General features: G+C 35.8%; 6 protein-coding genes and 2 long non-coding RNA genes across 12 annotated transcripts; 2 read left to right on the plus strand and 6 right to left on the minus strand.

The window, feature by feature from the left end:
* Positions 1-2,255: 2,255 nt before the first annotated feature.
* On the minus strand, positions 2,256-3,453 carry LOC133854703 (uncharacterized). The gene is made up of 2 exons (XR_009896841.1): positions 2,926-3,453; positions 2,256-2,707 (listed from the first exon to the last, which is right to left on the minus strand). It is a non-coding gene; the product is annotated as an uncharacterized LOC133854703 (long non-coding RNA).
* Positions 3,454-29,526: 26,073 nt separating this feature from the next.
* LOC133854774 (uncharacterized) lies at positions 29,527-32,197 on the minus strand. Of its 2 annotated transcripts, XR_009896849.1 has the most exons (3): positions 31,179-32,135; positions 30,521-30,574; positions 29,527-29,915 (listed from the first exon to the last, which is right to left on the minus strand). It is a non-coding gene; the product is annotated as an uncharacterized LOC133854774 (long non-coding RNA). The 2 variants fall into 2 exon arrangements; XR_009896848.1 differs by lacking the exon at positions 30,521-30,574 and having other exon boundaries at positions 31,179-32,197.
* Positions 32,198-49,868: 17,671 nt separating this feature from the next.
* LOC133854045 (uncharacterized) lies at positions 49,869-100,713 on the plus strand. 2 transcript variants are annotated; one of them, XM_062290071.1, is made up of 35 exons: positions 49,869-50,289; positions 50,716-50,809; positions 51,316-51,410; positions 51,523-52,031; positions 52,151-52,361; positions 52,464-52,775; positions 54,885-55,038; positions 55,184-55,321; positions 58,730-58,811; positions 61,807-62,081; positions 62,203-62,316; positions 70,192-70,457; positions 72,177-72,425; positions 72,527-72,682; positions 73,416-73,553; positions 73,661-73,903; positions 74,350-74,477; positions 76,190-76,310; positions 79,511-79,672; positions 79,779-79,926; positions 80,049-80,149; positions 81,229-81,390; positions 82,382-82,429; positions 82,774-82,881; positions 91,538-91,612; positions 92,752-92,802; positions 93,791-93,934; positions 94,027-94,157; positions 95,468-95,555; positions 96,765-96,824; positions 96,891-97,143; positions 97,902-98,053; positions 98,170-98,240; positions 98,904-99,060; positions 100,321-100,713. In XM_062290071.1, exons 1-35 carry the CDS (start codon positions 50,113-50,115, stop codon positions 100,492-100,494), a joined length of 5,547 nt encoding a protein of 1,848 aa, XP_062146055.1. In that variant the 5' UTR covers positions 49,869-50,112; the 3' UTR covers positions 100,495-100,713. The 2 variants fall into 2 exon arrangements, with proteins under 2 accessions (XP_062146055.1, XP_062146057.1); XM_062290073.1 differs by lacking the exons at positions 49,869-50,289; positions 50,716-50,809; positions 51,316-51,410 and having other exon boundaries at positions 51,866-52,031; positions 52,270-52,361.
* Positions 100,714-101,092: 379 nt separating this feature from the next.
* Positions 101,093-104,797, minus strand: LOC133854046 (uncharacterized). Its single transcript, XM_062290074.1, has 4 exons — positions 104,591-104,797; positions 102,311-102,613; positions 101,284-101,466; positions 101,093-101,204 (listed from the first exon to the last, which is right to left on the minus strand). The coding sequence occupies exons 1-4, from the start codon at positions 104,642-104,644 to the stop codon at positions 101,142-101,144; spliced, it is 603 nt and encodes a 200-aa protein (XP_062146058.1). The 5' UTR covers positions 104,645-104,797; the 3' UTR covers positions 101,093-101,141.
* A 4,103-nt stretch (positions 104,798-108,900) lies between these two features.
* LOC133854973 (light-harvesting complex-like protein 3 isotype 1, chloroplastic) lies at positions 108,901-112,974 on the minus strand. Its single transcript, XM_062291255.1, has 3 exons — positions 112,466-112,974; positions 109,469-109,606; positions 108,901-109,361 (listed from the first exon to the last, which is right to left on the minus strand). The coding sequence occupies exons 1-3, from the start codon at positions 112,851-112,853 to the stop codon at positions 109,111-109,113; spliced, it is 777 nt and encodes a 258-aa protein (XP_062147239.1). The 5' UTR covers positions 112,854-112,974; the 3' UTR covers positions 108,901-109,110.
* A 2,851-nt stretch (positions 112,975-115,825) lies between these two features.
* On the plus strand, positions 115,826-124,729 carry LOC133853693 (pectin acetylesterase 8-like). Of its 3 annotated transcripts, none has more exons than XR_009896708.1 (4): positions 115,826-115,921; positions 116,491-116,577; positions 116,656-116,784; positions 124,461-124,729. XR_009896708.1 is itself a non-coding variant. In XM_062289693.1 (4 exons), exons 1-4 carry the CDS (start codon positions 115,907-115,909, stop codon positions 116,982-116,984), a joined length of 333 nt encoding a protein of 110 aa, XP_062145677.1. In that variant the 5' UTR covers positions 115,826-115,906; the 3' UTR covers positions 116,985-117,211. The 3 variants fall into 3 exon arrangements, 1 of the variants encoding a protein (XP_062145677.1); XR_009896707.1 differs by lacking the exon at positions 124,461-124,729 and adding an exon at positions 116,837-117,211 and having other exon boundaries at positions 116,656-116,746; XM_062289693.1 differs by lacking the exon at positions 124,461-124,729 and adding an exon at positions 116,837-117,211 and having other exon boundaries at positions 116,656-116,738.
* A 2,778-nt stretch (positions 124,730-127,507) lies between these two features.
* Positions 127,508-128,289, minus strand: LOC133855016 (ankyrin repeat-containing protein BDA1-like). The gene has a single exon (XM_062291302.1). The coding sequence runs from the start codon at positions 128,181-128,183 to the stop codon at positions 127,524-127,526; it is 660 nt and encodes a 219-aa protein (XP_062147286.1). The 5' UTR covers positions 128,184-128,289; the 3' UTR covers positions 127,508-127,523.
* A 4,050-nt stretch (positions 128,290-132,339) lies between these two features.
* Positions 132,340-134,039, minus strand: LOC133854011 (ankyrin repeat-containing protein BDA1-like). The gene is made up of 2 exons (XM_062290030.1): positions 133,362-134,039; positions 132,340-133,008 (listed from the first exon to the last, which is right to left on the minus strand). The coding sequence occupies exons 1-2, from the start codon at positions 134,037-134,039 to the stop codon at positions 132,340-132,342; spliced, it is 1,347 nt and encodes a 448-aa protein (XP_062146014.1).
* Positions 134,040-144,179: the final 10,140 nt, after the last annotated feature.

Genomic DNA, 144,179 nt, shown 5'->3' on the forward strand with positions numbered 1-144,179 from the left:
CTCATGAGTTTTCAAGTGTGCTTAAGTGATTCATCAAACTACCACTATGTTCCAAAAATGCCATTTTTTTTAACTATATTCCTATAATACCCTTATTCTCTTAAAAACTAAAATAAAAAATTAATACAAAAAAATGATTTGTAATTTAAGCCAACTACGTGTACTGATTTTGCATTTATCATTTTTTTTTGTTTAAAAATAGTTTAGTTTAGTTTTTTATTTTTTTATTTTATTAATTTTTTATTTTAGTTTTTAAGAGAATGGGATATTATAGGAATATAATAAAAAAAAATGGCATTTTTGGAACACGGTGCTAATTTGATGGGTCACTTTAGCACATTTGAAAATTCATGGAGCTATTTTAAAATCAGCTGTTAGTTGAAGGAGCTTTTTTATAAAAATATAATTTTATTTTTTTTATTTTTTTAGTTTCTAGTAATTGTTGTCATATTACAATTTTGTAAAGCATTCAGTACTTATAAGACCATGTTTATATTGAATCATCCCCTTATTTAATATTGTTACTTATTGAGCTTCAATTAAGGTTTTGTTTGTGCAAATTCTTCCATATTAATTCAAAAGTCATCTTAATAACCTTATTTTAGTTCTACGAAGACTTGAACTCATTCATGACGTACTTCTTCATTAAATCATACTACACTTACCTTAAGCTTTTTTATCTTTCTTGGAAGTCATTTAAAAAAGTAATTTTATAACACATGCTTAGTAGAGTTATGATCCTTTTAAATTAATTTACGAAGACCTTACTAATTAATGGGCATGCACAGTCTACGACTCTCTCCTCAAGCTTATATACCAATTAAGGATTATTCCCTTCAAAAATATACCAAAGATTATTCTAGCATAGATTCATCCTCAATCTGAATTTCCGTCATTAATGTAGCTTGTCCTTCTCACTTTCCAACTCTTTAATTAGTGAGTCCCTCTTGGTGCACCATCATCACCTTTGTTCCTTGAAAATCTTGTAAACGGTGTGCTTGACTCTTTGCTATTTTATATAGCTCATAGCTTTGATCATGAGCAACTCTTCTATGTCCATAAACTAACTCTCTGCTCTTTTGGGGCTCAGGTTCGATCCCTTCGAACTTAAGAAATTGATACTCGTCAAATTCCTTAAAGGAGCAGCCATTCTTCCCATTATGGTTTCCTCCTCCTTGAGTGTTGGCCAGAGCCTCCGCTAGAAAATTTGCCACCGTCTCCAATGCTTGGGTGGCGTCCAAGTAATTCTAGAAGTCCTTCATATGTCACTTTTGTATCCCTCAAAAAATGAGATGGCTTTTAAAATCATCATTTGATCAAAATTCAATAATGATTAATCACAAGCTCATTAGTGATTTTATAAGCCACCTTATTTTTTGAGGGACACAAGAGGGACTTCTAGCATTACTCATCACATGCAAGCTCAATGGTGATTTTAAAAGCCACATCATTTTTGAAATGACACAAGAGTGACAAAAGAGTGACTTCTTGCATTACTTAGCAGGGACAAGTGGAGTTTGTGCCTTTGGTGAATGAGACATGTTACAAGTACATATTTTGTACATATCTCATGAGCCTACAGATCCAATGGTTAATTTAGAAAAGAAATGTATGGGTGATGTACAAGAAATGTAAAAAAATCATTTCTCCTTGTGAATGTTGTTGGTTTGTCACCAACTCCTCCACTTTCATTCTCACACACTTTGACTTTGACATGGTTTTTAAAATTACAATTAAATTTTGGATTAATTATTATTAAATTTTGATTAAATAGTAATTTTAAAAGCTACATTAGAGTGTGTGAGAGTAGAGTAAGAGAGTGAAAGTGTGTATAACATTACTCACTAAAAATTGTTAAGTGATATGGGTCCAGCAATTTTGTTGAATAAATGTGACACTTGGATCTATCAAACTACCAACTTGTAGCAATTAAACAACTTTTATGTCGTTCTTTCAAAACTACCCATATTTTTTTAAAAAAATAATTTTATATAAAAAATAAATAAATTTTGATTAAATAGTAAAATATATGGAGTAAGGTAAAATTAGTATAGAAAGAATTTGCATGAAATTTTGATTTTAGTTTTTTAAGAAAATATGGGTGTTTTTGAAACAATGGCATAAAAAATGACTTAATTGCAATAAAATGGTAGTTTGATAGGCCTAAGTGTCACACCTGTCAATTCACGAGGTTTTATAAAAAACAAATGTTTGATGATCGATCAGGAGGCCAAAGTATATTTAACCCTAAAGAATGAAAGAAATGAAAAATGCTAGGTTTATTGGATTAATTCATACATTGCCTTTAATACGATGAATATCATTTTTTCAAAAATAAGAAACAAAAAAGGAAATGAACAAACAAAACAATTTTTTTTTTTCTAAGCAATACAGGTGAACAAAAGGAAGGGGGAGATAAAAAAAAATAAAAAAAATAAAAACTAGAAACTAGTAAGAAAGAGTCAAAACGATGGCTCAATCCGTTTGAAAATTGGCACAAAGCCAAGAGAAGGGCCACTCCACTTGGCGGTAATGCATGGCAAACTTTTGCCTTCAAGGACAACAGCAGCAACCATGCTCTGGAAAAATCACATTGGTACCAGTTGTAATTCAGATGCTTGAGCTAGCATGCTACCATCTTGACGTCCTATCATAGAAGAATCCAGCAGTGAAGGCAAGAAGGATATGGATACTTCCTAAAAAACAGCTGCAATTGATAAAATTTATCATCTCTATCAACTCAACTTCATATTTTAAATGAAGCAAACACCAAATGATAAAATCTCAACCATTTAATTTTAAAACAATAGTTGAGATTTTAAAAAATACGCAAGGTAGAATAAGCTAAGAACTCTAAAAGATCTTGATGTGCATTGCTTCAATTAAGAGAGACATAGAGAGAAAGAGTAGTTAGGAGCTCTTTACCTGATTAAAAGCTAAAACTCAAGGCTTCTGCGTATAAATGACATTTGAGGGTTTCCTGACATACTTTTTATAACATTCCAATAAACAACTCACATAACTGGCACTTCTACGATGACTAGCTCTAATTTTCAATTTTGGGTGGCAATTGGCTTTGACACAACTTTTAGTGATAATAAACACACCTGATTTTTCTTGCATATTATTAGCTAAACATTGGTGAAAAGTAGCGGAAATACAAATTTCATATGTAAAGTCTGGAAATGGCCATGTGCTTTTAATTCTTGGACAATGAAATTCAACTCCAAGTCTAAGGCACTGATGTAGTGGTTCATAATAATCAATTTTAAAGGAATATTGAGGTAGGATGGGAGGTGAAGAATAAAATGAAATTGGAGCACAATCACTGGCTTGCACATTTAGGAAAATAAGGATAAGCAGTTTCATCATTACCAACATAAGTTTTTTAACACATTTCGCAACCATCGTTTTTTTGACGCTTTAGAAACTTTCTTATTTAAAGTTTAACTCAAAATGATAATTAAGGCTAGACATTTACATTTATATGCAAATGAAGTGACTTTTGGTTAGACCAAAAGTTTAAAATTGTTTGAATTGACTTATTCCTAAAATAATTTTATTCAAAATATTATTGTTTAGTAGCTCTTTTTTTAAGACGTATGACTTTTTCTATAGTAAAGTGACTTTTGGTTATAGCAAATGGCATGATAATATATATTTATATTTAACATGTGACTTTTAGAAAAATTAAATACACTTGCAATAGTTCAATTGTTTTTAACAAACAAGTGAAGAGGCCAGGATGATGAGATAATGATCATAAATTATATCAAAGCACCCATTCAAAAGGCTTTGAAATTTTACCTTAGAAAGCATGGTAAACATATCATGTATGAACAGATCAAATTTGAATTATCTAAAAAGACATTTTATACTAAAAATAATATTCAAAAGCCTATGTTTCTAGAAAATAAATATTACTGAAGATCATGGAGTTTTGTAAACTATGAAGAGACATATGAAAAAAATAGAATAAATTGACCTAATCATAGTAAGATACATGACTTAAATTGGATGTGAAAATGTATTGATTTATTGCTTAAGCAACACAAAAAATGCTATGTTGCCCAACATTGCCTTAAAGAAAATTTTATTTAAATGGAGGGTTGTTAACTTGTTATAAAATAGTAACTTTTGATCGAGTAAGATAAATCATAAGTTGAGTGACTTTTTTTTTTCTAATTAAAAAATGAAATGTTGTCTCGTGGTAAGGGATTATAAGCTTTCAAATGAATAATTCCTAGAAGAATTCATCTACACCAGGAAGGGTCAATTGTTGTTTCTATGAATATTGTCTTCAAGAAAGTTTTATTTAATTTTAGAGCTATTTAATAACGGTAGCTTTTAATATAGTAAGATGGATAATAAATTAAAATGGTTTTCATTTTCAAAACTAAAAATTATCCTTACTTAGAGTTATGAGCTTTGAAGTTACTATGTAATTAATAAGTTATATATATATATATAAAATCCTCTAAACCCGCAAGGGTTATTCCTAAAATAATTTTATTCAAAAAATTGTTGTTTGGTAGCTCCTATTTTAAGAAGTATGACTTTTCTAGAGTAAAGTGACTTTTGGTTAGAGCATATGACATGATAATATTTATATTTAACATGTGACTTTTAGTAAAATTAAAATATACTTGTAATAGTTCAATTGTTTTCTACAAAAAAGGGAATAGGGATGATGAGATAATTATGATATATTATATCAATGCACCAATCCAAAAGGTTTTGAAATTTTACCTCAGAAAGCATGGTAAACATGTCATGTATGAATAGATCAAATTTGAATTATCTAGAAAGACATGTTATACTAAAAATAATACTCAAAAGCCTATGTTTCAAGAAAATAAATATAACTGAAGATCATGGAGTTTTGTAAGCTATGAAGAGACATGAATAAAATATAATAAATTGACCTAATCATAGTAAGATACATGAATTAAATTTGATGTGAAAATGTATTGATTTATTGCTTAAGCAACACAAAATGCTATGTTGCCCAACATTGCCTTAAAGAAAATTTTATTTAAATGGAGGGTTGTTAACTTGTTATAAAATAGTAACTTTTGATCGAGTAAAATAAATCATAATTTGAGTGAATTTTTTTTTTTAATTATAAAATGAAATATTGTCCCATAGTAAGGGATTACATGCTTTCAAATGAGTAATTCCTAGAAGAAGTCATCTACACTAGGAATGGTCAATTGTTGTTTCTATGAATATGGTCTTCAATAAAGTTTTATTTAATTTTAGAGCTATTTAATAATGGTAGCTTTTGATTTAGTAAGATAGATAATAAATTGAAATGGTTTTCATTTTTAAAACTAAAAATTATCCTTACTTAGAGTTATGAGCTTCGAAGTTACTATGTAATTAATAAGTTATATATATATATATATATATATAAATATCCTCTAAACCCGCAAGGGTTCTTCCTAAAATAATTTTATTCAAAAAATTGTTGTTTAGTAGCTCTTATTTTAAGAAGTATGACTTTTCTATAGTAAAGTGACTTTTGGTTAGAGCAAATGGCATGATAATATTTATATTTAACATGTGACTTTTAGAAAAATTATAATATACTTGTAATAGTTCAATTGTTTTTAACAACAAGTGAGGAGAGATGATGAGATAATTATCATAAATTATATCAATGCACTCATTCAAAAGGTTTTGAAATTTTACCTTGATCAGAAAGCATGGTAAACATGTCATGTATGAATAGATCAAATTTGAACTACCTAAAAAGACATTGTATACTAAAAATAATACTCAGAAGCCTATGTTTCTAGAAAAAAATATTACTGAAGATCATGGAGTTTTGTAAACTACGAATAGACATGAATAAAATAGAATAAATTGACATGATCATATTAAGATACATGACTTAAATTGGATGTGAAAATGTATTGATATATTGCTTAAGCAACACAAAATGCTATGTTGCACAACATTGCCTTAAAGAAAATTTTATTTAAAAGGAGGCTAGGGTTGTTAACTCGTTATAAAATAGTAATTTTTGATCGAGTGAGATAAATCATAAGTTGAGTGGCTTTTTTTTTTAATTAGAAAAATAAATATTATCCCATAATAAAAGGATTATAAGCTTTCAAATGCGTAATTCCTAGAAGAATTCATCTATAGTGGAAAGGGTCAATTGTTGTTTCTATGAATATTGTCTTCAAAAAAGTTTTATTTAATTTTTGAGCTATTTTATAATGGTAGCTTTTGATATAAAGATAGATAATAAATTAAAAAGACATTAAAGGTTAAGACCCTTAATTTTATTTTAATCCATAAAAAAGTAAAATATTTAAAATATTTGTTTACATAGGTGTAGTTTATAACGAAAAGAAGTGTGAAAAAAAAATAGCAAGAGGAAAATCTAAATTTCAAATATTACAGCATAGGTGCTGTTGTTTTTTTCAATGGTCAAGATGGTACTGTAGTTTTTATTTTTATTTTTATTTTTTTACAGCACCTAAGCCAAATCCTACAAAATAAAACAAAATTTTACACTCAACATTTAATGCAATCAAATAAATCCTCTCACATCACGTTCAATGCTTTATCAAATAAATTTTGAGAAAACACTTCCAAAAAAAATTTGAGTGAATCATACAAAAAAAAAAGAAAAAGTACCATTAAACATTCAAATGAATTAAAAAAATAAGACCCTTAATTTTATTTTAATCCATATAAATTAAAACTTGTTAAAATCTTTGTTCCCATATCATTATATATATATATATTTTTTTTAACAAGAGAAGAACCTTCATTATAATTTAAGACTCAAATGGGTCAAACATTGTAAATTAGGGGTACAAAGACTCCTAAAAACAAAGTACAAGACTAATTATTGACTTGGAGAGCAACTGCCATAGCAGATGGACACACAATAACACATCTCTTTACAATAAGTTCTACTATGAGGAGATAAGAGAGCAAGATCTGATCTAAAAACAACTATTATAGTTTAGATCTAAGATCTACCATAGCAGGCTGCAAGGTTTAACAACAAAACATAAATTAAAAAACCAAAACACAAACTAAAACAACAATGGCCGGCAAAGAGCACTGGGAGTAACCAGTGATGGCACGTGTATACCACGCGCCCTCACCAGAGGACTCCTCACCATCAAATGAACCACCAAATCTTTCGGGATCCCCTGACCACAAACTGGAGGAGATGAAGAGCCAACACGCGCCGACGAGGGAGGAGCACTTGCTGGTGCTTGGCACCTTACCTATATCAACCCCAACAGTAAATTGAAGCCTATAAACTCCAAATCCTCAAAAGGATTAGAGTAAATTACCTAAATTCTCTTGGTTTCACAGAAAGCCCCTGAGAGGGAAGAAAGCCAGCAGCCCATGGCTCAGTGCTGGGCTGAAACAAAACAATGACAAAAAGCAAAGAACAAGACCGAAAAAGCAAATCAAGGGGTTGGGGACTAAGAACTGAAGAGAAACCCGACGACTAGGGTTTTCTTCTTGAAAATGTGTAACAAGAAAATGACAGTTCCCATGTCAGTATTTTAAAATGAAAAGAAGGTATAAAGGGGGAAAAAAAAAAGAAAAAAAAGAAGAAGAAGAAAACATGTAGATTATGATTATCAAAGTATTAATAAAAAAAAATTAGCAGGAGTCTCTAATATTATTGGTGTGATACATATTACATTTTGATATAAATAAAACCCATATAATTTTGAACATTCTAAAAAAATACATAGCAAACTAAACAAAATATTTTTTTATGAATATAAAATAAAGCCAAATCTTTCACTAAACATTTAACTCAATTAAATAAACCTTACATTAGGTTCAATGCTTAATATCTCTTTAATGTTTTGAACGTATTTATGTTCATTTTATGCACAACAATCAAATAACTTTTTGCCTTGTTTTGTTTTGTTTTGTTTTTTTTTTTTTTAAAAAAAAAAAGAATACTTAAAAAAAATGTTGTGCATGGAACATTACTCTTAGATTAAACCACGTTTTCTTCTTGCTATTTTTTTTTTGTGACAGAAATTTCCTACAAACCGGTTTGTAAGAAATTTCAAACAACCCACATATAAGATTGACATGTGTCTCTTGGTATGTGAGAAGCACAAGTTGTTTTAATAGCATGTGCTTCTCACATGCTTTTTAAATAGCATTAATATAAAACATATGCTTCTCACATGGTTAAGGACACATGTCAATCTTATATGTGAGTTGTATGAAATTTTTTACAAACCCGTTTGTAGGATTTTTATTTTATTTTATTTTATTTTATTTTTTTTTGGTCTTTATACTTCTTTTTGGTTATAAACTATTTATATGGGCACAAAGATTTTAAATTTAATTTTCTAAACATTTTAAAAAATACTGAACAAACTAAACAAAATATTTTTTTATGAATACAAAATAAAAATAAATCTTTCATTAAAAATTAAAAAAAAAATCCTCACATCATGTTCAATGCTTAATATCTCTTTGGTGTTTTGAAAGTATTTATATTTCTTTTATGCAAAACAATCAAATAAATATTTGCCTTGTTTTGCTTTCAAAAGCATAAAATCACTTTTAAAAAATGGTTGAAAATTGAGTAAATCACATAATTGAAAAGAAGGAAAAAAATCCGTAAAACATAAAAGTCTTTATCTTAGTTTAATCCATATACATTAAAACATGTTTAAATCTTTGTTCCCATAGGTATACATGGTTTAAAATGAAAAGTATAAAGAAAAAAATATATCAAGAAGAATACATAGTTTAATCTAAATATCAAAGCATTAATACAAAATTAGTAGGAGTCTCTTAGTGTGATACCTATTATATTTCAATACAAATAAAATGAAAATAATTCTGAACATTAGAAAACAATACAGAGAAAAATAAACATTTTTTTATGAAAATTTATTCGAGGACCGCTACACTTACACCCTCACGTGGCAAGAGTTACACCACATATTTTATTTTATTTTATTTTTTCTAAAAAAGGACGTAGGGGCATAGAAAAAAGCGGAAAAAAAAAAAACAAAAGCAAAAAAAGAGAAAACAAGAGGGGATCGGAAACCACGCACACCAGCCGGAAACCACCCACACCGGCCAACCACCCCACACCAAAAACCCGCCCACATGGCCGTCCCGAGCGTATATCCGGGAGTCCAACGAGTAGATCCGACTCTCCACCTCCCTCCCTCTTGTCCTCTTCACCATCTCCGACAGATTCACCGACTGGAAACTTGCCCACATAGCCGTCCCGCCCGTCCAACAAGTAGATCCGGCTCTCCTCCTCCCTCCCTCTTGTTCTCTTCACCATCTTCGACAGATTCAATGACCAGAAACCCACCCACACAGCCGTCCCGAGCGTAGATTCGGTCGTCCAATGAGTAAATCCGAGCATAGATCCAGCCGTCTAACTCGTAGATCCGGCACTCTCTTCTCCGGTCTTCCTGAGCACCGGCGATACCCTCTTGTTTTTTTTTCCTGCTTTTTTCTTCCTTCAGCCGTGCCTCGTTTCTAAAAAAAACAAAAAATATGTGATGCACCTGCTGCCACTTCAGGGTGTAAAAAGTGGGTGTAAAAATGTGGGTGTAAGTGTAGCATTTTCCAATTTATTCATATAGGTAGACATGGTTGAAAACGGAAAGTATAAAGAAAAGAGAAATGATCCCTACACTCATTTCTTACAACAGCCCCACAACAAGCTGACGTGGCTGGTAATATTTTATTATTTTTTTTGTTTTGTTTTCATTTCTTTTTGTAAAAAAATAATAAAATATTACCAGCCACGTCAGCTTGTTGTGAGGCTGTTGTGAGAAATGAGTGTAGGGATCATTTCTCTAAAGAAAAAAAAATAGCAAGAAGAATATCTAGATTCTAATTATAAAAATGCATAAAATACAAAGATACAAACAAACTACAAAGTTTTTTCATTAAATAGAAACACCAGACTGAATCAATGCCAAATTCAACCTCCACAAAACCAAAAAGAAAAAAAAAAAAAAGAAAAAGAAAAGAAAAGAAAAGAAAAAGGAAAGCAATGTCCTTAAAAAAAACAAAACAAAATAAAATTATGTACTTCAACACTCTATTCTTCTCTTAAATGTCACTGTTGGATGCTCTTGATTTCACAATTCAAGATGTTTCAAACCCTAAAGAAAGAGAGATGTATATATAATCAATCTAAAATAGTAATATGACTTTTCAGTTTATTTGTACGGTTTACAAAACAAAATAAAATTATGTACTTTAACACTCTGTTCTTCTCTTAAATGTCATTGTTGGATGCTCTTAATTTCACAATTCAAAAAGTTTCAAACCCTAAAGAGAAAGAGGGAGGTATAAATGAAAATAGTTAAGGGAGTTGTGCTATAAGGCACACTTTCATCACACTATTGGCAGACTTTTGTGCCTACATGGCACATGGTGTGGTGAGACAAAAGAAGCTTTTATAATTCATCTCACCACACCATGTGCCACGTAGGCATAAAAAGTCCGCCAATAGTGTGATGAAAGTGTGCCTTATAGCATTACTCTAAGGGAGGTATTACCAATATGTCTAATTTTTTTTAGAATTAATGCATGGATAGTCAATGTAGTACGTTCTTAATTTTTAATTTGTCTCTCTATGGTTTTGGAGAGTAGTAAATTCTAAAACCATAATATTGTACATTAAAATTTTGAACTTTATGAAATCTCGTATAAAGAAAATTTTTGAAAATTTTGGAGAAAAAAAAAATCTCACCACTTAGAATTAATGTAGTATGCTTTTAATTTAATTTTTTTAAAAAAATCTCACCACTTAATGCGGCTATAATGACACTTAATGCTATAATGACACTTAATACTATAATGCGAAAAAAAAAAAAAAAAAAAAGTCTTTATTTTGGTCTCATGAAGATGTGAACCCAAGATCTTTTTATTAAAACACAATAAATTTATTAAAATAATGACAAAACTGGTTCAACTTTTAAAATTCACCGATTTTTTTACTTGAAAGACCGGCTCAGTGTTTAAAAATTATGGGTTCACTCCAAGTATCATAATTCTATGCCAATTCTAAGTTGGAACTCGGTTATATATATAATTCTATGCCAATTCTATGCCAATTCTAAGTTGTAATAAAAATTATTTTCTAGATTGATTTTTTTAAAAGACAATTGTGTCTGTGTTTCCTATTCTGTGTAGTCTGATGAAATCAATTGTATTCTCTATTTTTTTTTCTTGAAATTATGACAATTGAAATGTAAAAAAGATGCTTGGTTATTTATTTGATGCAAAAGTGGGGAGTTCTTGTGCACATCTAAATTCTAAGGGAAAAATATAAAAAGGCCCCTTCAACTAACAGCCAATTTTACATTAACAAATACGTTAATAGAGAGAATGTTTGCCTTGTTTTGCTTTCAAAAGCAGAAAAACACGCCGGCCCTAGACTTCACCCCTCAGAAAATAGATCTGAGAGAATGATGGAGCAGATCTACTCCCTCCTCCTCTCCATTTTTCTTTCTACTCCCCACTCCTACCCTCATCCTCCCGTTCTGGTTATTTCTTTTGCTTGTATGTGTTCTCCGACCAGATCAGCATTTTTGGCCTCTCCGCTATGCATCCGTTCATCTACCTCCGTATTGTGCCATTCATCTCTTCCCTGGTCGCTGCTTCTGTTTGTTGGTTGTATTTTTATTTTGAATAAGAGTTTTCTTCTCTTTAGATCTGTCTTCATGAGCGTTCTATGGGATGAAGGTTAGTCAGGTATGAGGGGTTATCTCTTATGGCTTGGATAGTTTCGGTGTGAGGAGTTATCTTTCACGGTCGGTTTAAATAAATTTTTCTAGGATATTTGGCTACCCTTGTCTTACATCTAATCTGCTTAGATCAGATTTGCTCTTTAACTATTTTTGTACATGGGTTAATGGAAGATAAAAGTCATAGATAACACTTTATTGTAAGAATTTTGTTTGTATCTATGCCTATGTAATATCATAGCATGTGACTATGATTTTGCAGAGCTTTATGCTTTGTGATGTAAGAGCTTCATGCTTGTGATCTTTGATCAATGAAATACTTTGTTAAAAAACAGCCAATTTTAAAATAGCTTCATGAATTTTCAAGTGTGCTAAAGTGACCCATCAAACTATTACCATGTTCCAAAAATGTCACTTTTTTTTTTATTATATTTCTATAATACCTTTATTCTCTTAAAAACTAATAAAAAAAAAGAGGTTTTACTAATTTTGTGTTACTAGTTATCCTACAATATTGTTTTTTGTTTTTAGATCATTCGTGATCCTTTTGGCAGCATTCCTACACCGTAGCGATATTAGTCCTCACTTATAACACCATGTCTCATTGCAACGGCCCGCTTCTTACAAAAAAACGTAAGTGAAAATTTTGATTTCCACGTGACATTACGACATCATCAAATTTAAATATTGGCAGCGGAATATAATTTTTTCTTTACAATGACACATCAGAGCTGATTGAATAACCTCAATATATAAAATAATAACCTTTTGTTCTGATACAATAATTATATTCCAAAAATGATAACATACGTGACACAGGCGGCACTAATATTACACAACCATATATTATTCTAATACAAACTAAAGGTCTCTTCCTTAATCAACCTAGCAGCTGCTCCCTTCTTTCCTGCAAAAACTCGCATGTGATCGTGGTTAACATCACAATCTCATGTTGTGGTCGAGTGAGTCAACAATCCTCAACCACATAGTGACACACTGATTTATCTAACAATATACAATGCATCCAAATGATGACAATTATATCCACATACATACAAACACATCCACGTACAATCATGCTCACTCTTTTACTTTAACTCTTTACTACAAAGTCATATCTTTACTTATCACATTATTAGTGCCATATGTTACCACTAATTATTGAGCCATACCTCCTTTATTGGAACCATACTTCCCATACTGGAGCCATACCTCCATTGCTGGAGCCATAACCCCATTATCGGAACCATACTTCCAATGCCAGAGCCATAACTCTACTTACTTGCCTTATCTCACTATTACTCATTCAACCTTTGGTTTATCCGTCGGCCTTATTAGTGTATTGATGCCTTGGTACATAAACCTCCATTCTTTTTATTAACAGACTCATATCATACCACAGTATATTCATGCAAACAATATCATATACATAATTTCAACCAAAATATGTTAAACATATTAAATGCCAAACATCACGCATACAATTAAATAAAACATCAATCACTACAATGCTAAAGACTAAACCACACGTATCATCCTTAGTGAATAAGAAATACTCACAGTAATTCTTCTGACTTCTGTAAAATATTCACAGACAATTACTGCAATATATACATATATAATACAAGCAAATAGTGAATTAGTATAATTCACTAAACATACAATTTAATCCTATAATCATTTTTGATTTCTTAATCCTAACTTAATTTCAACATAGTAATGGCATATAAAATCCTTTAATTATAATGCCACATATTTCATGTGGGCATTATAACAATATTTATTAAAATTACCAAAATACTATTTTTCATAAAATTACCAAAATACCATTTTTTTTCCATAAAATTACCAAAATACCCTTTATTACTGAAAATGATTCTTTTTAGATCAAAATCACATAAATATAATATTCCTTTATAGGTATAATAATTAGTTAACTAATTGTTATATCTATAAAATAATTACAATTAAGTAAAATAACGGCATTAATATATTAAATGTCTAATATCATTTTAAAACAATTGGGCAGCATAACTGTGCTTTGGAAATATTTTCATTTTTCTTATTTTGATATGACGGAATATCAGTTATGTATATATATATATATATATATATATATATATATATATATATATATATATATATATATATATATATATATATATCATGAGATTCCAAGTATTTAATGCGTTCACACTCATGATTTCAAATTATTGCGTGCGTTCACATTAGAACTTTAGAAAAAGAATATATTATTGTAATAATTACTAGAATAACTCATCATGATATTCTAAATGCGTTCACACTAGAATGTATTGTTTTGAAAGCTAAATCTGTGATATCTTTACAAAGTCATCATTGCTTTTTAGTGATTCATCATGCCAGCGCATTAGAGAATATATTCCCTTGATGATTACATGTGTGACTCATCGTGATGAATCACCTTACTGCCCACTTCTTTCTCTGCCTATTTAAACAATCCCTCAGCTCACTTAATTCAGCTCTTACACGCATCTTCTCTTCTTCTTTATTTCTTTTTATTCAATATATATATAACAATCATTCATTCTCCTTTTGATGATTTTTTTTCTTTTTGGTCTATCCTTACCTTCTTCATGCCTTCTACTCTTTTTATTCTTTTCACGATATTTCTCTGTTATGTTGTGATTGGCTACATTATGTTTGGACAAAATCACTTTGTATGTAAAGATGCTTTTTAAACAGGGATTCCACTATTCAGAGTGATGTCAAAAGATTTTACACTGCTTACAAGTCAGACGAATCGATTCCCTGCCAGCCGTCGAACGACGTATCATACCGTCCGGACGTCCGACAGACCAAGCATCATTCGTCCGAACGACATGGATTTCCGTCCGGACCCCCCACTGTATCGAGAAGCTTCTGTTCCATCTTGCATCCGTCCGGACGACTCAGCAGCCCGTCCGAATGCCTCTCAGTATTCGAACAAGCTTCAGATTCTTTCCAAAATCAAATATGGGAAGATTGCTGCAACCTTCTGGACGACGTGGATTCCTGTCCAGACGCGCTTCTCCTTAAGGCAATAATCGTAATTCAAATACAACCGTCCGGACGTTAGTCAGCATGGTCCGGACATGCGTTCAACAGATATTGAAATTGCGTATTCAACTTCAACCGTCTGGACGCCTGCCTACCCTGGTCTGGACACGCACTCAACTAATATGGAAATTGCATGTTGAAGTTTAACCGTCCGGACGGCCATCCTCATGGTCCGGACGCGTGAAGCCTTAATAAGGTAATTACTTGCAGTTGACGTGCGACCGTCCGGACGACAGTGCCTTATCGTCCGAACGCGGCTCTCAAACAGAAAAGATTTTCAGCGAAAATCTCGAAAAATATGGTTGCACAGTTGTCAGTCCGTACGACCCATGTCCACCGTCCGGACGGCACCCGTATATTTCACAGCAATCGTCCATTTGAACCTCAGCCTATAAATAGAGGCCCATGGGCATTGAAACTGCAAGAATTCGGTATTGAATTCCACTTGAGCTTAGAGAGTATTTTGTGAGATTATTGGAGCTGATCTGTTTCTTCTATAGCCATTGTTGTGTGTTGTTGCTACGCTATAAATTGAAGTCTTTCTTAGGGGTCGGCCCTAAAGTAAAGGATTCCATTGAAGACCCCTTCAAGTAGGAGACCTGGTTGGAAAGCGTTTGTGTTAGGTTACACTTTAGAGAGCAAGGTACGACCACTGCATCAGGGGTATGTGAGTGTTACTGCTTTGTATCTAGCTTTGTCTTCTGAATAGTAGATATCTTGGGTTTAGCTGCCCTGTAGTGGTTTTTCTCTTAATTGAGTTTTCACTTCGTCAACAAAATTTCTGTCTCTTTTATTTCTGCATTGTGATATTTTGTTGTACACTATTGCACACACTGGTTTTTATTTTTAGAAGTCAATTTCAATTTTCAATTGGTATCAGAGCTTGGTACACTCTGAGAAGATTAATTTCTTGAGTGTTATTTATCTTTGACTTCTCTTTGTTTATAATGTCTCAAACTCTTAATATTGTTCCTACCTTTGACGGTACGAACTACGGCTATTGGAAGGCATGTATGCGGTTCTTTTTAAAATCTATTGACTGTTGGAGTATTGTAGAAACTGGTTGGACTAAACCAGCGGATGCCGCACTTGAACTAGTCCTTCAAAAAACTGCTCATCTTTCAAATGATAAAGCCCTCCATGCTCTGTGCCAAGCACTTTCTCCATCTGAATTCGCAAAAATTTGAAATTGCGAATCAACCAAAGAAGCATGACAAATTTTGGAAACAACATATGAAGGCACTAAACTTGTAAAATCTGTCAAACTTCAAATGTTAATTTCGAAATTTGAAGAAATTAAGATGATGGAAGATGAGACGTTTGGAGAGTTTTACTCCAAGATGAATGACCTGAGAAACTCCATGGTAAGTCTTGGGAAGCCTATCTTGGATGTAAAACTCATCTGAAAAATTCTAAGATCTTTGCCCGAGCGTTTCAGGATTAAGGTAACGACAATTGAGGAAAGCAAGGATCTTGAGGAGATGAAGATTAAAGAGCTGGTGGGATCTCTTCAAACTTTGAGCTGTCTCTACTCCCGGTCAAGAAATTGAAGACCATTGCCTTGAAGGCTTCCAAGAAGAAGGTAGAAGCTTCATCTGAAGATGACTATGAGGAAGAAGAAAAGAAAGATCCCAGAGGGCCCAGATGTTTTGAATTCTCAGGTTTTGGGCATATCCGAGCCGATTGCGGGAATCTTAAAAAGGGCAAAGGGAAAGCCTACAATGTGACTTTCAGTGATGAGTCAGAAGAAGAAGCTCCAGAGTCCTAGAAATTTCTAGCCTTTGTGGCTCCATTCGTTGAAGAAGAGGACTCTTATTACTCGAAGCATAGTGATAATGGGGAAGAACTTAAGGAGGCTTACAAGACATTCTACATAGAGTATGAGAAGCTGAGGGAAGGTTGTAAGCAGCACCTCTATGATCTAAACAGTTTGCAGACTGAGAAGAGTTCATTGCTGCTCAGAATACAAGAGCTCGAGGAAAAGCTACTAGAGACACAGCTCTAGCTAGAAATAGTCACTAATGAGAAATTGACTCGTATGCTATCTATTCAGAAGAGCCCAACTGACAAGACCGGTCTCAGGTATGTAGCTTCCTCTTCTGAAGCTCCCTCTACTTGAAAGACTATATTTGTGAAACCTGCAGTCCCAGAGCCTCCTCCCACTGCTGAAGATAAAGGAAAGAACAAGCTCAATGATGATGTTCGAGGCACTCAAAAGCCTCATTCCATCAAAAAAGAGCTCCCATATGCCATCACTGCGGTCTAAGTGGGCATGTTTGTTCTTAATGCTCCCTCCTGAAAGCTCAGAAAGCCAAGGCCAAGAAAGAAGTGCCTCGACAGGCTAATCATACGGCCTAGTTTCAGACTCCATGATATCAGGCTCCCTATTATCAAGCACCAAGATATCAAGCTCCTTGGTCTCGTGCACCACGAGACCACGTATCTCAGCATCAGCGGCCTCAACAGCGATTTGTACCAGCCAATCACAGTGGCACATCCAAGAACAAATCCAAGCAGTTTAGAAGGCCTCAGAAGGTGAAAGAAGAGCAATATCACAATGAGCCATCTATCTGGATGCAAAGCATGATGGAGTGGATGATGAAGTCCTGCTAGCAACCACTTACAGGAAGGCAAGCTTGGGTCAAGAAGGACAGTCACCCCATGAGAGGGAACAGACGCACCTAGCAGGTTCAGGTGTCCATGCCTAGGATTTGGTTCCTAATCCTACGACATCAGGTTTGATTGCGTATCTTACTTGCTATATTTTGTATGTAGGGGTGTAAACGAGCCGATCCTGAGCGAGTAGTGGCTGTTCGGGATCGGCTCGTTTATGTAACAGTGAAGTTCGAGCTCGAGCTCGAGCTCGACACGAGCCTAATTTTGGTGTGCGAGATCGGCTCGTTAAGAAAGAATTACTGATCGAGCTCGAGCTCGAGCTCGATCATTTTTGTCGATTTCGAGCTCAAGTACTCGGCTCGAGCTCGACTAGAGTGAAAAAAATCCTAGCACAAACAAGTAGATTGAGAACCCTAAAATCAGAACCAATCAACCAACAAATCCGACTTTAAAAAAAAAAAAAAAAAAAAAATCAACCAACAAATCTCATACACAAAATCCAGAAAAGCAAAGGACAGGAAAGTAGAAAACAAACCAGATGAAACGGAGCTAAAGCCAGAAGCACCATTCTCAATCTTGAAAGCTTGGAAAGAAATGATTTTGGAGCCAGGTCGGGCTCTTCCACTAGGCGGTCGTCAGATACATTGCATTATCTCTCCATTTGAGACTCTATAACTCCCGTATAGAAGAATCAATAAAAGAAGCAAATAACACTTTTTCTTTGTTTCAAAAAAAATACAAAACAATTTCTCTTAGCAAATTACCAAAAGTTTCCTCTGGTAGCCAAGAAGTAGGAGCTAGGAGGCGCAGCCCGCTTGACCTCCAGCTAACCGGCCTCTCTCCTTGACTCCTCCACTCCATTCGGCAATCTCGCACCCGGTTAAAGTGAGGCTTATCTCTGCTATTTTTTTCTTTTTCTTTTTTTTAAGAGCTCGTTCCTTTGTTTTAGGGCCCTGTTTGCCAACGCCCACTGCAGACGTGAGTAGTGGGCGTTGGGTCCCATGCAGTACTTCGACTGTAAGTGGAATTTTCTCTGCGAAAATTGTGGCTTAGGCGTCAATTGTAATTTACTGAAATGGAAGTGGAAAGCTTGACTTTCTTTGGAAAGAAGTGAGGGCAAAATGGTGATTTCAATTATTATGCTCATTGCCTGTTGCAGCTGCCCTCAAAAGAAGCAAAAAATCACGTGTCCCCTGTTGAAAAAACTGCAAAGCTTGCAGTCGAAGTACTGCATGGGACCCAACGCCCACTACTCACGTCTGCAGTGGGCGTTGGCAAACAGGGCCTAGATCTTTTGTACAACACTTAATCTTTTTTGATAGTCATTAAATGCCTACAATCATTTCAAAGAAAACGTGTTGTCAGGATTCAAAGATAAGATGAAGAGGGTGTGGCTGATTCACAGCCACATCTTTTTTCTTTTTCTTTTTCATTTTTCGGTCATTTTTTAATATGTCTTCAGTTTTTTTTTTTTTTTTAAAAAAAAAACACAATAAAGAAAAGCCGAAAAGGAACTACTTCACTTTTTTTTTTTTTTTTTTTTTGTAATGACTTCACTTATAAAATAGTATTCCATTTTTTTTTTAACAAAAATTTATATTAATAATCTAATATTAGGCATTTGGAATTACGAAAAAATGCCAGTTTATTATTTTGTCTATATAAATTAATTACTAATTATTAAAAAAAATGTCTTATGCAGGTTAAAAATGTTACATTATTTTATTATAGAGTAAAATGTCTTTGATAAATCAGATTCTAGTTTATTATTCTTTTATGTCACTTTTTTATTTATAATATTGTTAATTATAAATATATGCTAGAAATATACATTATTTATGAAAAGCTTTAAACATGGAAGAATAAGAAAAAAGTTATAATTGAATCTAAAAAAAATATGCAGACAAATTTATTACTAGCATTAAAATATGAAATCTTAAAAGCAAGATAAATAATATATATATATATATATATATATATAAAAGGCCACGTCTAACATTGTCGCCTTAGGCCCCACAATATATCGAGTCAGCCCTGTTTGGAGCAAGTCCTTTTTCAAAGTTATGGATTGTTGTGGCTGAAATTCATGACTCATACCGAGATTTTGTTAGTTTTTCAGGTGATTTCGTCAAACCGTTAAAACTTGAAAGCAAAAAAATCAAGTAAAGGACGTTGAAGAAGATGCACCTTAAACTTGAAGGAAAGACGAGACAGTGTTAACCATGATAAAAATTTTTCTTGAAGGGTAAATGTGAAGAGTTAGCAGAGAGAAGAGGCGAGATTTGTTGAGGATAAATTTGAAATAAAAGTGGTTGATATTTTTTGGAGGGAAATGTTTACGTTAGGCGAATAGGTGTCATTATTGCAAGTGATAGGCGCACTGCTCAAAACATTTCTTCACGTTTTTTCATGACTCGCGGACGATTGTGTCAAAGCCAAAACAACCCATTTGACTTAATAACGGACAAAGCTTTTTACCATCCAAGAAAAAAAAAAAAAAATGGGAGAAATGCTTTTCCTTTAAATCAAGAGTTCGGATGTGAATTATTTTCTTGTTTTTATATATATTGGTTGAAAGACTGGCCTTGAGTCAAACAAGTCAAAAAAAAGGAGATATTAATATAAAGGGGAGTGTTTGAAGGGGTGGTATGTGCATGGTCCGTAATTGAGTGGTTTTTTTTTATCATTTTCCTAATATAAAGCTCCTTTAAAAAAAAAAAAAAAAAAAAAAAAGTCTTAACAAACTAAGTCTTAAGTTAAGTTAAATATAAAATTATGAATAGGTAGGACTTGTCTAAATGACTAAGAGCATTTTCAAAGTCTTATATAAATTTTTATATAGAATAGCTAACTAAATCTCAATTTTAAATAGCTAATTAAATCTCACTTTATCTAGTTTAACTAATAACTTTTAGAGGCACCATACATCTGATTATCTATTTTTAACTTTATTTATTTCTTTATTCATTTTTTATAATGATAATACTTTCTTTACAGTCGATTGATAATACTAATTAAATCATATCAAACGACTAACGATTATATAGCACGATGTTAAATCATATGATCTAAATTATAATGATAATTCATAACTTGTGAATTGTGATTATAATTAATATATAAGTAATTCCAATCCTAATAATTTAATTTGGGATTGTATGAATCACATTATTATTATATATGAATATTATGATTAAGTTTCATAAGTGTCATTATATCATATGAATAATGTGAATTCATACTTACCGTAACTTACGTATGTAATCTATATACATAGTCATTATATCTAAATATTACTAATAATTATTAAATACTTAAAATCATAAATCATACTTATTAAGTGTATGAGTGTATCTAATTAAGTATCTAAATACTAAATCATTATATTAGTATGAATTTGTATACTATAGTCTGTATCATATATGACACTATGTAGCTATAATTATATATGTTAGTAATAAGTATATATATTTATGATTATGAATTATGAATTATGAATCATATCATATCACTTTATTTATGTGATTATCTATGAATCTATAATAAGTAATTAAGTATGATCATTATAAATTTATGAATCATAAATCATAATTATCAAATTTATCATAATTCATAATTACCTACTAATAATACTAATATTATATGATCATATAATCTAAGTATTGTCATATGATAGTATATTTAACATATTAACATAATCTAACAATCCGTATGTAATGATTATTAAATATTTAATGATAATACTCATAACATATAATAAAGTGATTGCATATTTTATATTTACATGTCATAAGGTAGTATGGTACAATGTTATATTATTATATGATCATATAGTCTTATAAATTATAATCCTATTGTATTACATAAATAATTTGATTAAATATCTGGATTGTCATTATATTATATGAGTCATATGACTAACAATTAATTATTGATATTATTCACTTTTACTATTTTATATACATATGACCAATTAATATATATTGATTAATAACTATTGTTATTTGTTATTTAATTTATGCTTACATAATACACATAGTATATTATTCATTAATATATATATATACACACACGAGTCGAGCCTTAATAAACGAGTCGATCCTTATACGAGCGGGTTCACGAGCTTTAGTCGAGTCGATCCGAGTTTATACGAGTTTGCATCGTTTAATAATCGAGTTTGATTTTCGTGTTCACGAGTAGCTCATTTAATAATTGATTCGAGCACGAGTCGAGTTTATTCGAGCCGATCTCGAGTAAGCTCACGAGTAGCTCAGCTCGTTTACACCCCTATTTGTATGCAATCTAGGAACCAGTTTTTGCTTTACCCCCTATTTCTCTTGAGAGAATTTTGTAGGTACTTGTTGGGGAAGACAGAAAAAGCAGGTTGAGCGACTGTTTTTCTGTATTGGCATCATCGAGCATTCACAGGTTTGATCTTGTCGTGCATATGATGTCATTTCCATATTGCATTTTTTTTTAAAAAAATAAAATAAAAAATCTTGGGGAGAATTTGCAGGATATTTTTTCTCTTGGCATATCAGATATTGCATGTGTTTTCACCTGATATCTCAATTCTTTGTGCATTAATCTACTCTGCTTAGATATAATTGAGAGTTTATGATTATATCTGCCAAGTATTTTCCTGTATATGCAAAAGTAGGATAGCTTCTTTCCTCATACGATGAAAATGTGCACTATCCAAGACTCACCTAAAGGTACATCTTTCCTTCTCTGACTTTTTGTTTCTAGAAATTCTGGATAAGAGAAGAGGTTTATGACAAGATGGCCAAATTGACCACATGCTAGTTGAACCTAGAACCTAAAAACTCTGGCATTCTCTCTAGGTTGAAGCACCATAAAGAATCAAGTAGTTAATCATATGAATTCTATGCTTTAAATTGTATATTCACTGCTTATGTGCTGAATTTGCAACATGCCTTGCCCTCTATGTGCAAGTAAAAATTTACCTTGTCATTCATAGTATAAGTAAAACAATTAGTTGCTGCATCTCAGGGGGAGTGTATCGGATGAGAGTGGCTAGGCCCTAGTAAGCTATAAGGTTTGACTTTTGGCTAATCTGTCATAGATTTTCTCTCTTTTCTAGGAAATCTGGTTACCTTTTGTCATGTCATTGAAAATCATACCTTGTGGGTTAAGTCTTCACACACACACGCATTGTATGAGTTGAGTTGTCTATTTGAATTTTCTATGTCCAGGAAAATATTTGTGCTGATTGAAATCTCAACTCTCTTTTATATCTCTGTTTAGTTTTGAGATGCTCTCTGATTGTGCTATCAGTGGATTATACATGTGTGTTCTGATACTGACTTGAGAAAAATTGATTTCTGTAAATTTTCTTTAGTTTTCTGTTGTTTCAGTGTGGAGCGTCCGGATGGTCCTTCTTGGCGTCCGGACAGGGATGGAGGTTAGTCGTCCAGACGGGATCAGTTTACGTCCAGAAGGACGCGGCACCAAACGGCCGGACGATCAGGATTGACGTCCAGATGCGTGCGACCTGTCCGTATGGTTTTGAGACAGCGCGCGTCCGAACGGCTTAATACATCATCCAGACGGGACCCCACAGGTGCTATATATACCCCTGGTCGCCGCTATTCTTCCTACCCCACCAAATCCCTCTTTTTGGCATCTTGTGAGTAACTTTTTGCAAGCTTTTGGATTTATCCTGTCCTTTTGCTCATTATTCTCATATTCCATGTATTTTTATAGTCTTTTTCTCTTCAGTTTTTTTAAACTGTTAGAATATTAGTGTTTTTGGAATATTTTTGAGAATTTGCAATGCTTATTTATGTTATGTTGGGATTATTTGTGGTGATACTTTTTGGGACTACAATGTGATAATTTATGTCTATATTTTTGAAATAGTCCTTTTTACTGCTGTTATTCTGCTCTATTTTTGTTGTGACCTAACAAGAATATTTTTGGATTATTTTTGGCAAAATCTTATTGATTTCTTTTTGCAAAATCATGTCTGCAGGCAGTCCACAGCGCAGGGTCCGCTAGAGGACTGTGGAAAATCGGGCTTCATTTCAAGCCAAAACTATGGACTGCACAGTCATAGCCGAGCGAAATGTGGTCCGCTCTGACATCATGGTGCCACCTCTGGATAGCATCCACGACATTATCCAGACATAGCATTGGGGATATCTTCACACCTGCGCCTGTGTGGTGTACACCAGGCTCGTCAAACTCTTTTACGCCAACCTAGAGGTGGTGCAGAACGATGATTGTGGGTTGGTGCTTCGGTCCACGATTGCAAGCAATATCATCACTGTTGATCCCCAGGTCATCAGTCACTTCATTCGAGTCTCTGTGCTTAAGATTCCTGGCACCCCATATAATGAGGTAGTACTCCCTCCCTCTCTGGATGATCTTAAGGAGTTCTTTTGTGCTATTCCACAAGGTGAGGAGCGCACCATCACCATCAGGATCGACGCTTTGTCCCCCTCACACTGCATGCTGGCCAAGATCATTCAGCAAAACATATGGCCTGTTGCTCGGTGTAGTGATCTAATTCTAAATCGGGCCTAGTTTGTCTATGCAGTTCACCTTCACTTGCCTTTCTGCCTATGCAAGCATATTCTGGGTGTTATACTAGAGGCCCGTGATGAGGGCAACACCGGTCTCCCCTTTGGGTGTCTACTCACTCGGATCATTCTTCAGTCGGGAGTCAATGTTACTGGAGAACCGAAGATGAAGATTCAGCAACCCATCAGCAAGCAGACTTTGATGAAGTCCAACGCACAGCTGCGGAGAGATGATTCTGATGATGATGTACCTGCTGCCATGCCTGTCGGCTTTCCGGACATGGCTTCATCCTCTTAGACTATCCCGCCATTTGAGCCAGAGGTCAACTATTCTTAGATCATGGAGGCCCTGGCTGCCATTCAGGAGGGATGAACACTATGCAGGTGTCTATGTCCTCCATGCAGCAGTCCATCACCACTATGCAGCTGGAGGTGCACTACATTAAGAAACGGGTGGAGCAGAATCAGCTGGACCTCAAGGAGTGCCTCAAGTACCCTCATCCTGACAGCAGTGATGATGAGGATGCTGCACCTAGGGATGCACCCATGGCAGAGGATGCTTGAGTTTCTTTTCTTTTTGTAGCTATGTTTATTTGTTTTTGAGACATTTGTTTTATCTTCTGCTACTTTTGTTAAAACTCTTGGACAAATGTTACTCTGATTACCTAGGTCCTTCTAAGACCGTTAGGGGGAGTAATTTTTATTGCAGTTGGTTTTTATTACTCTATTTTACCCTTTGTTCCTTTGTGACAAAAAGGGGGAGTAATTTTTATTTTTGGACCGGGAATGTATTTCCAAACCGGTCGAGTGATTTTTGTCCCAGAATGGCCAAAGGGGAAGTTTGTTAGGTTGTGATTGGCTACATTCTGTTTGGACAAAATCACTTGTATGTAAATATGCTTTTTAAATAGGGATTCCACTATTCAGAGTGATGTCAGAAGATTCTGCACTGCTTGCAAGTCAGATGAATCGGTTCCCTGTCAGCCGTCCGATAGACCAAGCATCATTCGTCCGGACGACATGGATTTCCGTCCGAACCCTCCACTGTATTGAGAAGCTTCTGTTCTAGCTTGCATCCGTCCGGACGACTCAGCAGCCCGTCTGGACGCCTCTCAATATTCGAACAAGCTTCAAATTCTTTCCAAAATCAAATATGGGAAGATTGCTACAACCGTCCGGACGACATGGATTCCCTTCTGGACGCGCTTCTCCTTAAGGCAAGAATCACAATTCTTCAAATACAACCGTTCAGACGTCAGTCAGCATGGTCCGGACGCGTGTTCAACAGATATGGAAATTGCATATTCAACTTCAACCGTCTGGACGCCTGCCTACCTTGGTCCAGACGCGCGCCCCACTAATATGGAAATTGCGTGTTGAAGTTTAACCGTCCGGACGGCCATCCTCATGGTCCGGACGCGTGAAGCCTTAATAAGATAATTACTTGCAGCAGACGTGCAACCGTCCGGACGACAGTGCCTCACCGTCCGGACATGACTCTCAAATAGGAAAGATTTTTAGCTAAAATCTCAAAAAATCTGGTCACACAGTTGTCCGTCCGAACGGCCCATGTCCACCGTCCAGACGGCACCCGTATATTTCATAACAGTCGCCCATTTGAACCTCAGCCTATAAATAGAGGCCTCTGGGCATTGAGAATTGCAAGAATTCGGTATTGAATTCCACTTGAACTTAGAGAGTATTTTGTGAGATTATTGGAGCTGATCTGTTTCTTCTATAGCCATTGTTGTGTGTTGTTGTTGCGCTATAAACTAAAGTCTATCTTAGGGGTCGGCCCTAAGGTAAAGGATTCCATTGAAGACCCCTTCAGGTAGGAGACTTGGTTGGGAAGCTTTCGTGTTGGGTTACACGTTAGAGAGCAAGGAATGACCACTGCATCAGGGGTATGTGAGTGTTACTACTTTGTATCTAGCTTTGTCTTCTGAATAGTGGATATCCTGAGTTTGGCTGCCCCGGAGTGGTTTTTCTCTTAATTGAGTTTCCACTTCGTCAACAAAATATCTGTCTCTTTTATTTCCGCATTGTGATATTTTGTTGTACACTATTGCACACACTTGTTTTTATTTTTAGAAGTCAATTTCAATTTTCATTCTCCTTGTTCTTCCTTTTCGCTTCAGCCCAAGTCAGAGACAAAGAGAGAGAGAACTTCTCTGTTTGCTGTGAAATAGAATAGAGAAGGGAAGATAAAAGAATAAAAAGAAATAAAGAAGAAGAGAAGAGGCGTGTAAGAGCTGAATTAAGTGAGCTAAGGGATTGTTTAACTAGGCAGAAAAAGAAGTGGGCAGCAAGGTGATTCATCACGATGAGTCACACATGTAATCATCAAGGGAATATATTCCTTGATGCACTGGCATGATGAATCACTAAAAAGCAATGATGACTTTGTAATGATATCACAGATTAAGCTTTCAAAACAATACATTCTAGTAGGGCTGAGCATGGGGCGGGGGGGGGGGGGCGGGGATGCCCATTTTTTGGCACCGCCCCGCACCCCTGCGGGTTGCGAAAATCGCACCCGCAAACCGCACAAAATGGGGAGAACCCGTGCGGTGCGGGGTGATGCGGGGTGGGGATGATGCGGGGCGGGGGTGCGGGTTATGCGGGGATATGCGGGTTTAATACCTAGATCTAGAAAAATGATAAACCAAACCAAAGCTAAATTTTCTCAGGAACCAAACAAGAAAATCAAATCCAAACAATACCGAATTCAAACAAAATCATATTCAAACAGGAAAATCACAAACAAATCACAACAACCAGACTCAAACAAATCACGAAAAAGGGATGAGAGGCCATTGACCTCAGGATCGGCGACTCGGCGAGGCCTCTTGAAGCGAAAGTCGACGATCTTCCCACCGTTCCCGGTCTCCTCGCCAACCCTGACGTTCCCACCGTTCATGACGTTCCCATAGAACTGGTGACTCGGCAAGGCCTATCGACTTCCATATTTCCATTGGAGCAGACGCAGCACGACGGAAATCGTGAAGAAGAAGAAGAAGAAGAAGAAGAAGAAGAGGGGAAGGGTGCGGCGCTAGGGATTAGGAAGAAAAGAAAAGAAAAAATGGGAAAGGGGGGGGGGGGGCGCGGCTCTGCTAGGGTTAGTAATAGTAGGGTTTTTTTTTTTTAACTGTGTGGGGCGGGTATTGTGCGGGGCGGGGCGGGTCCCCGGGGTTTTTTAAAACCCCAACCCGCAACCCGCCCCGCCCCGCACGGGTATATCAATTTTTGACCCGCACCCGCAAAAAATCACCTAAAACCCGAGATTTTAGGGGCGGGTTGGGGCGGGGATGCGGGTTGGGGCGGGGGATGCGGGTATTTGATCAGCCCTACATTCTAGTGTGAACGCATTTAGAATATCATGATGAGTTATTCTAATAATGATTACAAGAATATATTCTTTTTCTAAAGTTCTAATGTGAACGCACACAATAATTTGAAATCATGAGTGTGAACGCATTAAATACTTTGAATCTCATGATGACTCATGATGATAGGAATATATTCCTTCTAACTCAGGTTAAATTATATCTTAATTAACTAAACTGAGTTAAGAGTAAAATATCTTATTAATCCAGGTTAAGTTTTATCTAGTTAAATTTAACCTAGGTTAATCTGTAAAATATCTTATCAGTAAATATTTTACATTGGGTCTCCTTTTATTAAATCTGTCTCACGAAAGTTATTATTCTAAACCCGTTTGAGGTCTAGTTCGTTTCATAATTAATGTTAATTTATTAATAACACTATTGCATAGATAATATTATTATACTAAATAATATTACGACAAATAATATTTTGAACAATTATATTACCAACTGAATTAATAATTTTATTGCATCAATAATATTATATCAATTAATCTATTGATTATTTAGCTTGTCTAATCATTAACTCAGCAGTATTATAGTATAATATTAATTCTAGCTCTATAAAATCAGAGTTTCTCAACAAATTATTATATATTTTCATAGATATTCATATTTAATCCTTTTGCCATATTATTAGGTCATAAATCCCATTTTAAGATATTATATTCAATATCTTAAAATCTGGGGTATTATACCCATCTTAAAATTTTCAAGTCAAATACTTCACAAAATCATTTCCTAACATGACCCCATCATTCCTTCACCTAATCTATCCAATGCTTTAGTACCAATCATCATCTAAGGTTATCTGCAGAATTCTTGGTCACTGCATATTGAGGAACCTGCCACAAAACCCACTACACATATACAAGCATTAAACCAACCTGAATGGAAGGCAACAATGTAGGATGAGTTTGATACTTTAAAAGTTAATGCTACACTGACACAATGTCCTATCCTTCATGTCGAAAAATCATTAGAAACAAGCGGGTTTTCAAGTTTAAGCACAAGGTAGGTGGGTTAATAGATCTTTATAAGGTCAGGTTGGTTGTCAAGAGCTTTGAACAACAAGATGAAATTGCTAGCTCTTGTTGTCAGTTTTTCATAGCCTATACGACAACTGGATGTTTCAAATGTATTTTTGCATGGTTACCTCATTGATGAAGCAATTTAAGGGATTCATAATCCTCAATATCCAGGTCATGTATGTCGTTTGTACAAGGCCATTTATGACCTTAAACAAGCCCATCAAGTCTAGTTGACAAGGCTTACACAATTTTTGTTCAACTTTGATTTCCATGAATTGCTTGCCGATCCCTCGCTATTTATTTTTCATCCTCAATCCATTTTAGTTTACGTGTTAATTTATTTTTATGATATACTCATCACTAGCTAGCTAGTACTTATGTCTAAGACCAACCCAACAGCTAGAGAAGATAGAAGATAAAGATGAAGATACCATATTACAAGATCAATCTCATCTGATATAATGCAGTTTTGTAATTTTAAAAATTTCCTCCTTTGAGTGTTTGTTGAATATGGGATTATTTGTAATTTTCATATACAAATACCAAGATGTAAATAGTTTTATAAATTTGAGAGTACAACACTCGATAGTATTTGCTTTCACTGCCTTAAAATTATGTCTTCTTTATTTTCTTTCACCATAGTTAATGCTCCATGTCATTTTAATTCCTTCATTAATTTCAAGTGAAATTGAGAAGATCAATTTTCTAGTCAATATTTTATTTTATTGCATTTGATGGTGTACATTGTGCCACATAATTTAAACATGGTGTCACATCATTTAATCTAATATTGACCATCGTTATACCTCATTAGATTTGTAAAATATAATATAGGCCCTGAAATGGATATGGATCGTCTCATTTCAAGTTAATCCAACAGGGATAATAACAAAAAAAAAAAAAAGAAAAAAAAAAGAAGGGAAAAGCCTTCTTCTCGCTCATGAGCCCGCATATAGTCCACCATTTTAGGGTTGTCCACATAGATTAACCTAGCCAATTCATCCATTGAAATCCTCTTGCGCAGGGCCTCATGAACCATTTACTAAAGATTGCCCAAATGTAAAACAAAGATACTTTATAGGTGGAAAAGATAAAGTGTAAGTCCACGATTTAGTGAATTAAACACATGAGAGACATATAAATATGCAGTGATTTTATAATTTTATAAGAATATGATAAATCACATGCAACATTATGCAGTAAGGTTTCTAACAGGTAAATAAAGCAAAAAATCATACAGATGCATTATATATATATATATATATATATATATATATATATATATATACACATGTGTCACAAGTTATAACCATCCTTTCTATGGCCTATTTGTACATATGACATGCTTATGGTGAGGTGTGCATGTCTTGTAAGACTTCAATTACAATATTAGTGCCCCGATGAGGTATAATAACCAGCTACCACTAGTTGTCCGACCCCAAGTAATCCACACAACTAGCGATGTTGTAAGGCGTGATCGTCATCCGTACATGGTTACGCTAGTCACTTCAACCCTCCGATCTAGAGTAGAGAACATTAAAAATAAACGTGTCATAGGGTCAAGCATATATACATAACATGCACTCCAGAGTTTTCAAACTTTACTCACGTTTCCAATGGTAGCCATGTCATATAGAGATATTAATAATTTTTTTTTTTTATCAATGTATGAATTTACAAACTCACACAATCACCAACACATTTTCTCAAATATTCTATTTCCACAAAAAATCTAAAATTCACCGCATTTATAACAAAGCACTTCATGCTTGTATAAAGTATGCAAGTTTGATATTAAAATAGACATACTAAATGTCCTCTTAGTAATGGATTAAGATCCTCTATAATTATTTGTCCAAATTTGAGAGAATTTGGGCAGGTGATTGTGAGAGACCACTTATGGGATTCACTTGACCAAATAAAAATTGAGCTGCCTAGCCACTTATTCGATCAGGTGGATCTCATAAGTGGTCTCTCACAATCCAGAATGCCCAAACACTTATCCGTTAGGTGGGTCCCATAAGTGGTTTTTCACTATCACCTACCCGAATCCTCTCAAATTTGGGCAAATAATTGTAAATGATCTTGATCCCTTGGTAAGTAGTTTCCACGCGAGTTTTACTCACATTGGTCATAAATGTCATCTTGGTAATCTTCCTCATACACTCCAACTCTTTCATCTGCGAAATATCCTAACATTAGAAGAGTCTACAAGGCTAGTCCTCAAAATAGCCAAATTTTACATCTAACTTTGATGGATCACCCCTATTGGGTTGATTGATCGTTGAGCAGTGATCGATTGATACTATTCACTCAGAATAGTGCACGACTTTTGATTGATCATTGGTGCACAGTGATCGATATAACCCCTATTCATCATCTTCAACCTCTGAAAAATCAAATTTTTTAGCTTCGGGGAGGCCTTTAGAGGCCTAAACACTTGAAAAGGTGTCACATTTAAAACTCCTAAAGCCATTAAACACATCAAGTTTGAACTTTTATGCATCAAAACCTAAAAGTCGCAAATTTACAAACCCACCATTATCAACATCATAAAAGCTTCGGTGGATAGTCCTTATCCACCCTTTACAGAGCCTAAAGCTCGAATTAAAACCTATTTAGTCTGATTAAAACAACAAATAACTGTTTCTTTAAAAAGTTTAAATATTTCTCTCAAACCAATCTAAAAACACCAAAGCCCAATACACACAGGCACACACACAATGTACTACAAGGAAGACAATAAATAACATGAGAAACACTAGCAAGAAAAACGATTCTCACCTCGTGGGGCATTGATCTCCCAAAATTCTTCAGAACAAAACCTCATTTCCTTTCTTCTTCTTCTTCTTCTTCTTCTTCTTCTTCTTCTTCTTCTTCTTCTTCTTCTTCTTCTTCTTCTCTCTCTCTCTCTCTCTCTCTCTCTCTCTTATGAGTGCTCTAAATACCCTAGTTGACCAAATGATCACTAGGGTTGGCCTAACAGCTCTTAAACAGCCTAACCACCGCGTCTTCAAGTCATTGACGTATTCAAATTGTAAAGTATCTAACACTGATCAATCACTAAAATAAGGGTGATCAATTACTAGGGTTTTATGGCAGTTAGTGATTGATCACAGTACAGGGGGTGATCAATCACACAGGGCTAATCGATCACCGTTCAGTAGTGATTGATCACTCAGGCGTTAAAATGGTCCAAGTGTCAAACAAGACTCATTTTCCTAATTTCATGCCAAACATTGCTCTTTATTTGTCCTTAAATCCTAATTAAGGATTTCTTAACCCCAGTTTAGATCAAGGTATTACACTATAATGATATGTTTGTGTAAAAGAGAAATAGTGAAAATGATGAAATTTTATTTGGCATTACTATTGGTATTGGAATTACTAATTAAATGTTCCATAAATTAGAAAAGGTGTATGACTATCAACTTTTAATACACATTAAGATTCTTGTAACATAATGAATATTTAATGTTTTGTGGTGAATGAACCTTCTCTTGCTATTTAGTAATTCCTAGGAAAGTCCATCATGTAACTTTCTCCAAATTTCTCCAAATATTTTCAATTTAAATGGTTTGAAACTTGTCGTATCAGCATTTATCACCTCTATCAGCTTAACATTTATCATCTTAGTATTTATTATATTTTAATTGAAGTAAACACCAATATAATAAAATCTCAACCATTTAATTTGAAAACAATGGTTGATATTTTAGAAAATCCACAAGGTAGAATAAGTTAAGAATTCTAGAGGATCTTGATGTGCATTACTTCAATTAAGAGAGAGACATAGAGAGAAAGAGTAGCTAAGAACTCTTTACCTAATATAAAACTGGAACTCAAGGATTCTGCGTATAAATGACATCTGGAGGGTTCCTGATATGCTCTTCATAGCATTCCAATAAACAACTCACATATCGAGCACTTCTACGATGATTGGCTTTGATTTTCAATTTTTTGTGGCAATTGGTTTTGATGCAATATTTAATGACATAAACTATATATTTGCGTCTATAATTATTGATATTACCTAAGCAGTATTCAAAAGTAACAAAAATACAAGTTTCATATTCAAAGTCGGGAAATGGCCATGTGGTTTTAATACTTGCACAACGAAATTCAACTCCATTTATAAGGCATGAGTGTAATGAGCCTTCCCAATCAAGTTCATAGGAATAAGGAGGCAACATGGGAGGTGGAGATGGAAAGAATGAGATAGGGGCACAGTCATTGGCTAGCACACTTATGAGAATAAGGATAAGGAGTTCGATCATTACCAACATAAGTTTTCTAACACATTTTACAGCCATCGTTTTTTTTTTTTTTTTGACACTTTATAATCTTTCTTGTTTTAAGTTTAACACAAAATGATAATTAAGGCTTAGACAATTACATTTATATGCAAGTTATGTGACTTTTGGTTATATCAAAGTTTCTAAAAGTTTTGAATTGACTTATTCCTAAAATTATTTTATCAAAAAATTGTTGTTTAATAACTTTTATTTTTAGAAATATGACTTTTCAATAGTAAAGTGACTTTTGGTTAGAGCAAAAGGTTCATGATAATATTTTATGTTTAACATGTGACTTTTAGCAAAATTAAAGTATACTTCTAAGAGTTCAATTAGTTTCAACAAACAAGTGAAAAGGGACGATCAAATAATTATGATATATTATATCGATGCACCCATTCAAAAGGTTTGAAATTTTAGCTCAAAAGGCATGGGTGGCGTCCAAGTAATTCCTTGTCTTTTCATGAGGCTAGGAGGGCTCATTGCCTCATCGCTCCTCCTGTCGTCCCCCTTGTTTGTGTAGACATCTTCTGCAGTCACAACGATCATTAGTCCTTGTTTTAGAACATTGCATGTCATATATCCTAGTATAAATCGATACCTAAGGCTTATATCTAACTATTTTTTTTCTAGATCATTCCTAATCCTTTTGGCAGCATTTTTGCAGCTTAGCGATATTAGTCCTAACTTATAACACCACGTACCATCATAAATTTTTAAAGTAGAATAATTCACAAAATCATTTCCTAACATGACCCCATTACTCCTTCACCTAATCTATCCCACGCTCTAGTCCCAATCCTCATCTAAGGTTATTTGCAGAATTCTTTGTCACTTTATATTGAGGAACCTGAAACAGATTCTACTCGAGATACATCACATGTCTCCTTACATCCCATCATTACCAGATGAAAGGATGGTACTTCTAAGCCGAAGTAGTTTCATGATTACAAATTGTTTTATTCTACCAAGCATCCTTTGAAAGTTTTTCACAAAACTTTTCTTCCTATAAAACTCACTGCCATTATACAAGCATTGAACCAACTATAATGGAAGGCAAAAATGCAGGATGAGTTTGATACTTTACAAGTTAATGCTACATCGACACAATGTCCTTGTCCTTAACGTCGAAAAATTATTCGAACCAAGCAGGTTTTTAAGTTTAAGAAGAAGGTAGGTGGGGTCCATAGATTGTTATAAGGTAAAATTGGCTGTCAAGGGCTTTGAACAACAAGATGGTATTGCTAGCTCTTGCTGTCAGTTTTTTTATGGCTTATATGACAACTGGATGTTTCAAATGCATTTTTTGCATGGTTACTTAATTGATGAAGTTTTTTTGAAGCAATCTAAGGGATTCATAATCCTCAATATCTAGGTCATGTATGCCGCTTGCACAAGGCCATTTATGGCCTTAAACAGGTCCCTTAGGTTTGGTTCACAAGGCTTTCACAATTTTTGTTCAACTTTGATTTCCATGAATTGCTTGTCGGTCCCTCCTTTTTTATTTTTCATCATCATTCCATTTCAGTTTATGTGTTAATTTATTTTGATGATATACTCATCACTAGCTAGTTGAGATGAGCATGCGATAATGTCTTTTGTCTACACCACAACGAGAATACCCTATGAAGAACCTTGGACCTCTGTCTTAATTACTTCCTTGGCATCCGAGCAGCTCGAGACAGCAATGGCTTATACTTATCTCTGTCCAAATACATAGCTGATCTTCTCCATCGAGTACAAATAGTAGACGTTAAGCCATGCACCAATCTTATAGCCTTTAGTTTAATGATTGTATCAATTTGATGGAGACCCTATCTCATATGTATAAAATGTATCGTCACATTATAGGAGAGTTACAAAATTGTACTATAACGTGACCAAATATTGCATTTCTTGTCAATCAACTTTGTAAATTCGTGCAATCTCCTACTACTATGCATTGGACAACTGCTATACTGGATTTCGAGGCCTTTTCAAAGAGCTGCATGTTTCCCTTCCTACTCCTTCCCAGTTATTTGGTGTGATAATCTTAGAGCCTTGGCCTTGGCATCAAACCCAATATTTCATTCATGCTTGCACAAAGCACATCAAAGTTAATTTCCATTTTTAAAAGTTCTAACGTCATTAGTATATTCTACTTGTTAGAATATACGGAAAATATAATATATTTTTCGTATATTCCATATATGGACGAGGGAGGTGGGTGTGTTGGAAGGGGTGTTAGACATAAGATCAAATAGCACACTTACAACAATCACAAATATCTGATAACACCAACCCCATAGAGACCAACTCAGCAACCGCTACCAAACTCATCATGGTAGGAGATAAAGATGAAGACACCATATTACAAGATCAATCTCATCTGATCTAATACAGTTTTGTAATTTTAAATTTTTCTTCCATGGAGTGTTTGTTGGATATAGGATTCTATTTATAATTGTCATATACAAATATCAAGATGTAAGTAGTTTTATAAATTTGAGAATACAACACTCAGGCAATATATGCTTTCATTGCCTTAAAACTTTCCATGGTCAATATTTTTGTTTCGTTGCATCTGTCAATTGGATTGAATGACTCTCATTGTGAGGGTTCTCGTATTATATAGAAATTAAATCGGTAATTACAAGACTGAATAGCAGCAATTACAGCAATCTAAGAAACTAAATAAGGCAACTATAATCAACCTAAAATTACAGAATATCTACAGCTATAATTATGTATAAATATATGTTGTATCAAATATATGCTAACTGTATCTGACTAACATCCCCCCTCAAATTGTTGTCGGTCGATCAAGAAGCATCAATTTGCCCACCAGAAACTGATGGCGTTGTCGTGCCATGGCCTTTGTGAAGATATCAGCTATCTAGAGATTAGTAGAAACATGAGGAAGAGATATAACACGAGTGTCCACGACTTCTTGAATAGAATGACAGTCTACTTCAATATGCTTGGTACACTCATGGTAAACAGGATTAACAGCTATTTGAATGGCACTAGTATTATAAGCATATAGAAGAGTAGAATCAGATTAAAAAAAAAAAAAATCAAGCTCAGCCAGAAGCCCACGAAGCTATACAATCCCAGAAAAAGCAGCAGACATTGCCCGGTATTCGAATTTAGTAGAGGATTTAGAAATGCAAGCTTGTTTCTTACTTTTTCAAGAGATCAAAGAATCACCAAGAAGCATGCACCAACCCGTGACAAACCGCTAAGTATCAGGACATCTGGCCCAATCTGCATCACAATAAGCAACAAGGCGAAGAGGAGAGCCGGTTGGAAAAAACAACCCACAGCCAGGTAACTCTCGAAGATATCAAATGATACGATGAACAACATCTAAATAAAGGTGGCGTGGAGTTTGCATAAACTGGCTAACTTGCTGGAGAACGAAGGAAATATCATGCCGAGTAATAGTCAAATAGTTCAAGCTTCCAACCAATTGTCGAAACACAGTGGGATCAGAAAGAAGATCACCCTGCTTACTTCGATATTTCACATTGACCTCCATCGGAGTATCCGCCGAAGGCGAATCTTGAAGACCAGCCAGGCTAATCAAATCCTGAGTATATTTGTGTTGATTCAATAATATACCTGAAGAATCCGTGTGCACTTCCAAACCCAAAAAATACGTAAGAGGACCAAGGTCTTTCATATGAAAAGAAGCGTGAAGATTCTACTTCAAGCGGTCAATCAATTTGGATTCAGTGCTAGTAATGACAATATCATCCACATACACAAGTAAAAGAACGAGACCAATTGAAGTCTTGCACATAAACAAGAGGAGTTATATTGGCTTTGAACAAAGGAGAGGCGAAGTAAAGTAGTCCTGAAGTTTTTAAACCATGTTCGTGGAACCTGTTTTAAGCCATAAAGAGATTGCTTGAACTTACACACATCGGAACACGAAGAAGAGAACAAACCCAAAGGAAGATTCATGTAAATATCCTCTTTGAGATCACTATAAAGAAAACGTCCATGTGGTGAAGTGGCCAGCCTTGGGAGGCGGCAATAGAAATAATCGTATGCATTGTAGTCATCTTCGCCACCGAAGCAAATGTCTCCTTATAATCTACCCCATATTCTTGATTGTTCCCAAGGGCAATTAATCGTGCCTCATATTGGTCCAGAGTCTCATTAGAACAGAGCTTAATCGAGAAAACCCATTTACAACCGATAGCTTTAACAATAGAGGGGCAATGAACCACATCCCATGTATGATTGTTTGAAGAGCCTGAAGTTCCTCATCCATCGCTTTTCGCCAACATTCATGTTTAACAACCTCTGAAAAGCATGTAGGAATGGAAATAGAGGACAGAGTAATGTTAAAAGAAGTGTGGTAATCACCATACCGATCAGAAGGACGTGATACCCGGGTAGATCGTCGAGGACCAGGCTCAGGGGGCACGGGAGAACTGATAAGATCTGTCTCAGAGGACATGTCAATCTCATGAGAAGTTGTCGGAGAAGTTTCAGATGAAGGGTCAATCTCGGAAAGGGGCAAAATTGGTCGATGTTGAGTATACACAATTCCAGGTTTGAACCATTCAAGGAGAGGAGTCAATTCATCAAAACAAGGTAGAATACTAATCTCAGGCAATGACTCAACATGGGTAGAAAATAAACATTGATTCTCAAAGAAAACAACATTACACGATATACGAATTTTGTTAGCACAAGAATCATAGCAAACATAACCTTTATGTGAAAGGCTATAACCCATAAAGGCACATTTAATAACTGAGCAGAGAGTTTGTGACGTTCTCAAGGAGGTAAATGAACAAAACAATCACATCCAAAAGTATTCAGATTAAGATAGCTAGGATGCTGATGGTACAAATGGTAATAAGGAGAATCAAAATTCATGACCTGAGAGGGCAGCCTATTAATTAAGTAAATTGCAGTAGATAATGCTTCAACCCAGAATTTAGAATGAACAAATGATTCAAGCAATAAGGTGCGAACAACATCCAAGAGATGTCTGTTCTTTCGTTCTTCCACTCCATTTTGCTGAGGAGTATAAGGACAAGAGTGCTGAGAGACAATGCCTTTGTGATGTAAAAAATCATGAAACTCGTGGGACATGTATTCTCCACTAGAATTAGACCTCAACATCTTAATAACTGTAAAAAATTGGTTCTCAATATATGTGACAAAGGTCTGAAAAACAGACAGGACCTCAGATTTGACCCGAAGGAAATAGACCCAAGTATACCAACTGAAATCATCTATGAATGTCACAAAATATTTATATCGAGCATGAGAAATTACAGGAGAAATGCCCCATACATCACTATGCACAATATCAAAGCACTTTGCAACACGACTACCATAAGAAGGAAATGAAAGAGTCTTACTCTTACCAAGTTTGCATACAAAACAGTCAAATGACAATAGTTTAGAAACATGTTCTTTATTGCCTAACAAACCAGAATTTAACATACAAGACAGAATAACATAGTTTGGATGACCCAAACGTTTGTGCCATATTTCACTCAGAGTATTGATTGTCATACAAGCCAAAGATAAACTAGGAATTGAAAATTGCAGTGGAAAGAGTCTACCAACTTTAGGCCCCTCGCGAGTATCTTTCCCGACACCTGATCTTGCACAAGACAACCATCACGAGAAAAATGAACATCACAATTTTTCTCAACTAACTGGCCAACCGAAATAAGATTATTAGACAGTCCATGAGATACATAAACATCTTTGAATGAAGAATTGATATCTCCTATTTCATTAATAGCTAAATGACTCCCATTAGCTACCTGAATTTGGGATGAACCATGATATGGAAGAACATTGCACAAATTATCAGATGATCTGGTCATATGATTGGATGCAGCAGAATCAATAAGCTAAGACTTATGTGAAGCAGGTACATTAGCTTGAAGCCCTAAGGCGGAAAAGTCTGACATAATTGCCTGTTGGACCATTTCAAGAGTAAGGCTAGAGGATCCGGCTACAAAAGAAGAAGATGAGGACATCCCTAGAGCCGAAGAAGTGGTCATTGTAGCCTGATAGGCGGTAGCTTGACGATTTGGAGGCCGAGTGGGACATTCTTTGATAAAGTGACTTTGTTTCTTCTGTAGTTACACACTTTCTTTGCACAGTTGGCTACAATATAAGCATACTCCTTGTAGCTGAAACACTGGACCTTGTGCATATCCTTACCCTTCCCTCTCCCATAGGTTGCATAGGCAACGAGATTTGGGTTGGACTCTTGCTGGAATGTAGGTTGTGTGAGAAGACACTGCTCCTCGCAAAGTAATTCTTCAAAACAAATAAGTGAAACTATAATTCCCAAGTAGAGTAATTTTTTCCAGTAAAACGCACCCCAAAAGAATCACTAGAAGACATGATGAAACCAAACAAAATTGAATCAGAAAATATAAAACCTGATTCACCAGAAACTCTCCTCCAGAATGTGTCAACAGCCTTCTGTGCAACCTCCAAAATATTGCATAGAACCGCTGAACTAGAAAATATTGCATAAAACCGCCTTTTAGTTTTATTGGCTACATTCTGTTGACAAAATCACTACCATGTAAATGTACTGCTAGGGGTATAAACGAACCGATCTTGAGCGGGTGTTGGCTGTGCGAGATCGGCTTGCTAAGGAAGAATTACTGATCGAGCTCGATCCTTTTGGTCTATCCCGAGCTTGAGTACTCGGCTCGAGCTCGGCCCTAGTGAAAAAAAAAATCCTAGTCCAAACAAGATCGAAATTCCTAAAATCAAAACCCTATAATAATTAGCCAACAAATCCCATACAAAAAAAAAATATAGAAAAGCAAAGGACAAGAAAATAGAACGCAAACCTGATGGAATCGAACCAGAAGCGCCATTCTCAATCTTGAAAGCTGGGAAAGAAACGATTTTGGATCAAGTAATTTTTCAGAGTTGTGGATCGTTGTGTCTCTCAGTTTTGACAGCTCTAAGCAAAAATGGTGAAGCATGGAGAGGAGGTCGTGCAAGTAACTGAAAATTAAATGGGTAAAGTCCATATATGAGAAGAGGAAGCGGGTTGTTACAAAAGAAGTGTTGATAGTGTCTAGTGTTTGGGGAACGCCGGTGGATAGCAGGAGGTGGTGATGCGTATTTTGAGTCACATGAGTATCCTCTGTAGTCTGTTCATTGCTGTGAAGTGTTGAAGTTGTGTGTTTCAAACGTGTTCTGACTTTTGAGGACCAATTTTGGAGGACAGTTATCAACGCATTTTAAAGAAGGGAAAATATCATAGAGGAAGTGTGTTTTGGGGCATTGGGCAGTGTGTCATTTAATGGCATGTCAATTTTTTTTATTATTATTGTCAATGGCATGTCAGTTAATAAGAGAAGGTGATTTAAAAAAAAAAAGTTAAGGGAAGGTGGCAGGTTGGTGTAGCTAGGCAAAAATTTTGAGACAAAATTCAAAATTAATTATTAAATTAATAAAAAGGGAACACATCTCAATACTTCTTCGTAAAGCTCAGTGAGACAGAGTTCGAGAAAATCTTACTAGTGAAATATCTCTTACGCGGGTGAAAAGTGTTTATTTATTGTAATTTATTTCTTTTGTTTTTTGGGATGGGTGATTGAATTTTTGCACGCCACGTGGTTTGTTCAGAAGAGTTCATAGCCGACAATCTGAATTCGGTTGTACTGTTTCCGCTTGACACCCCGAGAGAGTTCAAAGTTCAAACTTTCAAATTTGAAATTTCAATCAAATTACCGACCGTGTTTGGCAAGTGACTTGTCATATCAGAATAGTAAATTGTTATTTTTTAGAGTTGGTAAAAAAATAATAGATATGATATAGAGTACAAAAGTTTTGTATAAAAAAGTGAAAAAGTTTTGTATTTTAATAATAAAAAAAAATTATTGATGTGACATAAAAAGTGAAAAAAATTGAGAATATTTTTTGATGTTGATTGTTATTGAAAAATGTGAAAAAAAAAATACATGTATAGTAGAAAAGCACTATTCTGGCATGGCAAGCCACTTGCCAAACACTGCCACTATTTGCAAGGATGTTTTTGATACTGTCATTCTACCAAGCATTTGACTGATAAGAGAGCGTTTGAGATTGCGATTTCGTAGATAATAAGCGCAATTTAAAACTAAACTGCAGAACATAAATCGTTTGCATGTAATTTTCCTTTTTACCCCGCAGCTTATGGACAACGTGGGTAGCGTAAAAGGGATATAATATCCTTATACCAATATCAAGCATATTTATAGGAAATACATAGTCAATCATAATTTTAAATTTCATATAATGGCATTATGTTAATTTTAAAATGGTATATTCATTTTAATTAAAAACCCATCTCCACTAAAAATACCAAATAATACCCTTTATCTGCCAGCACTAGCTAGCAGCATCAACATATTCCACCAAAACAAACTGAAATGAGAGAGTGACAGCGAGATTAGAGAGAGTAAAAGAGAGAGAGAGAGAGAGAGAGAGAGGAGTTGTGATAGGCAGGGGACGCTCAACTATCCTCTGCCTGTCTACATCATGAAATTTATTAAAGAAATGAAAAGGTGATGTTTTAATAAAATTTCTACACCATTTCTTAATAAAGATAGGCGGGGGGACGTTCAGGGCAAGGGACAGTTGAATGTCCCCTGCCTATCACTAACCGTCCCCTGCCCATCACAACTTGAGAGAGAGATATTTGGGGTCTTTCTAGAAGGAAAAAAAAAAATGCAAATTTTTGAAATTTTTTGAGATGTGGCACCCACGAGACACATTTTATTTTTTAATCTGTTTGAGATTTGACTCATTTTATTTTAATAATTTTTTTTTTGAAAAAGGATATTGTGTATATATATTAATTATAATATATTGATAATAGTATTTATATATTATGGGGAAAACTTCATAAAATGATACTGAACTACCACACGTTTTGATAAAAGGATACTAAACTTAAAAAACGGTTGAACCCTGGTATTAACTTAGTTATATAAAATATATTATACTTATTACTTGCCCACATTATACATACACCAATAGTTTATGAACTCGAATAGGATTCTCAACGATGTTCGATTGAACCTTCACTGTGTCAAGTTTGATCGATCAAACTCTATCATGATTAATAAGACTAATGCAATAGATTCGATTGTATGTTTGATCTATTGGAGTAGTACACTTGGATCGATAAGATATTCTATCGATCCTATGATCCTATCATGATTGATCTAACTAGTACTTAATTATGATCAATCACACGTTAGATCGAACATTAACTATGTCAAGTTTGATGTGTCAACTATCTACTAATAATATTAATATCATATGATCATACGATCTAAGTGCTATCATATGATAACATATTAACATATCTAACAATCCGTAAGATCTTAAATCTTTGATCACATGATGTAATGATTACTAAATATCTAATAATAATACTTATAACATATAATAAAGTGATTACATGTCATATGTCACAATGTTATATTATTATATTATCATATAGTCATATTATATTACATGAATAATATGATTAAGTATATGGATCGTCATTATAATATCATATAACTAGCAATTAAGTATTAATATTATTCACTTTTACTATTTTATATACATATAACTAATAAATTATAATAAATTAATATATACTGACCAAGAGTTATTTGTTACTTAATTTATGCTTACATATAGTATATTGTTTATTATTATATATATATACGAGTCGAGCCTTAATTAGTCATAATTATCATAATTCCTAACTATTTTTCTAATAATACTAATATCATATGATCATATGATCTAAGTATTATCGTATGATCATCTAGTTTATACGATCTAACTTATCTAACAATTCATATGATCTTAGATCTTGGATCATGTGATGATGGTGATGTAATGAGTCATAAGTATCTAATAATAATACTTATAAGTTATAATATTGGATATAGTGAATCAGTGATTACATGTCATATGTTACAAAATTATATTATTATATATATGATCATATAATCCTTTTATATTACATGAAATCATGAATAATATAATATGAATTATACGATGAAGTATATAAATTGTCATTATATTATATGATTAAGTGATTAACAATAATAACCAATTAATATTTATTGACCATTTTTATTTGTTACTTAATTTATCTTACATATAGTATATTCTTTATATATATATATATATACACGAGTGGAGCCTTAATAAACGAGTCGGTCCTTATACGAACGGGTTCACAAGCTTTCGTCGAGTTGAGTTTATACGAGTTTGCATCGTTTAATAATCAAGTTTAATTTTTGTGTTCACGAGTAGCTCATTTAATAATCGATTCAAGCACGAGTCGAGTTTATTCGAGCCGATCTCGAGTAAGCTAACGGGTAGCCCAGCTCGTTTACACCCCTATATGCTGTTGAAACAGGGACGCCGTAATTATTCAGAGTCTTCAGAATATTCAGGAGTTATTTCTCTGATATGGAAAGGGCCTTAATATGACAAGTATCAATGTCACAAGCATCAAAAAGGCAATTTTCAGACTCCAGGAAGATTCTGTGCAATTTACAACTCAGCAAAAGTCGGATACCCAGTTGACCGTCCGGACGGCCTAGTGAAGCGTCCGGACACTCATCAGTGTTCGAGAAGATTCTTATCAGCTCAGCATAGACAGCTTGCAACAATGTCTGAACGCCACTCAGTGTTCAAGAAGATTCTAAACAGCTCAGCAGACACATCGGTAAAGACAGCTTGCAACTGTTCAAACATTAGGGCAACACTGTCCAGACGCAAAGACAGCTTGCAACAATGTCCGAACGCCACTCAGTGTTCAAGAAGATTCTAAACAGCTTAGCAGACACATCGGTGAAGACAGCTTGCAACCGTTCAAACATTAGGGCAACATTGTCCAGACGCAAAGATTGATCCTTAATATGGAAACACGTGAAACACATTATGGAAGTCACTTGTAGCTTGCCGTCCAGAAGCCGCCCAGAGAACTCCGAATCAGTGTTGAATTAGGTTTTCAAAAGCCTATAAATAGAGGTCTTTAGGCTTATATGATTTATAGAATTCGATATTGAATTCCTTTGAGCTTAGAAAGGGTGTTTAGGTAGAAATTGTGAGATTTGATAGCGCTCTAATAGTCCGTTCTTTGTGTGTTTTGATCGTTTAAAGTCTAGCTTAGAGGGGAGCTCTAAGCTACAGGAATCCATTGAAAGCCCCTTCAGGTAGGAGACCTGGTTGGGAAGCGTTCACGTTGGGTTACGTGTCAGAGTTAGAAGTACGACTACTGCATCAGGTTATGTAAGTATTACTGCCTTGTAACTATCTTTGTCTTCTGAATAGTATAATTCCTGGGTTTGGCTACCCCGAAGTGGTTTTTCTCTTAATTAAGTTTCCATTTCGTTAACAAAATATGTATTCTTTATATTTCGTATTTCAGATATTTTGTTACAAATTGATCACACACACAAGGTAAATTAGGAGTCTATTATTTTTTAATTGGTATCAGAGCGGGTACACTCTTGTTTGGATTAAATTCCTGAGTGTGACCCTAGACTCCTATTATTATGTCTGTCTCATTTAATTCTATTCCTTATTTTGATGGATATAATTATGGCTATTGGAAATCACGCATGAGATTTTTTCTAAAAGCAATAGACGTTTGGTATATTGTTGAATTTGGATGGGCTACACTAGATACAACAATAGCTAAATGGACTACTCTTCAAAAACAAACTCGTGCTGCGAATGATAAAGGTATGAATGTCATATGCTCATCACTTTCACCATCAGAATTTTCAAGAATTTCTAATTGTGAAACTGCTAAAGAAGCATGGGATATCCTTGAAACTATATATGAAGGAGCTAAATTGGTTAAATCTGCTAAACTTCAAATGTTAGTTTCTGAATTTGAAAGGATTAGAATGTTGGAGAATGAGACGTTTAATGAGTTTTATGATAGAATAAGTGATCTTCGTAATTCTATTATTAATCTTGGAAATAAGGTATCAGATACAAAACTCATTAAGAAGATTCTTAGATCTTTACCTGAAAAATTTAGAATCAAGGTGACCACAATTAAAGAAAACAAGGATCTAGACAACATGAAGATTGAAGAACTCATTCGGTCTCTTTTAACCTATAAGTTGTCTTTGCCCTTTGTCAATAAAGCTAAATTCATTGCTCTCAAGGCTTCGAAAGGTAAAAGTAAAAATTATTCTGAAGAAGAATCTGATGATGAGGATGGTATAACTATGTTTGCTAGGAATATCAGAGATTTACTGATCTCAAGGCTTCAAAAGGTAAAAGTAAAAATTATTCTGAAGAAGAATCTGATGATGAGGATGGTATAGCTATGTTTGCTAGGAATATCAGAGATTTACTGAATTTCAAAGGGGATCTCGAAGGTACTGAACAAGAAGAAGTTGAAATTAACAAAAAGGATCTTTATGGTCCTAAGTGTGTTGAATGTTTAGGTTTTGAGCACATCCAAGCAAATTGTGGAAACCTCAAACAGGCAAAAAAGGCTTTCCATGCTACTCTCAATGATGATTCAAGTAAAGATTAGAGGATTTTGGCTCTTATTGCTCCACATGCTGATTCTGAGGAGTCCTTGAGTAATGATGAAGAAGAACTAAAAAAGGCATCTGGAATCTTATACATCGAGTTCCCAAAGCTGAGAGAGACTAATCAGAAGAATGTGATGGAGCTAAAAACTATGAAGACAGAAAAAAGCACATTACTTCAGAAGATCACAAACTTGGAAGGTAAATTGATGGATGCACAGGTACAGTTGGAGAAGTTCTCATACCACAAGCTAGCCCAGATGCTGACAAGACAGAAGTGTTCATCTGACAAGACTGGTTTTGGGTATGTAGCTAATACTGATGCCTCCAACATTGCCTCTACTTCAAATACTGTGTTTGTGAAGCCCTCAGTTCTAGAGCCTCAGAATGCTTGTGAAGACAAGGGTAAGAGAATTGTAACAAGAAGCTTACCTACATGTCATCATTGTGGGATGGTGGGACACATTAGACCAAATTGTGGTAAATTAAATTCCCCGAGGACTTGGAATAAGTAGGATGCTCCTAAGAAGGATAAAAAAGTTGAAAAAGGTTCCAAGTCAAAATATGTCCCTCCACACAAGAGACAACCCACTCAAAAGTTTGTCCCTACATGCTGTCATTGTGGCATCAGCGGTCACATCCGACCCAATTGTTCACAATTGCGAGTTTAGAAGACGAAGGTCAAGAAGGAACAACCAAAGAAGGAAACATCTAGCACTCGACCTCCAAAGGCACATCAAGCTTCATGGCATCAGCAGCAACAACATAAATTTGTTCCTGTCAATAGACAGAGTGGCAAGCCCAAAAACAACAAATCGAGGCACTTCAAGAAAAAGCTGCAAGAGCCTCTCAACAACCATGTCTATGAAGGGTTGATTAGCATGATGCAAAATGTCCTAAGCCTCTTGGACAATGTGAACAAGATCCACAATTCGCCTCCAAGGGTTAAAAAGGTTTGGGTCAGAAAAGATGAAACCATTCACCCCGTGATAGGGAGTGGACTCACCTAGTAAAAGTGAAGTCACACCATGTCTAGAATTTTGGTTCCTAAATCCTAGTGCATGTCAGGTATGTTTGCATTGCATTATTTATCATGTCATATCTTTTTCATGCCTTGCATTTTGTTTAAGGAACTATATATTTTCTATCCCCATATTTTCTCTTGTTTGCCTTGAAAAAAAATTATGCAGGTGTTTAATGTAGATTTTTCATGCCTTGCACGTCAGGCGACTGTTTTTCTATCTTGGTATTTCTAAACCTCTCTCCCTGAGGATATGTTTGATTTTACCTCACATGCTAGGACGAGATATTGTTTCTTTTCCTCATAACATATCTTTGTTGTTTTTTTTTTTCTGTCTTATTTTTTTTTCAACATAATAAAAAAAATAAAAAATAAAAAAATTGGGGGAGAAGATGCAGAATTTTTTTTTTTTTTTTTTTTTTTTTTTATAGCTTTTTAGATATTGTATGTATTTTTGCCTGATATCTCAGTTCATTGTGTATTAATTGAATATACTTATATATGATTGAGAGTTTATGTCTTATATCTGCTAAGTTTTCCTATTATGTCTTAATACTAGATAGTTGATTTTCTCATGTGATGAAAAAATTGTGCACTATCCAAAGCTCCCTTAAGGTACATTTTTTTTTTTCACTCTTTGATTTTAAGCTTCTAAAAATTCTGATGAGATATTTTTTTTGCTAAGATGGTCAAATTGACCAACTCGCTAGTTGAACCTATAACCCATAAATCTTGGCTTTCTCTCTAGGTTGCAGCACAAGCAATAAATAAAGCATCAAAAAAATAAAAAAATCTGGATTCAAAAGATCCATTGCTAAATGTGCTTAAAAATGTTCTTGAACTTGTCCTATAGAAACAGTAAGAGACCAATTCATTGTGGAAACAAACTGTCACTAATGAACTTAGTAAAAGAAAAGTGTTGCTTCTTAGGGGGAGTCTATCAGATGAGGGTGACTAGGCCCTAGTAAGATAAAGTTTAACTTTTGACTGATCTAACATTAAATTTATCCCTTATTTAGAAAATTCTGTTGCTGTAAATCATATTAGCAAACATCATACCTTATTGAGAAAGCTTTCACACACACGCATAGCATAAGTTAAGTCATCTATTTAAAATTTCTATCTGTAAGGAAATTTGTGCTTATTGAATACTTAACTCTCAATTATATCTTCGCATATTTTTGAATTGTTATTTGACTATCTTATCAGTTATTTATACATGTGTGTTATGAAGTTAACTATAGGGAAAATTATTTTTCTCTGATTTTTAGCTTTTCAGTGTGAAGTGTTCGGACTGACTTGGCTTATAGTTCGGATGCAAGCGACCCTCCCAATTGCTAATCTGGCAGTGGATCGTCTGGACAAGTTGGTAACACGTCCGGACGCGATCCTTACAGGTATTTATCCGTCGCTTTCTTTCTCGGCCAGCCGCATTCCACTGGATTTTTATTAATTTATCATGTCATGTTGTGTGTTTTTCTCGCAGTTTTTTCCTGAAATTTTGGCATTCTCTACATGTCTTTTTTGATTCGGTGGTATTCTGTCTTCCTTTGTTCTTTTAAGTATTTGTGCCTTTTAGAATATTAGAATATTTGTTGATTGGAATATTTTCTTGAGATATTGTGTATGAAAATCCTATTATATCTATGTGTTGGGTTGATATTGATATATCTTTGCCATTTGGATTGCTATATTTGCTTATGTAATCTTGGCATCCAATTGACAGCCGTCATAATTGTGACGACCTTTTTATTTTTATTTTTTATTTCGAAAACATACAAATGAGTCATCACAGTGGCATGACTACATGTCACAAGCCAACACATAGTACATATTCCATAACATGTACCTGATATATCAGAGTTACATAATATATGCAGTGGAATACAAAATCTAACTGCTGAAGTCAACGTCATAATCATGAACTATTCATTACACAAAAGAGCTAATTAATGTCTATCTGTTTGAGGCTTAAGCATAGGTTATGCATACAAAAGAATGACTACATTTACGTATTACAAGTCACACTAGCCATATACAAAATACACAAAAGGGACTATCCGAGTCCGAAATAGCATCTAGTAGCGTATATTGTGATACGTCATTTAAACTAATACGGACCATAGAGTGTTAAGTACTCCGTTACCCAACGGTGGTTACATGAATGTTTTTGGCTTATGCCTCTTTTATGAAACTATTTACAACGCTTTTAACATCCCACCCTTGTTTTAGAAGGCCATTCTATTCTATACATGAGAGATCTCCCATAGGGAACATCATCGTTGCGCTCTAAAATGATACAACCAACAGAAATGTCAAAAACATGAAGTTCCATTCCTTTGTAGGTTATTTGGATTCCAAGAAATCGAGCTTTATATTAAAGACTAATGCTCTTCGCTCACCAATTTATCACACTCATTTTATGTTGGTTGACAAGATGTTTTAGGGGGCTTTTCATATTAATTATTTTTTTCTTTAAAAAAAATCACTTAAAACATGCTGCGTCAACTAGTGAGTTTAAAAAGTAAGTTTACTCAATATCAAAACAAACTCATCCAATACCAAGACATTCTTAGAAAATAGTAATGCACAGCGAGTATTTCTACTTTGTAGGCAAACCCAACGAACCAAAAGTTCTACCATGTGCATCAAACGTGTCAAACGTTTCTCCCTAATCATCCTTATTTTAAGCTTAAAATTGATGGTGCCCTGTAGTGAACAAAATCCAGGATATGGAGGAACTGGACTGCTGGAGGTATCACAATTACAGTGAGCAATGGTAATTGTGTTGCTTGCTTTACATGCTGTATTTACTACAACATTGCCGAATTTTCGGCGGTAAGAAAGAGGGATTGCAACTTCTCACGTCATACCCTTAAAAAAAGCAATGTTAAAAAAACACCCATGTGAAAAAAATTACATACTCTTTTTTTTTTTTTTTTTTTTAGAAAAAAATAAAATTACTTACTTACTACACACCATCTCGCACGGGGTGGCACGGGGTGGGATTTATGTGAGAAAAAAGTCAAAATTACACACTTACTATACAACCCCTTTGTACATGGACCTCACTCTGTGCGAGGGGATGTATAATGTGTAATTTTGAGTGTTTTTTTACACTCTCCTAAAACAAACAAAAGAAAAATCACTTAAATTAACCCGCATTAATTATATATTTATATATAGAGATATGTTTGGTGTTATTTTCAGGTCCCGTTTAGTAACCCCCTTCCCCTCCCCTTCCCTTATGTAAGAATTTTTTTTGAAGTGTGAATAAAAAGTGATTGATGTGATATAAAGTAAAAAGAATTTATATGGAAAAGTAGAAAAATTTTATATTGTAGTGAATTTTTTTATTTAAATAATAATAAAAAATTGTTAATGTGATATAAAAAGTAAAAACTATTAAAAATGTTTTGAGTTGTTTTTTTTGGGAAAGATAAAAATAAGGGGGAGGGGGAGGGGGTTATTAAAGGGGGCTGTCAATCGCATCTTGTTTGGACATTCACATAAAAATTGCTTGATTTTTGATAAAATTTAAGCAATATAAAGTATTTTGTTTTTGAGAAAACAATATTAAATAAGTAAAAAGGTTTCACAATTTGAAAAAGAGCAGACAGATTTGGAAACGTCCCAAGAGTCCAAGACGGGGGAGGGGGACACGACAGAAGCAGAGTAATAGAGCCTAGCAGCAGCAGCCAGCAGGCACAAAACCCACCTGAAAAGAAAAACCCTAGCGTAGGGTTTTTCAGAAGTTGAACGTTGCGTTTGGATTGAGCTTCTTATTACCTTCTCTTCTTACAGCCTCTCTGCAACCCCCGGAAACACCCAGAGAGAGAAAGATAGTACTTTTGGATATGTCTGCAATAAAGAGCGAGTCCATGGACTCTCTCATTGCTTCACTGTCAACGGGCTTTGGGAAAGTGCCTCCGGCCGCTATTCCAGCATTGTTGGATTGCATATTGGCTTCCACTGGCTTATCTCCACCGTCCCTCTTCGCTTCCCTTCTCAACGTTTTCCCTACTCTCATTAAGGTACCACTAGTTTCATGAAGCGCCCAGTTTGTAAAACCTTTAATTCTGCGTCTGGTTGCTTAGAAAATGCAATAAAAGCAAAGATAAGCTTTCACATTTTCTAAGGGAAATGGTTTGAGAACAGAGTAATGGTTATATGTGTGCAAAGCGAATAAAAGAAAAGACTTTGAAGCTTAATGGGATGGTGGGTTTGCTTTGAATTACAAGGCGGATGTGTTGCCACTTGGGTGTTTCTATATCATTTCTCATTTTGTTTTTCTAACTATGGTTTTATGTGAATCTTTCCATTATTAGGAAATTTGGAATGATATTTAGCATATGAAGCAAAATTTAAAATTTCTTCTTTTTCTGCACTTTTTCTCAAAAATTAAATAAGGGTAATTGAATTTGAGTTGATGTTTAGTTGGGTTTGGCTCTTTTGTATAGGATATTATCAAGGAGGATCAGAAGTTGGGTTCTGACGGGTGTAACTATCTTACATCGCTGGTGGTTGCAATTTGTCACCTTCTAAAGAAAATTGGTGAGTTATCATGTGCGGACCAATGTTGGAAATGAGTTTTCTCTTCTAGTTGAAATTGTAAGAACATTACTTTGTACTTTACTAGAATCGCTGCAAACCCTGATAGGTTGCCTTTATTATTTTAAATCAAATACTTTTTACATGGAATTGTGTATGTTCTGTTTGGTTTCCAGAACGTTTCAGGGAAAGAATGTTTTCATTTGTCTACTTTATTCCTGTGTCTTTTCTTTTATCAGGTAAATTTGTCTTGTCATGTACTTTTGAGCTGTGTAACCTCATGTTCTTTCGGTTTTCAACTAAGTAAAATGTGTGGGCCTGTACATACTATACATTTGAACCAAAGGCCTTTTGCTGAAATGACATCTCCTTCCTCCATAAGTAAGAGCTGGACGGTTCAATCATATGGGTGCATGAGTTATGGTATCCACAAGAAAAATAAAAAGAAAAAAAATATATAGATACACACATATATATACATTTGAAACTTGAGTGAATTTCTCTTGCAGGGGCCAATAATATTGCTTTGCAATCATTTATGTCGAGAATCTTTATTCCTTTGTTGAAGATAGTACATGCAGCTGACCGTGAAATGCTTAACCAGGTAGAATGTTTAAAGAGGGTTCAGTCATGTTTATTGCATTCTTTGATTTTTCACCTGAATCTAACTGTTCTTTGATGCTATTATTCCTGGCCTTGTGTGATTTTAAATTTAGATTGCCGAATCGTTCATTGATGTTGTGATTGGGACTGATTCCTGGGCTGTTGTGGAGGAAACCTTGGTGCAATTTTTTCTGAGATATGTTGATCTTTCTACGGGTATGCTTGAAAAAAAAGGATCAGATGCCTTTGAGTCCTCGGTTTTCCAGGGTTTAAATGACCTGACAAATGATGTGGGAGTGGTAAAAGAACACATGATGTCTCCATCTGGACCCTTCCCATTACCAATATCATGTCATATTCTAACCTTAATGCTGGATGCTGCCCTTCAAAGCCTGCAAGCAGCCCCAATCTCAGAGTTTCTGGTGGCACATGGATCTTTTGCAGAAAAGTTTGCTGCCAATTTGATTTTGGATCTTTGTAATGTGACCGAAGGACTGCTTGTACAAAGTGTGGAACATCGGTCCTGTGCGATTGGCTTTTTCCTCCCAATTATTTTCAAAGCATTTGTTTCCTATCAGTCTTTTGAAATCTCAATTCATGGGAAGACATGTATACTTTCCAGGTAAAAGCCTTCCAACTTTTTGTAAGTATGTGAGTCTTGCATCTTGTTTACCTGATTTCATATGCATTCTATCTTGAGGCTTTATCTTTATGTACTGAACGTATTTGATTGGCTCACAGGAAGTGTTTCCTAAAGAAAATTTGGAAGTGCTGCAGAAAACTGTTTTCACTTGGACCTTTAGAGAGAAGAGATGCCTATAATGTACTCTCTCTGTATTTGTCTTTTTTCCCTTGTACAGAAGAATATGAAGATGTTGACACAAGTGGGAGTGTGGAAGCATTTGACATAAGAGCTGAAAAAGAATTTTGGGATGAAATTAGAAGAGGATTGGTACCTCAGCTTTATTGTTTTACCATTTTTTGTTAAACCACTCTGATTTGCTTGTAAATTTAACTGACTTTTTTTTTTTGTTTCTTTGGTGGGGTTGGTCAGGTTGATAAGGAGGGCTTAGTGAGGAAGCAGTCGTTACAAATATTGAAGAATGCACTACACTTAAATGGAGGAAGCCAACCCTCTTCTGGTGATTCAGAGCTGAAATTGCGCGAAGGAGGACAAATCCCTCGTAGTATGACAAAGAGGGAATTCTGGGCTGATAAGGAAGCCAAGTCAATGGGTGTAGGGAAAATCTGCAACACAGCCGATATATATTCAAACAGCCAGCAGCAGTGGGAGGCTTTTATACTTCTATATGAAATGCTTGAAGAGTATGGTACTCACTTAGTTGAAGCAGCATGGAATCACCAGGTGTGGGATCATGTTTATTTTGTTATTGGTGTAACTAATGAACCTTTCCTCAATTTGCAATTGAGATAAGTCATTATTTTTGAAGTCTATATGAAATTGCCATATGAGGATTGTCTTGCTTTTGAAGCGAAGTAGGTTTTTCATTTTATTATTTATTTTTTATGTGTTTATTGACACTGACCTGTTTCGCCATTTGTCGGGTAGTGGTTGGTAACATAAATTGGTTTCTGATAGGGGTTAGGCTGGTTGTAGAAAATCAGGGGTTGCAAAACCAACCCCCCCCCCCCCCCCCCCCCCCCCCCGGGCCAAACTCAACCTACCCTATTTGCTTAGTCTAGAGGTTGGGTGGTTGTAGGGGTGCGACACCTCACACTACCGCTAGATCTAGTGGTGGGATATGGGATCTTGCACCCTTGCTGCCGGATTTGGCAACAATCTGTGGAATCTTGTAGCTTGCACTTAGATCTAGCAGCAGGGTGCCACTAGTTTGTAGGGGTGCGACACCTTGCACGCTGCCGCTAGATGACATTGGAGGAGATTAAGTTTTTATTTTTCAATACTTTGTATCTTTGGACAAAATATTCCTTAGGACTATACCCCTGGCAAAAGCCAGATTTAACTGATTCGTGCGATTGGGGTGTGTTACACGGGTCCGGGGTTTATCCTTCAGGGGTGGGTACACGAAGTGACCCTGTCTTCCCATCATAAGAAAAAAAAAAAAAACTTTGGACAACTGCTTTTGTTTCTCCTTTAATGATTAGTTATCATATTTTTCTTGTTCTTTTATCTCCTACTAATTAAGTGTTTTCTCTTGTATATTTCATGTGTACTAGGGGGTGCTTTGCGCTTTTAATGATATTTTATTTACTTATATATATAAAAAAAAACTTTGGGTTCATTTCGGAAATTGAAGCCTCATGTTGGAGGAATAGAAGAGAACCTAGAAAATTCAGTTATTGTTGTTTATTGGACTGAGCAAAGGCCAAATATAGGATTCTGACAAAGGTCTTACTTAAAGTTGATGATGGACGTAACAACAATGATACCTAACAAAGGAACCAGAAAGGGATGTTTGACCAACTTTTAAAGAAAGCATTGAGTGCTTGATGCATCGCAACTTGGCTTTGATACCAGCTGATGTAGCATGATGTGAGAAGTAGAATCTACAAACACACGACTTAACAAATCTTTTATAAATCCTAGAAAATTTGAAGAATTATAGGGAAAAGGGGAAAAACTTTCTCAATAGTGTTTTCTTATTGATAAAATTGAGGAATAACTCCAACTATCAAAACTGGTTGGCCAAGCCACCCTAATTATGCTTACTAGGTTTAGGGTTTCAACCTTGAAAACAAAATTACAAAAATAGCCTTTATTTAAAACATTTGCAAACTTGCTTGAGCACAGTTTCTGTCCTGTGATTAGTCACAATCTCGCTTGAGCAAACTTCCTGAACCAGATTTTTCGAATTTGTTGAAAACCCGTTTTGACCTAGTAAGCATTGGACTTGGAAGGTTCTCGTGAAATATAAAATTGTATCCAATTGAATAAGTTTTCCAACACCACCAAACTCGCCTTTCTCTGATATTCGAATAAAAATGTGGCCGTTCTACTCCAAGTAATCTGCTTTGTTTCATAATTTTCAATTTGCTGGACTGCATGAAGCGATGTGAAATCCGATCTGCATCAGTGCTGGATGTTATTGATGATGTCCCAAGTCCAATTTATGCGAGGCCACACCTTGTCAATGATCTTAAAATGCCAAACAATGTTTGGTAAGCATAGGAAGGTGAAACAAAAAGATGATGTGCATCAGAAAACAAGAAATCTTCACATAGAAGGTGGTGCTCCTTGTTGATGAAAAGACTTGTCAGGGTTCAGGAACTGACTTAGTCATAGATACGAAAAGTTCCTTATGTGACTCCTACCAAATGTGCTCCATCATTGGCTGATGGAATGAATGATTCTTATGTAGGATATATCTTTCTTTGTCTTTGTAGTGTAGGATATCCTTGAAGGCTTCATATTGTGCTATGCAAAATTTGACACATCCTCAAATTTTCAGCCTATCTACTAGAAATTCTACTAGAAACTATTGGTTCCGTGCAGGTATCATTGTTGCTTCAATTCTCTATGTCACATGTTAATTTTGCAAGCTCTGTTGATGGAGGAGTTCATCAAAGCCAGATTGAAGCTTCGGGTGCGGTCTTTAATTGGCTATCAATTCTTTGGGAACGGGGCTTTTGTCACGATAATCCTCTTGGTACTGGTGACTTACTACTATAACCATGTATTATTAGTTTCTTTCATAGTTGTAGCTAGTCTACTGTAAATCAATTTCATAGTTTTTGATAGGATATTGAGGACATAATTCATTTTTCTCCTGTTTTATTTTATGTGCAATGCAGTTAGGTGCTTGATTATGCAGTCATTTCTGGGAATCGAGTGGAAGCACTATGGAAACTGTGCAAAATCAGTGCCTGAAACTTTTGTTCTTGGTCCATTCATACAAGGGTTGAATGATCCGGTGCACCACAAAGATTTTGGTTTGTTCTCAACTTGATTGGTCCTCTACAGTTCACTCTTCAAGCATATTTGATACTGTTATATTCTACTATAGGCAATTAATTTTAATAGTTTTAGAAAGCTTATAAAAGAAATTGGTTTGTTGTAGAAGATTGGACTAATTTATTTAATTTGTTTTTCATATACACCATACTGCTGTGAACATGGCATAGCACTGGCCATTGGCAACATGGCTAGTGAAGTTCTAACATTTCCATGGATGAATACTAACTATTTTCATGCAAATAGCTGTGGCTCCTTCATGTTCTATCTTTTCTATGGCAACTCGTTGGGTGCTCCAGCATGAGCTAGTGTATCAGAAGTGTAGACTTGTACATAATACAAAATTGTTTTTAAAGTCAAGTCTTCACCTGCAAGACCATCATAAAAGATGGTAATATCCAACTAGTAGTAACTTTTACATGGGAGTGGATAGAATCATCGGCTGTTTACCCAATCCTTGTAGAAGTTTTATTTTCTTCATTTTATAAGCTTTTTTTAATCGTTAATTTAACTATTTTTAAGGTATATTTACCTCGATTAGTCATTTAATTGGCTTCCCCTCTTGTACTCTCTTCCTTGTACAAATGATCTAGCCTAGGTAATAATGTTGAATGTGTAAGGGTGGTCGGCTGACTCTGATTAAAAGTAATATTTCCAACCTTCCTATGTATTACATGTTGTTGTTCTCTATTCCTGTGACTGTGGCTACCAGGCTTGAAAGACTTCAACGGGATTTCTTATGGGGTGGCAATGGGGATGAGGTAAAATTTCATTTAGTAAATTCGCACAGAATTTGTACTCCAATAAAGTTAGGTGGGTTGGGAGTTCAAAATTTGATTCAGTTTAATCGAGCTCTTTTGGGGAAATGGTTGTGGAGGTATGCTTTGGAGCGGGAGGCTTTATGGAGATCGGTGATTGAAGTTAAGTATGTGTATGAGGGGTGGATGGTGTTCAACAGAGGTTGTGGGGACTTACGATGTGAGTGTATGGAAGATTGTTGGACTTTTTTTTTCCAAGTTTGTTCGCTTTGAGGTTGGGTTGGGTCTAGTGTACGGTTTTGGCATGACATATGGTGCGGGGATAGTTCGTTGAAGCTATGCTATCCAGCTTTGTTTAGTATTGCTCGATATAAAGACGCATGGGTCGTATATAACTTGTCTGTTCAAGATGGAGCTGCACATTGGAATGTTGTCTTTATGCGCCTAGTACAAGACTGGGAGGTGGAGATGGTACTTTCTTTTTATGAGCGGTTTTATTCTCATCCGATTTGACATGGAGCAGAGGACATGTTAGTTTGGGGCCCTTCCAAGAGGGGGCAATTTGAAGTGAAGTCATTCTATAAAGTGTTAACTAGCCAAGAGGGTTATTCATTTCCTTGGAAGAGTATTTGGCGTGTTAATGCTTTGTCGAGGGTATCGTTTTTTGTGTGGACAGCAGCCTTAGGAAAAATTTTCACGCATGACAATTTGTGTAGGAGAAATGTCATGGTGGTTGAGTGGTGTTGTATGTGCAAGAAGAGTGGAGAATCTATTGACCACCTTTTACTTCATTGCGATGTTGTGCGAGGTCTATGGAGCTACTTTCTTACTTTGTATGGGGTGGGAGTGGGTTATGCCGAGACGGGTGCTAGATTTGTTGACTAGCTGGGGCGATTCGCTGGAGTGTGGTCAAGCTAAGATGATTTGGAGGTAGGTTCCTTTGTGCTTAATGTGGGGTTTTGGGCGTGAGAGGAATGCTCGGCAATTTGAAGATGTAGAAACATTGGTGTTGGAGTTGCGAAGAAATGTGCTTAACACCTTATATTTATGGATATTGGCTCATCATAGCCCGAGTTGTGTTACTTTTGCGGAGTTTTTAAATTTATGCTCTTCTTTTTCCTCATTTTAGGGGATCTCTTGTATACTTCCTGTGTACTAGGGTTGTGTCCCTTGTGCTTTTTCAATGATATGACATTATTCATAAAAAAAAAGGTATATCATGTTTAATTTTTGCCTTTTCTTAATCCATGCCCTAGTTAAATGTCTAGTATCTAGCTGCTTCTTCTTTTCTTTCTTTCTTTCTCTCTTTTTTTTTTTTTTTTTTTTCAGCGTGATCATTTTTCTTTGATGCATGTGGCTAAAAACCATCTTATGCATTTTCTTGTTTATCTTATGTCCCCAAATAAATAATGATACTCTTGTTCTCTTCTGAGTTCACTGTGTTTAAATTCTTATATTTTTGTCCTTTTACTGATTTTTCCATCAACCTCATCCAATTCTGCTTCTAACTATCATATTTTTTATGGTTAAATTTTGGTTCATGTGATTGGCTGGTGTTTATTGTCTCTTAACTTTTACAGTGAACTGCTAGGCATCTGGTGAGCAATGCAGATTCCACTAATGTCTTCTATTTCATCCTACCTGCTTTGATATTGTTGCCAAAATTTGCTTCACTCTCCTTTAACTAAACCTAAATGGGAAAATTAGTTCTACTTGGATTTCTTTTGTCCATGAATGTGAATAAATCCTTCTTTTCAAATAAGATTTATGATGATTTTGATAAGTAAGTGCAATTTTATTAAAAAACAGCGTAAGGCGCCCCAAATACACATGGAGTATACAAGAGGCAATCGCCTACCACCGATCCTACAAGGAAAAACCCCCAAAACAACCCAACTCTAAGCCCCTAGAGCTCTCGATCCTCAAACTTATTCCACTGCCTATGTTCCTCATCTCACACTTTATGATGATTAATGTCTTCATATCCAGTAAGTGTCCATTTCTAGAAAAATCTTATGGTATCAATTGGGCAAATTTCAGTCATTTGGTCTTAGGATCCTGTCATGACTTTAATTCATGTAATTAATAAATTGTTTGAAACGCATTTTTGTTTATTTTATTTTATCTACTTTCATAAATATGTGTGCAATTTTTTCCAATTTTGAACTTATAGCAGAAGGATGGGGTCTAATTGCAAGCCCTCGATGTAAGATTGTTGGACTTGAAAGCTCTCTTGTTCAATATTGTTCTCTAGGTGGTCACAATGAATATAGCTCTCAACATTGACTCTCCTCTTTGAGGTCAAATTATTTTCTGTATTCTCTTATCCTATGTTGTAGTTTTAGGAGGTTGACTATCTAATGAAATTTCAAAATTTAATTATGAGTTCTTATTAGTTGGTGGATAATCTCTCTGTATCTTATATGTATTCATTAAACTTCCTTTATGTTAGATGGTTTAGTGCTTATCCTTCACTCTTCTATAATGTTATGAGCAAAAAGAATGTTAAAAAAAAAAGAGCAAAACGAATCATTTATTTATATATATAAAAAAATGTTATGAGCAAAAAGAATTATTTAGATTATCATGTTCTGCTAAGTTGGTTTTTTTCTTTTCCCCCTCTTACAGGTGTAAAAGGAGTCTACTCATCGAGGATAATTGAAGGTGCAGCCTGGTTTTTACACCAATATACAAGTTGCCTGAGTGAGAGGTATGCTATCATGTGATTGATAAAATAAAATGTGGGTAAAGAAGTACTAATGCAGTAACAAATGCTGCCAAAATGAGTCCTTGCTGGAAATCAGCATATGAAGCCTTAGAAGCCTGATAAGGGACGAATCTCAGTTATTAGAATAATTCTTGTAGTCAAGAGAAGTTTGCTTTCTTATATTTTCATTCATAATTAATATAGACTACAGGTCTAACTTAAGTTTAATGCTATTAGGCCTTGTAGACAGAATTTAACTACTTCGATAAGTCCCTAGATATGGAGTTGATACTCTACTAAAGACTAGTTGACCACATTAATTATGTTTTAAGTTCCCCAAAATGACATGGCTGTCACTAATATGATGCTTTTGTCATTACACTACCAACAAGAACTTAAAAGTACGTTTTGATGAGTTTTTGAAAAGTGTTTTTTGTTTTGTTCTTAAGGGTGTTTTCAGTGTTTGAAAACTGGATGGTGTTTTGTGGGGGTTCACATATGAAAACTGGTTTGGACAACTATGTTTGAAATATGCTTCTGAAAGAAAAAAACTGAAGTGTTTAGATGTAATATTGAAAACAATTTTTCAAAACATAGAGAAATAAAACAAAATAGAAAAATTACTGAATCACCCCATGAGTTTCTATTTTTCTCTTGTAACTCCTTGAGTTTCTCCCTACTATTAAATCGATAATTCCATCTAATGTTCAATGTTGTATAGATTTCATCAATTTTTTGACAAAGCCTGTAGAAAATAACAATTATACCATTTCCTAAAAAACATCAAAAGAAAAAAGGGAAAAAAGCAGGTCTAAAAAGAAAAAAGGGGACTTTTTTTTTTGGGTGGGGGAGCCATGAGCCACCCCTCTATTAGGGGATGGCTTCGAGCCATCCTCGTGTCAGTGGGACCTACCTCCCTCACTGTGGAGGGGCGGCCTCCAAAACCTCAACTTTTTTTTTTAAGTGGAGGCTGTTGTTGTGCATGAAAGATTGAATCGTGTTTGCAAAAGTGTTTTCACTTGTCTTTTAAAAATTGAGTATGTGTTTTGAAAATATTCTTATATGAATGTGGGGAAGTTTTCTAAAAGTGTTTTTTATGTTTTATTTTCTTAATTAGTATTTTGTGAAAAGTGTTTTCGAAAGCTAAAATTGAAAAGTGTTTTCAATGAGGACCACATCTAAAAACTTATTTGGATTACCATGTCTGAAAAGTGTTTTCTGCATTTAAAAAGCAAAAACAGTTTTTGAACATTGCAACCAAACAAGCACTAAACCCAAAAACTCCAGGAAAACTGAAGTGACAGGAACACCCTTAAAAATAGAACCAGTGTCACCAGATTCACTCTCCCTTCCTCTCTAGAACATCAATCTGGAAGCAATCCTATTCGTGGTACGTTTGTAATCTAGGTTTCCAGTTTTGACTATCCTGATTTCCAAAATTAAACCGATTTAATCTCATACAAAAAAGAAAAGAAAAGAAAAAATTTTATTTGAATTTTTATGGTTTTTCCTTGTCTAAAGTAATATAATTATCTGATTTGATCGAACCTTTTGAAATAGCAGATTTTTAGAATAATTAACTATTTAACTTTGATGATTGACTTTTTCTTTAAATTATAAGAATTTAAAATGAGTATCTGAATGAGGTAGTTGGATAGCCATGAACAACTCGTCTTTCGATAGGATTTTATTTCCCATTTTAACAGAAAAGTTGCAAAAGCCATATGTGTGTCTTTGTCTATGTTTGCGTGCGTGCCTACCCCCATCCAAACATAACAGGTATAAGAGTGTTCCACTTCCCTGTACCCGTACCATGAACCCCAACGTACCACTTTCCTGGTATAATTGCTTAGAACTTAATGGAAGGTTTCTCTTGGAGTTAAGACCAGCTGGCTGCATCAACTATTTAAGTGATATTGTTTTTTTAATTATTTGAATTACACAATAATTTGAATGAAATTTGTTAATTTCATTCAAATTATAATTAATGATGTGCAAAGTTAATTTGTATGGTAATTAAAAAATTATTGAAACAAGAATATTCTTATCACATGATAACAAAATTAGTTCAATCTTATCTTGTCATAGATTAGAAATGACATTGTCTCATCATTATCATTTTGAATCATATAAAAACTTTGATTATATTTAAAATGATAGTTTGAAATTAGGCGTGCTTTAATATGAATAACAAATTCCCTAACATGATTTTTAAGCGTGTATAGTTCTTCAAATCTCAACTGTTATTTCACTTCACTAGTATTTATCCAGCCACCCTCATTAAAAAATAATATTTTTTTTTTAGGAAAACAGATCCTCTCCATTTCTGCCAATCTCTTATAAAGTGTGGGAGAGATGTGTATGAAAGATGAAGGAGAATTATTTCTCATTCTCAAATAACAATATATATATATATATATAGAGTATGTTATCATAAAGAGACATGTTACATGTACATTTTTTGTACATCTTCCATGAATTTCTTTTACAAATCAACCATTAAATCTACGAGTCCTACAGATTCAATAATTGATTTACAAAAAAAAAATGTATGGGAGATGTATAAGAGATATGAAAAGATCATTTCTCTATCATGTATATCTTTAAATAAAATAAAACAAAATTTTGAATGTAAAATAGATACTCTCAATTTTCACTTGAAATGAAAAGTATTTGATAAATTAGGCATCCCTATGGTGCATATTTTAAGCATATGAAATTCTAGTAATTTGCTGTTTGAAGCAATTTAAATAACAAATATGAGAAAATCTTTATAGAACTTATCTTTATAGCAGAGACCGGCTACACGAAACATGTTGGAACAATTAAACTACACTAAATTGTAGTTTGAAACTGGAGGGCCACCAAATGGATTCTTACAGTTCAAACACACTTCCACAAAAAAGAATGAAATGGGAATTAGTAGGAACTCTGCTAATGGAAGAATTATTCTTGGGGCTGAAAAGTGATTGATATGTTCATTCCTCATGGTTTGCAGGAAACGAATTGCATTTTTGTGCAATTTAGCATCGGTTGCTAAATGGCAATCTTTCTGCAGAGCTGGATTGGTGGGTCTTGCTGAATGCGTTGCCTCAGCTGCTAGTGGAAGTAACGGTGAAGCAAAGTGGCGTGAGGATGCTTTTCTTGAAGTGGTTGAAGTAGAAATTCCTTCTGAAAGTTTTCCTCGTCATGATAAAACAATTTTACTGGATGTTTTGAGATTTGTTATTGAGAGCAGCAAACAACATTTCAATCCTAATTATCGTTTTCGAGGTCTCTAAACACTGATCTGTTAGGTTATGATATTTTGTCGTCTTCTACAGTTGATTATTCTTATTATACTTACTAAGAGGCCAGACCATAATTAACATGATACCTTTTCTATTGGTACCAGTTTGTGACAAAATCCTTGAGGCTGCTGCTTCAATGGTGTGTACATTTGAAGTGCCTCTGGAGATACTTTTGCACTTCATTTCAGCACTGCCACGAGAATTTACTGATTATGGTGGTAAGTGAAACTACTGTGGCATATTATATCTACTTTTGATGTTCACCGTTCCTGTGAATAACATCAGGATGTATCATAGAGGCATTTTGATGGGGCTTGCCTAGCTGCATTACATCACCTCAACTCAGGCATTTTAATGGCATTGACTTATGGTTTCTAGTTTTGCTGATATTTTGACTTTTTGTTCTTCTTTTTCTTCATATTAAGGGTTCTCTTGTATATTCCCTGTGTACTAGAGTTGGGCCCCTTTACACTTAATTAATGAAACTGATAATGAAATTACTTACCAATTTTTTTTTCCTCAATTCTGATTGTTGGACCGGCGGAAAATCAGGAGGAGGAGGAGCGCTTTAACAAGGGCAGTGAAAGCGGGAGGTTGGGTAAGATCGGACCGGATTCTGGTTTGAGTGTAGAGGCAGGAGACGGCAGGGAGGTGGGGGAGCAAGGGTTAGAAAGTCCGAAACAGGCAGAATTTGAGATTGGACTGGGAGAGATGGCAGTACAGTGCAGGGGCCTAGAAATGATTGAAGTGAGTGGTAAGGGGGATGTTGTTACGATTGATCTTGATTGTCGGGAGAAGGGTGAGGGGGTAAACAATTTAGCCTTGATGACTAGCATAGAGGAGAATTTGGGGGATATTGAGTTGCTGGATGTTATGCCTTTGGCAGTCTTGGAGAAGGATTTAGGAGTTGAGTCATCGGATTGGGTGCTCGAGAGAATTAGTGGTTTTTGCAAAGTTGTTGGAATTTCTTGTCCAGGCCTTGAGGAGAAGATGATGGAATTATTCAATGGTATTGAGGCACAGCGGTTTTCTGATAGAGTGAGGCATAACAATAATAGTAGTACTATGGGGAACCGAGGACAACGTGAAGTGAAGAGGTTAGAGTGTTCGGTGAATTATGATGGGAAAGGAGGTCAATCGTCTAGGTTGACTAGGAAGGGGAGGGTAGGCAATTGTTTATGTTGAAGCCAAAGATAATTTCTTGGAATGTGCGGGGCATGAATGAGTTTGAGAAATGAACGAAGATTAGGGGGTTGTTAAGGGAATGGAAAGCAGACGTTGTATGTTTACAAGAAACAAAATTGGAGTTAATTACCAGGGAGTTGGTTTATAGTGTTTGGGGCTGTGCTTATGTGGATTGGGTGTATTTGGGCTCTAGAGGGGCTTCAGGAGGTATCTTGTTGATGTGGGATAGAAGAGTAGTTGAGAAGTTTGAAGAGTATGTTGGGAGATATGTGGTAGCCTGTGCTTTTCGTAATGTGTCAGACAATTTTGAGTGGGGTTTTGCGGGTGTTTATGGGCCTAATGATGATTGTGATAGAAATGGCCTTTGGGATGAATTGGCGGGTGTGAGGAATATTTGGGAGATGCCGTGGTGTATGGGGGGGGATTTTAACGTTGTCCGGTATCCAAGCGAAAGAGGGGGGGGAAGGGAGATCTACCCATGCTATGGTTGAGTTTTCTGAGTTCATTTTTGATCAGGCTCTCATTGATCTTCCTTTGGTTGGGAGGAGATCCACTTGGTCTAATTGCCGTTCGTGGTCCAGAATAGATCGTTTTTTGCTGTCTCCAGATTGGGAGGAGTATTTTCCTGAGGTTTCTCAAAGGCGTTTGCCTCGGCTTCTTTCGGATCATTATCCTTTGATTTTGGACTGCGGCATCGGTAGACGAGGCAGGGGGTCTTTTAAGTTTGAGAATATGTGGTTGCAAGTTGATGGTTTTGAGGAGCTGGTAAAGGGTTGGTGGAGATCTTATGGGTTTGAAGGTTCGCCTAGCTATGTGTTCGCTCGGAAATTAAAAGCTTTGAAATTTGACCTTAGAAAATGGAATGAGGAAGTGTTTGGGAATGTAGGGGCTAATAAAAAGAAACTTGAGACTGAACTGTGCGAGCTGGATTTGATTGCAGAGGAGAGGCCGTTATCTGATGAAGAAAAATTAAAGAGGGTAGAATCTTCCAGAAAGTTAGAGCAGCATGTCTTTCTTGAAGAGGTCAGTTGGAGACAGAAGTCCAGGGCTCTGTGGTTAAAAGAGGGGGACAGCAACACGAAATTTTTTCACTGTGTGGCTAATTCGCATAGAAGGCATAATATGATTGAGGCACTGGTGGTGGATGGTCAATTGACTGAGGATCGTGCAGTTATCAAAGATCACATTGTAGACTTCTACGCGAAGCTTTATAGTGAGCAATATCAGTGGAGACCAAAGGTAGATGACTTACTTTTTCTTCCATTGAAGAAGTAGATAGAATTTGGTTGGAACGTGAGTTTGAGGAAGATGAAATTTGGGCGGTTATTCAGAATTTCAAAGGGGATAAGGCTCCTGGGCCTGATGGTTTCTCTATGGCATTCTTTCAGAAGTGTTGGGAGATATTGAAGAATGATATTTTTGCGGTGCTTAAGGAGTTTTATTCTACCGGTAAATTTGAAAAGAGCCTTAATGCTACTTTTGTGTCGTTGATTCCAAAGAAGGCCGGAGCGGTGGATATCAAGGATTTTCGTCCTATCAGCTTAATAGGTGGTATGTATAAAATCATCTCTAAGATTCTGGCTAATAGGTTGAAGGTGGTTTTGGGGAAGGTTGTTTCTCAGTCTCAGAATGCATTTGTAGAGGGGAGGAATATTCTGGATTCAGTGTTGGTGGCTAACGAATGTGTGGATAGTAGGATTCGTTCAGGAACTCCGGGCATAATTTGCAAATTGGATCTGGAGAAGGCCTATGATCATGTCAATTGGGAATTTCTGCTTTACGTTCTAAAAAGATGTGGTTTTGGGGAAAAATGGGTTGGCTGGATTGCTCATGCTATTTCTACTGTTTCTTTTTCCATCAATATAAATGGGTCGCCTTCAGGGTTTTTTCGTAGTTCTCGGGGTCTTCGTCAAGGGGATCCTTTGTCTCCGCTCTTGTTCGTGATGGTGATGGAGGTTTTCAGTCGGATGACATATGCTGCAGTGGATAGTGGGCGGCTATCGGGTTTCTCAGTGGGATCGAGTTCCCAGGTGGCCATGAAGGTTTCCCATTTATTATTTGCGGATGATACGTTGATTTTCTGTGATCCTGTTGTTGATCAGGTCCGAGACCTGAGGTGTTTGTTGCTTTGTTTTGAAGCAGTTTCGGGCTTGAGAATCAATTTATCCAAATCTGAGATGGTTCCGGTGGGCGAGGTAGGGGATGTCGAGGAGTTGGCTTGTATCCTTAGGTGTGGTGTGGCATCGCTTCCGATTAAGTATTTGGGCCTTCCGTTGGGTGCTAAATATAAAGATACTAATATATGGAACAATGTTATTGAGAAGATGGAAGCTAGACTAGCAGGGTGGAAGAAGGTGTGTTTATCTAGAGGGGGGGGGGGGGGGGTTAACTTTGATTAATAGCACTCTCTCTAGCCTTCCTACGTATTTTCTTTCTCTTTTCCCTATTCCTGTGGGTATGGCTAATCGGATGGAGAAACTTCAGAGAGATTTCCTTTGGGGTGGTGTTGGTGATGAATTCAAAATTCATTTGGTTAATTGGCGTACGATTTGCTCTTCTAAAGCTTTGGGAGGGTTAGGAGTGAGAAGTTTGGTTAGATTCAACAAAGCCTTGATGGGTAAATGGTTATGGAGATTTGCTATGGAGAGAGATGCTTTTTGGAGAAAGGTGGTGGAGGTCAAATATGGAAGCTTGAGGGGTGGTTGGTGTTCTAAGGAGGTTGGGGGTTCTTATGGGTTTGGCGTGTGGAAAAGCATTAGGAGGGGATGGGATGATTTTGCTGCGCATGTGAGATATGAGATCGGGAATGGCTCGAAAGTCTTGTTTTGGCATGATGTTTGGTGTGGGGATATTCCTTTGAAAATCCTCTTTCCTGAGTTGTTTCTTATTGCTAGAAGAAAGGATGCTTGGGTGGAGGATATTATGCAGAGACAAAATGGCATCATCTCATGGAATATATTGTTTGTTCGTCCTGTTCATGATTGGGAGGTCGAAGCGGTTAGTAGGTTTTTTGGGATTTTGTACAACTTCAAAGTTAGCAGCGAGGGAGAGGATAAGTTGTGTTGGGTGCCAACCCGTAAGAAATCTTTTGAGGTAAAGTCCTACTATCAATTGATGTCGAGTCATTCTCAGTTCTCTTTTCCATGGAAAAGTATTTGGAAAGTTAATGTTCCCCCGAGAGTGGCTTTCTTTGTTTGGACGGCTACTCTAGGGAAATCTTTAACTTTGGATAATCTTCGTAAGAGAAACTTTATCGTAATGGATTGGTGCTATATGTGTAAATCCGCTGGAGAATCCATTGATCATTTATTTCTGCATTGTATGATGGCTTCTGAATTATGGAGGGCACTCTTGCAACTGTTTGGGGTGGAGTGGGTAATGCCGAAGTCGGTGAAAGACATGTTGGGGAGTTGGAGGGGCCAGAAGGGTAATCGGACCTCGTTACAGATTTGGCGCATGGCTCCGTTGTGTTTGATGTGGTGCATCTGGAGGGAACGGAATGCTCGCTGCTCTGAAGATTGTGAGACGGATTTGTCGAATCTGAAGAGAAAGATGTTTCAAATGTTGTATATGTGGAGGGATAGAATTAAGACTATGCATGAATGTTCCTATCTTGATTTTTTAGATAGTTGTTCTCTTTCCCCCTTTCCTTAGGGGTTCCTTGTATACATCCTGTGTACTTTGGGTTGCGCCCCTTTGCGCCTTTTCAATAAATTTTACTTATCAAAAAAAATTCTGATTGTTGCAGTAAGTCATAACAAGTTAATAAGAATGTAAATCACTAATGGGAATCTTTATGTGGATGGTTTATATTTTTGCTCATTATTATCACTATTTTTGCTGCTTTGATGTCAAAAATTGGAAAGCTCTCCTAATTATGGAGATCACGATTATTTTATTTTACTTGGTCGAATAATCGTGACTTGTAGCCTTGGTCTAGAATTGATAGATTTCTTCTATCTCCGGAATGGGGCTAACATTTTCCTGAAGTTTCTCAGAGGAGACTTCCAAGCATTTTGTCAGGTCATTTTCCATTGATGTTGGATTGTAGTGGGTCAGGTGGAGGTAGTAGGTATGTAAAGTTTGAAAATATGTGGCTGAAATAAGAGGGCTTTGTGGAGCAGGTGAAAACATGGTGGCTGTCCTATAGTTTTCAAGGGTCACCAAGTTATATATTGGCAAGTAAGCTGAAAGCATTGAAAGCGAATTTGAAGTAATGGAATGAAGAGATTTTTGGTAATATAGGGAAGAAAAAGAAGGATCTTATGGAGGGTATTCGGGAGCTGGATTTTATTGCAGAGGGCTGAGTTTTAACTGAGGATAAAAGGATGAGGAAGGAAGATATGTTTAAGGAATTGGAGAGAGTTATTCTTATTGAAGAAGTGAGTTGGAGGCAAGAAATCAAAGGCCCTGTGGTTGAGAAGGGGATAAAAATACGAAATTTTTCACCGGGTGGCAATTTCTCATTGAAGAAATAACTTTGTGGATTCTTTAGTTATCAACGGGTCCATGTCTTCTAACTTTACAGAAATAAGGGAGCATATAGTGCAATTCTACAATCGATTGTATTCTGAACAGTTTAGTTGGCGACCAAAGGTGGATGGCCTTTCGTTCCATTCCATTAATGCTAGTGTCTGGATTGTATTCTATCCTTTTGTCTAGATTTTCAGTGGGGTCGAGGAATAATGAAGAGCTCCTAGTGTCTCATTTACTATTTGCTGATGGTACTCTGATTTTCTGTGATGGAAATTCTGAACAACTACGGCATTTGCGATATATTTCTTATATTTTGAAGCTGTTTTAGGATTGAAGATTAATTTGGTAAAATCAGAAATTGTTCCTGTAGGCTAAGTGGGAGGTTTAGAAGGGTTAGCTCGTATTCTTGGTTGTAGATTTTCTTCAATGGAGTACTTGGGCTTGCCATTGGGTGCTTCTTATAAGGCTATATCTATTTGGAATGACATTATCGAAAAAATGGAATGTAAGTTGGCTGGATGGAAAAAGCTTTATTTATTTAAGGGTGGTAGATTGACTCTGATCAAGAGTACTCTTTACAATTTACGTACTTATTGTTTGTCTCTTTTCCCTATTCCAATAGGTGTGGCTAATAGGCTTGAGAAACTTCAGAGGAATTTTTTATGGGGTAGAATTGGGGATGAGTTTAAGTTCTATTTTGTGAACTGGTCGAAAATTTGTAATCCGATGAAATAAGGTGGTTTGGGGGTTAGAAATTTGATTCAGTTTAATCGAGCTCTTTTTGGAAAATGGTTGTGGCGGTATACTACGGAGAGAGAGGCTTTATGGTGATTGGTAATAGACACTAAATGTGATAGTTTAAGGGGAGGTTGGTGCCCTAAAGAGGTAACGGGGCCATTTGGAGTGGGAGTATGGAAATTTATAAGAAGGGGTGGGAAACGTTTTCAAAATTTGTTAGATATGAGGTGGATGATGGGTCAAAGGCAAGTTTTTGGCATGATGAGTGGTATGGGGATCTACCATTGAAGATATCTTGTCTGGACTTGTTTAGCATTGCATGTAGTAAAGATGCGTGGTTGGCAGAAAATATGAAGTTTCGAGATGGGAATATTAATTGGAATGTAATTTTTACTAGACCCGTACATGATTGGGAGATGGATGTGGTCTTTTCTTTTTTTGAGATGTTGTATTCTTTCAGAGTAAGACAATGAGATGTGGATAGAATATGCTGGGTTCCTTCCAAAAGGCGTAAGTTTTAAGTGAAGTTGTATTATCAAGTGTTAACCAGTCCTAATGGATCCCCTTTTCTTTGGAAGAGGATTAAGATTCCTTTGAGAGTGGCGTTTTCATGTGTGGATGTCAGCACTAGGGAAAAATATTGACTCTGGATAATTTGAGAAAGAGGAATGTTGTGGTGGTGGAGTGGTGTTGCATGTGCAAATAGAGTGGGGAGTCCATTGATCACCCTCTGATTTATTGTGAAGTAGGAAGAGAATTATGGAGCTCAATTTTTAATCTGTTTAGTGTTGATTGGGCTATGCCTAGAAGGGTAAGAGATTTGTTAGCAGGTTAGGGAGGTCAGGGTTGTGTTTGACGTAGTGCCTTTGGAGAGAGCGGAATGCTTGGAGCTTTGAAGATATAGAGACTTTGGTGATATAGCTGAAAAGGATTATTGTTCGTTTATAGTAATTGGTCTTATTCAGTTTGTTAAAACTAGTCCTGATACTCTTTTCATATCACAAGGGTTGGTTGTGAAAAATGTGATGTTTTCAGGGTTCTGTGTGTTTTCGTCATGAAGTCGCTTTGGGCTATGAAATGCTTGCTTCAGTTGCTTTGGGCCATCATGGGTTATGCTTAGATGCGTTATTGACTTGTTTGGTTGTTGGTGGACTGCTGGTAACACTCGAAGTGCTGCTATTTGGAAGATGGTGCCTTCTTGTCTTTTATGGTGTATTTGGAGGAAAATGAATGATAGGAGCTTTGAAGATCGCGAGAGGATGTTGGAGGAGTTCAAGTCTTTTTTCTTCAATACTCTTTATATGTGGACAGTTGCTTATGTTTCTCATTTGATTCTAAGTTTTCATGATTTTCTTATTCTTTTTTCTCCTTCTAGCTAGATGTTTTCTTTTTTATACTTCTTGTACACTGGGGGTGCCTTAAGCTTTTAATATTTCAATTACTTATCAAAAAAGTAAGCTAAATATTCCTTCACTTGGCTGGAACCTTTTGAAAACACAATACTGGTGGAGTTAGAAATGTACTTTAAAACTTACTAAAACTGAGAGATGTATTGTTGTTAAAAATTGGAAGTGTGATCTTTTATTTACATGTCTCTCTATATTTACATTTCATTAAACTTTTGGTTGTTCTGTGGTTTACTTACTCATTAAATTAAATACCTATAACTCTTGTGGTGTACCTCTCTATCCTAGGTTCCTTAAGAGTAAAAGTACAAGAATGGCTTTCAGGGTGTGGTAAGAAGCATTGTAGTGCAAATTGCTGCAATACTACTGAGGTGAAGCTTTTGAAGAGTCTTCATGACTTCCCCAAAAGGTTTACAAGTTGTAATTATCTTATTGATGCTTCTCTTACTTACAATGATGAAGACTTGGATGCATGGAAATGTGAAGCAAAAAGATGGGCAAGAGTGCTTTTCCTTGCAGTCAAGAAGGATCATCATTTAATACCTTTATTTACGGTTTGCATTTGCCTTATTATGCTCTACACTAATTATAACAGCCACAATTTTCTCTTCTTAATTTTTTCCTAGTTTGGTATGATTTAGTTTATAAATAGTATTGGATTATATATATATATATATATATATATATATATATATTTTATTTTGTTGTGCCGGTCATGTGTGGGTGTGAATGGTATTAGTTACTAGTACTACTATTGTTGTGTTGAGGATGGACTTACTTTTTGGGTAAGGTAATAATAGAATAAAACCTGTGATGCATGGGTAGAGAATTGTAACAATGTTACCATTCATATTCAAGATTATTCATTGTTTTCCTTGCGTCAATTGAGGTAAAATGTCCCTTACAAAGTATACTGATGTGGCTTACTTACAACTGAATTTGTTTTTATTGACCTTTCAGTTTTGGAAGCTGATAAAGCATATCCCACATAAACCACAAATAAAAGCTTGTTTAATCTTTTTTAATTCAATAAAAAAAGTGACATGAGTTTCTCTTGTATGCCACCTGTGTATGTAGGGCACCTTACGCTTTTAATGATATTTCGATTACTAATAAAAAAAAAAAGTGACTTGAAAAATAGTAACCATGCCATATTGTTAATATTTAATATATCTCCCTTCATATATTACGATATTAACCCTGGGTGATGTAATGGTTCAGGCTCTCTTAAGAAGCCTAAATTTCTATTAGGTTCTTGATAAGATATGTTAGATAATAACTTCCATAACAACAGAAGCATAATCCTATTTTTAATTTGTTTATATTAGACAGATGCACAATATCAGTTCAGTCTCTCTTAAGAAGCCTAAATTTCTATTAGGTTCTTGATAAGATATGTTAGATAATAACTTCCATAACAACAGAAGCATAATCCTATTTTTAATTTGTTTATATTAGACAGATGCACAATATCAATTTGTCTTCCTATATATATAATATTGACAGAAGATTCCTTTATCCCTACAAATCCCACACGTATGGTAGGTTGAACCTTGAACGTTTCCCTAAATGAGAGAATTACTACTTGTCTATGAGACCATTGGGATCATGCCCTCGCCTCCTTAGAATATCATCAAAGATCATTTTGCTAAAATTTATTGATTTCATAGGGATGCCACGTTTCAACAGGTGTTTTTTTTTCCTGAATCATGAACATTTAATGAAAGCTCTCTCATTTTTTTCCCGAGTCTCTCCCTGTATAATTGTGCAATTCATACTTGCCAATTTGTCAAGTATTCAGCCAGTTGAGGTTTCTGCATCTTTCTTCTTCTTCTTCTTCTTCATAGTATTTCAATTGGAGTTATTCTGCTTTAACGCATGCAGGCTTACATGCATGTAAGCATACAATAAAAGGATATTGGTAGCTGCTTATTTGCATTTAATTTCAAGTTCATTTTTACCTTAATTTGCTGTAGTTTTTTGTTCTCCAAATACTACTGCTAATTGACTGCAGAAAAAACAGCATATAATATTCTTTTGTTGGCCACAAAAAAGCATGTTGTAATTTGTACCTCTTATTTTGGTCCAACTACCAATGATCCTTAAGATCCTGCCTACAAATGGATCAAACTATGATGCTGTTAGGCATTCTTCGTACTTGCTAAAAAAAAGTGTATTTTCTGTCAATTCGGCTGTCCCAAGATGTAACTCTTTTATCAGTGGTATTATCATTCAATAGGAGCTTTTGACATGGGGTTTACCTGTTTGTGCAGTTTATTCAAAATCATGGTAGTAATATTTGCAAACAAAACAATGATATGGAGTGGATACCTGTGAAGTTTCTCATCATCACCTTGAGCTTGGTTATGGAGCTTCAAATAATGCAAAAAAGAGCTGCCGAATGTGGCAACAAAGTTCAAAGCAGATCAGAATCTAGCGTGCTTGAGACAGTGGTTCGATTGAATTATGGAGAAGCAGCCATTTCATTTGAGAAGTTTCCCAAGATTTTTCTTCTTATATTGGTATTGGAAACTAATTGCACCAAACTTGTAAATGTTTCTGCACTGTATTATATGCTTAGCATTGAGGGTAGTGTTAATACAGAGTTTTGTCTGGCATCCAGGAGGAGCTGATCTCATTTGCAAATATGTCTTGTTCCATATTTTCGTCCAGCACTGGGACGGAGGACAAGGCTCTGCCTAGTTCTGTGAGAGGAAAACTTGGAGGCCCTAGTCAACGCCGGTTGTCATCTTCCACCACCGCTGCCGTACTGCAAGCAGTATGAATCTTTCGTCACTTCACTTTTCTCTGGTTTATTTAGTAGATCTAGGATCGAAAAGAATGTATTGTTACATGTATTTACTTGCAAAGATACATGTGCGCATTTTATGCACACATACATTTACATATACTCATATCACATGCAAGCTTCTCTGTTTTAGTCTTTTTTTATTATTAATTTTGTCTATTTTGGCACAATTTACTTGTGAATGCTTTTCTTAGTGAGCATTCTTTTGTTATTAGCCATATTATAAATTTTATGTATTAATTATAATTTTCAGATTTTGTGTATTTTAGGCAAACCTTTTGTATAATCCCCCCCCCCCCCCCCTCCCCCCCCAACGCCCGCCCGGTATTCTTAAGGTATCTCCTCTTTTGAAATAAAATTCAGTATTACCTATTAAAGAAAATTATTATCAAATTTCTATTTTTGTGTACTATTTGTTGGTAGCTTTAACATAGTCTTTTCTTTTCTTTTTCTTGTTTGACATGTCTGCTTTAACCTCTTTCCTTTTGTTATGAGATTGCTAAGTTATGCTGTCCTATAGGAATTGGTTTGTTCTCAGTTTTGGATGTGCCCTTGTCTTTATCTGTTATCTGTTTTTGTTAATTGTCGAGTCCATTGCCTCTTGCATTTATCCGTGTTGCTTTTATCGGGTATTTCATATTGGTAATTTATTTATGTAGCTATTATTATTATTATTTCTTTTTGTCTTCTTATGTGTAAACAGGAAACAGCCATGAAGTCTGTTGCAGCTATCTTATCATGGTGTGCACAGTTTAAAAGTGATGTTTCAGTAAATTTTGCTTTCAGCTTTTTGTGGAAGTTCTTCTTGAAGACTGTTACATCTCCATCTTGTGATTCAGAGGTATGTCTCGGATTATATATATTTCCCAACATCTGCAGGTTTATGTCATAAAGATTTGTTAGTCTCTTATGAGCTGCTTGGGTGATAATCTGTAAGCTCCAAAGCAGACTGGAGCAGAAATCTGTCTTGCGGCATATGAAGCATTAACTCCTGTTCTCAGAGCACTAGTGTCCATCTTTTCTCCTCAAGTTTTGGATACCATCAGGGAAAATGATAAGGTCCTGCTGCCTAAAGTAGAAGGCACACCTCTATTAGATTCCTTGGCTCTTTCGTTTCTTCAAAACATCAATACTCTCCTTGCTGTTGGAGTTCTGGCAAGGGCACGTCGTGCAGTTCTCATGAATGCGAAGGTTATGGATCTGTCTTAATTTAAAATATTTTTGTTGATTATTTCTTTTGCTATCCTAAAACTGCTTGTCAAAGCATCTGAAATTGATTTTTATTTTTTTATTTTTAAAAGGGGTATAATATGCCCTTATTGTTGTAGTTTGTGTTAGACTTGCAGTAGTAGTTCATTAATGTGTTTTTGCTGTAATTATGTGATCAGATAGTGCACCACTTATTGGAAAGTAAATGAAGAATTAAATAAAAGACAATCAGATAGGGCACCCCATTCTATGTTTAAGATTCTTTTCCATTTTTCAATGCGTGCATATATTATGAACTTTTACTGGTACCATTCATTTGTCTAAGTTTAGTTAGTCTGCACACAATGACTAGATTTCTACATCTGAGGATATGATGATGATAAATTGATGAAAAGATCTAAACTGTTTGTTGATTGCGATTTATTCAGTGGCTGGGCCTCGAATCTCTTTTGTCGATTCCAAGCTATGCTCGTGCGACTGGGCTTCATTTAGAGGACACTAACGGTTTTTTCTCAGATGCGATTCTTAGATTGATTTTTACTGACCTTGTTGAGAGGTGAGAAATGAGACGAGATTACTTGTGTAACTGTTAATATTTTATCTTCTATTAAATGTTTGTACTTGTTTTCTTAGGATTTATTTATTTATTTTTTGAAAATTCAAATTTAGTCTATAGGTTCTTGCGCAATTTCAAGTTAGCCCATGGGTTTCCAATTTCGATAATCAGGTCTTTAGGTTTTATCCCAATTCCAAATAAGGCCATCTATTAACCTTTCGTCTAATTAATTGACGACATACCATGTCAGACCATTAAGTTGATGGCATATGGCTTATGTTTGACATACCATATGCCATTCTTACATTCTATATTGAAATTTTACTCTAAATTACAAATTTACACTAAAGAAAAAGTTTTTTTGACAAAAAGAGAAGTAACGCTTTTGATGTGAGGCGTCCCCTCACAGAGAGGTGGCCAGTCGCCTCTCACCCAATGAGTGGTGGCTTCCCCTCTCTTGTGAGGGGTAGCCTCCCCTCAAAGCCTCCATTACTCAAAAAAAAATTCATCAAATTTATTTTTCTTTTTCTTTTTAAACTTTTTAATTTAGGGTAAATTTGTCATGTCAAACTTATAATTATCACATGATGTATCAAACACAAGTCACGTGTCATGGACTTAGTGGTGACGTGGCACATTGTCAATTAATTGGACGGTAGATTGATGGAGGGACCTATTTGAAAATTTGGTAAAACCTAGGGACCTATTGTCGAAATTAGAAACCTAGGAAGTAAATTTAAAACGCCCGAAAACTTGGGAACTAAATTTGAATTTTTTATTTTTTTTTTTGGTGGGGGGTGGGGGTAGGGGGGGTTAAGGGTGCAGTTATCTGTGCATTAATCGCGTCCAATTTCAGTATTTATGCATATTTCTTCTTAATCAACTCTCTCTCTCTCTTGCCAACTTCAATCACACATTGAAATTTTGTCTATAGGTTAAATTTTTTTTTTTTTTTTTTTTTTTTTTTCATTCTAATTTTTTTTTTTTTGATAAGTAAGAAAACTTCATATATATAAGCGTAAGGCGCCCCTAAGTACACTGGGAGTATACACAAGAACAGCCAAAGCTAACCCAAAAAAAGAAAAACCCAAACAAACCCATAAGGACAACCCTAAAACCCGCATGCAGCACTCACAACAACTAGAACCACAAGAAACCCAAAGCCCAAAAAACCATAAAAGCCCTCCAACATTCACCCAAATCTGCCCAAAAGCATCCAAACCCAACAGAACTACAAACCCAAAAATACAAAAAAGCCCAAATTACATCTGAAAAGCAAACCCAAAATACAAATCTAACCCCAAATACAAAAGAAAAAGGAAAAACTACAGTCGGTGGCGCATGGTGCTATAGTTGCCGGCGCGGCGCTGAACTAGCCGGAAAAACTGTTGGACGTCGCGGAACCTGTTGGAAAAGCCACCGGAGAGGCTCGTGCGCGGATTTCTTTCTAAATTTTAAGGAAATGAGATTAACCATGCTTTACTCTCACTTGAGATCTCTTGACTTGGCTTCACGCATTAGTGGAGAACTGGTCTGCATTTTCTGTCAGTTAATGTCCAAATTTGGCTTCTAGACGAACTTGTAGTTACAATTATGGCTAACTCCTAATGGATTTCTTTTTTCCTTTTTATTTATTTTATTCTTTTAAAACAAAAAAAATTTAAAATGTTTTTTTCCTGTGTATTTACTCTTTGCCTCCAAATAATTGGCAGCCTTGAGAATGCTGGGGAAGTCTCTGTTTTATCCATGCTGAGATCAGTCAGATTGGTTTTGGGGCTTTTTGCTGAAGGAACATTTCATTCTGTTTCCTCATATAACGGTGTGGATGTCCAGGTTACTACTCAACTTCCACATTTTGCTTGTCTTTATACGCGTGCTTATCTTTAATTTATGCCTTATTCTGGATGGATATGGTTGTATGTGTGCTTTCTGTAAATGTTTGTGTGTGTGCCTTATTCGTGATGCAAGGCAGGATATGTTTGTGATTATGTTGATGCAGACAGGGTAAATTTCTGGTCATACAACAATTGATGTCACTCTAGGTCTGAGATTGGATTATTGTTATGTTTTTTCTGGAGAGGGCTAGTGTGCTGCGATGGGTGGTGTTTCATTGTTTCTAGCTGCCAGTCAATGCAGTTACACCATGAACTATGTTTTGCTTTTAAGTCAACACAGACCCACTACTTCAGTCTGACTGTATTCTGACTTACCAGGCATGATGTTTTTATCTTTATGCATATTCTTTTGATGAGTAGTAAAAGATGTTATTGATTTGAGAGGAGATTCATCTACACGGGGTTAATATAATGACAGAAGGGCCCGCCCTTTAGCAGTGGGCTTCAATTCCTTCGTTAAGCCCGAACCATCAAGAGAGACCCCCTTTCCCGAATACCTGGACGTAGATAACTTAAAAGCAGTGGACTTATAATCGCTAGGGCCCAGGATTAAATCCCCCGAGCAAGTCGGCGAAGTGAGCAAGGCCTTCCCCCTTTGACTTGGGCTTCGGGTCAGATTCTTTAGCATTGTCTGCCTCTATCCCAAGCCAATTGAAATCGTGGCTGACCTCTAAACACTCTATACAACGTTCCACAACCTTTCGAAGTCAAATCAGCAGTTGTCTCCAGGTGCACATATCCGAGTTGTCACCCTCAACAACCTTTGTTTCCTCCATATTGACAGAGCAGGCGGAGAATTTGGGATTGCCAGTTGGCCCAGACGCCCCCTACCAATACTGCCCATTCATCATTCGAAAGCTCTCCGGCGACCCTCCTCTTGGACCAGTGCCTCCACACTAGCTAACAACAACTCCACAGTAACCTTGCCCATGTACACTGCTCGGGAAACTCCTCTGCTCCTTTCCACAAAACGCAACTCTGACTGCCCCTCTACAACTGAAAGATTGAAGAATTTAGCTTAAACGTAAAACCAACTCAGAAAACCCATTACTGGAAACGAAAGACGAATACCCAGGAAGATGCCAGGATGTTAGATTAATGGAGGGCGTTGGTACATGCTAACACTCGCTGGAGAGAGAGAGAGAGAGAGAGAGAGAGAGAGAGAGACCATTCAGGAGGTTGAATGCATATCTAGAACACCCAAACAAGCACAACCATTCCTAATCGTAAGGGCAACAAAAGCTGCAAATCTATCCTCAGCCTTAATACTTCTAAAAAGACTGCAAATATGAGGTCTATGAACCACTTCTTTTGATAAGTAAGAGTAATATCATTAAAAAACGCAAAGCACAGTCAAGTACACGGGGAGTACACAAGAGAAGCGTCTAAGAAGGAGAAGAAAATAGAACCAGAAAATTATTAAAGCTAATCACTAAGGTCTCGTTTGATTTGCGGAATGACTATTCCATTAGGAAAAGGAATAGCTATTCCTAAGAATAGAAGGTGGTGGAATGGAATGATTATTCTTAATCTTTAGTTTGGTAACAACTCATATACATTAATTGGAATACAATCAAAATTACTAAAAACACCCCACATTATATATATATATATATATATATATATATATATATATTTAAAAAAATAATAAATAAAAAAAACTTAAATTATAAAATTAAAAAAAAAAAAAAATTTGAAAACTATAGGGTGGCCGACCACCACAATGGGTGGTCGGCCACCCACGAAATAGCCAGGGGGTGTCCGCAGCCACCCCCGAGGGACCCTGGGGGTGGCCTGTGCCACCCCCAAATCGCCCAGGGGGTGGTCGCACCACCCCCAAAACACCTTGGGAGTCCACCACGAGGCGTTCTAGTGGTGGTGCGACCACCCCCGGAGCAATGGGTGGTCTGCCAGCCACTGTTAGGGGGGGTGGGGTTTCGTTTTTTTCCTTTTTTTTTTTTTTGAAAAATAAAATTGAAAGAAAATGAAAAATAATAGTGTTTTCTGGAAAATCTAGTCAATTCCCATTGGAATAGCTGTTTCTCTAATTTTTTAAAGGAATAGGTATTCCTCTTCGTAAGGGAATATGTATTCCAATGGGAATAACTATTCCAAGGAATAGATCCCTACCAAACTATTCCATTCCAATGGTCTATTTCGCAAACCAAATGAGCCCTAAGGGAGCTGGGAACGCAACAGTCCAAGAGAACAGAGAATAAAAGAAGAAAGCTATGACTATGAACCACTTCTAATGTCCATACACCTCAAACTCTCCATATTTTACGTCAAAAAATGTTTCCAAAAGTGATCCCCTTCCTCACTATAATGGTGACCATTACCATTTCCAAACCCCCATTGTTCTTCACATATTCCACTGGTAACTATAGCGGACATAAGATTAGGAAATACTTGTTTGATTAAAAAAATTGCATTTTTTGTTTTTGTTTTTTTTGTTTTTTTGTTTTTTTTGTTTTTTTGTTTTTTTTTCTCTTCTGAAAGAAACAAAAAAAAAAAAAAAAATACAAATTGCATAGAGTATATCTTTTTGACAAATCAAATTGTATAGAATATACACTGCCTGCTACATCCAGTAACATGTTATGGTCCATTCAGTTTAATATTTTGAACTTTTTCATGCTACAATGATTCTGGCTGTCATGGTTGGGAGTTTGAGGGTGGTTGATGGCAGTAGAGGGGATTTCTTACATTAAGGTTTCAACCTTTATTTGTTCCGTTGTTTTCAGTTTGAGCGATTTAGGGGGCCGAGTTAGGTTCTCATGCTCATGATATTTGCTTCTCTTTGATTGCAAAAGTTTTATTTCTAATGGTGTCAAAGATGGAGCAACTTCTGGAGGACTTTTGAGGATGCTTCCACTGAGTGCTTGTGTTTGTTATTTTTTCTACAGTTTTAACTCTGTTCACATCTTAGTACACTTGTGTGTCTAGAGACCCTTTGGCTATTTCTCTCTCTCAATAAAATTTCAGCATTTCATCAGTAATAAAAGAGAATATCGATGAGTTTTCAGTGTCCATGTATAAATTTTATCATTGTAATCTTTGTTGCAGATTATGTTTCTCCAAATGAAAATGCTTAAATTGTTCACAAATCTTTTAGTGATTCTCAATTATATGATTCAGATGATGTGGCATTTGGTTCATTCCTCTTGGATATTGCATGTCAGCTGCAACAAGCGGAGGGTTGCACCTATTGCTGCACTTCTGTCTTCGGTTTTGCATTGCTTAGTCTTTGGTGATGAGAAAATGCATGTAGCTAACAGTGAACCTGGGCCTCTGAAGTGGGTGTGTGGTCTCTCTCTCTCTCTCTCTTGTTGTGTGTGCCCGTGCACATGGTTATGTGCTAATTACCTACAGAATTTTAACAAATGATATCTTGTATTTCTTGCAGTTCATTGACAATGTTATTGAGGAAGGAAAAAAAAGTCCTCGTACAATCCGTCTTGCAGCACTACACTTGACAGGGCTCTGGCTCTCAAATCCCAGGACTATTAAGTACTACATGAAAGAGCTCAAACTGCTTTCTCTCTATGGTTCTGGTGTGTTTCATGCCTTTTTTTTTTTTTCTTTTTTTTTTTTTCACACATTATTTCCATAATTGTCTGGTTATCCTTGCCCTTTCATATACAATCGCTAGTAAGCTGTGATATTTCTTTTGCAGTTGCTTTTGATGAGGATTTTGAAGGTGAATTGGCAGACAATTTTGATGCAAGGTCTGAAGTGTCATTATTGGCAAAAAGTGCTGACCCTGAGCTGAGTGAAGTGAGCTATCTAATATATAAAGTTTATGTGGTTATCTGATACTATTCAATACATGTTGAGTACATAGGTGCTTTGGGACAAGTGGGAGATGTTCTGAAAAATTTCATCTTCAGCTAAGCGAGACTTCTGGATAGGCAAAATAAAAAATAAAAAACTAAGAAGAGACTTGCCCTTTTCTTACCATATATATGTGGCCCATACTTGAGGCATAGAGACAGAAATTTATATTTGGTTAAAAAAATTAAAAAAAAAAAAAAAATTCTTTTATTGTTGTTGTCTTATCTAATGGACCATGTTGAACCACTTATAAAAACCACGCCACATCAGCCCACTTTTTATATTAAGAAAAATATATATATTCAAAAAATCCGGATGGAAAGGTGGGATGTAGCATTACTCTAAAACTAAGAGGTGGGCTATTCAAAAATAAGGTATGTTCAAATAGTTCTCTTGTTGGGGGGGTAAGATGTAATTAGCTCCTCTTGAGTGTGATCTGTAATTAAGGCCACAAGATTTTATGTTGTATTAATTTGTAGATGCAAGACTTATTCAAGTGATTTAGTCTATTTCAAAAAATCTTCTCTGAATTGTCCAAATTTGTTTACTGGTGTAGAACACATTCTTCTCGGGTAAGAATGTGAAACATAAGCCTCTTCCTTCTTCAGTCAGTCTTGGCATCATGTATATGTATCTAGTGGTGGTTCATTCGTGCTTGAATAATTTCTTATATGGTTTCTCAATCAATTCTTAATTTTGCTACACCTTGAGAAAGACCAAGTATTCTTGCAATCAATCTAAGGTCTATCTTAATTATGTGTTACTTTTTATCCAAGTGGCATTAATCAAAAGATAATTTACCAATGAATTCTCTTTAATTATTTCTGCTTCTCCCAGTGGATTAGTGTGAAAAAATGGCTTTTGGTTTCCCGTTAATAATTGTTGACTGCTTGCTGAATGGTTCATTGCTCATGGTTTGCTAATGCTGTTAGTTACATATTGCTAGTACTTAATTATCAACTTTAGATTACATTATAGAACTATTCATATTTGCAACATAACTTGGTAGTTTCTCTTGTCAGGCATTTATCAACACGGAGTTGTATGGACGTGTTTCGGTTGCTGTTCTGTTTTACAAGCTAGCTGACTTGGCTGATATGGTGGGATCGAAGAATGAAACTGAAGATTGCCATGCTGCTTTGGAGTCTGGAAAATTATTTTTGCAAGAGCTTCTTGATTCTGCGGTAGCTTTTTGATTATGCTGCATTATCCTTTTTGATTGACATCAAAGTTTCAAATTCTTGCCGGAAAGCTAAATGTTTTTCACTGAAATGATAATAAGTACAAAAGTATAGCAGTGCGTTATATATTTGCATATTGGAATTGCTAAGTTTTTGTGTTGTCTAACCTTCCATAATTTTGTAATCATGAATCTTCCCAGTCTTTTAGAAATATTATTTATAAAGCTAAATTCTATTTTTGAACTTTGCCTCTATTTTTATTATGGTCAATGTTTGACGCTTTGATCCATTGACAGTTAGGTCTATCAATTTAGTAAATGCAAATTGACCATTTTGCCACTGTAACATGGTCAAAGATAGGATCCTTGATATCAAAGGAATGGAAGATATTGCTGGCATTGCCACTTTCAGTGTCTTGTGGTTTCTTCCCTTCTATATGGCAATATATGTAGCTTAGATCCTTGTGGGTTTTCTTGGGTTTTTTTTGTGGGCTAGCTGGGTTGTTCCTGTGTACTTAGGGGCACCTTACGCTTTTCTTAATGAAATCTTCTTACTTATAAAAAAAAATATGTAGCTTAGGAGGTGCATCATTTAGCACATGGCTGATATTGTTTTTTTTTTTTTTTTTTATCTTAATTAGTTAACAACTCTTGAATTTTGATTTGCATTATTGATGGTGCTTCATGTCTTCTCCAATTTGTTAAGAATCCCTTGAACTTTTAAGCTTTAGGAGCTAAGGTTTTTCTCTTGGGGTGTTCCTCTTTTGTATACTACACATGTAGGGTTGCAACTTTCTTTGTGCTTTTTCCCAATACATGGTTCCTCTGGGAAAAAAAAAAACAGATACAATTTCATCCTATTGATAAAGTTACTATGGGTTCTTTTTGTCACTTTTGGGGTGTTTTCATCTCACTTTCCCAGTGCAAATCAGTTTCCAAAAGGAAAAGCATATCTATTACTATGGCATTGTAGTGTTGATCATTTATTAATGTAGGTAAATGACAAGGACCTTGCGAAGGAGTTGTATAAAAAGTACAGTGCGGTGAGCATCCTTTTCCTTTTAACTCCTTAGAATAGGGAGTTTACTTACTAGAAAAAAGAAAGAACTTACTAGGATAGGGAGTTGAGAATTATTCAGAGCTTGAATAGTAAAACTTGCAAAATCCTTCAAGATTTTATGAGAAATATACGGAAATTCATTTTAGCACATAAGCAAAATATTAACGGAGGATATGGAAATTTTACATTCAGAAGTTTTGCATAGTTGGCTGATTTAATGATTGAATCAGTTCACATACCATTGATTATAAGTTCTACTTATGTTTATATATCTTTGTTTTTGTCTTTGCTATACTTACGGAATATCATTTCTCCTACTTTTGACAGATCCACAGGCGCAAAATACGTGCTTGGCAGATGATATGTGTCTTATCAAGATTCGCTCGTCAAGACGTAGTTGGGCATGTTACACGAAGCTTGCACATATCCCTCAATGTGAGTAAATTTTCTAGTTCTCTCCTTTAAATAATTTGTATCATTTTCATTTTTTTGGAAGAAAATTTAGCCTTTCTTCTGGAAGAACTATTTCAAATTTTTTATAGTTTCTGCATAGCTAATTTTGTTAAGTGAATTACATTTCGCACGAGACCTTTTCCAGCTGCCTTTTCCATATATCTGCTATTGAGTTAATACCTTGTGGTTATGTGCATGTCATTAAGTCCACATTTGTCTATTTTATTTATTTATTGGTGAATTCCATGTGCACCAGTGGATCTTGAACCTAAGATCTGACCCTCTACCCCATTTTTACGACGGGAGGAAGTGTCATTTACGTCAAAACTCATCAACCACGTTTGTGTAATTTAATTATCCATCTTTCCTATGTTAGAGTATGCTCCTTTGTTAAAGAGTTAAAATGACTAGCGATTTCGCTTGTATTTTTCATCTCCTTCATTTATGCTAGTTTGGGCAAGATTGCTTTCAATTTTGCCTCTTTTTTTTCTCCCTAATGAAGCATACACATGTTGTTGTTGTTCTTCTTCTTCTCTCTTTCCCTGAAAATTCAATTGGGGAAATTTTCTTGTTTCTCTTGCTGAGGTGCGAAATGTAAAACTAGGTCATAAATTTTCAAATTGGTGCCTGACTATTTATGCTTACTCCTTTTTCCACAACGTGGTCATCCTTTATGCATTTAGAAAACACTAGCAATGTGAGTAAACTTTTTACATTGTTTTCCAATTACTGATGGTCTATAGAAGTCATGAGTTTAGATGTAGATCTTAAAGTTGAAACGGTTCTACGCCCATGCGTAGGTGGTGAAGTGTTTATTGTAGCTTACTGAGAGCCACATAGAGGTAGTTGGTGTTTGGGAAGCTGTTATAATTTCGTTTTAGAGTTTGGTTTCATGCTTCTAGAGGTAGATTTATAATTTCATTCCTCGTTCTAGTCACTCGGGTCTGTGTATCGTGCTTCTAGTGCTTTCGTGGGTCGCTCCTCTTAGTTCGGTAGGGTGCTTAGCTGGTGGGCTTTTGTTTCTCCGACGAGAATGCGTTTCCGTTCTGGGTTGGTTTTTTGAGCTTGGGTGTGCCTCGTAATGGAAAGGAGATTCCTTGTGGAGTCAAAATCCTTTGTCCTTTCGGTCTTGGAGGGGGTGTCGGTGTTGCGGGTGTGGAGGAGAAGAGACAGGGCTTCCATGGAGCGGTTGTCCTGAGCTCCCATTGTTCTGCATGGCTTGTTTCAACGATGGAAACACTTTTGGGCTTTCCTGGAGAACAAGAGTTTATCAAGTCTTACAGGGAAGGACCGGAGTTATTGATTGCCCGGAGAGGTGGCAACAAAGATGGCTGGTTCTTAGAGGCGGCGGTGTTTGGGTTGGGCGGTTGGAGAGGGTTCGTTTTGATCCCTGAAGGGTCGTGGAGGTTGGGGCTGGCACAAGTTTTTTGGCGAGTTGAGTAAGATTTTTGCCTTTCTTTCTGCTGCGGTGGGCTGTGGGAGTTGGTCCTCCGTTGCGACAGTCAATCTGGGTGGGAAGAAGGAAGGGGAAACGCTGGGTTTATCTTTTGATAGGTCGGGGCCTTCATATTTGACAGTGATAAGTTCGGCTCCGGGGCCGGCAGCAAAGGTGACACCCATCCCTGTGAAGGTGATCCCTCCGGTTGTTCCGTTGGATTTGGACAAACCTCTTTGTCCGATGGGTAAGCAGCTTCGTTCTCCTAGGTTCTCTGCACGAGGTAGGGCATTTCTAGATAGGGGGTCTTTTTTGAATTTGAACTTGCACACGTGGAGAAATTTGCTCGCTAGCCTTTATTTGGCTTTGGGCCGGGTTTTTGGGAAAAAGGTTGGGGCGGTCTTCTGGGTCTAGGAAGGGCCTTTTTCGCAAAGGCCTTCGTTTGGGTCGGTTTCTTCCGAGACCTAAACCTAAAGTTTTGCAGCAACCGAAAATTCTTGTGGGTGCGATTTCAACGACTATTTGTGGGGGTCTTCTTCTGCCAGAGATATCGATGGCAGCAAATTATGGGGTGGGTCAGGAGTCAAGCTCTGGGGGTGGGTCGTTTCCAGCGGTCGTACCCGTCATGCCTCCCTCCCCTACCGTTTTCCCCCCTTTGCCGGCTCTGGATTTGTTGCCTCCGGTGTCCATGGACGTCACTCCGGCTTCGGTTAGGTCTAAAGTGGATTCTCCAAACTCTTCAGTCGGGGCTGGTGCTGGGTTGGCCGCTTTTCCTTCTCCTTCAGGAGCGGCTGTGTTGGGAGAGAAGATCCGTTGTTCTCTTCCTGTTTTGCAGCCTTCTAAGCCCTTTCAGAGATACTACAGAAAAGCTAGAGAACTCAAGGTAGGCCATTCTGTGAAATGGAATGAGGTGTTGTTAGCTGATTCACTGGTAGTTTCGAAGATGCCTGTCTGTAAGGGTTCAGTTACAGCGCCTCCAGTGAAGAAGTCTGCGGGTTCGGCGAAGAAAAGCTTCCTTCGGAAGGGGTTCCTCAACCCTCCGCCTCAGGAGGTTAAGGATGTTGGAATTGGCCTGTTGAGTTTGATCAAAATGGGGAGATTGTTGTTTGGGAGAAGGACGACGATTTTTGGGAGGGGTTGCCCTTGGACTGGGAGATGGATGGTTTTCAAGATGAGGAGTCTTTGGCTATCTTGGATGCCTTGGAAGAAGATATCCATCGGGACAAAATGATTGCTCGCCAGAAGACAAAAGGCAAGAGGGAGCTCTTGAATTTGAAGAGCTCCATCAATTATGGCGATGCTAGCACTTCCTCCAAGCGTTGGAAAGGAAAAGCTCTCATGTTGTAGGGGGTCTTAGTTTGGGGGCTTTCGGAGCAGGTTTGGATGTTTGGTAGGGGTTGTTATTGTATTTGGGGAGCTTCTTATGTTTCTTGGGTGTTTGTTGGGGGCTTACTTTTTTTTTGGGGGGTTCTTTTGGGTTTCTTGTGGTTTTGGGGTGCTTCTTTGGCTTCTTGGGTGTTTGTTGGGGGCTTACCTTTGGTTTTTGGGTTTTTGGGTTTTTGGGGCTTTTCTTTGTTCTTTGTGCTTTACGCTTTTTTTTAATAAAATCTTCTTACTTATAAAAAAAAAAAGATGTAGATCTTTCTACATGCACTAATTGGAATCTCAGAAAAAATCTCTTTTGGAAGAGTTGCGTGTTTTGATGGTTTAGAGGAAGAGAGTCAAATGATGAAGAGAAACCGAGGAAGACATTTGTCATTGGGGAATTGGAGAAAGCTACTTAAATAGAGGAGATAAGTTGGAGGCAAAAGTCTCAGGTTCTATGGTTAAAAGAGGGTAACAAATGCACGAAGTTTTTCCATCGGGTGTCCAATTTGAATAGGAGGAACAACTCCATTGAGTCATTGTCAATCAATGGCTCAATATCTTTTGATCGACCTACAATTAGAGATCACATTGTGCAATTCTATGATAGTCTTTTCTCATAACAATTTAGTTGGCTCCTCAAGCTAGACGGCCTTGATTTCGATTCCATTGATGTGGTGGAGGCTTCCTGGTTAGAGAGACCGTTCAACGAGAGTGAGGTCCTTGATGTGGTAAAATTTATGAATAGTGAGAAGGCTCCAGGCCCTAATGGTTTTGGTATGGCATTCTTCCAAATATTTTGGTATGCCCTAATGATTGAGTGGAGTTAACAAGATTATCACTAAAGTCCTTGTCGGTTGAAAATGGTCGTCGAGAAGATTATTTTAAAGCCTCAGAATGCTTTTGTTAGAGATAGGAAAATCCTCGATTCTGTGCTCATTGCTGATAAATGTCTGGATAGTAGGATTAGATCTGGTGAGCCAGGGGTGCTCTTTAAGCTGGATATTGAGAAGGCTTATGATCATGTCAAGTGGGCTTGTTGAGGAGGTGTTGTTTTGGGGAGAAATGACGTTCTTTGATAAAGCATTGTATTTCTTCATTGCGCTTTTCCGTTTTAGTGAATGACACTCTGGTTTCTTTAGTAGCTCCCGTGGTTTGAGACAAGAAGATTCTTTGTCGCCTTTTCTATTTGTTATTGTTATGGAGGACTTAAGTAGATTGATTTCTGCAACTGTTGATGAGGGTTTTCTCTCAGGCCTTTTTGTGGGGTCTGGGATGGTTAAGATCTCATACCTTTTATTTGCGCATGACATTTTGGTTTGTTGTGGGGCCAAGCCTGACCACTTTCTCTATCTGCGTGCTTTATTTTATGCTTCGAAGCAGTCTTCGGATTGAAGATTAATCTGGCTAAATTGGAAATGGTTCTTGTGGGTAATGTTGAGAATGTGGATGGGTTTGCTGGCATTTTGGGCTATGGGGTTTTTTATTTGCTTATGAAGTATCTTGGTCTCCCGTCGGGGGCAAGGCGAAGAGTTCACCAGATCAATTTTTGTTGATAGTGTTAAAGTTTGTCATTGATGGTTCGTTTTCTTTTGAGTTTGAAATTGGATCTAATCTACCAAATGGGATGAGTTTGTGGCCATGGCATCATTTGCATGCATCACCAATTCACATAACGTCACAAAAATGATTAAAAAAAACGGAGTACATTTTGAAATGAAACGCATTAAGCCAGTTGCAAATTTGGGTGGAGCTATTTCGTGTTAAGGATATAATAGTCAACTCACATCACATACTAGCAGCCGCGTCTACCACCTCAAACTCACTCATGGACAGCACACAAACCCTAGCAGCCGCCACACAAACCCTAGATCAATCAGCCGTGAATCAAGGCAACCTTCCCCAACAATCACACACTCGGATGCTCTCTCCATATAAAACCTACAGCTAGCATTATTCTCTCGCAACTTTCCTCTTGTACCTCAACAGCTATATTGCCATATTTACTTTGCTAGAATAGAATGATTCTTACCTTATGTAATCTATGACAGTGTACACGGCATATTATACTCTTGTAAATCCTTATAAATACATATCAATACTAAACCCTAAGCATCAAGTGCTTAAGGCTTTGCACCCTAGTTTTCTATTTAGTTTACATTTCATTTCCCGAGGCACCATATTGTTTAAAGTCCAAAACTTATTGGATTTCAAACAATTGTACTCTCAGAAATACGATTACAAGAAAATTGAACCATCAAATAGGTAACCAAGAAGAAAAAGGTAAATGATAAACAAAAGACCATAAATTTGAATGGAACCAAGGGTGGATCTGGTGTTCGGGTGGGGGGACGAATGTCCCCCCAAAATATTTAAAATTCTTCTTTAAATATACATATTTTATAAATTTGTCCCCCCAAAATGATATTTTTATCCCCATTAATGTTTTGGCTCGACTCTCAGCATTGTTGTTGTTCGAGGCTTCAGGAGATCTTGTTAGGAAAAAGAGTCCACGCTCAAAAGTACCAATTTTCGTGGACCCTATAGATCGTGTTTAGTTTATTTGCTAGTTGTTTATGCTATTGTGTGTTTGCGATGCCATGGGATTAAATTTAAGACTTCTATGCTTTTATTTTATATAAACACACAGAGAAATTATATGTGGCTACGTGGTTTTGTATTTATATCCTTGAATGGAACCCATTTAGCGAGTTGAAAAGTGATTGAAGCTATCTGGTTTTCTGGGTTCCCAATAATAAAATGTCCCTGATTTGATTAGAATTCTTTGTCCCTGATTTGATTAGAATTCTTTCACCTGCAGCTGCATTTTTCTCAGTGAAAGAAATCGACATGCATGACTTCTTTGATATGAAATCATTGAATCACGTCGGATCATTGTCTAATCTTACTATCAAAATAACAAGGAGTTGACATTCTTCATTTTCCATTTCCCATAAAATTCCCGGTCTAGACTTTTTTTTTTTTTTTGGTAGTAAAACGTGCAAATTGTGTGGATGATATGGACGAAAATTACATATGGATATATTAGGAAGAATAAATAATTCCTATAAGATGCTTAGGAGTAACCTAAACATGAGAATCTCATATTCTTAGGAATCCTATCAAATTCTTCCCCAAATGTGGGAATAGTCACATTCCTATGAATCTAGATTCCCAAGCATCACATTGTTTGGAATAACGCCACATAATTGTGATCGGAAAGGTTTCATTCTGATCCCTGAGGGTAGTGGAGGATGGGGATGGCACAAGTTCTCCGGCGAACTGAGGAAGGTGGCAGATTACCTCTCAGCCATGGTGGGATGCGGGCTCAGGTCATCGTCTTCGTTGGAACAGAAGGTTGGGAAGGTAGAAGGGACAAGTTTGGGTTTGGCTACGAAGTGGACTGGGCTCTTTTTTGCGGAGGTGTTGAGGTCGAACCCGATCACTGCCGTGAAGAAGTTGACCAGCGTGGGGGATCTTCCTTCCAGATTGAGGGATTCACCGGCTGAGATGTGTGATTTTCTTCTGGTGGTGAGGTTTGCAGAGGAAGACCAGAGAATGGCGGTAGACTGCTATTCCTTGGAATCTCCCCCGCTGGATCCTCTGGCCAAAGACCAAAATCACCGACCACTGAACAAGTAGTCTCTCCCAAGTTCGAATTTGAATTTCAAATACTCGAACTTGCGTACGTGGAAACAGCTGGTAATCAGTTTCAAATTGGCCATGGGCTGAGTTGCTGGGAAGTTTATGGGCCGGGTGTTCGGGTCTGACCTGGGTTTGAAACACACAAGTAATGGCTTTGGCCGGTTTTTGCCGAGACCCAGAGTCATGTTCGGAGTCAGCCTTTGGGAAGATGTTGGGTCTGCATTTTATTGAGGGTGGGTGGACAAGGCGTTTGAGGACAGGCCCAGGCTTGGATCGGAAACGTTCAGTTTGTCATTTGGGCTGGTTTCTGCCAAACTCCAAAACCGCCCGTCCGGCGAGAATCATTCCGGAGTTGTCGTCGGAATCAACTTCTGGGGAGTTGTTGGGGTTGCATTTTACTGGGGGTGGGTCGACAAGGCGTTCGAGGATTGACCCAGTGGGAGTGGGTCCGGTGCCGCCGGTCCCGTTGGGGTGTTCTCTTCGGCAGATACCCTCGTTGTCGACAACTAGTGGGATGGCTCCTTTTCTGTCTTCTTCTGGGGGTGGGTCTAGTGGATTGCAGGTGACACCGGTTCCTTCAAGTCTAGCCTCTACAGTCTTCGGGTTTCCTCCATCGCCGGCTTTGGATCCTGATTTTCAGGCGGTTCCGGCCCATTCTTCGGCTGATGTCTTCAAGTTCATTCTGTTGAGGCCACTTCAGATTCCTCAACCCGATTTTGCCCCTTCGTCTCTTGCTGGAGCGACTGAGTTGGGAGAGAAGTTGCAATCTTCCCTCCCTGTGTTATTTCTAAGCCTTTCCAGTGTTACTATCAGAGGGCGAAGGAACTAAGGGAAGGGCATTCTGTGAAATGGAATGATGAGCTATTTTCGGATTCCTTGAAAGCCATGAAGATGTCTGTTGGCTGTGCTGTTAAAATGGTTACAGTTGCAGAGCCGCCAGTGAAGAAGGTTACAAAGCCTCCAGCGAAGCAGGGTCTAAGAAGGAGATTTCTCAATCCTCGCTCGAAGGTGCCAGTTATTTTCACGTCGCTACAGGAGGTCGTCGAGGTCGGGATGGTTGGAGCTTCCTCCCCACCGAGAGGTTGCCTATCTCCTTTTTCTCATTCCGCTGAAGGAAATGGATTTTCTCACTCTCGAAATTGGCCTATTAGTTTTGATCATAATGGGGAGATTGTGGTTTGGGAGGGAGACGAAGATTATGGGGATGGTTTATCCTTGGATTGGGCTTTGGATGGTTCTTTTGAGGAGGAGGCCGTGGATATTCGGGACACCATGGAGATAGATTTTTTTGTGAGAGAAGATGATAGCATGCCAGAAGTCAAAAGGCAAGAGGGAGCTACTGAACTTGTAAAGCTCCATAAATTATGGCGACGCTTCAGTCTCCTATAGGCGTAGTAAAGGAAAGGCCCGCATTGTCAAAAGTTAAAAACCTGGCTCTGATACCATGTCAGAAGTTAAAATATTTCTGATACTATGTCGGAATAATATTGGAGAAGTATTTGGAAGAGAGAAAGAGCAGAAGAGAAAGAACGGAAACAAATAATAGACTACATTGTATTCAATAAGTTGTCCTTACAATATTACATAGGTCTCTATTTATAGAGAGACAATGAGTGGTAACCAAGAAACCCTAAACTACATATGGTAGGGAATAAAGCATATTAATTACTTGCCTATATAAATATATTCTTCCATAAATGGCTAAACTAAATAAGGTAAAATATATGTGTCAATTCTGAAAATAATGAGGCTTCAATTCTGCTAACACGCATGTTGTAGGATTGTGTGCTTTGGTGGGTTGTGGGTATTCTCTCGGGTCTTTGGGTTTTTTCTCGTGTCTAGTTGGGCTCTTTTGTGGGTTGTTTTGGGCTTTCTTTCTTGGGTTCTGGGGTTTTTTTTTCCGTTTTCTGTTAGTTGTTGTGGGTTAGCTTTTGGTGTTTCTTGTGTATACTTCCTGTGTACCAAGAGGCGCCTTTACGCTTTTTTAATAAATCTTTTCTTACCTATTAAAAAAAAAAAAAAAAAAACGTAACTTATAAAAAAAAAATGTTACTTACATATCCAACCTTTGGTGGGTGCTAGAATGCTCATGCACAATTGAGTCTGTTGAATTTCTTTACTGTAAAAATGTTAATTACATATCCAACCTTTGGTGGGTGCTACATATCTTACTTCTCCTTTTGATTTCTGCAGAGAAACAACTTACCTGCTGTCCGCCAATACTTGGAGACATTTGCAATAAATATTTACTTGAAGTTTCCATCATTGGTAAGGATAGTTTTATTGAATTTACATGACAAATACAGCCGGCCATTTTCATGGTCGTTGTTCAATTTTTATTTGGAAAGATTTTTGCTCAGAAAGTTGATTTACACACCCAGCAGGATTAGAAGTCACACCTTCTCACTCACCACCTCGTCTTTAAGGGGGTGGAAGTGCCTGTTGGACTACAGCCCATTGACCAGTTTTTACTTGGAAGTTTGCGACAGTTTTGACATTAAAAATAATAGAAATAAAGAAAACACAGAAATTATCTTACCATGAGCCGAACAATTTCACAATCTGGCTTAACCAGGTTTACACAACTCTGCAGTCCAACCTAAGTATATTCTTGTTGCTTTTATCTGGAGGTAGCGTTGGATTGCGTTGAGTAGGTAGTTGGTTCAACTTGTAGGATAATGTTTGGCATTCACACACTCAAAATTGAAGCAATGAAGTGTTAGAATGATAACTGTGAAGCTAGTGGAGTGGTTTGTTTTGACGTAGGTTTTATAATCTATCATGTAATGGGGACAATGTATCTCAGTTGTCATAGTCATCATAGTCATTACCATATTGGTGTTTTTTTTTTTTTGTAAGTAATGCAAATTCATTCAAAGTGTAGAGGGGGACACAACCCTAGTACATATGAATTATACAAAGATAACCCCTAAAGTTTAAGAAAAGAAGAACAAAATCCCAAAAACTCAGAAAAATTAGAAACATGCAAACTATTCCATTTTACTCTCCAAGTATAAAGGGATTGGATCATCATTTTCCTCAACTCTAACATCACAGTCTCACGATCTTCAAAGCTTCTTACATGCGGCTCTCTCCAAATACCCCATATTAAACACAAAGGAGCCCACCTCCACATTTTCAAAACAGTACAGTGTCCCAATTGTCCCCTCCAACTTGCCAGTAACTTGCTCACCCTACAAAGCATGACCCAAGCAATTCCATGTGAGTGCCATCTTTTTGAGTTTGTGTCTATGACTTGACTCATGGCTGTGACTCTCATGCCTGCTTGGATTCTGGAGTTCTGCCCTTATATGGTTTTATGGACAAGATTTTTGGCACGTCTAGGTATTATTACAACTGCTTGTAGCTTCTTGCATTAATTCTTAATATTATTGATTAAATGACAGGTGGGGGAGCAATTAGTTCCTATATTACGAGATTATGACATGAGGCCTCAGGTAAATATTGTGTTGGAATGTTCTGTTCTTGATCATAAAGCAAAATTTCCTTTTCCAGTTTATATGGTTGGATGGCCTACTCTACCTTTTCTGCACCTTCATTCCTTGAGTGTAATCTTTATCTCTTTCCTTTTTTTTTTTTCTTTTTTTTTTTTTTTATTTTTTTTTTCTGATTTGATTCTCTCTTGTATAGTTCTTATGTACATTGGTTGCATTCCTGATTTCTTCTTGGTGAATTTATTTATAAAACAATTTTCTATAAAGGAAATAAAATGGCCAACAAGTCTAATATTAGAAGAGAAATCAGAAACTCAGCTTTCTATAATGCATCCAGCCCCCTCTTAAGGCTCTTATTTGAATATTGAGTTTGTAGGGAAAAAAGTCTTCCTTAAAGTTCTCTGCAATTATGATGTGTTGAATGGGTAAGTGGTGCCATCTGACTGTTTACAGTATGGACATATGATGCCTTTCCTTTGTTTTTCCATTTTTGTTCTGTAAATCCAGGAGAGTCTGTGGAAGGATAATTGTATGGGAAAGGATGCCAACAAAGTTCTAAAGACAATTTTGAGCATAAACTGTACTTCGTGGTCATGAATGTAATATTCTGAGTGGTTGAATGGTAGTGTATGCATGCTTTTTTTTATCCTTTAATTGCATACTTTATTGGTTACTTCATTTTGTAATTAAAATATTGAAGAAAATGATTTTTAGCAGCATTGATTTTTAGAATGATATGTAACATATGTTCTGGGTTTGTCTTATTCAATTATGGCTTTCTGCTCTGATTTGAACAGAATCAATCCTGGTTGAGCTTAACATTAAATTTGTTTTTCCAATTCTTATCCTGTACATAATCATATTATAATATAAAAATTGACTGCTGACATGCAATTGTCTTTGCTAGAAGTTCACTAATTGCATGAAATGCGGTAGTCCACATTATTTGTAGTACTCCACACTACTGTGTAACTTTGGTCATCAAATGCAGGCGCTCTCTTCTTATGTATTTATAGCAGCTAATGTCATCCTCCACGCATCTGAAGCAGTTCAATTCAGGCATTTGAATGAATTACTTCCTCCTATAGTTCCATTTTTAACGTCACATCATCACAGCTTACGTGGTTTCACCCAGGTCAGTGCTCATAAGCCCTGTAGTTTTACGTGTTTTCTAATAATTTTTTTCTTCTCATTTATATGACTCATGTTCTTTATCTTTTTTGGTAGTTGCTAGTGTACCAAGTTCTTTGCAAACTGTTTCCTACATCAGATTCTGGAGCGTCTCAGATAATTCTTTTAGAGAAAAGATGCTTTGAGGATTTGAAATCATACCTGGCAAAGAACTCTGATTGCGTGCGGTATAATTTTTACTAACAGTTTTTACATATCATTTGTGAAGTATCTCACGACAGAATGAAAATATTCCATGCTTGTCAATTGAAATTAGAGTTGTATGATAGCATTTCATTTGATCAAGTAACACCTGTCAACATTTTCTTGGTCTGTGTCTGTATTTTGAAATACAGATAAGGTGGCCACTTTTTGTGGTGAATGCTTTTCAGAAGCTTCTTGCTAGTATGACTGGGTCAGGATTTTTTTTTTCTTTTTAATTTTAATGTATGGTAAGGATTCTAGATTTATGGTGGGGAAAATTTTGCATTCCAAGTTTGGTTGTTGAGCAAACATGAATTGGAAATTACCACTAATGATATTATTGTTGTGCCTGTTTGGTGTTTATGGAAAAGAGCATGTTTGCTTAGGCCCCCTGCTGGTTTCTCTTTCCTTGGAAGAGCATATGGAAAAATAAGGGGCCTACAGGAGTTGTTTTCTTTGTATGGACAGAAGCATTAGGAAGGATACTGACCTAGGATAATCTAAGAAAGAGGCACTTAATAGTGGGTATCGGTTTGGAGAGAAAGAAATCGACGTCTTTTCGAGGACCGTGGGTCTAATGCGCTTCAATTAAAATACTCCTTGAGTTCCCTTTTAAATTGGGCTGTAACTTCTATTCCTAATTTCTCTTCCACTAATCTTGTAGATCTTGTTAACTTTTTAGATTTTCGATCCCAATAGGGTGGTTGCTTCTCTTGTATACTTTTCGTGTACGTGAGCTTTTCTTCTTCTTCTATTAAATTATTATTCTTTAAAAAAAAATTATTCAAAGTTTTATATAATATAATGTCAGTTCATAAAACATGGTATGTCCTATATTGATTGTAATTTTTGAAACACAATGGTAGCACCTATGTTTTAAAGAACTCTGAGCAAGGCCATCTTTACTGGCATGAATATTAAATAAATGGGCAAAACCAAGCGTCTCACCCATTTCTTATTGCTTCTCATATTATGATACTTTTGCATTTGTTAATGGTAGAAATCAAGTCATTAGTTTGTACTATCATTTAATTGTTCCAGAAATTTTAGATTTTAGATGCCTGTAGCATGGTTGTAGCGTGGTTGTCTCTCGTGTATTATAGTTTGAACATGTTTTTCACTGGTAGTAGGCTGTAAAGCAGAACATGAGCCCAATAAATATGTTCTTTCTTTTTTTCTTTTTCTTTTTTTAAAAAAAGCATATCTGATATGTTCTCTTGATTTCATGCCTTCTGTTATGCATATGGTTTATAGAAAGCTCTTAACATTGTAGTTTTATTTGATCCTATTTTAGCTTGCGAGCATCGATGGAAGGATATCTCGATGCCTATAATCCCAAAATCTCCGTCACTCCAGCTGGAATTTTCATCAATCGTGTTGAGGTCTGGGACTTCTTTGTTGAACTCAATCTAGTTTACAAGTTTAGCCCTTTCGGAATAGAGAGAATAGATAGGAAGCACAGAAATTTTTTAACCATTTACAATCCTGCCAGTGCTTAAAAAAAAACACCCTGTCAATACTGTCAGAGTATCATACACGTTCTAGGAAACAGCATAAAATGAAGCAAAAAAACAAAGAAAAAAAGAAAAGAAAAAGAAAAGGTAGCAAATTGTCTCCATGTATGTACTAATATGAGAACTTGGACAAGAGTTGCATGCGTTAAATACTCAAAAACTTTAAAAACTAATGGAAAGGGAAGTACTGCATATATTGGGGCACTTTGCTTGAATTATGGGGCAAGCAATAATAGGAATACTGCTTTCCTAATTGTAATTCGTAATAATTTTTCTGGTTCTTAAAACCATACCAGGTAAAATATTCGACTTACCCATAAGTAATATATATGTACCAAAAATATGGTTAGAAAACCCAACAATAAGGCTTCTATCCTAGTTTTTTAACTTCTGGCATATTTTTGTTTCATGAGTACTTATTGTTTCTCTTATTTAAATATCTGACATAGTTTAAATTTGAAGGACATTTTACAATCAAAAAGCAATGCACAAATATTCTTTCTTGTCGTTTAGTATTTTTTTTTTTTTTGTGAAATACTGCTGAGAAGGGCATTTTTCTCCTGGTAGTACAAATTGTCTATGGACATGTTTTGTTTACATATGAACTACAAAGCTTTGTTCAAGGGTTGTCTATAATCAGTTGATATTGTAAATATATTATTCTTTCTAAAAATAGATTTGATATCGTATGGAAATAAAAAGTTGTTTTACCTCATACATGTAAGAACATGGCAATCATTTGTGCAATCACTTACATGTTCATATTAACCTTTCAGAGTCTGTTTGACTAATGAGCTTTAGCTCAAATGGTACTTCCTCCCTTTGTAGCAAGGTGGAGGGTGAGGTCGTGGGTTCAAGTTCCACCCGGTGCGTGTGTAACTTACCAATAAAAAAAATCTTTCAGAGTCTGTTTGATGATGTCCTCTGATACCCGATTTCTAATTTCTGATCACTTCAATAAAAATTGACTGAAATGATACTTTTCAGGACCCTTATTAGGTGGAGACCAGCACTAAGTGATGATCCTTTTTGATACTTTATGTATCTTATTTATTTATTTATTTTGGTTTGTTGAAGGAACTCGAGTTTGAATGCGTGCCCATATCCCTTATGGAGCAAGTGCTCACCTTTCTAAATGTAAGAACTTGATCACTTTTTACTGCATTCTTTTTGGGGGCTTGTATCTCATTTTCAGTGTTGCAGGACGCCAGGGAAGACCTTAGATGTTCAATGGCAAGGGATGTGGTGACTATAAAGAATGAGAGCATTAGAATTGATGAAGATCCTGACTGCATGGAACCGTCGTATAATGCTAAAGAAGAAAAATTGCTTAGCCAGCTGCCCAAAGATGCTTGTTTGGATTTTCAAAAGAAGGTTACTCTCTCTAAACATGAGAAGAAAGACAACGATGCTAGTTCCTTCTTTGGCAACAAAGTATCTTACGAACAACTTGTTGGTATGTAGAAATTAATGAAGTTAATTATAGATGAAAAGGAAGCAGCTAATTGTACAATCATACTATATTGTGAATACTCATTGATTCAAGCAGAAGCACATGTTATCTATTTCTTGTGTGATAAACATCAGAGTAGTGGTCCTGAGTTTGAACATTGACTTTGTAATTTACCCCGTTGAAGTTAATATTCTAAATGTCAGGTCCCACTTGTTGAGGGGGAATTGAACCCACACGTGAAGGGAGCGTTGAATGTTAATTAAATATTAAACTCGCTATTTCCTATTAGCTTAAGCTTTTAAGATTATGAGTGATTTAATATTGTATAATAATAAAGGTCTTGAGTTTGAACCCTTATTCCATAGTTCATCCCCCTTTTCAATTAAAATATTCCATGTATTGTTTGGTCACTCATATGAGGAAAAATGTTAAATTATTAATGAAATGATTATCCTTTCCTATCAGCTTAAATTTTTCGGATAATTGATGGTTTAACAACCATGAAGCTTACAATCTGCTCCACCTCATTTCTGTGGGAAAGAAAATCTAAAACAACTACAATCATACCTTTTGCCTTGATGACACTCAAATATGACCATTGGGTTTCGGTCCCATTTCTCTTTGTACCTCAATCATTATGTGGTTGAAAGGTTGATACTGATTGCTTCACATTGAAATCTTAGTGTTGTCATTACTGAATTGCAAATGAAAATTGTTTTCTGACTCTTCTAATAAATTTATACTTGCACTATGTGAAGCAGAAATGGAGAAGGATGATCAGCTTCTAAATCAGTTCTTTCAGTCTAGAAGTCTAGCTATGGAAAGAATAAGAGCTAGTCAGCAACCCCTTATCCTAGTAGCGTCATTGCTTGATCGTATACCTAACCTTGCTGGATTAGCACGGACATGTGAGGTATGTTGTAGGTGGTTATAATAATTGTTTTGGTTGGGTTTTTCTTTTTATTTTTTCGCATTTCATGGTTTTGGCGGTATAATTAGCTTGTTTTTCCTGTTCATTGTTTGTGTCAGGTTTTTAAGGCATCAGGATTGGCCATTGCGGATGCAAACATATTACGTGATAAACAGTTCCAACTCATCAGGTCTTGATGATAGTTCACTACCCTCTGTTTGAAGCTCTTTACATTCTATACCATCTCTGAATCTTAGTTACTGTTGGATCTGGAATATAATCATTGGACCCATATACTTGCTTGATATCAAGTTTATATAGAACATTTTAATGTTTACATCATGTTTGACGTACCCAAAAAAAAAGGCTCCATTATGTTTGATAAATGTCATTGGAGAATCTTTTCTACTTCCCATATAAACTTATTTGAAAATTAGAGGCTTAATTACCTTTTGAATTTGAATTTTCTTCAACAAGTTGATCATAATGGAAGTTATGCTACATGACAAAAGAATATGAGAATTAAATAAGTAATATGAAGAAGCACGGTAGCAGTTTTAGAACAGGGATTATCACCTAATATTGAAGATTCATAGTTGTCTGGTCATTTCTGTTGAATATTTATGTTATGAATCAGAAATTGATTGCACCTCTCTGTAGTATGAGGCACAAACTAATTGTCTAGTTTTCAAGTGTGTTCAAAGACCATTCGATAATCCACACATTTTGGTCTTTTCTTCCCTGTCACATAAATTTTTCTATATGTTATTTCCTATTTATAAGTTCTGAAGTAATATTCTAGCTACCTTTCAGTCAGTAATTCAAAACCATTGTTTTTTTTTTTTTTTCCCAGTGTGACAGCAGAGAAGTGGGTTCCTATCATAGAAGTTCCTGTGAATAGTGTGAAGGTTTTCCTAGAGAAAAAGAAACGAGAAGGGTTCTCTATATTGGGATTAGAGCAAACTGCAAATAGTATACCTCTTGACCAGTATGTGTTTCCCACAAAGACGGTAAGTTCTACAAACTCAAGCCTTCCAGTTCTTTTAATATTGAAAAAAAAAAAAAACAAATGTAAAATCAGCGGACATTATTTATCTGTAGTCATCTTCCATTCTTATTGTAATGCGTAGTTAAGAAAGGTTCACCAGAGCTACAATCATAAAAGAGAAAGACAGAAAGAAAAGAGAAAATAAAAAGGTAAAAGTTTTTATTTTTTATTTTTTTTAAAAAATATCACATAGGCTTGCTGGTCAGGAGGAAAAGAGAGGGAAATTTGCAATTTCTTAACTAGTTTACTTGCCCAAGAGTTTTTTTTTATTATTATTTATTATTTTTTTTTTATTTTTTTTATTATTATTAAAAAAAAAAAAAAAAAATTCTTATTTTTCCCCAATTCTTCCACCTGCTTGGGTGCTGGCCTTAGGGGTAGGCAAAAACCCGCCCATCTGACTTCCAATCTAGCACCAACCCGTTTATGACCCATGCAGGTCAGCTTCCGACCAAAGAGGGTCAGATGTCAGATATCATTTTCGATTTCCAACTGAAGTCGAAAACCCAAAATGGGTTTTCATTAAATTCTGACCCGGCCCAACTAGTTTTATATTAAAATAAATAAATAAATAATAATAATAATAATAAAAAATATATATATATATATATATATATATATATATTTACAGGCATCTTCATTTTCCCCTGGATCTTCACTCATTCAAATCCATCTCTTGAAATTTTCATTTTGTATAAGCTTGAGCAAGACGAAGACGCTTCGTCTTCGATCTTCAACTATTTGTCAGGCAAAGACCTATCTCTTCTTCGTTTGATGATTTGTCTTTGTCAGATGAGGACGCAAATGGAGCGTCTTCGTTTGATGAAGATTAAGAGTCTTCATCAAAAGAAGGCAAAGAGATCTTTGTCAGATCTCTTTGACTTTGTTCAACGAAGACAAAAGATATGAGATCTCTTCATCTTCAGCCCATCACTATTCCGACCGACTCTAAACTCTGAATTTTTGAAGGCGAAAGCAGCTAGGAAAACCTTCTGACTGTTCCGACTTTAACAGAGGTGGAAGCCAGAAGAGGCCTTTCTGAATCCGTCGTAGTCCATGCACAGTCCTAGCTGCCCTCGGATTTTTCAGTTTCGATTGTCTATTGGTGGAAGTGATTCCATTTCATTTACTAGAAATTTGAAAATTTTGTCCAATTCTATCTGTAATCTTTTTGGTTAAGTTATCTGTATCATTTGGTCTGCCTAATTCATCATTTTGCCAGGTCCTCGTACTCGGACGTGAAAAGGAGGGCATACCTGTGGATATAATACATGTCTTGGACGCATGCATTGAGATCCCACAATTGGGGGTTGTTAGATCTCTCAATGTTCATGTCAGTGGTGCCATTGCTCTCTGGGAGTATACTCGGCAGCAAAGATCCCAACAGATCATTTAAACTCATTTTTGTCTTTCAACCATACCCAGGAATCTTGATCCAATACCTCAGTTGCAAATGATTTACAGACCACAAACTTCATTGGATTTGTATTACATTCATTTGTGAATATCATATGATCAAGCTAGCTAACTCATTCTTGGTATTTTTTTTGTTGACAAATAAGATGTGGGTTAAACACAGATAGAATGATGAGAATGTAATCATTATATTTCGATCTTTTGCTTGTCATTTGTCAAATTAAAAATTCCTGTTTCACTCATCCAATAATATAAATGCCTAATCCAAATCAAGTCATTGAATTTGTGTGGCATTTGTTTCGGGATGATGTTGCTTGATGCTCCTCTTAACAATAAGGTCTGAATATTTTTTCACTCCAGGAAGATGAATTTGTTGTTGCTAAGCATTAGCTGGTCAACAGTAGAAAAGCCAAGAAGCTTAATCCAAGCTAAGAAACCATATTATATTCATAGTGACTATAAAAAGATGAGTTACAATATAAGAAAGAACATATTTGATTTATTTATATATCAAGGGTCATATAGACCTGTAATTTGTAAATATAATGTAACTTCTTAATTATCTGAGATAATCTTATTTTTCCCATTTTATATTCCTGTAATTGTTGAAGTTAGCCAAATGAAGCTTCAGCTATGCTTTTGAAATGCTGAAAAACAGTTTGAAATGAACCCCCGCTTCCTTTTTGGCATCTGAAAGAATTTTACCTCCAATTAAGAGCAGAACATGGTTTGATTTAAATCACATGAATCTCCAGTAATTAATTGTTACCTCTAAACTTTTGGTGGCAGGTTTAATCGTATTGCTTATCGATCCACTCTGTTTCTTCTTCTTTCTCTCTTTCTTAGCTTTGGAACTTGTCAAAGATCTGAAGAAGTTTGGAATCAGGATTTTCCGGCTGCCACGGCAAGCTGGAGTTCCAGGACGTTTTGATTGTGTTTGGACAGCAACAATCTCACAAATCAAGAGACCAAGATCAATAGCAATCGTATCACATAAAATGTCTAGCAAAAATGCCTACGTAGAACAGTCTACTAAATAATATTACTCTTAGATATTATATGTAGGGACGGACCTAGCTTGTAATGTGGGGCCTCCTTGGCAATTGGCAACCCCAATATTTTTTTTTTTTTTTTTTTTTTTGGAGTCCTTCTATATAAAAATATAGTTTTCTATATTATGGCCAGGCCAATGATGACTTTCACTCCCCTAGAGTAACTTCATAAAGAAATTCTTTAGAAAGAAGTTGCTAAAGATTGAACTACAAAGGTGATAATGAATGAATTTTATTTTATGAAATACTGTTATTAAACATAATTAGAAGGAAATGTCAAGTAGGTTTTTGGGTTTTAATTTTTGTACATGCATGTATATAGCAAATTAGAAAACTTTAATTTGTATTTGAAAGGAATTTTTTCTTTTTTATTAAAAATGATTTTATAGACATGTAACTTTTATGTACGGTTATATATCTTATGGCTTAGTATGAAATTAATTTTAAGACTTGTGTGCTTTTATTTTACAGAAACGTGCATTCAACATAAATGGACTATATGTATCTATGTATTTATTTATTTATGTCAGGGTTCGGACCCACGCAGAAAATCCCGGTTCTTCTGTTATTATATACAAGAAATATGATGCCAAAAAGTTGCTCTAGCTTTATACATACATATGTGAATTAGTTAAGGCTTAGTTAATTAATTGCTTCCTTAAGAAACATGAAGTGAAAATTCACAAATAGACGTTTTCTAGTAAGAATACTAAGCTATATAAGTATTTAGTATGATATAATTACTTCGCTTGTAGGTTTCTGGTTGCTAGAAGAAGTTGGCTTCAATGGTGAGGGTTGGGGTGGTCGTGTTTCTGATCGAGCAGACTCTCGAAGATGTTGAGAGTACTGAAGAAGTTGAGCTCTCCTATCATACCCTTTACCAGAAGGACCTTGGTTATGGAGGATTAACTCTCGTTTGATGGTTTGACGAAGATGATGGTGGTGGTGGTGATGATGGTGATGGTGATTTTGTGACACCTTCCTCTTGATCCTCGGACGCTCTACATACACAGTCACCAACACTGCCTTCTCTTTGCAGCATGTCGCCTAAAACATATACCATGTCAACATACAAAGATATATTAGAGTCATGAGATCATAGAGAGAGAAAGAGAAAGATTGTTGATTTTTACCATTTTTGTTAAGAGTGTGAGAAGAGGCTTAATGGATCGAGGAAGTCATATATATATATATATATATATTTGTGTATGTGTTTAGGTATGCATATTTGTACGCATGCAGGCATGCATGCAGGGGGTATCATGCATTGCAGGCCTAGCAACATTAGATGGGGGATGGAAACGCCAGGCCAAAAAGAGACAGCCAACATAATACCATTGGTTGGATCGAAACCAAACTGTGTCTATACATATGAGCATTAGCAGCAATTTTTTTTAAAACTATTTTTCAATTTAGAGAATTAAATCACTTTTTGTTTCTCTATTTAAATTACAATAGCTTTCATTATTATTTCTTTATACCATTTAAATATTCTTTAAATTAAGTGTTAGAAGAAAGAGAAATGAATAAATCATTTAAATATTATTTCAAATAAATGCTGAACAAATATTTGATATTAAAATTATGTTAAGGGAACCACTTTTGCTTTCCTAGATTTAGGATACAATTTTTTATTCCTTTAGTATTTTCTTAGTTTAGGGAACAACAAGATAATCTGATTCAATAGATTTTTTAGGAGTCTTTTTTACATCTAAGGAAATGAATGAGATTTAGGGAAGCTGTTGCTAGTGCTCTAAAGAGAGTTTCAAATATATAATTGGTGTATTAAATTACCATTTATCTCAAAAGAAGTAATCAATTTAATCAAATTCTTCCTTAATAAGTGAGCCGTAACATGGAATATTTAAAGTGGGTTAAATTCCCGCTTATTAACACGTGAAATATTTAATTGAAATATAAAATGAATGACGGAGACAATGATTGAACTTAACTCGACCTTTACTCTTATATATACCATTTTAAATCGCAATTTATGCCAAAAGTTTAAATTAATAGAAACAGATAAATTTAATCATTAAATTTATATTCTAACGCGTATAGATCGGACACAAACAAAACAAATTAACATGCGAGGAGAAAATGGGCTAGATCCTCTTCTTTCCTGTCAAGCGGATTCCCTTTATATATATATATATCAAGGACATCAATATGCATGGTACTCGATTCTAGTTACAAGATCCAGTACTTCCACAGTTTCACTACTTCCAAATTCATCGGCCGGCTGCAATTCAATAAGCCAATTAACTAGACCACCGGCCGGCGAGTTATTTCTTAAATGCTACTATTCTTTTGTTAGAGATCGACCGGCCTGATTAATATATTTGTTGGTATTAACTATTAAGTTTAACATGTGATACACTCGAAACTTGGATCTCATTGCCCATTTGACAAAACATTAACCTATTAATTACATTAGTTTAATTTGTAACCAACTCTTTCACTACAAATTTAATTTATATAATTTGACTATTACAAAGACTTTGTAATAGTTACCATGTGTTGATAGCATCAATATCTATCTATGAATGCGAGAGGCCGGGAGCCTTTTTTTTTTTGTAGGGTTTCAAGATATAAGCATATATTATTGATATAATGTTAAATAATCACTTATTCAAAAGTTTTAACTAATAAGAAATAATGAATTTAATTATTTAAATAATACTTTATCGTGAGCTCAAATGGCATTGGTATTAATGGTATCCAACGTTCGACAAACTATTGACTTCTCTAGACTCTAAACATTGAACATCCAATTATATATATCTTACTTTGTCGGTTAGATTGTGAGACGGATGTCAATTAATGATAAAGATATTATGGAAAGAAGTTGACAAAAAAAAAAAAAAAAAATTAGGACACAACATGTGTAGTTTCTCTTCATGTTGGAACTTTTCATGAACAAATTCATCTTCCTCCTCCTCCACGTACGTACGTGAGATGGATTTGACAGATAAATTTGAGGCTTGCTAACAATAGTCAAAGGCGGCGCGCATTAACTCTTACCTCCGTCCGTTGAACTCGTGCCTCCTCAACGGCAAACTTGTCATCCTCTTCCATGAAACACGGATTTGGTTGACACAAGGATCGTTAATACCAACCAAGCACCAATTTGATCTCCAAACCACTCAAATTGTTCGTTAGGCAAATTGTCTATTTACTTATATTGTTAAGGAATTATCATTCTCTTTGGGTTTCAATACAAGGTAGTATATATGAGACCCACTTGAGTGTATATATATAGTGGATGGTTAATTACTTAAATGAGAAATCAATGTTTGTTAATTTGTCTTCCTAAATAATTAAGGGGGTTTGGATCATATCGTTAGGTAATTTGTCATGCCTAAAGAAAATGCCACCCCTCTGATTATTCAAACAGCCAGTTGCCTTTTTTCTTTTTTTTTCTTTCATAAACTCCCTTTCAGAATAAATTCTATACCCTCAAAAACCCCATTCATGATGGACAAATATAAACCTCCACTACAAAAAAATAAAAATAAATATAAAAATAAAAACTAAAAATAAAAAAATTATGATTTATGATACAATGAAAGGGTTTAAGTTTGGATTCTCTCAATTTCTCTTTTCACTATTGACAAATGCATGTATATATATATATATATATATATATATATATATATATATATATATTTCCTTTTTTTTATTATTATTTATATGTATAAATCAACTAGTGGCAGAGCAGTAATCTAGTCTTTAAGACTCATTCCAAAATAATTTATTTTATCAATATATATATGTAACTTTTCATATCAGGAATATCTTATAATATATATCAGCAACTCAAGATTTAAAGAGGTAGCCTTTTTATCTTTTAATTTTATTAGGGGAAAAAGGAAGTATTAATGTACCCTTTGGGTTAATTACAACCATAAGTATAGCTTTATAATTTACTGTCCCTTCATTTCAAGAGATTATTAATGGTCATAATATAATACAAGTTATTGCCCTTTTTTTTCCTACCTTATACAAATCGAGAAAATTGAATCCAAACCCGGCCACCTCCTTCATTCACAAATTTTGTTATTGGTCATGACCTATATTATTATCATATTAAATGTCCGTTTAGTTTAGCTATTTCAAAATTTATTGATTAAAAAAATAATAATTTCGAAAATATAGTTAACTGTTTAATAAATTCTATAAAATAGTGTTGTTTCTGCGATTTAAAAAACACAACTTTTAAAATTATTTATTTTTTAAATGGGAAAAATACATTTTACTCCCTAATGTTTCACATCTTTTTCAATCTTTGACTCCAAAGTGAAAAAATTTGCAATGTACCCCAACTAAGTTTTAAAAAATTTCAATGTCGCAAATCTGTTAGTTTAGTCTGTCTTTTTTTTTTACAAAAATAGACCAACGTATATCACGCGTGGGTTTCTATGAGAAAATCTCCCAAAATATGCCTAAAAAGACTTCTTCTTTATTTTTTTTTCAAAAAAGAAAAAAAAAATTGTGGTGGTCAAAGTCACCCCAACTTTGGAGTGACTTTGGCCACCCCATTTGGCCGGCCTGGGGATGGTGAACCACCCCCATGAACCATGGGGGTGGTTCGGCCACCCCATGTGGCCAAATGGGGTGGCTGGGCCATCCTCTAAGGGTTTGGGGTGGCCAAATTGACCACATGGGAGTGGCCGAACCACCCCCATTGGCCATGGGGGTGGTATGCCACCGCCAGGCCGACTGAATGGGGATGGTCAAGCCACCCTTTATTGGCCCGAGCCACCCCCAAATGGTGCATGGGGTGGCTTAGGCCACCCCCTACAACCCTAGGTCGGCCAAATGGGGGGTGTCTGAGCCACCCCCTCGGCCAAATGGGAGTGGTCAAAGCCACTTTCAATATTTTATTATTATTATTATTATTAATCGTTTTTTGTTTAAAAAAAAAATAATATTTTTAAGAAAATTTTGGAAAGAATTTCTTTTAAAAACCCACATGCGATATTTCCGTAAAAAAGGACGAACTTAAAGTGATGGGCAACATTAAAAGCTTTTAGAACTTAGTTGAGGTGCATTACAATTTTTTTTTCACTTTGAAAGCAAATTTGAAAAAGTGTATATTTCGCTTTTTAAAAACACACTTATTACATGCATGTTCGATGAAAACAAAATTTTTCAAGTTTTAAAAGCACAATTCTTTTTCAAAAAGCGCTCTCAAATGAGAATCTTTCTCAATTTAATTTGTTATATTTAAGCTATAAAATCGGGGGCCAAAAACTTAATACGTGGAATTTCTATATATATAAGCTGACGTTTCTTGATCCTCAGATTTGGCCTTTCCCATATCATTTATCAGTTTCTCAACATGCAGAAACGTAACAGAGAAGAAAAGGAAGAAAAAGACTTCAAGAGAATTGCAAGAGAGTGAAATGGAAGATGAAACTGATCTCATTCGGTTGATTATATTTGAACTAATTAATTTATGCAAGATAGAAACGAATGATAAACTGAACTAAACAGACTTCTAACAGATTAACCAAACTAACTAAACTAATCGAGCATCTGAAATCATTCAAAAGCTAGTTTTCTTCGACTGTGTTATATATCTTGGCTTCCTGGGTCTTCACTACTGTTTCATTGTTTTAAGCAGCCATGAATGCTCTGGCAGCAACCAACCCCAACTTTCGCCTTGCAGCTCGCATTCTTGGCTTGGATAACAAGCTTGAACAGAGCCTTCTCATCCCCTTCAGAGAAATCCACCACCTTCCCACTTCAAGCTTGAAAAGAGCATTCTTGGCTTGTATATATATATGTGTGTGTGTGTGTTTATGTAATTTGTTGTTTCATATATTTGATGTCGCAGGTTGAGTAATTTGTTGTTTCATATGTGTGTGTGTGTGTGTTTATGTAATTTATTACTATTACCATCACTTTATTATTATTATTATTTTTCATTATTGATATGTACATCAAGCATACATGTTGAAGCTGTTTTGATTTGGGGGTTTGGGTTTGGTACACTTCAAGTCTACAACTTGTTAATGGACATTGCCTCTATACTGCTTGCTTTAGATAAACACAAGTCAATCTGGGTTACGTGTATTTCTCATTTGAAGGGAAAATGCTGCCGAGGTTAAGGCAAAATTCATAATAGAAGGTGCAAACGTCCATCCCTCTGATCCAGAAGCAGATAAGGTAATAATGCAAGGGAGACATAATTTACTAAGCTCAAACATTATATAACAAAATTATCTCCTCTGCAGATCTTATCTAAGAAAGGAGTTGTTATAATCCCTGACATTTATGCAAATTCTGGTGGTGTGACTGTGAGCTGTTAGCTGTTAGCTGTTAGCAGATATTGACAGCACACCAAGATGGCAATTTATCCAGTTTATTAGGCAAGGAAACTTCTAACTAGGATAGATATTTCGTCGCTTTATTTCTTTCCTTTCCTTTGTAAACTAGTAAAGGATACCTGTTGTGTATACAAGGCCGTGTGCCTCTTCAGTGTATATTCACTGAAAAAATATATCAATTCAGACCAAAACCCTATTTTGTCATGGTATCATAGCCCCAATTTTTTTTTTTCTTTATAGTTTTCTCTCGGCTTGATTTGGTTCTGCTTCTTGGCTGATTCTCAGCCGTTTATTTATTTATTTATTTTGAAACCAAGCAATGCAGGATAAGGATCTCCAATAATTTGATGTCTTAATTGCTAGCAATTTTACAACTAACTGCGAGCAGTAAATTACTGGAGATTCTAATCCCTTATTCCCATGGTCTTATCGAGCTTAATGGGTGCACAATTCTTAAAATTGACAATCAACTTACAGAAATGTGGCTACATACTATGAAAAGGCATGCATTGCTGCATTGCCGAATTTGAATCGCCAACAATTTGGACTACAAATGATAAGAGATATCATATGAAATTCACATGTCTAAATAGGTTTTGGACATATTCGAGCAGGTGAATCCTATATGGGTTGTCTCACAATTGATGAAAATCCTTATCCGAAATAAGGGTTGAAAACCGAGTTTAAACTGGCAGAAGGGTGTCTAGAAACTCAAGGCATGGCAAGAAACAGCGGTCTAAAAGCTACCCAATAACAGAGAAAATGGAGATGCCACATCTTCTCTCGCTTAATTATTTGATAGAAATAAAATACAAGTGCATTTCATGAAACTAACTTAAGAGAAAGGAGATATGGCCCAAAAAAAAACCTCAAGCGTCTTAGAGCATTCCATTTTGAAAACATATATGTTACGGGCTACCTAGTCCCCACCCCAAAATTCTTTCTACAGAACTCCATCAAAAAGAAAACATGTTCAGAGGAATTCAGAAAAGAAGAATCTTGCAACTGCAAATGCAAAAGAACTAATTATTAGAAGACTAAAAACACTGACTGATGGGAATTTAAATCATCATTCTCCACTAGAACAAAGTAATTACAATAACAGGTAACTAAGAAGGAGCTCATTATTTTTTTTCTTCCTTCTTTTTCTGATAACTCAAGAAAGATGCAGATTAAATTTGAAGGGCAAACTCCAGAATCGCAATTTCATTACTGATTCTTGGATCCACCAGGGGTCTCATCCTGCCAGGTTGCTTGCCATTGCTTGTCATAAAAGGTTGTCTCTTCCAGCAGCTTCTTTAAGTTCTCTATATCCTCATTCTTCCGGATCACAAGAACTCCAACAACGGCTACAAACAATAGAGTTTTACAAAAGAAGTTGCCCATTTGGTCAACCAGACCGACCCCAGTCAAGCTGTCAACCAGATAAGCCATGAAGAAGCCTATCATTGCAGCACGGCCTGCATAAAACCCATTAAACAGCATAGATGGATTAGCATGAGCCAGTAGTGCTCTTTTCTGATCAATCTTTCATTTTAGAGAAAAAAAAAATATGGACAGAACAAACCATTAAGTAGTTCTGCTTCAGGTAGATGGAACCTTTTCGTCCATGCCCACCAAGGTATGATGGATGTGTCAAACACTATAGGGTCATCATTACTGGATGATTCAGGGTTACTCTCGAGCCATTTTCTCCTCTTAGCCTCTGAAATGATTATCCAAGGAGATCCATTAAAAATCAAGTAATCAAAGGTATCCAGAGAAATAATGAATAAACTATTAACTAATTATAATTCATTCCATCTTCACCTCATCCTATCATCTCTTCCACATGATAAGACAAGAAATAGATAGCTAGCATCCAAATTTCATGCAAAAATATAAGGGAAGTAAAAATTACAGAGATCTCTACCCCTATGGCTCATCAAGAAAGCTAATTTGTATATAGTGGGTCTTCAGTATATTTGAAAATTACATCAGCCAGTTCTATCTCTGACCAAAATTGATACACAAGTAGCTGCATGAAACTTAACCAACAAAAAATTGCATATGATGATAATAAAATAAAACATGTTTGATTACTGGCATCCTAGAAATTGATGTAATGCTAACATATATGCATAAAAACAAAAAGGATCTAAACAAACAAATAGACATGATGTTCTCTACAACAATAGAAAATAAGTCATGCTTACACATCAGTAATCACCCCTGGACCCGCAAAACATTAGAAAATATTAAACCTACTTTCAGGTAGGAAGAACTTGGAAACAAGGGGAGATGGAATCTGTGAAAATGCTTAAAATAGAAACCTTAAACTTGACAGATTCTTTTTCTCCTTGTTTCCAAGATCCAAACCAAGTCTTAATAAGTATGTTTACAGTTTTCCTTTCCTTCATTGTTTCCAAGAATCAAGTAAAGGTTGACTTTGTGGTTTACTACGTTGAGTACATAGGACCAGCTACAAGAGATCAATAGCACGATTAAGTAAAGCATCTTTAATTGTAGAGTGACATCTATTTTGAGTTTGGGATTCAAGTACAACAGCTGGCCATAATATTTTATCTCAGTTCAAAATTATGATATCCTTGTTAGTAGATGGGAATAAAAAACATAGAGCTTAGCTTGTGTGAAAAATGATAGAAAACTCCCTATGCACTCATAAGTAGTGGATGTGCCAAACAATTTCAATTCTCCAATCACAACCATGAGGTTACATAGCTTGATATGATGGTCACCAAACAGTTATGTTCAAACTTCCAAGTGTAGAGACATTCACTTCAGAAGTCCCCAGAACATAATCACCTTGAGGCCCGGAACTCAACATGCAAGAGATAAACAATCACAAGTGCCAATTATTATTGATTTCAATGACTGATCAGATATATCAGGACTAGACAATGACCACAAATGTTGGGTATTGACGAGGAAAACCTCAAAAGTATAGCAAGAAATGGGGATTTCTCTTCCTTCTTGATGCCACTTGCGGCGTGGTCTAGCCAATTTTGGTAATTGGCTGAGACCAATTAAAGCAAGACATACATTTGATCTGAAATCTGACGTAGCGGAAGCAAATGAAAAGAAAACAAGAACTGTGTCTTCAATTCTAAAACTTAACAAGCTAAGAAGTTAACTTTTTTAGAGTAAAGAAGACTGAAATTTTATTGATTCAACAATTCATTCTTCAACAAGTTGCTTCTTCAATACAATCAGGAGCCTTTTTATAATAATAAACACAAGGCTTCAAAAGGAAAGAAACTAATGATAGCAATAATCTAAAAATGGGAAATCCTAAAGTTGGAAATCTATGGGAAATATGGAAATTCATTGCCAAATATAAACTAAAATCAAAGAGGGAATCAAAATAAATTGAGTTGATTTGTTGCCTAAGTTGGATCTGCTTGAGCCCCTCATCAAGCGTGGCTCAAATGGAGAATTTTGTGCTTCTCCCAGTGGACCACTGCTCGAGCAATCCATCTTGTCCGACCACAACTCGAGCGGTGGTCGAGCAGTCCTCTCAGGTAGGGGACTGCTTGAGTGCTCGTAGAGCGGAGTGCCCAACCTATCCTACATCAAAATCACAGAATGGAGATTCGTCCACTAAATCTAGCCTATGAGTAAAGATACTTCCAAAAATCACCTAATCTTAGGTTAGAAAGATAAACTCATTGGAATTAGTTGGCCATTTCAGTCAAGAATAACAATTAAAATCAACTGAGCCTTAGTCCAAGTATATGAGACCAACTAGAACCATGTTTTGAAATTGGTTAACATGTTTTATAGAATTACAAGCTATTGACTTCTTTCTCAAAACCAACATCACTTCTTGGCCTTCCAGACCCATTTTGATGATGAAACGAAAACAATTTTTAATCTTAAATTTTATGAATTTAATTCAGTTTTAAACATACAAGCTATAACAAGAAAATGCATGCACCAGAATCATACCCCAAGCGGATGGATTTTTTTTTTTATTATTATTCTATTTCCATTATGGTAATAGCACGTTCTAGACAAAATTATCTCGACTGGTTTTGTTTTGACAGAGTTGCAGTCACACAATAGCTAATTCTGAAACTATTGCAGTAGCTATATTTCTAAGTTTCCATCATATAGTGGTTGCATTTGTCAAAAGAATAACTTTTATCGTAACTCAGTGTTCCTATTATGAGTTCTTGTGAACGCTTTCATTACAGATCATGAATTTCTGAAATTTAGTTCCTAACCTTTTTTTTTTTTTTGGGTAAGCAATTTAGTTCTTAAACAAAAAAGTAATAGTGATCATGAGAAAAAACACCTATAGCTCACTAAAATTTATAATTTTCAAGTTGCATCACTTGCATGTGACTAGTTTCCGTAGAAAGTGAAAAAAAAAAAATTAAATTTAAAAAATAAAAAATAAAAAATCTCACCCCAAGTCAAATTAACACAATAACACCCAAACTGGCTGTGCAGAAGTGAGGAAAAAACAAACTCAAACCCAGATTCGAAACAAACGAAATCCTAGAACATAAAGCAAATGAAAGTACTTTGAAGCCAAATTAACACAAACCCAAAAGCTCACCAGCATCAATAACAGCATCCCAGTCTGGCTTTCCATCTTTCTCAAACTGCTTCAAGTTCCAAGTCCCTCCGACCCATCTGGGGTCCTCAAACTTACTCACCAGCTTAACATCTACTCCTTCCGCTGCCCCCAAGAATCCATTGTCCCCAGCAGGGCCCTCATCCTTCTCAACTACCGGCTGCGGAGGTTCAGGTGCGTTGGCAGCTGAGGCTGAACTTGCAGCTCCAATGTCTGCTGAAGCCCTGGTGGTGGAGAGTTGGAAGAAAGGGGCCGTCGGTGGTCTGAGAGAGAGGTGAGGTTTGAGGGTGAGATGGGGTTTGGGAGATATAGAGGGAGAAAGGAATAGAGGGTGGGTTGGAGGAGAAAACAAGGCCATGGAAATGGACATGATTTGGTTGGAAGGAGGGTTACAGGGGTGGTCTCTCAGAACATTTTATGCGTTTTTTGGGCTATCCTTTCCTCAGCCTTAGATATGGCCAAACTATTGGTTCGTACTTTGCTCTAATTTCTCAGCTTCGATGATAAGATGAAGTAATTGGGACTCCACCTATTTTCTACAATTTTTTGGTTGAATTTTAGAGAACTTAAACAAGTGAGTATAAAAGATAATTTATGAATCTTACTGGACAGAATTAGTGGTTGAAAAACTCAAATTTATTTAATCAAGTTAATCTCATAAAATATCTCTTACAATTATTTATTCAGACTCTTTCAAATTCGAGCAAATAATTATAAATGATCTTAATCCGGACTCTCCCATTGGTGGCCAGATAACACCTTCAAAATTTGTGTCTTTTTTTTTTTTTTTTTTTTTATAAAAAAAATGGCTAAAATTTATTAAGGTAACAATTCATAATTAGTGAAAGTCTAATGTTAGACATACAAGTAATTATACACGGTGCTTAATTTTCCATCAAGAGTCCATCGATGCAACTTGTACCTGTTGTGAACTAAGCCATGGCCTTGTGTTATTTGCAATCAAGTTTTCTAGAGAAAGAGGCTCCTGTTTTTTAGAGAGAGAGAGAGCCTTCAGTTTGTCTTTGTTTTGGGGAAGGGAGGCTTTCAGCCTCCCTCCTCCTGGTGGGTGTCCTTTTTGTCCCTTCCTGGTGCGAACTAGTGGAGGTTAAGCCTTTCTCAGCCATTAGGACTGTGAAACTTTTGTTCTCTGGGTTGTTCCGGTGGTAGTTGTCTTTCCTCTGACTCTTTTCAGGACTATGGTGGTTTGTGTTTTTGTATTTTTGTATTTTTGTATTTATTTATTTTTGTCTTTTCTTTTGTTCAAGCAAGAAGGCTCAACTCAAGATGTCTAGCTTGGGGGAGTGGCTAGCCATACGTGTTGTCAATGGTGTGCTTTGGCCGGATTTTCACCGTTTTTTCTTTGATGTTTGGAGCCAGATCTACACATTATCGTTGATTCCTTCAAGACAAGCGCCCTTCAGTCGCTTTCCTCGTCATCCTCCGTTGTCGGAAGCATAGGTCGTGTCGGTCGTCGGAGCTCGACGCATGGTCTTCACATGCTAGAGAGCTTTTTGCTCTTTGGCCCGCTTGACGGCCATGCTCCACCTTTTCAGGACGTGCACTGTTGCAGTTGGGGTCTACGGCTTCTGATCTACGGCTGGGTGCTACCGGTGACAGCACGTGGCCTACACGCGCCACCGTCTCCGGCAAAGCCAGCTTCTGTTCCACTGCCTGTTGCTTGTTTTGGGTGTTTTTTTATTTATGTGTAGTGTATTCCTCTTATTTCTCCGGTACAGTTTGCCTGTGTATTACTCAAAATTTCTTGAAATTTTTGTTGGTTAGATGCTAGATCGGCTCTCTTTTATTTGAGAGTGAGCATTAATGTTAGAGATGCTCAAATGTAATTCTGATAAGATTTGATGTTTCTGCTCCAGCATCTGTTCTTTTAAGTCAGATCATTCTGGTTTAAAGTGTAGGGGTCTTGCACCTCTTTTTCAATATGTAAGCATTCAGACCTTTTCAGCAATATATAGTAGCATATGCTACATTGTTCTAAAAAAAAAAAAAAAAGAGTCCATTGATGCTAACATGGCACGGTGCCACGTCAGCACTTACTTTTATTAAAAAATATATATATATTTGAAAAACCCTGCATGTGTTGAAAACCAAAAGACCCAAACCAGTTTACCCAAAGTCATTTTCCCCCCAAAAACCTCCCTCTCTCAATCTCTCCATCTCCTCCCTCAACTTCGTTGTTGACGGTCTCCATCTCCGACTGCCGTCAACGGGCTCCATCTCACGCCGCGTCATCTCTGTCTAGCTCCATTGCCACTTTTCCCCCCAAAAAACCTCCCTCTCTCGATCTCTCCATCTCCTCCCTCAACACCCCCGTTGACGGGCTCCATCTCCGGCCGTTCATCTCCACGCCACCGTCGACTAGCTCCATCTTCGGCCGTTCCATCTCCACGTCCAGCTCCATCTTACTTTGTAAGTCACAAATCTTCACCTAGAACTCTTGATATCGCATCACAAAAAAAAACCCTAGAAATTTACAGTTATCGTTTCTTCTTGATTTACTGTTTATTTCCTTTTATTTTTTCCCCCTTTGTGTTATCTGCTTATATATATATATATATATATATATTTTGCTTAAATGTTGGTTTGTTAACTATTTTTGCTCATTTGTCAACATTTGTCAAAAAATAATTGGAAAGACATAGTAAGATCTTTCTTCACTGTAATACGTTTCTACTCTTCCTTTCTGTGGTTAGAGACAAACCCATTTTGGTCATATAAGCATATGTTGTTTTGTGTTTGAAAGTTTTTAGAGGGGGTTGTCTTTCAGGCTAAAGTTCGCGTTCTAGGATTGTTTTTTCCCTGATACATGCTATTTTCTATTGTTGTGGTGCCAATTTATGCCGTTTATTTACAAGCGGTACAAATTATAAAATTAGTACCCTTTTTTTATGAAAACAACATTAATTTATGCTGCTTTTAAAATAAACAACATTAAATTTAATGCCGCTTAATGGAAAAGTGTCATAAAATTTATGCTGTTTATTTATAAGCGGCACAAATTAAATTTGTGCCGTTTTTATGAAAATGGCATTAAATATAATGCCGCCTAATGTGAAAATGACATTAAATTTATGCCATTTATTTATAAGCAGCACAAATAACAAATTTGGTGTCTCTAAGGGGTAGCTTAATCGGCTGTGGATTACGCCTCATAAAGCGGAGGTCACTAGTTCGAATTCTCTCTCCTCCTCTTGTATGGTCATATTAAAAAAAAAAAAAAAAAAAAAAAAAAAATTTGGTACTTTATAATATAAAAACGGCATTAAATTTAATGACGCTCGGTGTCCAAGCGGCATAAATTTACGCCGTTTACTATATAAACGGTGTTAATTTTGCCCAATGTTTTTTTAAACTCCCGCCCCCTCTTCCTTTACTTTCCTCACGGTGAGAGAGATCGAGACCGAAATGCAGTCCACCAAGGTGAGATTCCTCTTTCCCTTGTCTTTAATTTTGTTGAATCTTTCCATTGATTTTCTGTAGGAACCGATTGGGTTCTCTTAGGGTTTGGTTGCAAGTTCCGAATGTGGGTCTTTTCTCTATGGGTTGTTGTAGCTATCGGTTGAGGGTGAATTTTATGGGTATGTTGTTGAATGATTTTCTTTTCTAGTTGTTGTAGATTCGTAATTGCTGGGTTGGGTAGCCGAATAGAGCTCCTATGGTGTTGTTGGAGTTTTGGTTGGGTTCCATGGAGGTTGGACCGAATGGGTTGTTGGTTTTTTTGAAGTTTGATTTTGATGGTGTTTATGGGTGTGAGATGGGGCTTTGATGGGTGTATTTTAGTTGTTGAAATTATGGTTGGGTTTTGTGTTAAGCCGTATGGGTTTTGAACTTTTGGAGATGGATGGGCGATGCCGCGATGTGGAAGCAGTCAATCCTGTAACTGAAATTCTGAGAGAATTTCAAGTTTTAGTTTTGCTGCAGAACTGGGTTCCACTGTAATTTTTGTTTATTGTTTTGGTTGGGTTTTAATTAGATTATAATTTGATCAGGCTACTAATCTTCACTTCAGAGGAGCAAGGATTTGGCTTGCTGTCATTGAGGATCTATTATCAAAAGGAATGAGAAATGCTGAAAATGTATATCCTATAATCATTTGTCAACTTTAATCCTATCTGCTACTCGTTCCTATAACTTGTTAGGACTTTTGCCTACAGGCTGTTCTCTCTGGTTGTTCGGCTGCATGGTGGATTGACTTCTATTTTGCATTGCGAAAGCTTCCGAGCTCTCGTTCCTATTGGTACTAAGGTTAAATGCCTCACAGATGCTGGTTACTTTATTAACACGTAAGCTCATATACTTTACCTTCTATCTTTACTCTGAAACATTGCATAACAGGAGGGATGTTTCTGGAGCACAACACATTGAAGCATTCTATAGTGAAGTGGTTGCAACACATGCATTGATGCTCTCTGTTTCTCTCTCCCTCTCTATAACTTCTATGCTGCAATTTTATGATTTTAGCTTTGTATACTGCTTTGGATAGGCAATTTATCTTTCAGTTCTTTCTACCATTTCCTACCGTATAAAAAAAAAAAAAAAAAATCTTGTTACAGTTGCTCACTTATTCAAGTGTTTCTCTTGTTTACATGTCTAGCAAGAAAATGTTACCTATTCTTTCCTTGTGTCTCTCTTTCAACAAAAGGCCAGGAGAGCTCCATTTTGATTCTACCTGGTTACAAGATCATTGCATTTTCTGTAGTCATTAATGTCTTCCCCGGACTAGCAAAGATAAAGCCACAATCCTACGTAGTTCAAAAGTCTCTTGAGTTTGGCCAAAAAAAGAGTTATTTTAAGGGAATCTTAATTTGGTTTTATACCAATCTTAATTTGATTTTTATTTTTATTTTTTTATATGTATTTAATGCTGCTTATTGTAAAAGCGGCATTAAATTTAATGCCGTTTTCTACATTAAGCGGCAATAAATTTAATGCCGTTTTAAACAATAAGCGGCATTAAAAAAAATTATGCTGCTTCTCCTCAAACGGCATAAATTAATGTCATTTGCGTCCTAAGTAGCACAAAAATAATTTTAAACCTCCACTTTAATGCCGGTTGAGAAGCAGCATTAATTAAACGACAGTAACTGCTTGGTGCCGTTTATATAGCCTAAAATGGTATTAAAAAAGCAGTACTAATGATTTTGGGTAAACTGATTTGGGTCTTTTGGTTTTCAACACACAGGTTTTAGGTTTTTCAATTTTTTTTTTTTTTTTTTTTTTTTTTTTTTTTTTTATAATAAAAGTAAGTGTTGACGTGGCATCAGCATCGATGGACGCTTGATGGAATATTAAGCACTGTGTAGAATTACTCTTAGACATACAATTCGCCACTTTAATTCGGGAATAGTTAAGGACTGTAAAATAATTTATTCATATTATATTGCATATTTCATCAGCATTATTTTCTGTCTTAGACTAAAATATGTTCTCGATATTATGCTTATTAAATGTACTATTTTTCTATAATGACATAATAACACAAATAATGATCACCGATATAATTTATTCATACTATTTTTTTTGATAGGTAATAAACAGAATATTATTAAAAAGCGTAAAAGGCACCCCTAAGCATACAGGGAGTATACAAAAAGGACACAAAAAAAAAAAAAAAAAAAAAAAAAAAAAAAAAAAAAGGGAAAGGAAACACCCGAAAAACCCAAACGCCCAACAACCCAAAAAAAGAAAATTACATCAAACCCCCATCCTCTTGCCCCTGTCCCGACTAGATCCCGTACCCCTAGCATCGAAATTGATAGAACATTCTAGATTCTTGACCTCTCTTTTCCCCTTTTTTCTTTTTCTCTCCTTATCCTTCTTAGGAGGGGATTCAAAGTCAAAGCGCTCATCCTCGATCAAAGCCAAAAAATCTAGAAATCCCTTCTGATCAGATCCCACGAACGAAACCCCCATCGTGCGAAAACACGACTTGCTATTTTCCACAACCCTGGGGTAAACAACACTATCCTTTGGAACAGCCTCTTTAGAAGAAACCTCCACCTCAACGATTCCAGACGGCAAACCAGGATCCAGGGGGCACCCAACAACACTTCCTTTAGAATCAACCCCCTTTGAAGATTCCCCCACCTCAAAGACCCTAGACGATAATCCAGTAAACTGGGTGTACCCAACCACCAAGGGGACTGGTCTTGGCCAATGAGAAAACAAAACCCACTGACCACAGGGAAAGGAGGCCGAAACCCCAGGAAGGCCCAAGAGATCAACCCCACCAAACCTCCTACCCACGGCAGAAACATCCGCAAGCTTCCCTACCTGCCGACGGAGAGACGAAGTTTCTGGCGCACTAAGAGCAACGCCTACGTGGTCACGCCCAGCACCGACAGACGAATCACCAATCTCCCCAAGCTGAAGAACCTCAACGTCCGACCTCACCCCAGCTGACGGAAGAACCCCTGCCTGCCGAAAGACGAGCCCAGATTCGAAAGAGCTAGAAACTAAAGAAGGCCGCACCCCAGAAGGAATAACACTCAAAGACACCGGCGGACGCAACACCAGCGCCGGAAGAGAGAAAGGGACGGCATCCTCAATGACATTCTCGACCACAGGACCGCGCACCCGAACAAGATCTGCCGCCGACGGCCACTCCACAGAGGGCGCCGGAGCCAGAGCCTCCGGGCTGAGAGATCGCTGAACGACAGGACACACCGCCAAAGGCCTCTCAACGGAACTAGCCTCCGACTTCGACGCCTCCGGTGGGGAAGAAAGCTGAACCAGATCTCGACGACCCGGATTCGCAGCCCTCACAAATGGCTTAGGCACCTTAGCCCCAGCCCGAAACCGGGACCCTATGAAAGCAGACTTGCACCTCTTAAGCTTCCGGCCCGCAGCAAAACCCAACCTACTTTTGGGCCGAACTGAGGATATCAAGCCTAATCTATGAGAAGACCCACATGCCCACCGCAAAACCTTGGACAGGCGCCCAAGGACCTTCACCATCTGCCTTAACACTCCAGACGCGCTGTCCCTTTGCAGTGACGAGTCGCCCTCAACATCTGCTGCCCCAGACACGCACGCCGAACAGCAGACACAGCCTCTGCAACTGAGACGCTCAACAGCATGGCGGTCCTTACCCGTGGGATCAGTCGCTACCTTCTCCATGGCGTTGCAACCCACTTGAAGCGGCTTCTTCTCCAAATCGCACCAGCCCGACTTCCACACCGGAGATCTGCAACCCACGACAGAGGCGGTATCTCCCGAGCGCACCACCTCCGCGAACGATGGAGAACCAGTTCCCTTTCCCTTCTTAATACCCGTCGGAGACCCATCAGTGACTCCCCGAAGATCCAGGGCATCGCTCTCCCCCCCCTTCGTATTCCCCTCCGACGAAGACATCCCACCACCCGGCGACCGATCCTTTAAACCGAGAAAAGAAAGCAGCTTCCTCAACTCTCCCACCACCCGAGACCAACCCCATCCACCACGGCCTTGAGGGAGCCAAATAGCCCCTTTCCGACCACCCTCAGCGTAGGCAACCACCTCTAGGTAGCGGCCGGCCTTGTTCCCACTCCCTCGAACCATCAGAGCTTTTGTATCCTCCCGAAAATACTTGACGAAATCCAAACCTGGATCCTTCAAAGCCTTCTCGACCGTGGCCATCAACCACGCTGAGCCCTGGACACCAAGAACAATGAACCCCCCAAACGCCTTCCTCCTCTCTTCCAAACGAAGCTCAGGCTCTCCTGCCTTCGTCGAAAAAGAGAAGCATTTTGCTTCCACGGTGAAACAACGTTCCATTAAAGCCTATCCTGAAGGATCTCAGGACAGAGCCCCATGGAACCACACCACAAACCAACCCCTCAGCACCACCAGCCAAAAGCCAGCTCCAATCCACGAGACGAACCCTTCTGTCGAACCCAGCGTGACAAATCAGAAACCAGAACTAGCGTGACGCGCCTACACGCGCCACCCCTAGCAGGAGAGAAAGGAGCGGGAAGAAAAGATGAGAGAGAACGGAGAAAATTTCAATTTATTAAAGGAAAAGGAGAATAAGTTATATTCATACTATTTCTAATATGTTTGTTCTTTATACTTATTACCAACTAAACCAGGCTCACTGCATGAGCTAGGTCCAACCCTGGGTGATTCACCCAACTAGTGACATCCGTATTGTGATGACCCCACATGTGGGTGGTTGCGCTGGTCACAATAAAGCTCGGATTCAGGGTAAATTCACTCATCTCACAACTTGCGCATAGGGTTTAGTCCGTATATACTAGTATGCATATAGATTCTTCACTTTTTTTTCCCATGGTGATCATGTCATATAATTATTGTTAATTTCATTATCCATGCATGTAAGTAAAAGTTACACAGGGATCATTCATTTTGCAATCATTTCATCTCTACTTAAAATACTTTTAGAGTTCATAACATCAAATTACAAAGTATTTCATGACAATACAAAGATGGACATTTATTACAAAAATAAGCATGCTTGAAAATTACAGTTTATTATTTCACATGAGTTCACTCACTTTAGTTGTAAAAGTCATCCCCAAATGCTCCAACTCCTTCGTCTGCCAGATATCATATCATTAGGATGGTTTTCTAAGATGTAACCCTATTTCAACACTTACACTACAGTGTTTTTGCATTATGCTTGATACCGTTAGAACGATACATGTGTACCATTCGAACGATAGGCACGGTTATGACAGTTCTTAAATAGCGTTCGATCAATAAACACCGTCAAAACGATACTTGACCATCGACCGAACGGTATCATTCTAATAGCTTGAACACTTGTATAACAACACACTGTTCATCATCTGCTACCTCAGAAAAATTGCATTTTTACTTCTTATAGGGTGTCCAAAAAAAAAACTCACCCTTTTGAGATATATTTTTCGATCTAATCATAATATCCTAACTTTTCATCTCCACCATTTCCTTTCACCAAAAACCCCTCATGGCAGCTTAGATTTACACCTCACAGAAACTAAGGCTCAACTTTGCTCCTATATAGTTTGGGTAGAATGTTATCTACCATAGAGTTAGGGTTTTTAATGAAAAATTGTACTCCTTTTTCATTCCTACCCCACTTTCAATACACACACATATACATATTCATATGTTTTGGGAAGGAATCAATGGTTGCGGTTCAAGTGCAACAAATTTATAGTCTTGGTGGTGTAGAGGGTTAGATGTGGTGGCACCATCCAATTGAGCACTTTGTGATCGGGTTTGAGGCATTGGTTTTGAAAAATATAAAGTGACTCCTACATGTGTGTGTGTATGATCAACAATGCACCAAAATATAAATGCGGAATGTTAAGAAGACAGATATTTTGGTGACGAAGTGGAAACTCTTTGCAACAAAGAGAAAAATCACATTAGGGCAGCCAAACCTAGGAAATCCATTAGTAGAAAAAATAGCTAGTTACAAAGCAGTCATACTCACATACCCCTTATGCAGTAGTTGTACCTTGAACTTTAATCCGTACCTATAAGTGAGCGCCTCCGAACTATACCACATGTCTGAAGGGTTCTTCAATGGTATCCTTTAACTTAGGGTTCCTCCCTAAGCTAGACTTCAATGGTTGATCAAATCACACAAATAAAACTATAAGAGAGCTAACAAATACTACAATCTCGGTGTAAACACCCTCTCTTAGTACACATGAATTCAGTACCGAATTCTTACAATATAACAGCCTAGGAGCCCCTTTAAATAGGCTCTGGAAAATCTAATTTGATACAAACTCGAATTTCCCTAGGCGGCGTCCAAACTAGGAACTAGGCATCCGAATGTCAAGCAGCAGCCAACTTCAAAATAAGCGTTTCTTCAGTAATCTTCAGAAGGCTCGTCCAGACGGCTTCACCCTAGCATCTAGACGGCTGCATGCTATCTTCACTGTTCGCACTTCGGTTTGCTGTTCGGACAATGCATCGAACATGAGCTCTCGGGTCTAGGTGTTCGCTGGGCTGTCTGGACATTCATGCGATCAGGTGCTCTTTATGATTGGTGTCTGCTGAGGTATTCAGACACTTCTTTGAACACTGATGGGCGTCCGGACACTTCCTTTGACCGTCCGGACAGTCGCAATGGAAACCGCCTTTGCTGATCTGTAAGCGCATCAAAACCTTCGTTGACTTTAGGAAATTGCTTTTCTTGTGAATATGACGCAGAACTTGTCAAATTAGGCCATTTCCATGTTGGAGAAAACATTCTGAATTACTCTGGAAAATTCTCTGAAAATACTGCGTTCCTATTTCAGCAGTACCCTAATATGGTAGTGATTTTGTTAACAAAATACAGCCAATAAACTAACATGTTTTTTTTTTTTGTCTAAGAAAGCCACTAATTCTTTTTGGTTCCCACAAAAGACATTAAATTGTTGAAACAATTGACCACCTCCCAATAAACCAACCAAAATATATGTAAAACAAAGACAGACCGGGTGACTTGCTGTGTATGCCACCAATGGACACTCCAATGCCTAAGTCAGTTGGATAATTTCTGAGAGGGTAGGAAGCAAGAGGATGGGAGAGGAATATAATGCATACCTCATATTAGGGTTTGTCACCTTCTTTATAGGATTGCCATGGATAAAACAAGTATGTCTGATATGGCAAACATCAGAATTCAAGGGTTCAGTATGAAAGGTGGCAGATTCTCATGAATGTCTTTCATTCTAGATATGCCCCTATTGGGTTCCTTCTTTGCACGGTCAATTTTTCCTTTTATAGTACTAAGTCCAAAGAGGCAAGGCCATTAATATAGGGATACTTTTTCTTATATAGCCTTCCTACCATATATATGTATGTTAAGAAGGTAACCGCCGGTAAGGAGATCATCGATTCACGAAACTTTTAAGGGACTGTCGATCAATCAACTCCTTAAGGGGGGTGGCCCGTTGGTTAAAGTTCCCTTATTCATAATTTCATTCGAGGGACCCCATGCTAACGAGACACTCGGTCCATCCTGGTGGTGGATGGGCCTCTATAGACCCGAGGGTAGGGATGTACAAGCGGTTACGATTAGCGGTTTTATTGGCTAAAACTACTAACCACAACCACCTAAGGAGGCTATTGAATTTTATCAATTGCAATCGCCTCCGCCTAGGTAGTTAGCGGTTATTTTTATAATTGTCGGTTAACGGTTATTATGTTTATAACCGGTGGTTTGAAAATCGCTTTTTAATTTGGGCTTTGGGTCGGTTTTTGGGAAGGTTTTAATTTTTTCAAAAAAATAATAATAATAATAATTTTTTGACCTTTTGGTACAAAATTAACAAATCTAAATAAAAATCTAAAATATCTATTAAAAACAAATACAATCCAAATTACTACAAATCTAAATAACCAAATATAAACAAATCCAAAACCAAAACATTACAAATTCAAATCCAAATACAAATTCAAAACATTACAAATCTAAATAACCGAATACCAACAAATTTTTAATATATATATTTTTTTAATATATAAAATATAATATATATTATAAGGGTAGGTGGTTAGCAGTTACTAACCGCCTCTGCCTACCCTTAAAACCGCTAACTACCTCCGCCTAGGTGATTATTTATAATCGCTTTTGAAAGCGGTTAGCCGTTGCGAAGCGGTTATAACCGTCCCATTTGTAAAAGCCTGCCCGAGGGTTAGTACTTAGTGGGCCTTTGCAAGCTTTAATAGGCCCTAGTGGACTTATAGTTTTTTATATCAACGACTATCATTTTCTTTGGTCCTTCAACAAATGATGTAGCTTCTTATAGGAGTATGCAAGTGCCTTTTAGTTGCTTTTCACCTCGTTATATATAATACTCCCTCTATGTTCCAAATCCCAATGTTCAATGCATGCAACCTTTTATTGTATGTTATGTTTATATCAAAAAGCACAAATTTTTAAAAATATTCTTGAATTGTTTCTTTCTTAAGAGGCAACCTTTTAAAGATGTCTAAGTTAAGTTGTTAAGTTTATTCTTATGTTGGAGTCCAGATCTTATTGAAAACTGAAGATCAGAAGCGGCCGGTGGAAACTTGCATGGTGCATCTCAGAATTGAGTTCCCAAGAAGCTCGGTTGCAGTGGTAGTCGAAGGTCGGTCAAACGAAGGACTTCAAGTGGTTTAAAGCTCAAGCTCTCGAGAGGCTTAGTCGCAAGGACAATTGAATAAAGTTTGAATGAGGCTGAATAACTGAGTTTTAAAAGATACATCTGACAGCCTCATTCGCAATCTCAATCGAAGACAGTTTTAACAGAATGTTTCACAAGGAACTACAATCGAATACATATATATATGTTCGGTTGCAGCCACGATAAAATAAAGTTCAAACATGGTGTTAATTAAAGTTAAAAAAAAAAAAAAAAAAAATAGAGTACCTCTAACTTGGAGTGATAATAGGTTAAATGAAAAATGAATTATTAATTTGCCCAAAAAGAGGGGGGGGAGGATTTAGTCAAAAAGACAATTCAAGCACTTTTCCTGGCTTTAAAAATTTCATTGGCCACAAAAATTTCATAAGAATTGTGTTAGAGATGTATAAAAATGAAAGTAAAAAAGAAAATAAAAGTAAGGAGGGTGGAAGCCTTTGCGAAGGAATGGCTTAATTATTTTCCACGGTACCTTTTATTTCACATAACCTCCTTATTTATTTTCCAATTGTTATTAAAGTATCTTCAACAATGTAATGCATTCTACTTCATCAAAAATCACTATTTTCTACTTCCTACTTTTTCAATACAAACTTCAACATATTTTCTATTTCATTAATTCTTTATTTTTTAAAATATTATTTTTCAGTATTTTATTATTATTTTCTTCAACCACCAAGAAACAAGAGAAAGAAATGACTATAGCTCAGAGATCGATATAGAGAGAGAAATTATTAAGAAAAGAATACATAAGCTACAGTGATTGCCCAAAAGTATCTAATTAAAAAGCAAATTAAATCAGTTTAGTTTTTTTTTTTTTTTTTTAAATAAGGAGAAGAAAAGATGTTGGATATGATTTTTGTCTCATATTAACTAAATACACATAATATAGAGGTATTACAGCATATGTTGGAGATGCTCTAAAAGCTTAATGTGATTTGGATTATGAAATAAAAATTATATTATATATAGGGCATGAATTACAAATTATACATTAGCTTTTGAAAGCAATTCTCTTATATTCTCAAGGAATTTCACTGGCTAATGGGCATGTTATCAGCAACATTTAAATGTCCATTGTTTGTGTAGTATAATATCAAATTTATGTTACATTGGTACATAGAATGACTATTCCTTTTAAAAAATAATGAATAGCTTTTATTAGAAATAAAAAAACATGAAATAGAATAGTCATGATTCCCTCACGGGCCATTTGAATGTCTATTCCAAGTTTTAGAGTATAATTTGTATACTTTAACACTAAAATTATTTTATTTCACATTCTTTAATTCTTAATAAAGATAATGGAATAATCATTCTGCGTACCAAACAAATTCTGTGTACCAAACAAACGTACACTTAGTCCATATAATCGGTAATAAAAATACATTTTTTTTTAAAAAAAAAATACTTTTAGAAGATTTTACCCTTTTGTAGTTTTAGGGTTTCATTATAAATTAAGTTCAATTGTAATGGAAGATGCAGTTTTTGCCATCATTAACATTGTCAAGTTAATTATTCTATCAATGTGAGTGTTGATTGTGTGTGTATTGATAACACAACTTCTCCTTCACGTTTATCGTTTCTTGCTACGTTATTTTAAGATAAAAATGACATAATAATTAGGATAAAGTGGTTGATATTACTTTTTTAATTAATTTTTTTGTTCTTTCCTATGAGACTAGACGTACACTACCACACTTGGTCTAGAAAGCTAATAAACTTTCTATATTTAGCTCACAAGAAACCCAGGAAAGCTAATAAACTTTCTATATTTAGCTCACAAGAAACCCAGGAAACATTCATATATTTAAGCTTACTAGCTAATACAAAACACAAGTACGAATAGAGAAAACAAAAAGAAAAAAAAAAAAATCACTCTCACAATTAAGATGGAATGGCTCATACGACACTAGAAGTGTAGAAAGAAAGCAACGACGTACAATAATTATTTGTTTGAATTTGAAAAAATTTGAGTAGGTGATTGTAAGAGACTATTTATGAGACTTACCTAATCGGATAAGTGGTTAGACAGCTCAATTTTTATTTGATCAAATGAGTATCATAAGTAGTATCTCATAATCACCAACCCAAATTTTGAATTCTTTTCTTAAATTTGGCCAAATAATTGTAGAGGAAATTAAATGGAACAAGAGCCGTCAAGTATATCTCACTGTAGAAATAAAACTGGGCTGAAATAAGAGACTTGGATAATAATGGGGTTGAAAGGCAATAGCAAAGAAAGAGGAGTCCAACGAGTAGGGTGAGCAACCATCCAAGAAAATCAAAAGGGACGAGGTAGAAAAGTGTAATGTTTGTTAGCAAAAAGACGTAGGCATTTAAACTATGAACTATAACGGAATATTGGTCTCGAGGTGGATTAACTTCACTGCTAGGGTTGAACCGGGCTGTGCAGTTGAAGTGATTGGCACCGGTACCGTTGAACGGATTCGGGACTGTGCAGTTGAACTCATTGGGTTGATCAGGGCTGAATGCCACTGGATAGGTGACCGTTATTAGCAGTGCAGCAACAACCAACAGCGCATTCCGTCTCCTCTCTGTTATAAGTGTTTGCTGGCGGCGTAATTCTACCAAAAAGTACCCTTCGGCCGCCCAAACTGAAAAAGAATTGAAGTGATGTTTGAGTCTAGCTGTACCACGTGGTCGGAGCATATCTTTGATCCGTGGGTTGTCCACCTGTAGTGTTGACGTTTGGCTTTCCAAATTCTTTCTTTGATCTGATCGCATATTCATGAGTAACCTCAACACTATTGATTCATTATGCAGTATCCACTGCATTACCTGCAAGATGTACGTAGACAAAAGTAGTAATTAATATTTTTAGATAATTAATTAACTTGATCGATCAGCAGTACTAGCTAGCTAGCTAGCTAGTACTGGAAATTAAATTAAGGACTTGCCTCCGGTTGATTAATTATGGATACTGCAACTTCCAACAGAGACAGAGTGTTGCCTTCATCATCCGTGCAATACAGCAGTTTCTCCTCTAACAATTTGGCATCTTTTAAATAAGACCCCAGAACCCTTCGTAACAGGTACGAAAAAGCTTCGAGCTCGGGCATGTTATTCTTCAGGGCTATATGCAGTACATTCTCTCCTCGAATTGTTACATCTTCCACAGACGTGGGACAATCTTTTAGAAATTTGGTCAAAAGATGGAGATTTCCTATTTGAGCAACGTAATGCAAAGGAGTCACACCCTCCCTTCCTTGGACCCGGATAAGGTCTTTATCAACAGAAACTAGTCGGTATACCAATTGGGTTTGCTTCTTTTGCAAAGCTTGGTCATTTTCAAGTGCACGGAGCTTTTGCAAAGCAAGGTGTAAAGGAGTAAAACCATCTTGGTTAAGCTTCCTAGCAAATGAGGGCTTTAACTTCATGATCTCCATGGCAAACAGGGTGTGCCCAGCAGATGCAACTATGTGTAAAGGAGTCTCAACAAATGGAATCTTGTCGATCCTATCCAAAACCTCTGGATCCATTTGTATCGATGCGTACAAGGCATCGATGCTTCCTTGATCAGCAGCATCCCTCAAACTCGGATTCATTAGAATTCAGAAGAGAGTGATAGTCAAGCAATCAAAGAAAATGAGTTAAGCAGTAAAATGTTGAAACTAACGATTCAGCTACTATATATGAGGAGATGAGGAAAGTTCTGAGTTGTTTGGCAAATGAGAAGATTAGCTCGTCCTCCTTTTATAGGATATGATTGGTTGAGTGAACATATGATGCTAAGATGTATGGATATTCGGATGAGAAAAACTATAGAGATGAAGAAATTAAATAGGAAGTTTAGCAATTAAATAAATCACATTTATTAAATAAGATGAATTAGTCTTATATTTTTAGTGGTCATATTTATGTAATTGAAATAAAAGAGTCTAATGTAAAATAATAGAAATTGAAGTAATAATTATATCTTAGGTAATAATATTTATGTTATGAAATTAAAATACAACGGAGTTAAGATGGATAATTATTACACAAAGTCTTAATTGAATAAATAATTAATCATATTAGTAAAGGTGTAGTTTAAATAAATGTGAGGTCAAATGTTATTTGTTAAGTGATTGAGTTTTAATAAAATGTGATTCTATTGTAATTTATATAAGCTGAGGGCTTTAAATAAAGAGAATACTATCCTGCTACGTGTCATCACCTGAATGGCTAAAAAAAGATTACTATATCTTCTCTCAGCCACTCACAAGGCGACACATGGCCCACCTTATCCTTTCTCTTCCTTATTCTCTCTCTCTTCCCTCTTTTTGGACAGCTCGGTTTCGATCCAAATCCCTTAGGGAATTGGAGAACTCAAATTTCTAAATCCTGACCTTTAATTGGTTGCATCCAAAGGTCCAAAAGCATCTTCTTTTGTCTTTAAAAGTTGTCAGCATTTTGGCAGTGTAAAAGTTAGTGTCAAATCTGCAAAAAAAAAAAAAAAAAAAAAAAACTCATGTTTTTGTTTTGCTGCAGAACCGGGTTCCGCTGTAATTTTTGTTTATTGTTTTGGTTGGGTTTTAATTAGATTATAATTTAATCAGGCTACTAATCTTCACTTCAGAGGAGCAAGGATTTGGCTTGCTGTCATTGAGGATCTATTATCAAAAGGAATGAGAAATGCTGAAAATGTATATCCTATAATCATTTGTCAACTTTAATCCTATCTGCTTTGAATAGGCAATTTATCTTTCAGTTCTTTCTACCATTTCCTACCGTATAAAAAAAAAAAAAAAAAAATCTTGTTACAGTTGATCACTTATTCAAGTGTCTGTCTTTTTTACATGTCTAGCAAGAAAATGTTACCTATTCTTTCCTTGTGTCTCTCTTTCAACAAAAGGAGAGCTCCATTTTGATTCTACCTGGTTACAAGATCATTGCATTTTCTGTAGTCATTAATGTCTTCCCCGGACTAGCAAAGATAAAGCCACAATCCTACGTAGTTCAAAAGTCTCTTGAGTTCGGCCAAAAAAAGATTTATTTTAAGGGAATCTTAATTTGGTTTTTTTTAATATGTATTTAATGCTGCTTAATGTAAAAGTGGCATTAAATTTAATACTGTTTTCTACATTAAGTGGCAATAAATTTAATGATGTTTTAAACAATGAGTGGAATTAAATTTAATGACATTTTGAACAATAAGCGGCATTAAAAAAAATTATGCCACTTCTCCTCAAACGGCATAAATTAATGCCGTTTGCATCCTAAGTGGCACAAAAATAATTTAAGACCGCAACTTTAATGCCGGTTGAGAAGCGGCATTAATTAAACGGCACTAACTGTTTGGTGCCGTTTTTATAGCCTAAAATGGCATTAAAAAAGCGACACTAAATGTAGTTTGTTTTAGTGGGCCAGAGATGGAGCCTGTCGACGACGAAGTCAAGGGAGGAGATGGAGAGGTCGAGAGAGGAAGGTTTTTGGGAGGAAAATGATTTTGGGTAAACTGGTTTGGGTCTTTTGGTTTTCAACACACAAGTTTTAGGTTTTTCAATTTTTTTTTTTATAATAATAAAAGTAAGTGCTGACATGGCATCAGCATCGATGGACGCTTGATGGAAAATTAAGTGCTGTGTAGAATTACTCTTAGACATACAATCTGCCACTATAATTAGGGAATAGTTACGGACTGTAAAATAATTTATTCATATTATATTGCATGTTTCATCAGCATTATTTTCTGTTTGAGACTGCAATGTGTTGTTCTCGATATTATGCTTATTAAATGAACTATTTTTCTATAATGACATAATAATACAAATAATGATCACCAATATAATTTATTCATACTATTTTCGATATGTGTGTTCTTTATACTTATTACCAACTAAACCAGGCTCACTGCATGAGCTAGGTCCAACCCTGGGTGATCCACCCAACTAGTGACATCCGTATTGTGATGACCACACATGTGGGTGGTTGCGCCGGTCATAATAAAGCTCGGATTCAGGATAAATTCACTCATCTCACAACTTGGGCATGGGTTTAGTCTGTATATACTAGCATGCATATAGATTCTTCACTCTTTTTTTTTTTTTTTTTTTTTTTTTTTTTTTTTTGTCATGGTGATCATGTCATATAATTATTGTTAATTTCATTATCGATGCATGTAAGTAAAAGTTACTAGGGGTGAGCAAAAACCGGCAACCCCCGCCCCTAAAAATGCGGTTTTTTTTTTTTTTTTTTTTTTTTTTTTTTTTTTTTTTTTTACGGGTACGGGTTGGATTTTAACCAACCCGTGCGGGGCGGGGCGGGGCGCGAGTTTAATCTTTTTTTTTTCCCCGAATCCCCGTGCCCCCCTCTCATATATTTTCCTTTTCTTTCAGATTCTTCTTATTATCTTCTTCCTTCTTTTTCTCTTCTTCTTCACAGATTCACAACCCCCCTCTCATATATTTTCTTTTTATTTTTCTTCCAGATTTTTCTTCTTCTTCCTGCACCATTCTTCTTCTCTTCTTCCTTATTTTTCTCTTCTTCTTCACAAATTCACAGCCCCCCCTCTCATATATATATATTTTTTTCTTCCAGATTTTTCTTCTTCTTCCTGCACCATTCTTCTTCTCTTCTTCTTCTTCACAGAATCACCCCCCTCTCATATATTTTCTTTTTTTTTTTTTTCTTCCTGCACCATTTTTTTTTTTGTTTATGTGTTCTACACCCGCTGGGATCCCCACCCCATCCCCACCCGCCCCGTGCGGGTGCATGGGGATTTTCGCGGGGTGCGGGGCCAAAAAAGGGGCATCTCGGCCCCCCCGCCCCCCATGCTCAACCCTAAAAATTACATAGAGATCATTCATTTTGCAATCATTTCATCTCTACTTAAAAAACTTTTAGAGTTCATAACATCAAATCACAAAGTATTTCATGACAATACAAAGATGCACATTTATTACAAAAATAAGCATGCTTGAAAATTACAGTTTATCATTTCACATGAGTTCACTCACTTTGGTTGTAAAAGTCATCCCCAAATGCTCCAACTCCTTCGTTTGCGAGATATCATATCATTAGGTTGGTTTTCTAAGATGTAACCCTATTCTAACACTTACACTATAGTGTTTTTGCATTTTGCTTAATACCGTTAGAACAATACATGTGTACCATTCGAACAATAGACATGGTTATGACATTACTTAAATAGCGTTCGATCAATCAACACCGTCAAAACGATACTTGACCATCGACCGAACAGTATCATTCTAATAGCTTCAACACTTGTATAATGGCACACTATTCATCATCTGCTACCTCAGTAAAATTGCATTTTTACTTCTTATAGGGCGTCCAAAGGCTCTAGAACGCCAAAAAAAACTCACCCTTGTGAGATTTTTTTTTTTTTTTCCATCTAATCATAATATCCCAACTTTTCATCCCCACCATTTCCTTTTCACCAAAAACCCCTCATGGCAGCTTAGATTTACACCTCACAGAAACTAAGGCTCAACTTTGCTCCTAAATAGTTTGGGTAGAATGTTATCCACCATGGTCCTTCATGACCCTAATTATACTCCCAAAAAAAAAAAAAAAAATTGGAATATAATTAATATTTTGTTAGAAAAATTGGTTGAATATAGATATACTATATCTATGTGATAAAGTATTCAATTACAAAGATGTATTTGATAAAACAAAAAGTACAATAAGCTTCTTGACAAAAGGTAAAAGCATAAGAAATCAATATTTGATATTTTCCCAAAGTTTTATTCATGATTAAAAATGAATCCAGTCAATTGGTCCAAATGGATATATGACGGCATTTGAAATCACATAGGACACAAAGAGGAATATCATGGGTGAGAAACACAAAAAACTAATCGTTTCTAACGGGAGGAGGAGGGGGAGTATTATGAAAGCTGATAGAACAAAGCAAGCAGCATTAGTACCAGTGAGTAGCGTAAAGTAATTGTTTTTCATGGTTACTGTCCCTACCCTGTGTGGGGTAGGACTAAGGTCACTAGTAACGTTGTTCGGGATGATCGGGAATATTGTGCTATTGAACTGATCATCAGTTGGAGGATTGTAGTTATCTTGCCAAACTCCTCCGGGAGGGCTGAGTGCGGTTTGGTATGTTGCTGTTATGAACAACACCACAATCACCAACAACATATTGCGCAAGTCATTTGTTATCTTCTTTTGTTGACGCAACCTCCATATCAGTAACTTTTTATAAGTCGAGTAAATTAGGCAATGAGATTTGAGGAGAGCTTCACAAGATTTAACTGTAGCAAGAGAAGAAGCTCTTAAAGCTCCTGCACAACATAACATACACTTCATCGATCTCTCATTGTTGCCGTCTTGGAAGCAGATGTCTAAAGCTGTAAAACCCCATAAATTCTTACGGTTTATATGAACTCCAGCATTCAATAACTGCCTCACGACCTGTATGATTTAGTGATGCATATATAATTACTGATCTCATCACTGTAAAAGAGTTTACAATTAATATTCAACATAACCCCCTGCCTAAAAAAAATGCTAATTTTTTCTTTGCAAATGGACAAAAATAATGTAATGTTGCACATTAAAGAAAAAAAAGAAGAGAGAACATAAAATATCGGTACCAAACGTTGAAGTGAAAATCATTAGAAGATAATTTTTAGCATATATGTTCCTGAAACTAAATCCTTAATTAGTATGTCATTCATTCGACCAACAAGATATATAGACCCCCCTAAACGCCCACTCAATTCCCTTAATTAATTAGAAACCATGCATGAGGGGAGAGAACTTGCCTGGGGTTGATTTTTGGATACAGCAATGTGCAATACAGTGTTGCCTTCCTCGTCCTCCCAGTTCAGCAATTTCTTTTCCCAGGATGAAGCATATTCATTGGTGGCAGACTGAATCCATTTTATAAGGTACTTCAAAGCATGTAGATTGTTGTACTTCAAGGCGATATGAAAAACAGTCTCTCCTCTAATTGTTACATCTTGTACAGACGTGGGACAATCTTCTAGAAATTTGGACAAAAGGTCAAGATTTCCTATTTGAGCAACGTAATGCAAAGGAGTCACACCCTCCCTTCCTTGGACCCGGACAAGGTCTTTATCAACAGAAACTAGTCGGTATGCCAATTGGGTATGGTTATTTTGCAAAGCTTGGTCGTCATTTGACTCATTTTCAAGTAAAACTTGGTTGTCATTTGACTCATTTTCAAGTGGATGGAGCTTTTGCAAAGCAAGGTGCAAGGGAGTAAAACCATCTTGGTTAAGCTTCCTAGCAAATGAGGGCTTTAACCTCATGATCTCCATGGCAAACCGGGTGTGCCCAGCAGATGCAACTGTGTGTAAAGGAGTCTCAACAAATGGAATGTCATCGATTCTATCCAAAACATTTGGATCCCTTTGTATCAATGCGTACAAGGCATCGATGCTTCCATGCTGAGCAGCATCCCACAAACTCTGGTCCATTAGAATTCAGAAAAGAGTGATAGTCAGGAAATCAAATAAAATGAGTTAAGCAGTAAAATGTAGAAACTAAAAACTCAGCTACTATGAGAAGATGAGGAAAGTTCTTAGTTGTTTGGCAAATGAGAAGATTAGCTCGTCCTCCTTTTATAGGATTGGCAGAGTGAACATATGATGCTAAGATGGATGGATATAGGGATGAGAAAAACACATGCTACCTAAACCCAGTGCCGGCCCAATGCTTAGATAAATTAGACAGACATCTAACACCCCAATTAAATAAGGCCGGAAATAAAGATAGTATAATTAAGTTTTTATTTTTTTTTAAAAAAAGTTAGTCAATGCTCTTTACTTAAAGCCCCAATTATGGTAAAAAATAAATAAATATATATGACAAAAAAAAAATAGTCAGTGCTTTTTAATTAAGGCCTTAATTACGATAAAAAAACAAATACAAAGAATTGAATTTCAAGATATAAAAGAAGAAAATAAAGAAAAAAAGAAAGTAACATCAATTGCACCTTAAAACATTACTAACTCATAATTTCATATGAACTTAAAATCAACATATTGACTAAGTTTGTTTATTAAAATAATTTTTAGAATAAAGTAAATTTTGTTTTGCGCAAATTAAATTCTACAAACAAGTAATTATATGTAACTCAACACAAATATGAACATGATATTAGAATGTAGATGCTTTGAAAAAAAAAATATTTAAATGAAATAGTTAAAAATGAGAATTTTTCTTTTTAATTAAAATGGGAAAAAATTGTTTAAAATTAATACATCGGAATATAATGCAATTGTTGTTAGATATAAAGAGCCTTAATTAGTTACACAAGAATCGTACCCCTCACAAAAACGTAGCCGCCTCTCTCTGAAGTTCTAGTTCTCTCATTTAGAGAGTCCGTTTCTTTGAAAAAATTTCGCCGGGGGAGGGAGGTTTCACTCCTCCCTCCTTCCGGTGGTGGTTACTTCCTAGCCTTTTTAAAGCTATGAAGCATTTTTTGTCCCTCTCCGATGTGAACCAGTGGAGGTTAGGTCTCCTCTAGCCATTATGATTGTGGAGTTTTGTTCCCCTGGTAAATCCGGAAGTGGTTTATCTTCTCCTAGCCCTCTCAAGGCTATGGTGGCTTATGTTTGTTTGCTTTTCCTTTTCTTTTCTTTTGTTTAGGTGGGAAGCTTCAAGACAACCAGTAGGGAAGAGGCTGATCTGGTTTGTGTCATCGGCGGAGTGCGTGGCTGGACTTTCACCTTCATTTATAATTTTGATGCCAGATCTACGCATGTCCGTCAACTTCTAGGAGACATGCACTGATTTTTGGCAAAGATAGTCCCTGCCGTCGGCTGGATTTGAGTTCTTCTGTTTGTTTTGTGTTTTCCTTTTGTTTCTCCAGTCACAGTTTGCTTTTGTATTGCTTAAATTTTATTGGAATATCTGTTGGCTTGTAGTTAGATCAGCCTTCTTTTCTTTTTAGAGTGTGTGTGTTATTGTAAAAAGAGGCTCAAATGTTATTTTTGTAGGATTTGCATTTCTGCTTAGACATCTGTTTTTTAAGTCAGATCCTTCTAACTTAGAGTGTATGGGGTCTTGTCCCTCTATTCTCAATATGTATGCCTTCGGGCTTTTTCAGCATTAATAATAGCACGTGCTATTTGTTAAAAAAAAAAAATAAAATAAAATTGTTAAGGTAGATATGTAAGTGACTAAATGTAGGTATTTGTGGTTGTAAGAAATTGGATGACTCAGCAAATTTATTGCCACGTTTGTACAACAAGTAATTTAGAGCCCATATTCAATTCACGACAGCTGTCTCAACGGAACAGCGCTAGTAGTCTCAACGGAAAATTAATAATAGTACGTACCATGTGATCCTCAATGAATACATTTACCGTTATTTGTTGATGTTGCAATTCATGGCCAAAAGATGAGTAGTTTCTCCGACATCATACATAAATTCGAATTAATCATTCAATTTTCATAGTACATACTATCTGATCCTCAATGAATACATTTACCGTTATTTCACTTTTCATTACATTTATGAAAATTGAATGATTAATTCGAATTTATGTATGATGTCGGAGAAACTACTCATCTTTTGGCCATGAATTGCAACATCAACACGTGATTCACAAAGACCCTATATTTAATGAATCTTGCAATGTCTCTCATTCAATTAACCAGCGAAGCACATGTCCTTAAATTTATGAAACATTGTCCATTACGTCAAAAAAATAAAAATAAATAAATAAAAAGTGACATTAATTTTGGTCTAACTTTCTAGCTAGATTTTCACAAGGGTTTAAAATTATTCATTTGATCATAATCTGGACGTGAAAAATGTATTTTCTAATGGTGATTTTATTAAAGAAGTTTATATGCAGTCTCCTCCGATCCTAGACACACTCATCCTCCACACAAATTTTGCCAACTCCATTGTGCGTTGGATGAGTCAAAACAAGCTCCACGTACTTTCCTCAATTTATATAAATCAATCATTCCATATAAATTTCATCTATCATTTATCTTATCAATTGCTATAATTATAATTGGAACACTTTAACTATCATCAACTATGACTTTTAAAATATTAAAGATCTTGTGTGGGTTTACTAAGTGTCTCCAATGTTCACAAATCAGCCTACCGTCATAAAGTATCTTTATTTATTCCTCGATTAAACAAAAAAACTACTATCCTCAAAGTTTACCGATTTAGTTCCTTATAACATTAACCTCTCTAAGTAAATTATACTTAACCGGGAGTATACAATAATTCTATTATACTAAAGGGTAATCCATTTAGAAACTCTTCCTAACAAATGTGCTTTTCAAACATCATTCTTTAACAAATAAAACCCTTTTAAAAATTTATACTTAAGTAATTTCTTCGCTTTAACAATCATTTGTATTAAACATCATTTAAAGTTTTACCTGACCTGTCTAGACACCTAAATACCCCGTCCGGACGCACATGAAAAGCTGATCTTTTTGCCCAACCTGTCCAAATGCGCCATTGTCCCGTTCAGACACAATAGTGTTCTGTCTGGACACCAATATGAAATTTCAAATTCTACTAAATTTTTAAATGTTCTTTCATTAGTATTATTTTCGTTACTTGTTTAATGTGATTTGCATTAATATCTTAACTCATATCTATCGATTAAATTCCTCACGGAAGCGTCTCTCGTCGTTGCTCCAAATCTTCTTCTTCCAGGTGTTGGATATCATTTCCTTTGACTAATCTGTTATCTTCTCCAAGGTAGGTGCAAAATCTACAAAGTGTTTGGTCCCCTTTTACTGGTTGAACACGCTCTTCAAAATCCAAGCTTTCTTCGATATGTTTCCAAAATACGTCGTCACCTTTTGAAAAGAATGATCATTAGTCTACCCTTACGAAAAACTCTCTATTACATCATTTACAACTTAATACGACCTTGCTAGACCCTTCCAAAAGACTAAGCGACTCAACACTTAGACCTACCGAACGTAACACAACTCTCTCTTAGACCAATCATAGCCTATGCTCTGGTACATAATTAAATTCACAACTTAAATCCTAGCAAAATTAAACTTTAATAAAATCAATTCCTATGGTTCACAGAGCAAACTACTCTGATACCAAGATGTACCGTCCCGCCACAAATTCAAGGGCGAAGTGGGAAATTAAAATCAATTAACCACGAAACCTTACTTCTAAATCTTTAAAACAATCATCGCAACAGAAAACCTCAATAATTTTTGTCTTTGAATTGACCACATAAACATTTCCAATAAACTAACCAGAGCTACTAAATCATTATTCAATATCAATATATTTTCAATTACAATCATAAAGTACAAGTCACTACATTGCAAAGAGATACTGACTTAGGTTAAGTCAGTACCTCACCAAACAGCATCACGAAGGAATCCCTCTAGTGACTTCTGAACTCACACACGATCTACCACACTTGACACCTATTTACTCTCTTTAATTACTGTTAAAATATATGTTTTCATATTAGGCTAAGAGCATCTCCAAGTTATTTTAGCTACTTAAAATACATATTTTTATTTTAAATACTAGTTTTGCAATCCAAATTTCAACAAATTAAATTATCTATCACATTCTCTACTTTCTTTAAATATTATTTTTCAATGTATTTTTTATTGTAAAAGTTGAGGGGGGAGAGAGAGAGAGAGAGATGTATCATAATTAAAGAAAAAAAGACTAAAATGAATGGAGATGCTCTATTTTGAAGTATTTGCAAGACAGATAAAGTGGCTTAATGTAGGTATTATGTGCCACATGAATTGTTTACTAGAGATGCTCTATAACAATTCCCCATGGGTTAGCTACTTGCAACTTTAAGCTAGAGTAGCTAAGCAAAAACTCAAAAACCTCATCCATCCGATTATGTATTCTTTTTTTTTTTTTGAATAGTCCGATTATGTATTCTAAATGCAAAATAGTGCAATTTTTTTTTTTACTATTTCTTTTGGGCTTCTCTCATTCTCTCTATTTCCCTTATTGTCCCTTTTTTTTTTCTTTTTTTTTTTTTCACAGTTGCTTGTGATTATAATTAATTACTATTTATTTTTTACTTCTTCACAAAAAAAAAAAAAAAAAAAAAAAAAAAACTCGTATTGACATTTACAGCTTGAGCAACTTTGTGGTTGATTTTGTGGGTGGTGTGAGAATAACCTTGCGTTTTTTCTAATTTTGGGACTCTAATTTTTGTTTGTTGATGAAATTTTAGTAGATGACCGAATAGGTTTTGCAGATCTTGGGTTAGATGGAAAATCTTGGGTTATTTTGTTTTTCTACAGTTTTGTTCTATAAAAGTGTTGTTTGCAAAGGATTTTGCTACACTTTATTCCAATTTGATTAAAGATGAGATTTTTGTAAAGTTTTCTTTGTTAGTATAAAAGCCGTTCATTGATTTCAATTTGTTTTGGTTGAATCTGTTCATGTTTATGGCAGATGAATGGTTTTATTTGGTGTTTTTGGTGGAGACGAGTTTTTAATTAAAATGAATTTGCCATTTTAAAATTAACATAATGCAATAATATGAAATTTAAAATTATGATTGGCTATGTATTTGCCAAAAATATGCTTGATATTGGTATAAGGATATTATATTAATTATCATTGGCAAATACAACTGTTAAAAAATATGACTATTAGAAAAATGGTCGTTTGAGAAAAAATAACTGTTGAAAAATTTGCAATAGAAAAATGACTGTTTTAACAAAATGACCATTTTAACAAAACAACTGTACAAATATGAACAAATATGACCGTTTGAAAAAAAAAAAAAAAAAAAAAAAAAAAAAAAAAAAAAAAAGACAGAGAAAAAAAAACAAAAATGAAAAAAGTAATAAAGAAGAATAAAGAATATAGAGTTAAGAATAGATAATCAGATTTATAGTGCATTTTAAAACATATTTGCTAAACTAGATAAAGTGAGTTTTGGTTAGCTATTTTACATAAAAATTTGAGATAATTGCACCACTAATCCCTGGTGATTTGTAGTTATAGTTTACCACAATGACCCTCCATGAACTTTTTAAACCACATGGAGTGATTTGTAACTATAGTCTACCACAAGAACCTTCTATGAACTTTTAGAAATAACTCAACAAATTTATTGCTGCGTTTAGAAATGACTTGTAGAAGAAGTAATTTATAGCCCATATCAAATTCATGACAGCCGTCTCAACCGAGCTGCGCTAGAAGTCTAGTAGTACATGGTACATACTATCTGATCCTCAAAGAATACATTTACCATTATTTCATTACATTTATGATAAATGTAATGAATTAATACGAATTTACGTATGATGTCAGAGAAATTAATTACTGATCATCCTTTGGCAATGAATTGCAACATCAACAAGTGATTCACAAAGACCCCATATTTAATGAATCTTGCAATTAATAGTCTCATTCAAACCAGTGAACCACATGTCCCTAAATTTATGAAACATTATGCATTACGCCAATAAAAATAAAAATAAATAAATAAAAAATGATATTTTGGTCCAACTTTCTAGATTTTCTCAAGGTTTTAAAATTATTCATTTGATCATAATCTAAAATGGACTTTTTAAATAGATGTGAAAAATATACTTTTTTAATGGTAATTTTATTGAAGAAGTTTATATGTAGTCTCCTCGTAAATACACTCATCCTCCACACAAATTTTGCTAGCTCCATCGTGCGTTGGATGGGTTGAAACAGGCTCCATGTACTTTCCTCAATTTATGTAAATCGATCATTCCATATAAATCTCATCTATCATTTATCTTATCAATTTCTAGAATAATAATTGGAACACTTTAACTGTTATCAACTGTGACTTTTAAAACATCAAAGATCTTGTATTGGCTTACTAGCTAGGTGTCTCCAATGTTCACAAATCAATCTACCGTCGTATGGTATCTTCATTTATTCCTCAATTAAATATAGAAACTACTATCTTCAAAAGTAATCAATTTAGTTCCTCATAACATTAACCTCTCTATGTAACTTAAAAGTCATAACTTAAGTCCTAAAAAAGTCTAAAGGATAATCAAATTCATAACTTAAATCCTAAAAAAGTTAAACTCCAATAAGATCAAAATTCGTATGGTTCACTAAGCAAACTGCTATGATTCCAAGCTGTAACGTCTCGCCACAAATTCAAGGGCGAAGTGGGAAATTAAAATCAATTAACCTCGAAACGTTATTTCTAAATCCTTAAAACAATCATTGTATCAAAAAACCAGAATAATTGTTGTCTTTGAATTGACCACATAAACATTTCCAATAAACTAACCAAAACTACTAAATCAATACTCAATATCATTACATCTCTAATTACAATCATAATGAACAAGTTGCTACATCGCAAAGAGAGATTGACTTAGGTCAAGTCATTACCTCACCATACAGCATCACGAAGGAATCTCTCCGGTGACTTTTGAACTCATACACGTTCTACCACACGTGGCACCTTTTTTCTGCCTTTAATTGCTGTTAAAAATATAGGTTTTCATATTAGGTTAAGAGCATCTCAAAGTTATTTTAGCTACTTAAAATATGTATTTTTGTTTTAAATATACTAGTTTTGTAACCCAAATTTCAACAGATTATCTATCACACTCTCTATTTTCTTTAAATATTATTTTTCAATGTCTTTTTTATTGTAAAAGTTTAGGGGGGCAGAGAGAGAGAGAGAGAGAGAGAGAGAGAGAGAGAGAGAGAGAGAGAGAGAGAAATGAATAATAATAATAATTAAAAAAAAAAGACTAAAATGCGCTACGGTGAATTTTCATATATGTAAGTTCCCCGTAGTAAAATGGGTGGAGATGCTCTATTTTGAAGTATCTGCTAAACGAATAAAGTGGCTTAATGTAAGTATTATGAGCCATATGAATGGTCTTCTTTCTAATTATATATATATATATATATATATATATATATATATATATATATATATATATATATATATATATATATATATATATATATATATATATATTTTTTAAAATCTTTTGAAACATGTTTTGAATTGTGTTAGTAAGCTTAAAAAGTACTTTTATTATATAAAAAGCTATGCTAAGTAAAAAGCTCATATGTTTGTTAACAAATTTCAAAATTACTTTTTAAAAAACTTTTGTACTTTAAAAATGGCAAAAAAAAACTTTTGGAAAAAGTTTTAAAATAAAGCTTTTTCTAAAAATCTTTTTTTTTTTTTTTTTTTTTGCTTTAAAATCTATATTTTTCAATGCAATATCAAACATCATCTAAGAGCATGTTTGAAATTGTGTCATGGAGGATAAAAAGTAATTTTAGTCCCTACAAAGTTGTGCCAAATAAAAAGCTGATATGTTTGGTAAAAAAAACTCTAAAAGTACTTTTTGGACTTTTTTTTTTTTTTTTTTTTAAATTTAAAAAGGGTCAAAACACACTTTAGAGAAAAAATAAAAATTAAAAAAAAAAAAACATTTTTTTTTTTTTTTAAAAAAAAAATCTCTATTTTCCAACACAATTCTACACTTTTCTATATTCTGTTCATAATAAAATGTTCTCCATCTAGGTTTGATTGTAGTCAAATCTTAGATATTTAATTAAAACTCTCATATTCTCTCATCTATTATAGTTTTTCTGTAAATAAGGATCTTTATATTGTAATAAAGATTAAGTCAATATATAAAAGCAAAATATAGCCTTCAGAGCAATTAGATATGGTAGGCATACGTACGGGTGTGCATGCGGGCGTGTTATCACCAGAGTTTTGAAGCCTATTGTCCCTGTAGTATAATATAATCATACATTATGGACCAGATGCATTACAAAAAAAAAAAAGAAATCATGAACATATAGCTAATTTTACTTATCAAAATACCTAAAAACCACTTTTCTCTATTCTGGTGAGGCTGCTGTGGAACTTTAAAAAAGTGGCTCACCAGAATAGAGAAAAGTGACACTTTTTTAAAGTTCCACAGCAGCCTCACCATTTTAACTATTCAATATTCACCATTCCATTTAAATAATATATTTTCAGATTTATTTATTCTTTCTCTATTTAATAGTTTTTGAATGTTTTGTATTTTCCTAACGGTCATATTTTTCAAAAAAATTTGTCGTATGCTTTACATAAATAAGACCATTTCCTCCACAATTATCATTCACCACAACCAATACTTATTTCCATTCAATCTCTATTGTTACTCTATGGCTCGTTTTTTTCTTTAAGAGTCACTCTTTTCTTCCCAAAATCCTTCATAATGACTCTGATGATGATTTAAAGATAATTACGAGGGCTATGGAAGAAGAAGGATCAACATCACATCATGGTGGTACCCAACGTCGTAGGCACATCATGCGTAATCGATTGCAAGGCCACGAAAGGCTTATGGTCGATTATTTTGCTAAGTCACCAATATACCCTCCCAGACTATTTCGAAGGAGGTTCCATATGAGGCGTCCTCTTTTTCTTTGTATTGTATCCGAGGTTGAAGATTACGAGCCATACTTCGTCCATAAAAGAAATGCAGCTGGAGTACTTGGTTTTTCTTCCTTTTCAGAAGATTACCGCTGCACTCAGGATGCTAGCATATGGAGTAACTGGTGATTATGTGGATGAATATCTGAGGTTTTCAGAAAGCACAGCAATGGATAGTCTAAAACTGTTTGCTCAAGCAGTGGTTTCTCATTACTCCGATGTGTACTTGAGGTCACCAACAAATCATGATATTGCGAGATTGCTAGCGGAGGGCCAAAGTCGTTGTTTTCCTGGGATGTTGGGGAGTATCGACTGCATGCACTGGAAGTGAAAAAATTGCCCGACATCGTGGAAATGTATGTATTATGGCCATAAATGTGAAGCAACTATTATCTTGGAAGCAGTTGCTTCATATGATCTTTGGATATGACATGCATTTTTTGGGTTACCTGGGTCTAACAATAACATCAACGTGTTGGAAAAATCTTTTACATTTACTAAGCTTGCTCAAAGGTGTGGTCCTTGAGTCAATTACTCTATTAATGGTCATGACTACACGATGAGATATTACATTGTCGATGGTATATACTCGCAATGGTCAACATTTGTAAAAATAATCTCAGCCCCACTAGGAGCCAAGAAGAAACATTTTGCTGCAGCACAAGAGTCTGCAAGAAAGGACGTGGAGTGTGCATTTGGAGTGTTGCAAGCACGATTTGCAATTGTGCGTCAACCCGCACGATGTTTCAAAGTCCATGAGCTCAAACAAATTATGAAACATGCATAATTCTCCATAACATGATTAAAATGAACGAGATAAACAAGACACTTTGGACTTTGATTATGAACAACTCAATGCAAATCCTCCTGGACCAGTGTCATACAATGAAACATATATACTTTCAGAGTTTATTTGTAATCGTCAATGTATTAGAGACCGAAGAAATCATTGTCAACTCCAATTAGAGCTCGTCGAGCACTTATGACAACTACATGGTTAATCGTAGGAGCTTCAAATGAATGGTAAATTTAATATGCATTATTTAAATTAAGTTAGTCTTTATTTATAATTTATTAAGTTAATCTTTATTTATAATTTATTAAGTTAGTCTTTATTTATAGTTGGAAATCGATGCCATTTTTGTAAAAACCAAAATTTGGGTT

The sequence above is a fragment of the Alnus glutinosa genome, chromosome 13, assembly GCF_958979055.1.
Source record: "Alnus glutinosa chromosome 13, dhAlnGlut1.1, whole genome shotgun sequence".
In the NCBI taxonomy this organism is placed as follows: Eukaryota; Viridiplantae; Streptophyta; class Magnoliopsida; order Fagales; family Betulaceae; genus Alnus; species Alnus glutinosa.

Bases quoted from the DNA above. Each gene is read 5' to 3' on its own strand.
- LOC133854045 (XM_062290071.1), top strand. From the start codon at position 50,113: ATGTCTGCAATAAAGAGCGAGTCCATGGACTCTCTCATTGCTTCACTG. The intron at 52,032-52,150 runs GTAAAAGCCTTC...ATTGGCTCACAG, and splicing joins AAGACATGTATACTTTCCAG to GAAGTGTTTCCTAAAGAAAA. The intron at 80,150-81,228 runs GTGAGCTATCTA...TTCTCTTGTCAG, and splicing joins CTGACCCTGAGCTGAGTGAA to GCATTTATCAACACGGAGTT.
- LOC133854046 (XM_062290074.1), bottom strand. From the start codon at position 104,644: ATGGAAGAGGATGACAAGTTTGCCGTTGAGGAGGCACGAGTTCAACGG. The intron at 101,467-102,310 runs GTAATTATATCA...TTGATTTGTGAG, and splicing joins ACCAGAAACCTACAAGCGAA to ATTGTTGCTGTCCAAACACA. The intron at 101,205-101,283 runs GTAACAATTAAT...AAATTCTTTCAG, and splicing joins CTGCCACCAAAAGTTTAGAG to ATGCCAAAAAGGAAGCGGGG.
- LOC133854973 (XM_062291255.1), bottom strand. From the start codon at position 112,853: ATGTCCATTTCCATGGCCTTGTTTTCTCCTCCAACCCACCCTCTATTC. The intron at 109,607-112,465 runs GTGAGCTTTTGG...TAATCATTTCAG, and splicing joins GGATGCTGTTATTGATGCTG to AGGCTAAGAGGAGAAAATGG. The intron at 109,362-109,468 runs GTTTGTTCTGTC...GGTTTTATGCAG, and splicing joins TGAAGCAGAACTACTTAATG to GCCGTGCTGCAATGATAGGC.
- LOC133853693 (XM_062289693.1), top strand. The intron at 116,578-116,655 runs GTATATCCTATA...TTTTGCCTACAG, and splicing joins GAATGAGAAATGCTGAAAAT to GCTGTTCTCTCTGGTTGTTC. The intron at 116,739-116,836 runs GTACTAAGGTTA...ATTGCATAACAG, and splicing joins CCGAGCTCTCGTTCCTATTG to GAGGGATGTTTCTGGAGCAC.
- LOC133855016 (XM_062291302.1), bottom strand. From the start codon at position 128,183: ATGAATCCGAGTTTGAGGGATGCTGCTGATCAAGGAAGCATCGATGCC.
- LOC133854011 (XM_062290030.1), bottom strand. From the start codon at position 134,039: ATGGACCAGAGTTTGTGGGATGCTGCTCAGCATGGAAGCATCGATGCC. The intron at 133,009-133,361 runs GCAAGTTCTCTC...TAAATCATACAG, and splicing joins TATCCAAAAATCAACCCCAG to GTCGTGAGGCAGTTATTGAA.